Source organism: Coenobita brevimanus, chromosome 69 (genome assembly GCF_032717465.1).
Source record: "Coenobita brevimanus isolate Jiangsu-jjx chromosome 69, ASM3271746v2, whole genome shotgun sequence".
NCBI classification, from domain to species: domain Eukaryota; kingdom Metazoa; phylum Arthropoda; class Malacostraca; order Decapoda; family Coenobitidae; genus Coenobita; species Coenobita brevimanus.
The window spans coordinates 24,574,184-24,718,362 of NC_137022.1; the positions used below are offsets into that span (position 1 = coordinate 24,574,184).

The 144,179-nt window shown below is 44.0% G+C and overlaps 2 protein-coding genes across 2 annotated transcripts; one reads left to right on the forward strand and one right to left on the reverse strand.

Moving 5' to 3' along the window:
- Positions 1-34,675: 34,675 nt before the first annotated feature.
- LOC145406009 (uncharacterized) lies at positions 34,676-105,187 on the reverse strand. Its single transcript, XM_080277196.1, has 24 exons — positions 105,094-105,187; positions 95,661-95,814; positions 94,878-94,992; positions 93,624-93,723; positions 87,797-87,870; positions 85,377-85,422; positions 77,655-77,773; positions 76,494-76,692; positions 75,128-75,255; positions 74,178-74,387; positions 72,529-72,693; positions 67,361-67,558; positions 66,133-66,228; positions 62,769-62,913; positions 61,626-61,798; positions 59,683-59,735; positions 58,527-58,734; positions 54,220-54,363; positions 52,271-52,453; positions 49,495-49,602; positions 43,452-43,563; positions 42,923-43,151; positions 35,415-35,599; positions 34,676-34,963 (listed from the first exon to the last, which is right to left on the reverse strand). The coding sequence occupies exons 1-24, from the start codon at positions 105,185-105,187 to the stop codon at positions 34,743-34,745; spliced, it is 3,459 nt and encodes a 1,152-aa protein (XP_080133322.1). The 3' UTR covers positions 34,676-34,742.
- Positions 105,188-116,941: 11,754 nt separating this feature from the next.
- LOC145406085 (N-acetylglucosamine-6-sulfatase-like) lies at positions 116,942-122,499 on the forward strand. The gene is made up of 5 exons (XM_080277270.1): positions 116,942-117,095; positions 118,152-118,320; positions 118,887-119,035; positions 119,768-119,855; positions 121,180-122,499. Exons 2-5 carry the CDS (start codon positions 118,186-118,188, stop codon positions 122,497-122,499), a joined length of 1,692 nt encoding a protein of 563 aa, XP_080133396.1. The 5' UTR covers positions 116,942-117,095; positions 118,152-118,185.
- The last annotated feature ends 21,680 nt before the right edge of the window (positions 122,500-144,179 follow it).

Here is a 144,179-nt window from a genome sequence, read left to right on the forward strand (position 1 = left end):
GTCCCTACCACTCTTTCAGCATCCCTACCCCTATCATATCATCCCTACCCCTCTCCCAGCATCTCTACTCCACTACCAGCATTCCTACCCGTCTCCCGACTCCTCTACCCCTCTCCCGACATCCCTAACACACTTCCAGCATCCCTACCCCTCCCCCAGCATCCCTACCCTTCTCCCAGCATCCCTACCCATCTCCCACCATCCATATTCCTCTCCTATCATCCCAACTCCTCTCCCAGCATCCTTACCTATTTTCCAGCATCCCTACCCCTCTTCCAGCATACCTCCCCCTCACGGAGGACACCTATCCCTCTCCCAGCATCCCTACGCCTCGTCCAGAATCACTATCCATCTCCCAGCATCAATACCCCATCCCAGTATCCCTACTCCTCTCCCATCATCCCTACCCTTCTCCCAGCATCCCTACTTCTCTCCCATCATCCCTACTTCTCTCCCATCATCCCTACCCCTCTCCCAGCATCCATACCCCTCTCCCAGCATCTAACCCCTCTCCTGCATCAATACCCTCTCCATGCATCCCTTCTTCTCGCCCAGCATCCCTTCTCCTTTGCCAGCATCAATACCCCCCTCTCCCAGCATCTCAACCCCTCTCCCAACATCCATACCCCTCCCCCAGCATCTAACCCCTCTCCCGCATCAATACCCACTCCATGCATCCCTTCTTCTCGGCCAGCATCCCTTCTCCTTTGCCAGCATCCCTACCCCCTCTCCCAGCATCTCAACCAGTTTCCCAGCATCCGTACCCCTCTTCCAGCATCCCTACCCCTCTTCCAGCATCCCTACCTCTCTCCTAGCATCCATACCCCTCTCCCAGCATCGCTACCACTCTCCCAGCATCCGTACTTTTCTCCCAGCATCCATACCTTTCTCCCAGCATCCTTTTTCCTCTCCCATCATCCCTAACCCTCTCCCAGCATCCCTACTGCTATCCTGACATCCCTACCCCTCTCCCAGCATCCCTACCCCTCTCCCAGCATCCTTACTTATCTTCAGGCATCCCTACCCCTCTCCCAGCATCCCAATCCTCATCCCAGCATCCCATCTCCTCTCCCAGTTTCCCTACCCCTCTCCAAGTATCCCTACCCCTCTCCAAGTATCCCTACCCCTCTAACGACACCCCTACCCCTCTCTCAGCATTCTTTCCCCTGTCCCAGCATCCCTACCCCTCTCCAGGCATCCGTACCCCTCTCCCACCATCTCTACACCACTACCAGCTTCCCTACCCCTCTACCAGCACCCCTTTTCCTCTCCCAACTTTCCTACCCCTCTCGCAGCATCCCTACTCCTCTCCGAACATCCCTACCCCTTTCCCAGTATTGTTTTTTCCTCTCCCAGCCTCCCTGCTTTCCCAGCATCCCTACCCCTCTCACGACACCCCTACCCCTCTCTCAGCATCCTTTCCCTTCTCCCAGCGCCCCTACCCATCTCCCAGCACCCCTTCACCTTTTCAGGCATCCCTATCACTCTCGCAGCATCCCTTTCCCAGCATCCCTTTCCCTCTCCCAGCATCCCGACCCCTCTCGCAGCACCCTTACCCCTCTCCAGGCATCGCTACCCCTCTTCCAGCTTCCCTACTCCTCTCCCACCATACCTACCCCTTTCCCAGCGTCCTTACCCCTCTTCCAGCATCCCCCCCTCCCCGTTTCCCAGCATCCTTACCCGTTTTCAAGCATCCCTACCCCACTCTTAGCATCCCTACCCATCTACCATCACCCATTTTCCTCTCCCAGTTTTCTTACCCCTCTCTCAGCATCCCTTCTCCTCTTCCAGCATCCCTACCTCTCTCATGACACCCCTACCCCTCTCCCGGCATTCTTTCCCCTCTTCCAGCGTCCCTACCCCTCTCTCAGCATCGCTACACATCTTCAGTCATCCCTATCCCTCTTCAGCCATCGCCATCCCTCTCCCAGCATCCCTAACCATTTCCCAGCATCCCTTTCCCTCTCCAGGCATCCCTACCCCTCTCCCACCATTATATACCTCATGTAGCATCCTAACCCCTCTCCCAGCATCCTTTTCCCTCTCCAGGCATCCCTACCCCTCTCCCACCATTATATACCTCATGTAGCATCCTAACCCCTCTCCCAGCATCCCTACCCCTCTCCCAGAATCCCCTACAGTGTCCAGGCATTTGCGCCTATTATCACAGACTCCTTCATCCTACCCCCCTCCCCCCAAGCAGTATTTTCAATATATTTGGTATATTCACAGTTAAATAACACTTAATGAAGCTTCTATAACGTTAATCTAATGATCTTCGTTGAAAAAACCACCGAGAAAACGACGTATACGGCGGTATTCGTTAAAAACGCCGAGAAAACGGGAGTGTCTGTGACTTTTTACGGTGTAATCTGGCCGGAATGGAGCATTTTGCGGCATATAAGCGATCGATCGATGGTTGTCCTCAGAAGGACAACATAAGATACCTTCCCTCCTCCACATCTGCTGTTCGCTGATTGGTCGAGTGACGTCACGATGGCCTCAAAACCCGCCAACATCTCCCTTGTCCCCCCCCCCAGGACCCCCACAGTCACACCACAAAGGAAATCTAATGGCATTTTAATTTTGCGAGTCAGCCAATCTTCATTTATTTTTGTGAAATCGTACTGGAACCGTTATTTGTTTATTTCAAAGAGCTCTTTGGTATATAGGAAATTATAGGAACTAGTCTGAGTGAACTCTAATATTCATATTAAAATCCGCCATCATTTCACACCCTCACGTTACTGACCTAGCCCCCATACTCTTCATCCAGAGCAATAATCCGTATTAAATGCATCATTCAAGATCACTTTCTAACTCTAAAGTCATTGAAATCGCCAACTAACCGAATTTTTTTCTTAAAAGAAAGTTTATGGATGAATTAACGATGGTAAAAAAGGTGCAATGTCATATACGTACCCTAAGACCTTTACCATTATGCTTTGTGATTCGTAAACCAAAGAAAATGGATAGGGGTAACTAATAAGAAAAGAAAACCGTCCTGGGCTTAACAAAGGCAGAAAAGACACGTATGCATTGATAATCTTGACTACATGACCGATACTTCGACAACAGATCATAGCAAGAATGTCCTGATAACAACACAGTAGCCATATTACGAGTATTATGGCCATTATCACTGGAAATATTGGACTATCAACTCGTATAGCAAGGAACACCAACTCCGACCAATGAACGACGAGCAGTGACGTCTTTTGATCAATCAACGACGAGCAATGTGATGTCACTCTTAACCAATCAGCGTGCAGCACAACTGGAGGAGGGAAGGTATCTTATGTTCTGCTATTGAAAGCAAATCGCAACAATCCGTTTATATGCCGCAAAACGCTTCATTCTGGTCGGATTACACTGTATCCTACAGGAATGGAATTATTGAATGTCGTTTTCTCGGTCTTATTTCAACGAACACAGCTATATCTGCCGTTTTCTCAATGATTCTTTCAACGAAGGCACTATATTAACGTTAAGAGCAATATTAATCGTTTACGTACTAAAATAGAAAGGAACGATTTTGTTTGACTCCACCTAGGTGTAAATGAGTATCATATTATCAGCATTATGTGTTTTATTCATTCCAAATACAGAACATGTCCAAAATCAGAAAGAAATGATCTAGTCATACTCGGGAGATTACATGTAGGATCAGGGGAAGCAGTCCCTTCGTAAATTTCCTAACGAAAACCCTAAATCATAATTATCTCCTCAACCTCTTTAATACGAGGTGCCTTACTAACTTGAATAGTCGTCAGATATCCCAACCTATTTTTTCCAGTATCTCTAACCTTCTCTCAATATCCCAACCCCTCTCTCAGCATCCCTACCCCATTCATAGCATCTTTACCCCTCTCCCAAAATCCCTACCCCTCTCCCAGCATCCCTATCCCTCTCCCAGCATCCCTACCTCTCTCCCAGCACCCCAACTCCTCTCCCAGCATCCCTACCCCTCTCCCAGCATCCCTACCCCTCTCCCAGCATCCCTACCCCTCTCCCAGCATCCCTACTCCTCTCTCACCGTCCTCACCCCTCTCCCACCATCCCAACCGTTTTCCCAGCATCCCTACTCATCTCCCAGCATCGCAACCCCTCCCTCAGCATGTCTACTTCTCTCTCAGCATCTCTACTCATCTTCCAGCATCCCTACCCCTCTCGCAGCATCCCCACACGTCTCCCAGCATCCCTACCTCTCTTCCAGCATCCCTACCCCGTCTACTCCTCTCCCAGGATCACTACTCCTCTCCCAGCATCCCTTCCCCTCTCCCAACATTGCAATTCCTCTCTCAGCATCCCTACTCCTCTCCAAGCATCTCATCCCCTTTTCCGACTCTCCTACCCTTCTCCCAGCATCAATACCCTCTCCCAGCATCCCTTTTCCTCTCCCAGGATCCCTACTCCGTAGCCAGCATCCCTACCACTTCTCCCAGCATCCCTACCCCTCTCCCATCATCCCTACCACTCTTCCAGCATCCCTAGCATCCCTACTCCTATCATATCATCCCTACCCCTCTCCCAGCATCTGTACTCCACTCCCAGCATTCCTACCCGTCTCCCGACTCCTCTACCCCTCTCCCGACACCCCTAACACACTTCCAGCATCCCTACCCCTCACCCAGCATCCCTACCCTTCTCCCAGCATCCCTACCCCTCTCCCACCATCCCTATTCCTCTCCTATCATCCCAACTCCTCTCCCAGCATCCCTACCCCTCTTCCAGCATACCTTCCCTTCACGGAGGACACCGATCCCTCTCCCAGCATCCCTACACCTCGTCCAGAATCGCTATCCATCTCCCAGCATCAATACCCCATCCCAGTATCCCTACTCCTCTCCCATCATCCCTACCCTTCTCCCAGCATCCCTACTTCTCTCCCATCATCCCTACTTCTCTCCCATCATCCCTACCCTTCTCCCATCATCCCTACTTCTCTCCCATCATCCCTACCCCTCTCCCAGGATCATTACTCTCTCCCAGCATCCATACCCCTCTCTCGCATCAATACCCTCTCCATGCATCCCTTCTTCTCTCCCAGCATCCCTTCTCCTTTGCCAGCATCCCTACCCCCTCTCCTAGATTCTCAACCCCTCTCCCAGCATCCATACCCCTCTTCCAGCATCCATACCCCTCTTCCAGCATCCATGCCCATCCCCCAGCATCCCTACCCTTTTCCCAGTTCCCTACCCATCTCCCACCATCCCTATTCCTCTCCTATCATCCCAACTCCTCTCCCAGCATCCTTACCTATTTTCCAGCATCCCTACCCCTCTTCCAGCATACCTTCCCCTCACGGAGGACACCGATCGCTCTCCCAGCATCCCTACGCCTCGTCCAGAATCGCTATCCATCTCCCAGCATCAATACCCCATCCCAGTATCCCTACTCCTCTCCCATCATCCCTACCCTTCTCCCAGCATCCCTACTTCTCTCCCATCATCCCTACTTCTCTCCCATCATCCCTACCCCTCTCCCAACATCCATACCCCTCTCCCAGCATCTAACCCCTCTCCCGCATCAATACCCTCTCCATGCATCCCTTCTTCTCGCCCAGCATCTCTTCTCATTTGCCAACATCCCTATTCCCTCTCCCAGCATCTCAACACCTTTCCCAGCATCCGTACCCCTCTTCCAGCATCCGTACCCCTCTTCCAGCATCCGTACCCCTCTTCCAGCATCCCTACCCCTCTCCTAGCATCCCTGTCCCTCTCCCAGCATCCCTACCACTCTCCCAGCATGCGTACCTTTCTCCCAGCATCCTTTTTCCTCTCCCATCATCCCTAAACCTCTCCCAGCATCCCTACCCCTCTCCCAGCATCCCTACCCCTCTCCCAGCATCCCTACCCCTCTCCCAGCATCCTTACTTATCTTCAGGCATCCCTACCCCTCTCCCAGCATCAATACCCTATCCCAGCATCCCTACCCCTCTCCCAGCATCCCAACCCCCTTCCCAGAATCCCATCTCCCCTCCCCTAGTTTCCCTACCCCTCTCCAGGTATCCCTACCCCTCTCACGACACCCCTACCCCTCTCTCAGAATTCTTTCCCCTGTCCCAGCATCCCTACCCCTCTCCAGGCATCCGTACCCCTCTCCCACCATCTCTACACCACTACCAGCTTCCCTACCCCTCTACCAGCACCCCTTTTCCTCTCCCAGCTTTCCTACCCCTCTCGCAGCATCCCTACTCCTCTCCGAACATCCCTACCCCTTTCCAAGTATTGTTTTTTCATCTCCCAGCCTCCCTGCTTTCCCAGCATCCCTACCCCTCTCACGACACCCCTACCCCTCTCTCAGCATCCTTTCCCTTCTCCCATCGCCCCTACCCCTCTCCCAGCATCCCTACACCTTTTCAGGCATCCCTATCACTCTCTCAGCATCCCTTTCCCAGCACCCCTCTCCCTCTCCCAGCATCCCGACCCCTCTCGCAGCATCCTTACCCCTCTCCAGGCATCCCTACCCCTCTTCCAGCATCCCTACTCCTCTCCCACCATACCTACCCCTCTCCCAGCGTCCTTACACCTCTTCCAGCATCCCCTCCCCGTTTCCCAGCATCCTTACCCGTTTTCCAGCATCCCTACCCCCCTCTCAGCATCCCTACCCCTATCCCATCACCGATTTTCCTCTCCCGGTTTTCTCACCACTCTCTCAGCATCCCTTCCCCTCTTCCAGCATCCCTACCTCTCTCATGACACCCCTACCCCTCTCCCGGCATTCTTTCCCCTCTCCCGGCGTCCCTACCCCTCTCTCAGCATCGCTACAAATCTTCAGTCATCCCTGTCCCTCTTCAGCCATCGCTATCCCTTAACCAGCATCCCTAACCATTTCCAAGGATCTCTTTCCCTCTCCAGGCATCCCTACCCCTCTCCCACCATTATATACCTCATGTAGCATCCTTACCCCTCTCCCAGCATCCTTACCCCTCTCCCAGAATCCCTACACTGTCCAGGCATTTACGCCTATTATCACAGACTCCTTCATCCTACCCCCCCCTCCCCAAGCAGTATTTTCAATATATTTGGTATATTCACAATTAAATAACACTGATTGAAGTTTCTATAACGTTAATCTAATGATCTTCGTTGAAAAAAAACACCGAGAAAACGACGTATACGGCGGTGTTCGTTGAAAAAGATCGAGAAAACGGGAGTGTCTGTGACTTTTTACGGTGTAATCTGGCCGGAATGGAGCGTTTTGCGGCATATAAGCGATCGATCGATGGTTGTCCTCAGTAGGACAACATAAGATACCTTCCCTCCTCCACTTCTGCTGCTCGCAGATTGGTTGAGTGACGTCACGATGGCCTCAAAACCCGCCAACATCTCCCTCCTCCCCCCCCCCACAGCACCCCCGTAGTCACACCACAAAGGAAATCTAATGGCATTTTAATTTTGCGAGTCAGCCAATCTTCATTTATTTTTGTGAAATCATACTGAAACCGTTATTTGTTCATTTCAAAGAGCTCTTTGGTGTATAGGAAATTATAGGAACTAGTCTATCTAACTGAGTGAACTCTAATACTCATATTAAAATCTGCCATCATTTCACACCCTCACGTTACTGAACTAGCCCCCATACTCTTCATCCAGAGCAATAATCCGTATTAAATGCATCATTCAAGATCACTTTCTAACTCTAAAGACATTGAAATCGCCAATTAACCGAATTTTTTTTCTTAAAAGAAAGTTTATGGATGAATTAACGATGGTAAAAAATGTGCAATGTCATATACGTACCCTAAGACCTTTACCATCGTGCTTTGTGATTCGTAAACCAAAGAAAATGGATAGGGGTAACTAATAAGAAAAGAAAACCGTCCTGGGCTTAACAAAGGCAGAAAAGACACGTATGCATTGATAATCTTAACTACCTGACCGATACTTCGACAACAGATCATAGCAAGAATGTCCTGATAACAACACAGTAGCCATATTACGAGTATTATGGCCATTATCACTGGAAATATTGGACTATCAACTCGTATAGCAAGGAACACCAACTCCGACCAATGAACGACGAGCAGTGACGTCTTTTGACCAATCAACGACGAGCAATGTGATGTCACTTTTGACCAATCAGCGGGCAGAACAACTGGAGGAGGGAAGGTATCTTATGTTCTGCTATTGAAAGCAAATCGCAACAATCCGTTTATATGCCGCAAAACGCTTCATTCTGGTCGGATTCCGTATCCTACAGGAATGGAATTATTGAATGTCGTTTTCTCGGTCTTATATCAACGAACACAGCTATATCTGCCGTTTTCTCAATGATTCTTTCAACGAAGGCACTATATTAACGTGAAGAGCAATATTAATTGTTTACGTACTAAAATAGAAAAAATAATAACTGAGCCTGGGGTCGGATAAAAGGAACGATTTTGTTTGACTCCACCTAGGTGTAAATGAGTATCATATTATCAGCATTATGTGTTTTATTCATTCCAAATACAGAACATGTTCAAAATCAGAAAGAAATGATCTAGTCATACTCGGGAGATTACATGTAGGATCAGGCGAAGCAGTCGTTCATAAATTTCCTGACGAAAACCCTAAATCATAATTATCTCATCAACCTCTTTAATACGAGGTGCCTTACTAACTTGAATAGTCGTCAGATATCCCAACCTATTTTTTCCAGTATCTCTAACCTTCTCTCAATATCCCAACCCCTCTCTCAGCATCCCTACCCCATTCATAGCAGCTTTACTCCTCTCCCAAAATCCCTACCCCTCTCCCAGCATCCCTACCTCTCTCCCAGCACCCCAACTCCTCTCCCAGCATCCCTACCCCTCTCCCAGCATCCCTACCCCTCTCCCACCGTCCCCACCCCTCTCCCACCATCCCAACCGTTTTCCCAGAATCCCTACTCATCTCCCAGCATCCCAACCCCTCCCCCAGCATGTCTACTTCTCTCCCAGCATCTCCACTCCTCTCCCAGCATCCCTACCCCTCTCGCAGCATCCCCACACGTCTCCCAGCATCCCTACCCCTCTTCCAGCATCCCTACCCCGTCTACTCCTCTCCCAGAAACACTACTCCTCTCCTAGCATCCCTTCCCCTCTCCCAACATTGCAATTCCTCTCTCAGCATCCCTACTCCTCTCCAAGCATCTCATCCCCTCTCCCGACTTTTCTACCCTTGTCCCAGCATCAATACCCTCTCCCAGCATCTCTTTTCCTCTCCCAGCATCCCTACCACTTCTCCCAGCATCCCGACTCCTCTCCCATCATCCCCACCACTCTTTCAGCATCCCTAGCATCCCTACCCCTATCATATCATCCCCACACCCCTCCCAGCATCTCTACTCCACTCCCAGCATCACTACTCCTCTCCCAGCATCCTTTCCCCTCTCCCTGCATTGCAATTCCTCTCTCAGCATCCCTACTCCTCTCCAAGCATCTCATCCCCTGTCCCGACTCTCCTACCCTTCTCCCAGCATCAATACCCTCTCCCAGCATCCCTTTTCCTCTCCCAGGATCCCTACTCCTTAGCCAGCATCCCTACCACTTCTCCCAGCATCCCTTCCCCTCTCCCATCATCCCTACCACTCTTTCAGCATCCCTAGCATCCCTACCCCTATCATATCATCCCTACCCCTCTCCCAGCATCTCTACTCCACTACCAGCATCCCTACCCGTCTCCCGACTCCTCTACCCCTCTCCCGACACCCCTAACACACTTCCAGCATCCCTACCCCTCCCCCAGCATCCCTACCCTTCTCCCAGCATCCCTACCCATCTCCCACCATCCCTATTCCTCTCCTATCATCCCAACTCCTCTCCCAGCATCCTTACCTATTTTCCAGCATCCCTACCCCTCTTCCAGCATACCTTCCCTTCACGGAGGACACCGATCCCTCTCCCAGCATCCCTACGCCTCGTCCAGAATCGCTATCCATCTCCCAGCATCAATACCCCATCCCAGTATCCCTACTCCTCTCCCATCATCCCTACCCTTCTCCCAGCATCCCTACTTCTCTCCCATCATCCCTACTTCTCTCCCATCATCCCTACCCCTCTCCCAGCATCCATACCCCACTCCCAGCATCTAACCCCTCTTCCGCATCAATACCCTCTCCATGCATCCCTTCTTCTCGCCCAGCATCCCTTTTCCTTTGCCAGCATCCCTACCCCCTCTCCCAGCATCTCAACCCCTCTCCCAGCATCCGTACCCCTCTTTCAGCATCCCTACCCCTCTCCCAGCATCCCTACCCCTCTTCCAGCATCCCTACCCCTCTCCCAGCATCCCTACCCCTCTCCTAGCATCCCTACCCCTCTTCCATCATCCCTAAACCTCTCCCAGCATCCATACCTATCTCCCAGCATCCTATTTCCTCTCCCATCATCCCTAAACCTCTCCCAGCATCCCTATTGCTATCCCGGCATCCCTACCCCTCTCCCAGCATCCCTACCCCTCTCCCAGCATCCTTACTTATCTTCAGGCATCCGTACCCCTCTCCCAGCATCAATACCCTATCCCAGCATCCCTACCCCTCTCCCAGCATCCCAACCCCCATCCCAGCATCCCATCTCCTCTCCCAGTTTCCCTACCCCTCTCCAGGTATCCCTACCCCTCTCACGACCCCCTTACCCCTCTCTCAGCATTCTTTCCCCTGTCCCAGCATCCCTACCCCTGTCCCAGCATCCGTACCCCTCTCCCACCATCTCTACACCACTACCAGCTTCCCTACCCCTCTACCAGCACCCCTTTTCCTCTCCCAGCTTTCCTACCCCTCTCGCAGCATCCCTACTCCTCTCCGAACATCCCTACCCCTTTCCAAGTATTGTTTTTTCATCTCCCAGCCTCCCTGCTTTCCCAGCATCCCTACCCCTCTCACGACACCCCTACCCCTCTCTCAGCATCCTTTCCCTTCTCCCATCGCCCCTACCCCTCTCCCAGCATCCCTACACCTTTTCAGGCATCCCTATCACTCTCTCAGCATCCCTTTCCCAGCATCCCTTTCCCTCTCCCAGCATCCCGACCCCTCTCGCAGCACCCTTACCCCTCTCCAGGCATCCCTACCCCTCTTCCAGCATCCCTACTCCTCCCCCAGCATACCTACCCCTCTCCCAGCGTCCTTACCCCTCTTCCAATATTCCCCCCCCCCCCGTTTCCCAGCATCCTTACCCGTTTTCCAGCATCCCGACCCCTCTACCACCACCCATTTTCCTCTCCCAGTTTTCTTACCACTCTCTCAGCATCCCTTCTCCTCTTCCGGTATCCCTACCTCTCTCATGACACTCCTACCCCTCTCCCGGAATTCTTTCCCCTCTTCCAGCGTCCCTACCCCTCTCCCAGCGTCCCTACCTCTCTCTCAACATCGCTACACATCTTCAGTCATCCCTATCCCTCTTCAGGCATCGCTATCCCTTTCCCAGCATCCCTAACCATTTCCCAGCATTCCTTTCCCTCTCCAGGCATCCCTACCCCTCTCCCACCATTATATACCTCATGTAGCATCCTTACCCCTCTCCCAGCATCCCTACCCCTCTCCCAGAATCCCTACACTGTCCAGGCATTTACGCCTATTATCACAGACTCCTTCATCCTACCCCCCCCTCCCCAAGCAGTATTTTCAATATATTTGGTATATTCACAATTAAATAACACTTAATGAAACTTCTATAACGTTAATCTAATGATCTTCGTTGAAAAAACCACCGAGAAAACGACGTATACGGCGGTGTTCGTTGAAAAAGATCGAGAAAACGGGAGTGTCTGTGACTTTTTACGGTGTAATCTGGCCGGAATGGAGCGTTTTGCGGCATATAAGCGATCGATCGATGGTTGTCCTCAGTAGGACAACATAAGATACCTTCCCTCCTCTACTTCTGCTGCTCGCTGATTGGTCGAGTGACGTCACGATGGCCTCAAAACCCGCCAACATCTCCCTCGTCCCCCCCACCCAGAACCCCCCACAATCATACCACAAAGGAAATCTAATGGCATTTTAATTTTGCGAGTCAGCCAATCTTCATTTATTTTTGTGAAATCGTACTGAAACCGTTATTTGTTCATTTCAAAGAGCTCTTTGGTATATAGGAAATTATAGGAACTAGTCTGAGTGAACTCTAATACTCATATTAAAATCCGCCATCATTTCACACCCTCACGTTACTGAACTAGCCCCCATACTCTTCATCCAGAGCAATAATCCGTATTAAATGCATCATTCAAGATCACTTTCTAACTCTAAAGACATTGAAATCGCCAATTAACCGAATTTTTTTCTTAAAAGAAAGTTTATGGATGAAATAACGATGGTAAAAAAGGTGCAATGTCATATACGTACCCTAAGACCTTTACCATCGTGCTTTGTGATTCGTAAACCAAAGAAAATGGACAGGGGTAATTAATAAGAAAAGAAAACCGTCCTGGGCTTAACAAAGGCAGAAAAGACACGTATGCATTGATAATCTTGACTACATGACCAATACTTCGACAACAGATCATAGCAAGAATGTCCTGATAACAACACAGTAGCCATATTACGAGTATTATGGCCATTATCACTGGAAATATTGGACTATCAACTCGTATAGCAAGGAACACCAACTCCGACCAATGAACGACGAGCAGTGACGTCATTCGACCAATCAACGACGAGCAATGTGATGTCACTTTTGACCAATCAGCGGGCAGCACAACTGGAGGAGGGAAGGTATCTTATGTTCTGCTATTGAAAGCAAATCGCAACAATCCGTTTATATGCCGCAAAACGCTTCATTCTGGTCGGATTTACACCGTATCCCTACAGGAATGGAATTATTGAATGTCGTTTTCTCGGTCTTATTTCAACGAACACAGCTATATCTGCCGTTTTCTCAATGATTCTTTCTACGAAGGCACTATATTAACGTTAAGAGCAATATTAATTGTTTACGTACTAAAATAGAAAAAATAATAACTGAGCCTGGGGTCGGATAAAAGGAACGATTTTGTTTGACTCCACCTAGGTGTAAATGAGTATCATATTATCAGCATTATGTGTTTTATTCATTCCAAATACAGAACATGTCCAAAATCAGAAAGAAATGATCTAGTCATACCCGGGAGATTACATGTAGGATCAGGCGAAGCAGTCCTTCATAAATTTCCTGACGAAAACCCTAAATCATAATTATCTCATCAACCTCTTTAATACGAGGTGCCTTACTAACTTGAATAGTCGTCAGATATCCCAACCTATTTTTTCCAGTATCTCTAACCTTCCCTCAATATCCCAACCCCTCTCTCAGCATCCCTACCCCATTCATAGCATCTTTACTCCTCTCCCAAAATCCCTACCCCTCTCCCAGCATCCCTACCTCTCTCCCAGCACCCCAACTCCTCTCCCAGCATCCCTACCCCTCTCCCAGCATCCCTACTCCTCTCCCACCGTCCTCACCCCTCTCCCACCATCCCAAATGTTTTCCCAGAATCCCTACTCATCTCCCAGCATCCCAACCCCTCCCCCAGCATGTCTACTTCTCTCCCAGCATCTCTACTCCTCTCCCAGCATCCCTACCCCTCTCGCAGCATCCCCACACGTCTCCCAGCATCCCTACCCCGTCTACTCCTCTCCCAGAATCACTACTCCTCTCCTAGCATCCCTTCCCCTCTCCCAACATTGCAATTCCTCTCTCAGCATCCCTACTCCTCTCCAAGCATCTCATCCCCTCTCCCGACTTTTCTACCCTTGTCCCAGCATCAATACCCTCTCCCAGCATCTCTTTTCCTCTCCCAGCATCCCTACCACTTCTCCCAGCATCCCGACTCCTCTCCCATCATCCCCACCACTCTTTCAGCATCCCTAGCATCCCTACCCCTATCATATCATCCCCACACCCCTCCCAGCATCTCTACTCCACTCCCCGCATCACTACTCCTCTCCCAGCATCCTTTCCCCTCTCCCTGCATTGCAATTCCTCCCTCAGCATCCCTACTCCTCTCCAAGCATCTCATCCCCTGTCCCGACTCTCCTACCCTTCTCCCAGCATCAATACCCTCTCTCAGCATCCCTTTTCCTCTCCCAGGATCCCTACTCCTTAGCCAGCATCCCTACCACTTCTCCCAGCATCCCTACCCCTCTCCCATCATCCCTACCACTCTTTCAGCATCCCTAGCGTCCCTACCCCTATCATATCATCCCTACCCCTCTCCCAGCATCTCTACTCCACTACCAGCATCCCTACCCGTCTCCCGACTCCTCTACCCCTCTCCCGACACCCCGAACAAACTTCCAGCATCCCTACCCCTCTCCCAGCATCCCTGCCCTTCTCCCAGCATCCCTACCCATCTCCCACCATCCCTATTTCTCTCCTATCATCCCAACTCCTCTCCCAGCATCCTTACCTATTTTCCAGCATCCCTACCCCTCTTCCAGCATACCTTCCCTTCACGGAGGACACCGATCCCTCTCCCAGCATCCCTACGCCTCGTCCAGAATCGCTATCCATCTCCCAGCATCAATACCCCATCCCAGTATCCCTACTCCTCTCCCATCATCCCTACCCTTCTCCCAGCATCCCTACTTCTCTCCCATCATCCCTACTTCTCTCCCATCATCCCTACCCCTCTCCCAGCATCCATACCCCACTCCCAGCATCTAACCCCTCTCCCGCATCAATACCCTCTCCATGCATCCCTTCTTCTCGCCCAGCATCCCTTTTCCTTTGCCAGCATCCCTACCAACTCTCCCAGCATCTCAACTCCTCTCCCAGCATCCGTACCCCTCTTTCAGCATCCCTACCCCTCTCCCAGCATCCCTACCCCTCTTCCAGCATCCCTACCCCTCTCCCAGCATCCCTACCCCTCTCCTAGCATCCCTACCCCTCTCTCATCATCCCTAAACCTCTCCCAGCATCCATACCTATCTCCCAGCATCCTTTTTCCTCTCCCATCATCCCTAAACCTCTCCCAGCATCCCTATTGCTATCCCGGCATCCCTATCCCTCTCCCAGCATCCTTACTTATCTTCAGGCATTCCTACCCCTCTCCCAGCATCAGTACCCTATCCCAGCATCCCTACCCCTCTCCCAGCATCCCAACCCCCATCCCAGCATCCCATCTCCTCTCCCAGTTTCCCTACCCCTCTCCAGGTACCCCTACCCCTCTCACGACCCCCTTACCCCTCTCTCAGCATTCTTTCCCCTGTCCCAGCATCCCTACCCCTCTCCAGGCATCCGTACCCCTCTCCCACCATCTCTACACCACTACCAGCTTCCCTACCCCTCTACCAGCACCCCTTTTCCTCTCCCAGCTTTCCTACCCCTCTCGCAGCATCCCTACTCCTCTCCGAACATCCCTACCCCTTTCCAAGTATTGTTTTTTCATCTCCCAACCTCCCTGCTTTCCAAGCATCCCTTCCCCTCTCACGACACCCCTACCCCTCTCTCAGCATCCTTTCCCTTCTCCCATCGCCCCTACCCCTCTCCCAGCATCCCTACACCTTTTCAGGCATCCCTATCACTCTCTCAGCATCCCTTTCCCAGCATCCCTTTCCCTCTCCCAGCATCCCGACCCCTCTCGCAGCACCCTTACCCCTCTCCAGGCATCCCTACCCCTCTTGCAGCATCCCTACTCCTCTCCCACCATAACTCATCCTCTCCCAGCGTCCTTACCCCTCTTCCAGCATTCCCCCCCCCGCGTTTCCCAGCATCCTTACCCGTTTTCCAGCATCCCTACCCCTCTACCACCACCCATTTTCCTCTCCCAGGTTTCTTACCCCTCTCTCAGCATCCCTTCTCCTCTTCCAGTATCCCTACCTCTCTCATGACACCCCTACCCCTCTCCCGGAATTCTTTCCCCTCTTCCAGCGTCCCTACCCCTCTCCCAGCGTCCCTACCCCTCTCTCAGCATCGCTACACATCTTCAGTCATCCCTATCCTTCCCAGCATCCCTATCCCTTTCCCAGCATCCCTAACCATTTCCCAGCATCCCTTTCCCTCTCCAGGCATCCCTACCCCTCTCCCACCATTATATACCTCATGTAGCATCCTTACCCCTCTCCCAGCATCCCTACCCCTCTCCCAGAATCCCTACACTGTCCAGGCATTTACGCCTATTATCACAGACTCCTTCATCCTACCGCCCCCTCCCCAAGCAGTATTTTCAATATATTTGGTATATTCACAATTAAATAACACTTAATGAAACTTCTATAACGTTAATCTAATGATCTTCGTTGAAAAAAACACCGAGAAAACGACGTATACGGCGGTGTTCGTTGAAAAAGATCGAGAAAACGGGAGTGTCTGTGACTTTTTACGGTGTAATCTGGCCGGAATGGAGCGTTTTGCGGCATATAAGCGATCGATCGATGGTTGTCCTCAGTAGGACAACATAAGATACCTTCCCTCCTCTACTTCTGCTGCTCGCTGATTGGTCGAGTGACGTCACGATGGCCTCAAAACCCGCCAACATCTCCCTCGTCCCCCCCACCCAGAACCCCCCACAATCACACCACAAAGGAAATCTAATGGCATTTTAATTTTGCGAGTCAGCCAATCTTCATTTATTTTTGTGAAATCGTACTGAAACCGTTATTTGTTCATTTCAAAGAGCTCTTTGGTATATAGGAAATTATAGGAACTAGTCTGAGTGAACTCTAATACTCATATTAAAATCTGCCATCATTTCACACCCTCACGTTACTGAACTAGCCCCCATACTCTTCATCCAGAGCAATAATCCGTATTAAATGCATCATTCAAGATCACTTTCTAACTCTAAAGACATTGAAATCGCCAATTAACCGAATTTTTTTCTTAAAAGAAAGTTTATGGATGAATTAACGATGGTAAAAAAGGTGCAATGTCATATACGTACCCTAAGACCTTTACCATCGTGCTTTGTGATTCGTAAACCAAAGAAAATGGACAGGGGTAACTAATAAGAAAAGAAAACCGTCCTGGGCTTAACAAAGGCAGAAAAGACACGTATGCATTGATAATCTTGACTACATGACCAATACTTCGACAACAGATCATAGCAAGAATGTCCTGATAACAACACAGTAGCCATATTACGAGTATTATGGCCATTATCACTGGAAATATTGGACTATCAACTCGTATAGCAAGGAACACCAACTCCGACCAATGAACGACGAGCAGTGACGTCATTCGACCAATCAACGACGAGCAATGTGATGTCACTTTTGACCAATCAGCGGGCAGCACAACTGGAGGAGGGAAGGTATCTTATGTTCTGCTATTGAAAGCAAATCGCAACAATCCGTTTATATGCCGCAAAACGCTTCATTCTGGTCGGATTTACACCGTCCCTACAGGAATGGAATTATTGAATGTCGTTTTCTCGGTCTTATTTCAACGAACACAGCTATATCTGCCGTTTTCTCAATGATTCTTTCTACGAAGGCACTATATTAACGTTAAGAGCAATATTAATTGTTTACGTACTAAAATAGAAAAAATAATAACTGAGCCTGGGGTCGGATAAAAGGAACGATTTTGTTTGACTCCACCTAGGTGTAAATGAGTATCATAGTATCAGCATTATGTGTTTTATTCATTCCAAATACAGAACATGTCCAAAATCAGAAAGAAATGATCTAGTCATACTCGGGAGATTACATGTTGGATCAGGGGAAGCAGTCCCTTCATAAATTTCCTGACGAAAACCCTAAATTATAATTATCTCATCAACCTCCCTACCCCTCTCCCAGCATCCCTATTGCTATCCCGGCATCCCAACCCCTCTCCCAGCATCCCTACCCCTCTCCCAGCATCCTTACTTATCTTCAGGCATCCCTACCCCTCTCCCAGCATCAATACCCTATCCCAGCATCTCTACCCCTTTCCCAGCATCCCAACCCCTATCCCAGCATCCCTACTCCTCTTCTCGCATCCCTACGCCTCTCCCAGCATCCCTACCCATCTCACTACATCCCCGCTTCCAGCATCCATATCCCTTGTCCAGCATCCCTTCTCTTCTCCCAGCATCCCGACCCTTGTCCAAGCATCCCTACCACTCCCCCAGCATCCCTACCCCTGTCCAGGCATCCCGACCCCTCTCCCAGGATCTCTACCCATCTCTTAGCTTCCCTACCTCTCTCCCAGCATCCCGACCACTCTCCCAGCATCCCTACCGCTCTCCAAGCATCCCTACCTCTCTCACAGAAATCCCTACCCCTCTCACAGCATCTCTACCCCTCTCCCGGCATCCCTTACCTTTCTACCAGCACCCAGCATTCCTTCCCCTCTCGCAGCATCCCTACCCCTCTCCCGGCATCCCTTCCCCTCTCCCACCATCCCTACCCATCTCCCAGCATCGCTACCCCCTCTCCCAGCATCCTCACCCCCTCTCCCGGCATCCCGACACCCTCTCCCGGCATCCCGACACCCTCTCCCAGCATTCCTACACATCTCCCAGCATCCCTACTCCTTTCCGAGCATCCCTACCCGTCTTCCAGCATCCCTACCCCCCTCCCAGCATCCTTACCCCTCTCCCAGCATCCCGATTCCTCTCCCATAATCCCTACTCCTTTCCCAGCGTGCGTACCCGTCTTTCAGCATCCCTACCCGTATCCCAACATCCCTACTCCTCTCCCAGTATCCCTACCTCATTTTCAGCATCCCAACCCGTATCTCAACATCCCTACTCCTCTCTCAGCATCCCAACCTCTTTTTCAGCATCCCTACCCGTATCCCAACATCCCAACTCCTCTCGCAGCATCCATACCTCTTTTTCAGCATCCCTACCCCTTTTCCAGCATCCCTACCCTCTTCCACCATCTCTACCCGTATCCCAATATCCCTACTCCTCTCCCAGCATCCCTACCCTTCATCAAGCATCCAGATTCCTCTCCCATAATCCCTACTCCTTTCCCAGCGTGGGGACCCGTCTTTCAGCATCCCTACCCGTATCCCAATATCCCTACTCCTCTCCCAGCATCCCTACCCCTCTTCCAGCATCCTTACCTCTCTTCCAACATTCCTACCCCTCTCCCAACATCCCTACCTCTCTTCCAGCAGCATGCCCCTTTTCCAGCATCCTTTCTTCATTCCCAGCATCCCTACCCCTCTCCAGGCATCCCTACCCCTCTCCCAGCATCCATCCCCCTCTCCCAGGATCCCTACTCCTCTCCCAGCATCCAGATTCCTCTCCCATAATCCCTACTCCTTTCCCAGCGTCCGTACCCGTCTTTCAGCATCCCTACCCGTATCCCAAAATCCTTACTCCTCTTCCAGCATCCCTACCTCTTTTCCAGCATCCCTACCCGATTTCCAGCATCCCTACCCCTCTTCCAGCATTCCTACTCCTCTCCCAACAGCCCTACCCCTCGTTCAGCATCCTTACCCCTCTTCCAACATCCCTACCCCTCTCCCAACATTCCTACCTCTCTTCCAGCAGCATACTCCTTTTCAAGTATCCCTTCTCCTTTCCCAGCATCCCAACCCGTCTCCAGGCATCCCTACCCCTCTCCAGACATCCCTACCAGTCTTCCAGAGTCCCTACCCGTTTCCCAGCATCCCTATCCCTCTCAGCATCCCTACCCCTCTCCCAGCATCTCTACCCCACTACCAGTTTCCCTACCCCTCTACCAGCATCCCTTTTCCTCTCCCAGCATTCCAACCCCTCTCGCAGCATCCCTACCCGTCTCCCAGCATCCCTTCCCCTATCCCAGCATCCCTATTCCTCTAAGAGCATCCCTACCCCTTTCCCAGTATTGTTTTTCCTCTCGCAGCCTCCCAACTCCTTTCCCAGCATCCCTACCACTCTCACGACACCCCTACCCCTCTCCCAGCGTCCTTTCCCCTCTCCCAGCGTCACAACCCCTCTCCCAGCATCCCTACACCTCTTCAGGTATCCTTATCACTCTCTCAGCATCCCTAACCTTTTCCCAGCATCCCTTTCCCTCTCCCAGCATCCCGACCCCTTTCGCAGCATCCTTACCCCTCTCCAGGGATCCCTACCCCTCTCCCAGCATCCCTACCCCTCTTTCAGCGTCCCTATCCCTCTCCCAGGGTCCTTACCCCTCTTCCACCATCCATACCCGTTTCCCAGCTTCCCTACCCCTCTACCACCACCCCTTTTTCTCTCCCAGTTTTCTTACCCCTCTCTCAGCATCCCTTCTCCTCTTCCAGCATCCCTACCCCCCTCAAGACACCCCTACCCCTCTCCCGGAATTCTTTCCCCTCTCCCAGCGTCCCTACCCCTCTCCCAGCATGTCTACTTCTCTCCCAGCATCCCTTCTCTCCCAGTATCCCTAACCCTCTCCCAGCAACCCTACTCCTCTCCTAGCATCCCTATTCCCCTCCAAGAATTGTTTCTCCTCTCCCGCCATTCCTACCCGTCTCCCAGCATCCCTACCCCTCTCCCAACATCCCTACCCCTCTTCCAGCATCCCTACCCCTCTCCCAACATCCCTACCCCTCTTCCAGCATCCCTACCCCTCGCTCAACGTCCCTACTCCTCCTCCAGCGTCCATACCCCTTTTTCCGCATCCCATCCCTCCCAGCATCCCTACCCCTCTCCAGGCATCCCTACCTCTCTCCCAGCATCCCTACCCCTCTCCCAGCATCTCTACCCTTCTCCCAGCTTCCCTACCCTTCTACCAGCACCAATTTTCCTATCCCAGCATTCTTACTCCTCTCGCAGCATCCCTACCCGTCTCCCAGCATCCCTACCACTATCCCAGCATCACTACTGCTCTCCCAGCATCCCTACCCCTCTCCCAACATCGTTATTCCTCTCCTAGCAAACCAACTCCTCTCTCAGCATCCCTTCTCCCCTCCCTGCATCCCTACCCCTCTTACGACATCCCTACCCCTCTCCCAGCATCCTTTCCCCTCTCCCAGCGTCCCTACCCCTCTCTCAGCATCCCTACACCTCTTCAGGCATCCCTATCTCTCTCCCAGCATCCGTAACCCTTTCCCAGCATCCCTTTCCCTCTCTCAGCATCCCTACCCCTCTACCAACATCGTTATTCCTCTCCCAGCATCCCTACTCCTCTCCAGGCATCTTTACCCCTCTTCCAACATCCCTACCCCTCTTCCAGCATCCCTAACCCTTTCCCAGCATCTCTACCCCTCCCCCAGCATCTCTACTCCTCTCCCACCATCCCTACCCATCTCCCAGCACCCCTATTCCTCTCCCAGCATCCCTACTCCTCTCTCAACATTGTTATTCCTCTCTCAGCATCCCTACTCCTCTTCCAGCATCCCCACTCCTTTCCCAGCATCCCTTCTCCTCTCCCAGCATCCCTACTCCTCTTCCAGCATCCTTACCCCTCTTCCAACATCCCTACCCCTCTCCCAACATCTCTACCCCGTTTCCAGCATCCATACCCCATTTCCAGCATCCCTTCTCTTCTTCCAGCATCCCTACCTCTCTCCAGGCATCCCTACCCCTCTCTAGGCATCCCTACCCCTCTGCCAGCATCCCGACCCCTCTGCCAGCAGCCCTACCCCTCGCCAGGCATCCTTACCCCTCTCCCAGGATCCATACCCCTCGCCAGGCATCCTTACCCCTCTGCCAGCATCCCTACCCTTTTTCCAGCAGCCCTATCCCTCTCTCAGCATCCCTAGCTCTCTCCAAGCATCCCCACCCCTCTCCCAGCGTCCCTACTCCTTTCCCAGCATCCCTACCCCCCTCCCAGCTTCCCGACCCCTCTCCCAGCATCCAGATTCCTCTCCCATAATTCCTACTCCTTTCCCAGCGTCCGTACCCGTCTTTCAGCATCCCTACCTGTATCCCAACATGCCTACTCCTCTCGCAGCATCCCTACCCCCCTTTTAGAGCATCCCTATCCCTCTCCAGGCATCCCTAACCCTCTTCCAGCATCCCTACCCCTCTTCCAACATCCCTACCCCCCTAGTAATTCTTTTCTTTTTTCACGCCAAGTTCCGAGCGTTTCATCCGATTCGGTGCGCGATTTTTCTGAATTCTCAATAGGGTAACATAAGAGCATTCCTTACTCAAAAGTAGGGTGGGGGGGGTGCTCGCTGATGACGTCACAGGTGCTCGCTGAGTGGCCCCCTGACGTCACACCTGCTCGCTGATTGGTCAGCGTTGGCGGGAAACGGTATTCGAGTTGATGGTTTTGGTTTATCAATGATTATGGCCATAATAATAATAATATGGTAGCTGTGTTGCTATCAGGACGTTCTTGCTATTATTTGTCGTCGATTCATCAGTAATACATTCATAATTATCCGTCCATAAAGTCATTTTTCTGCCTTTGTTGAGCCCAAGAGTGTTTTTAATATATTATAGTTACCCTTAATCGTTTTCTTTGGTCTAAAAGTCACAAAGCATGGAGATGGGTAACTATAATATAATGAAAACAGTCTTGGGCTAAACAAAAGAAGATAACTGGCTTATGCACTGATAATATGCATTTATTACTGACATTTCGACGAAAAATCATAGCAAGAACGTTCTGATAACTACATTATAGCCATACTACTACAATTCTGGCCATAATCACTGGAAAATGAGGACTCTCAACTCGTATACGGTTTCCCGCCAACGCCGACCAATCAGCGAGCAGCTGTGACGTCACTCAGCCAATCAGCGACCAGCGACTACGTAGCAACTCCCTAAGGAAGGGTCTTATGATTTGCTATTGAAGATTGAGACAAAACGCGCTCGGAAACTTACAAACGCTGTCCCCCCGTCGCAAATTACGTCCGTTTTCCGTCCGGTTTTCTTTCAACTCAGAAGACTTTATTAGCTTTTTATATATTATCCAGCATCCCTACCCATCTCTCCTATCATCCTATCCCATCTCCCTGCACAATTCCTACCCATCTCCCAGAATCTCGACCCATCTCGCAGCATCCCTATCCCCTCCCCCAGCATCCCTACCCTTCTCTCAGCATCCCCACCTCTCTCCCAGCATCCCTACCCATTTTCCAGCATCCCTACCCCTTTCCCAGTATCTCTACTCCTTTCCCAGCATCCCTACTCCTCTCCTAGCATCCCTACCCTTCTCTCAGTATCCCCACCCCTCTCTCAGCAATCCTACCCATTTCCCAGCATCCCTACCACTCTCTCAGCGTCTCTACTCCTCTCCCAGCATCCCTACCACTCTCTCAGCGTCTCTACTCCTCTCCCAGCATCCCTTCCAGCATCCATACCTCACTCCCATCATCCCTGCCCCTCTCCCAGCTTCTCTACTCCTCTCTCAGCATCTCTACCTCTCTCTCAGCATCCCTACCCCTCTCCCAGCATCTCAACCCGTCTCCCAGCATCCCCACCCCTCTCAAAGCATCCCCACCCCCTACCAGCATCCTTACCCCTCTACCAGCATCTCTACTATTCCTTCAGCATCCCTACTCCTCTCCCAGCATCCCTACCCCTCTCCCAGCATCCCCACTCCTCTCCCAGCATCCCTACCCCTCTCCCAGCATCCCTACTCCTCTCCCAGCATCCCTACCTCTCTCCCGGCATCCCTACTCCTCTCCCAGCATCCCTTCTCCTTTCCCAGGATCCCTACCTCTTTCCCAGCATCCCTACCCCTCTCCCAGCATCCCTACCCCTCTCCCAGCATCCCTACTCCTCTCCCAGCATCCCTACCTCTCTCCCAGCATCCCTACTCCTCTCCCAGCATCCCTACCCTTCTATCAGCATCTCCACCCCTCTCCCAGCATCCCTACCCGTTTCCCAGCATCCTTACCTCTCTCCCAGCATTCCTATCCCTCCCACAGCATCCCTACCTTTCTCTCAGCATCCCCACCTCTCTCCCAGCATCCCTACCCCTCTCTCCAGCATCCCTACCCCTCTCCAGCATCCCTACCCCTCTCCCACGCTGAGAAAGAAGCGTGAGATGCTAGGAGAAGGGTATGGATACTGGGATGTAGATAGGAATGCTAGGAGGAAGGTTGGGATTCTGGGAGGTAGGAAGGGGTGGTGGGAGAAAGGTAGGGAGTCGGGGGATGGGTGGGAATACTGGTAGATCGGTAGGGATGCTGGGAGTAGGGTAGGGATCGTGGTAGATCAGTAGAGACAACGAGTGAGGGTTAGAGAGATAAGAGGAAATTAGTGATGTGGAAGATGGGGACAATCTCTCTTTTACTCACTCACTATCCCTCACACACCCACTATCACTCACTAGCCATCACTCAGACACACAGTATCACTCACCCACTCGGATTACACGGTCGGATTACACCGTAAAAGTCACAGAATTTTGTTTTCTCGGTCTTTTTTCAACGAACACCGTTCATCAGCGATTCTCTCAACAAAAGCTCAATATTAATGTTATAGTTGCTTTATTACGTGACAGTAATCGTTAACGTACCAAACAGATAAAAATAATAACTGTGGGTCGGAGTAGAATTATTCTGTTTGACCCCTCATGTATTATGTGTTTTATTCATTCGGAATAGAGAACATATCCAAAATTAGAAAATATTATCGTCACACTCTGGGATTAGGGTAAGCATCAGGCGAAGGCATATATTAAGCAAAGGACAGACCGGTTAGTCCTTCATATTTTCCTGTTGATAACGCTAAATAATACCTCATCAACCTCTTTAATACGGGGTACCTTGCTACCTGTGATAGTCTTCAGGCATCCCATCGTATTTTCCAGTATCTCCAACCTTCTCTCAATTTCTCAACCCCACTCTCAGCATCCCCACCCCATTCACAGCATCTTTACCCCTCTCCCAGAATCCCTACCCATCTCCTAGCATCTCTACTCCCAGTTTTCCCAACCCCTCTCCCTGCTTCCCTGCCCCTCTCCCATCATCCCCACCCCTCTCCCAACATTCCTACTCCTCTTCCAACATCCCTACTCCTTTCACGGCATCCCTACCCCTCTCCCACCATCCCTACCTCTCTCTCACCATCCCTACCCTCTCCCATCATCTCCACCTCTGTCCCAGCATCCCCACCCATCGCCCGGGATCCTCACCCCTCTCCGAGCACCCCTATACCTCTCTCTCAGCACCCCTTCCCCTCTACCGGGGTCCCTAACCTCTCCCGGGATCCCTAACCCTCTCCCAGCATCCATATCCCTCTAGTAGCATTCCCATCACTCTCCCAGCATCCTTACCTTTGTTCCAGTGTCCCCATCCGTCTCACGGCATCCCTACCCCCTCTCAGCATCCCCTCCCCTCTCCCAGGATCCCTAACCCTTTCCCAGCATCCCAACCCCTCTCCCTGCATTTCTACCCCTCTGCCAGCACCCCCACCCCTCTCCCAGCATACTTACCTGTCACCCAGCATCTCTTCCTTATTGTCTGCATCCTTACCTCTCTGCCAGCATTCCTACCCTACTGTCCGCATCTTCACCGTTCTGCCAGCATCCCTACCCTTCTTTCTGTATTCTTACCTCTCTGCCAGCATTGCCACCTTGCTGTCTGCATCCTTACTTTTCTGCCAACATCCCCACTCTTTGCATCCTTACTCCTGCCCCAACATTCCTCCCAGTCATCCAGCATCCTTACCCTACTGTCTACATCCTTACCCATGACCCAGCATCCTTACCAAGCTGACATATCCCTTCCCCTCCCCCAGCATCTTTGTCCGCTACCCAGCATCCTTACTAAGCTGATACACTCCTCTCTGTCAGCATCCCTATCCTGCTGCCAGCATCTCGACACAGCAGTAGTAGTAGTGGCAGTAGTAATATTAGTAATAGTTGTAGTAGTAGTAGTAGTAGGTGTTACTGTTGTAGCTGCAGTAGCAGCAGCAGCAGTAACTGTAGTAAACATTTTTTGCTGCTATACTGGTGGTAGTAGTAGTAGTAGTGGTTGAGGTGGTGGTAGTGGTACTAACAGCAAGACTAGTAATACCAGTACTGATTGGTGTACGAGTGCTGAGAAAGAAGCATGGGATGTTGGGAGATGGGCTGGGATGCTGGGAGTTGAGTGGGGATGCTGGTAGATAGAAGCTGGGTGAGAGGTAGAGAGATAAGAGGATAGTGATCTGGAAGATGGGAAACAACTCATTCTCATCCACTCATTATCGCTCACTCATTACTAGATACTTGGAAAGGGGTGGGATGCTGAGAAAAGGTTTGGGATATTGAGAGCAGGTAAGAGATGCTGGAAGACTATTTTATTCAACATAGCCAAGGCTTCTTTTATTATAGGTGTTACTGACAGATTAATTAGGGTTACCAATAAGAAAAATGAAGGGCTATTCTATCCTTCGCTTAATTAATACCCTTCACCTGGTTCTACCCTAATCTCACTACTGTGACCAATCTTTTCTGATCTGGATGTGTTCATTTACTCCAAATGAACAATCATAATTATATCGTATATATACATATAATTATATATATAAATACTGGCAAGCAATGCACAATAAATTGCTAAACGCGAATTCCTCCTTCGTCTGTCTCTGCAAGTAGCTCTACGTTCCTCTCAAAGAACTCGTTTCCGCTGCTCCCTTACATTTGTCCTTCCAACAGAGTCTAAGCTTTGCCTATGTACATTAGAGAGAAAATAAAACTGTCATGGAGAAACTATTTTATTTCCATGCTTATCACTTTTTTTTCTAATAGGGCTGCCAGAATATCACTTTTTTAGTTTTAAAAAACTAGAAACTAAAACCTCCTTCAGGTATATTTTGTTTCATATATTTGGTATGGCCTCAATATTATTCCACTTTATCCTTTCCTCAGTTACGTGTCATAGATGAGATTGGTGTGCAATACGAAGCCACAGCCAATCCTCCATCTGTCACCATCCAGAACCTTTTCACACCTAGGGCTAGAGTGAGATGAGGTTAAAATCTTATCTATAACTCATTTCACTTTTAACAAGATCTAAATATCCAATCTGTCAATGTTAACGAGTTATAACAACAGATTACCACCAGGATTTAATGCTAGTCACGAAAAAATAGTATGAAAAGGGTGTGGAGCCACAGCATTCTTCTTTTGCCTGAGGACTGTGAAACAAACTGCAAATGGACACAAATCTGGGTCATGTTAAGCTGAAGTGACTATGTCTCATATACCTATACAACTAACATCACATACAGGTACAAATCCTTGTTATGTCAGTCATGTACAGGGAGATACAAATTTTTTCAATACTGTAAATTGGAGAAGCTGGGAAATCAGCTTTAAAGTAGCAATGGAACTAACGCAGACAGTTTTTGTGTATACAACTTTCGGCTTAGTAGCAAAAAATAAGGCAGAAAGAACCAGCACATACCATGGACTTTCCACATTATATTCAGGCTAACATCAGATGAGTATTTAGCAATGGAAGATGCCTACAAGTCTAAGCAAAATGATACTCCTGATTCCTCCTAAAACAGCCAGTTAAAAACTAAAAAATGAAAATAATTAAATAAGTATCCAATCAGGTTGCTAAAACACACAATTTATCAAATGTTTATGACATATAAAAATTTTTTACACTTATTACAAATACAGGAAATGTGCACAAGATTTCTGGAATGGTGAGGCAACAACGACAGTGATGACAACTCACTGACAACCACCAAAAGATTTGAGTATCAGTACCACACGTACAATTACACTGGGCCATTAACCACCTCAATTTGATAAAGTATTTATCATGTTATTCTTGTTACAGTACCTCCAGATGATTATGCTGAACTTAGGAAATGCCTCTCAAATTCAGAGGGATAATGAAGGCTAAATCTAACCCCTCCAATCCAAAAAGTTCATCACAAATAAACCTTCAACAACAGCACAAAGAAAATTTAAATTATACCACTTTAATCATGCTATCAACAAATTATTTTAACTTTGGAAGGACCTCTAATGGTACAAGGATCAAAACATGTGTGTAACTCCTTCAACTGGAATGAATCACCCTTAACCACTGCATTTTAATGACAATTTCATTTTAATCAGGACTCTACCACACATTTTAATTCAACTTTTGGGATGCCCTCTTGTAAAAAAATCATCTGGAAGTAAGAAAAGTAAAACTCAATAAATTCATCTGGATGGTGCAAAAAACTACATGGCCACTAACATCCTAAGAAGTCCACATTTTGTGCATTAATCGTCACTTACATATCAATGACTTAGTACTGCATAATACATGTGAACTGCCCCTTACACCTCAAGGGGATGACTTATCTACTTTGCTCTGGCTAACACCAGACTCACGACTGGGAAACCTCCTGAGGTCTGTGGGTTAAGAAATACCTAAATTTAACCCTTAAACCCTAAGGAAAGATTTATGTATTTTACTTTGACTACTGTCAAGCATCCTGTGGTCTGTGAGTTAATGTGTCATACGTAGTAATGAACAGAAACGAAGGATGACTAGCTGTGGGAAGCCTAAGCTAACAGGAATATCAGTCTTGGATACTGATGCCTAACAGAATTTATTATGTAACATCACACTCTTTCCCTACTAAGACTGTATAATCCTACCAAGTAAAGGCAAAGATGTTCAGAACTTGCATCATAAACATGCAAGCAAACCCCAAATTTCTGAGGATCTGTGGACAGCCTAGGATATTAGATCTGATCAGCCAGCATCCCAGAAAAAGGTGTGTAATCAAAATTGATATGTAGAAGCTACAGTAGAAATGTTCTATCTTTATCGTATTTCAGAAGTGATCACAAAAATTCTGGGGCTTCCCTTTCCCTTCACAATTTAAGCTTCTAACTTTCTCAATGACATGATGTCTTATTTACCCAGCATTATATTTATGTTGATACCACTCAGACTCAACTTGGGAAGGACCAATAATGACTGTTAATCCCTCTGAATCCAGATGATGTCCTTTTTAGTTTATTCCTGTTGCTATCAAAAATAGTTTATTCAACTTAGGAGAGATCTCTTACAGTGAAGGGGGTTATTATGGCCAATCAAACCCCTATAATGCAAAAAGTCTCTCTTAACTTGACTATAACTATCAGAAAAAAGAATTTTAAAAATCAGGCTAATACAGATTAAGAGGCAAAATCAAGGTTAAATCTAAGACCTTGTTACCAAAACCAAGAGTTCAAATGCTACAATGGGTTGTATTCTCATGAGGTTAGGAGTTTTTCTCTAGCACCTTTACCTTTGTGATTTATTTCCCATACTACACATTAATATTCACTTGTATGTTATTGTTGTTTTACCATCGTTACAGTTTGCATATGCAACATAGGAAAATACGAATATGCCATGACCAGAAATAGGCTAAGCCAGTAAGGTGTTAGGGCACTTCCATAGCCGAAGAAAATACAGGCCAAGGTCTGTGCACAGAATGCAGAGTTGCAGCCAGCCTTATCAATGAGTGCAAAACTGTTCATCCTCTTTATCTACAATGTAACCAAACTGTACACACAAGATTTAGCTACAACATAAACAAACTGTAGATCTCATTTAAAGAGGTTATGATAATTAGCAAGTTAAATACAAAACTTTTCACACTACTGTACTGTACTACTCACTTCCTATGTTCGAGCTAGTAATAACAAAAAACACTGGGTACAATATATACAAAATAATTCAGGTGCACCAGGTACAGAGAAGACTTACAAAAAAATGATTGCTCTTCGGACAAATAGGACAATATCGTCTATTCTTGCAATTAACAAAACAGTAATCTCAGTTACATCATGTCTTCATATGTAAACTTTGTAATTTTTACTTACATAGGAACACCAGCACAGCACTTATCTGGCTGCTATAAAATATAAGTAAATAAATAAATAAAGTTTCCTATGGGTTAATATTTTGAAGAATGATCCATACTGGGTCACATTCTCATCAGCTTACAAGGCTTTCCAACACCTCTTCCTAACTGATTTATTATGCATACAACTTAATAATTTTCATATGCATTCCCAATATGCAAATGGTTTTCAGTAACAGCTATATCTATCAACCTGTCCTTCACTGCCAAACATGAACATGGGGGACCCAGGACTAGGCTCTACTCTGTCAGGACTAGATGACTGACCAGCTGCATGCTTCTGTATGCTACTACGTGTGCAATAAACACCACCCACCCCTCGGATACAGTCCCTAAAGGACCACATTACATTGGACTGCCTTATACACCACCTGGTACCCAACTGGTTATATGGTTCCCACCTAGCATAGTACAGTACAAGGTTTTCTGGATTAGAGGAAACCATTTCACTTTTCATTCCATGTAGTTACCTGAAGAGAGTACAGGTACCAGATAAAGTGAGTGGATGGTGAATGTCCTATAAAAATAACCTACATGTGATGTTTGACATAATACAGAAAGAAATAAAAGGCAAAGGAAGAGGTGGCAGACAGACACCGATGCTGACAAGAATGCAAGTCTTTTCTCTCAAATTCTGCTCTCCATTGGTTAACTTCCCACCTCCCTCTCATAAACCACGACACCGTACATACACAAACTTTTTGTTATATGTTAGAAATGTGTTCTAAAATAATACAACTTTTTCCATACAACCAGCATAGGTACTGTAAATTAGGGGTAACTGGAAAATCAGCTTTGTAGGTAACAATGAGTATTAATTAATCGATTTCTTGATAAATTACTGTGAATCATGTAATAGCAATATATATGTGTGATGATGACAATGATACATACATACATACATACATATATATATATATATATATATATATATATATATATATATATATATATATATATATATATATGTATATAGTAAAACCTCAATAAGTCGACCCTGCAGAAGGCTGAATTTCTGGTACGTCCAACTCTGACCAAGGCGTGATTTAGTGTTTATTCAAAGGGTTACATTTTAGTTTCTTATATTCCCAGTGCTACATTTTAGTTTATTATATTCCAAGTATTATATTTAAATTTATTGTAAAGTGAAGTAAATAAGTACAGAACTTTACATAATTAAATGACTGTTGCACCTCCACCTATGTAACCTCCTCGTCTAGCCTAGCCTATGACATGCACCGAATTGTTTTTACTGGTTATTTTTAATGCTTTATAAATGCTTCATTTGTTTAGTGTTAATAAACAAGTAATCACATAATCTGCTATTACTGGGGGGATAATATTCATTTTTTGGCAATTATTTCTGTTTACTCAGAAAATTCAGTCAGTCGAACGACCCCAGAGCACCATATAGTTCGACTTATGAAGGGTTACTGTACACACACACACACACACACACACATATATATATATATATATATATATATATATATATATATATATAAAATCAAGACTTTCTGTATATACTGTACTGCACAAATGAGCTGCCCACTCAAGTTAGGTGTGTGAATGCTAATGTTACAGCTCATTCATTTTTTTCCACAACACATACAAACAACCTTAACACAGACAACTTTCTGTAATATTTTTGAAATAGTATGCCTTTCCAGGTAATCCACTCTCTAGATAACTAAAATGCTTTACACTCTGTGACACCTTTTGATAATTTTACAGTGGTCTCCCCTACAATGCAACAAACTGGTGTTGACTACTTTTTCTTATAAGGAACCATGTTTTACAGTTTGCTTTTGTTATGGGCTAAATGCCATGAATCACAGAATCTTCCAGTAGTAGTTGGACTGAAAAGTTGATTCAAGTCATACCTGCCTAATACAGTTACGTGAGTTTATCAAATTTCAAGTAGTCACAACTTAGTATTCAAGTTGTGGGTGTTACCCAGTACCATCAGGTGAAAATAAGCCAACACAAAATGGTACCAACAATACATTTCAATATGAAACTGTGTTGTACATTTGATTTATGGCCCAATTGAAATGCTACCAAATCCTCAAATACTACATCCTCTAAGCAATACTTTACTTTCTTACCTCCACCCTAATTCTTAATTCAAAACAATTTGCTAAGATACCTTATGAACATTGATAAGGCTTTACTATATCATACAAGCTATAGTATACACAAAAATTATTCACAATTTAAACATCGCTTTCAACCATCTACGTCATAAACATCATCACCAAACTCAAGAACTATATGGCAGAATCGACTTGCATATATCAATGCAGCTAAAGTTATTAATAATTTTGATTTCTTGGGAATAAGGTATACACCTGAACTGGTCCATGCAAATGGCAAGTTGTTCACATACTCTAAAGACAGATGGATGGATGGATCAAATAATGCATTTCATCATAATAGTGTGACAAATGTCACTGCCACCATATACAGTAAACATATAAGAATAATAAAAACACATCACTCATTCAAGTACTTGATTTAACAGTGTTGCATTATCTGGGGACAGGAGGACAAAGCATGACGAAAAGAAATGAACCTTTATATTTCCCTCTAGCCATGCTTTGATGATTTTGTCTCTTATGGTAGACTTCATGTACTATAGTAGTAAAGTTAGAGGCAGTTCCACTGACCCCTTTTATAATGCGATTCTTACTACTGTACCACCAGACAAGTTTTGTTGGCGATGGAAGTGATGCCTTTCATGTAATGGCACCATTATCACCAAGCTGCTCCAATGTGCAATAACAGAATATCCTTCAACTCCCTACCTTCCCAAAGGACGAGGATGGACTGCTGAGGGGCAACTTCAGTTTGCAGTCCATTAGGTTCACATTCATATACAGATGAAGCCACAACAACAATAACAAAAACAAAAAAGGCAATTTTACTCGACTTTCACCTGACAATTTTATTTAGCTTATGGGAGACTTCCATATGGCCAAAGAATGACGGTAACATATGAAAACAAGAAATATAAACTCCGAATATCTGCAAAAACAAGATAGAGAATGGGAGCACAACACATCAGGGATGTTATAAATTCAAACCAAAGGAAGCATGTACATGGCTGTTAAATTAACCAAAATGAAGCTGACTTTCTAATGTTGGGTGAATAGAGGGTCAGAGGAAGGGGGGCAGGCTGCAGTTAGCCATAATGCACCTTTATACTGCTCGAGATGCTTGAGAGAGAGGCCTTCATGTGGTGGCAATGATAAAAATGGGTACCACAAACATCCCTCAACTCCCACCCTATCCCATGAAAGGAAAATGGCACACTGCATGATTAGGGAATTTCAACCTGCTGTCCACTGGGTTCACATTTCATATTACTCTGGGGTTACAACATGAACCTCAGACTGAGGATTGTGGGAAACCATCACATGGATCTATAAAATCACAATTACCATCATCTCCAGACCTTTAATTACCCATGCAAGGATGGGTTGAAGTCATAAAATCACATTCTGAAACTATATTTTGGGATCATGGACTGGTTCAATGTTGGCATATCAGTGTGTAGTGAGTGTAATTGGATAATGTGACATAATGCCCTTAAAAAGAGCAATGTTATTAGGATCCACATAATGGGGGAGACCCCTGTATATGGTATGATAGCCACATCCACCTTTCCTTCTTTGGCTAGATTTTGATAATGTACCTCTGGCTAGATTTTGATAATGTACCTCCTCAGCACCCCTTGTCCCTGGCAGCCTCACTTCATATCCCTCTTCCATCAGCACTAGATATTGCTTATAATCTGACTCCATACAGCAAGAGGCAGCTTCAATACCAAGCATGACACAGAGACATCAGGGAGTTGGAACACAATCCACAACCATACTCAGACTTGCCAAGGAGCTTGTGCATTGTAGATTGTCTCTCACCAAACTCAGGTACATGTCATGCAGCTATGTACTGTCTACATCCATACTAAGCCAGATTTTGGGATGTTCAAGCACTGCCCACTTCCATAGGTAGATGACACTGATACACATCATCTACCTTTGTAATCAGGCAATGTGTATGCATCACCCACCTCCATATTCAGGCAGACAACAAGTACAGGTAACCCCCATGATTTGTGGCCCAATCACTTGTGCCCCTGCAGATTTGCGGTTCGTCCCCAGCAAAAAAAATTGTCAGATCAGAATCCGCAGGGGTAGCAACGGGACTGATTTGCGGCGTGTTCACGACGTCGGTCTCTTCCTGCATGCCCAGTCCGTGAAAGTTACCAGCTATACAATTTACCCTAACTTCTTATATCCATACCCATTAAAATCTTACTCATTATTACAGTTTTTTATATAGTTGTTCAGTATATATCTGTGATATTTTATGTTGTTTTCAGGTACCAGATATGGTTTTTAAAGTCTTTGTGCACACTGCCGCAGGAGGCCATGCCAGTCACCAGCAACAAAATTACCCTAAATTCTTATAACCATTACTATTAAAAACTTCTTTACTATTAAAGTACAGTATTGTATACAGTAGTACAGTATTGTATACAGTAGTACAGTATATGTTTGTGATGTTTTATGCTGGTTTCAGGTCCCTAAAATGGTTTTTAGGGATTTACAGGGACAACCTGATGCAGTACTGGGCCTCTTCTGGGGGGAACATCCATAATTCGCGTATCCCCCCCATTCCCAGGGGTGTGTGTCCCCTAACCCCCACAAATATGGGAGGATACCTGTACAGTAATCTAAACACTGCCAACCTCCATACTCAAAATGGCTTTTGGGAATTTCTGCATCACCTACCTCCATGCTCTACCAGACATCAAGTCAGCTTGTTCATCATTCACCTCCATACTCAGGAAAATGACAATTATGTGTATTTACATCCATACTCCTCCAGACTCATGGAACTTAGGCATCACTGACCACTGTACTCAAGACGTTAGGAAATTTCTGCATCTGTATCATGCAGACAACACTTGGTTTATGCACAGTTCACTATAATTCTTGTACTGACACTTAGTAGTTTCTGCCTTGCCTACCACCATACTCAAGAACACATCAAGCTGCTTAAGCACTGCCCACTTTCAAACTCAAGCAGATGTTTAGTTCAACATTAACTACCTCCAAACTCGAGCAGACGTTAATTAGTTTATGGATCATCCACATCCATGCTCATGCTCATGAAGTGGCTCATATCAAGGGAGGGATCAGAGGCATCTGAGGTGGAAGCACCAGGGATGAGGTTGGCCAGGCCCAGGCTGGCGAGAGACAAGGCCCCACCAGTGATAGGATCACCGTGGTACACCATGGCATCCAGCACAGACGGGTATGCTGACTTGCGACCACCCTCACACAGAGCCAAGTGACGCGCTGTTGGGTACACACACAGTTAGGTTATTCACTTGTAAAGTATGTGTATATACTCAATACAATGCCTTTAAAAAAGGGTATGATGGTGATAGTGTTCCTGGTATTGATATCTACACAGGGCTGAATGACATTAGTTTATGTTCTTCACCACTGCTCATGTTCAATATACGCAGTAAGTCCTCGTTATATGTCAGGTATATGTACTAAAATATCACAAATGTTTCCTTAAACATGCTGTAAATTGGGGGCAAATGGGAAAGCAGTTTAAGGATAGTAAAGTAGGTCTGATACACAGTTTTCATAAATTTACTGTGGACATGCACGAAAATTTACACATACCTCAGCCCATGTGATTGACACAAGTGCTGAAGAGACAGATGGAATAAATGGGCTCACGTAAAATAAAAATCAATAAAAGGGCAAAACACAAAAAAACTACAACATGACTCACCCAAATGGTTGCCACTGCGAGTGCTGAAACCACAGATGCAGAATAGGGGCTTAGGAAGTGGGATGGGTGGACCAATGCTGTAGTAAACCTGGCGTTTTTTCTCTGGGTGGAAGACACCCACATGCTTGCTGAGCATGTTGCGACAGCAGGTTGAGTACCGACACTTGGTGCATTTCACGTATGCTCTGTGGAAAGATGGTGTGAGACGCAGTTAGTAAACATAAAAGCTAGAATTGGTATCCCCCCACCCCCCAGAGACAAAAAAAACAAGGTCAATGAGCCACCAATTCTCTCTAATGCAAAACAAAATGTCAAAAGAGGGTGAGAGGCGAGTGAATTGAAGGAAAGATGACTGGGGAGACAGTGGAGGATGAAAGGCATTACTGGTTGATGAATTTGTCTGTTTGGGAGTTGCTTTTGTTGTTGATCTACCCTAGTTTGTCTGGATGAGAAGACTGTCAACTGCAGACAAGCAAGTACTCCTGCAGGATGTCCTGTGCCATAAACCAATGTTCCCATGCAGTTGACAGTACCTCACAACAGTGAGGTGTATGGAAAAGTGTGGAGTTGTCCTGGATGGACATCCCAGTTAGCGGAGACACCATACTAAGCTCCATATCATCCCATTAACTGATTATATGGTGTGGTAGGTGCAGTGAGGTTAGATGGTGAGAATATGGAGAATGTGAGTGCATTCAAGTACAGTACACCCTCATTATCGACGGGGGTTAGGTACCTAAGATACCCGTCGATGCCTAAAACCGTCGATACCGATTTTCGTCTGGTCAGGTACCCTTTGTTTATATATTTTAGTATCCCTTCAATCACTCGTATGTAATATGCAGTTTAGTTTTAGTGTTTCTTAGAAATAAATTAGTTAGGCAACTGAAAAACTGAATATCATAATAAAACTACTTATATTAAGTAAAGAATCATGGAAAAAATAGCATAATCTCTGATGTTGATGCATAGTGGTGGTACACTGGACCTCAACTTGTAATGGCTGCTGTATCATCACTTCTCTCTCCACTTACACCTCACTCCATCTAAAAATAAAAGGCGAAACCAGCAGTTGTAGCCATCCATACGTTTACATAACCGAGTGTGTAAAAAAAAAAAAAAAAAAAAAAAACGAAAGCAGCAGTGGTGGTCATTCATTCATTCTAATAACTGAGAGTGTGAGGCAAGTGTTACGTTAGATCAGCTGTTCGCACCGATCTTCACAACACACGCCGGTGCTGCTAGCTCATACCAGAGAGACCACGCTCTCCTATTTACTTTCATTCTCAAGAGCTTCCTTTCATTCTTGATATTCCATTTCTCCCTGACCTAAATTTTCATGACTGTATGGCAGTTTATGCTATCAAAGATGAATCTTAGCCTAGCTTTCGCTAGGATCTTCTTTTAGGAAAATTCAACTCTCCTTATGCTCGTATATTTCATATTTAATCTCTGCTTAACTTTTGCAAGAAATATCCTTTACTGACAAAAAATCCAACTCGTCTTTAACATTATAACAAATGATACAGGATTAAGGGTTTTATCATATGTCCTCCTGCATTACCACACAACAGCACAGACACACGATCTTTTGCTGCTTTAAAGCCTGGCGCACTTTTCTCCTCCTTCGAAATGTACGTTCTTTTAGGCATTTTCTTCCACCACAGGCGTGTTTCGTCCGCATTAAACACTTATTCAGGCCTGTACCCTTTTTCCCTTATAAGTTCAGCAAAGTCACATGGGTACGATTCTCCTGCTATCTGATCTGCTGAAGCTGCTTCACCAGTCATCCTAATGTTATGTAGGCCATACCTTTTCTTAAAATTCTCGAACCAGCCCTTGCTGGCTGCAAATTTCTTTTGCCTAGAAGCACCAACATTACTAGGCCTACCACCATCGTCATTACTTTCATCACCATCATCACTATTTTCACCTGCCTCACTTTCATCACCATTATCTTCACCAACACCACTGCTTTCACCAGCAAACCGAGCATAGAGTTGTTTTGCTTTGTTTCTGATGAACTGGGAGTCTAGCGGCACGTGTCGACGGTTTAAGTCCTCAATCCAAATATTCAGTGCCTTTTCCACCTGCACCAAGGCATCATCTCTCACATGCATCGTTACTTTAGCCAATCCTGGTGTGCACGAAGCCAGAGCATCTTTAATGTCTTTTTCTCTCCATTTTATGCCACGAACACTGGACTCATTCATGCCACACTCGCGACCAACCGCTGCATAGCTCATTCCACTTCTAAGTTTTTGTAATATTTCGTTCTTTACTTCCAAGGTAAGTACTTTCCTTGCTCTCTTAGCTGCCTTATTTCCAGTTGGAGTGTTACAAGGGCGCTTCGGAGCCATGATGATCGCGAAAGCACGATAGATGTGGCCGAACACGATATGAGAACAACAGACAAATGTGTACTGATGCTGTTGTTTGTTGGGTCGGCGGGAACATGCCGCGAGCAGCCAGAGACACCTGGCGGGATGGCGCGCAAACTTGCTAGGAGGTGCCAATACAATTCTTTATTTTTTTATTTTAATAATAATAATTTAACTCCCAGGAGAAAATAAAACCGTCGATAATCAAATCCGTCAATAAAAAAAACGTCGATAATGAGGGTGTACTGTACTTGGGTAGTGTGATGAGTAAGGATGGAACTTTGGGGGATGAAGTGTGTGAAAGGGTACAGCAGGGAAGGAAGGTTGTTGGTTCACTGAAAGCAGTGATGAGAAATAGGGAGGTGAGTATGGAAGTTAAGAAGTCACTGCATGATAGTATTGTGATCCCTACCCTGACGTATGGAAGCGAGGAGTGGACCTTGCAAGAGGGGAACAAGTCAAGAGTGAGAGCAGTGGAAATGAGTTACTTGAGAGGAGCATGTGGAGTGACATGGAGGGACAGGTTGACTAATGAAGAAGTGAAGGAACGTTGTGGGGTAGATGTGGATGTGGTTGAGAAGATTAGGAGAAATTCACTGAGGTGGTTTGGACATGTGGAGAGAATGGAGAATGAAAGACTGACTAAGAGGGTGTATGTAGGTGAGGTGGAGGGAGGGAGAGGGAGGGGTAGACCGAGGATGAGGTGGAGGGATGGAGTTGAGAGGTATATGAGGGAGGGGGGGGCGAGTTGGGGGGAGGGTAGTCAAATGGTGGGTGACAGAGTGACTTGGAGGTGTTTTGTCTGCGGCCACCCTTTGCGGGATTAGGGCGTCAGGCTATAGATAGATAGATAGGTGGGGGCGCTCACCATCCACTCACTCGATGTAGTGCTGCTCTCGGGTGTCTGCCCTTTCCTCTCCATCCTTCTTTCCTTCCATTCTCTTCTGTCTTTCTTTCCTTCATTCTTTCCTTGTCCTTCTGCCTACAGGTGACTTTACACTCCCTCTTCTGTCTTTCTTTCCTTCATTCTTTCCACTTCCTTCAGCCTGTGGGTGATTCTACACTGAGTAACAAGCCAAATGGTTTCCTGTGCACCAGGAAACCATTTACTACTCTGGGTGGTAACCATATAACCAAATTTTGGCGCCTGGTGGTTTAGTGGATAATTATTGCTCTCCAGTCGGATTGAGTCAGTGAAGGTTTATATCCAAGGGGTGGTTGGGGTTTATTGCTCATGTAATGCCACTCAGGGATGAGTGAGGTTGGTCACTCTCATCTTAAATGTCAGCACCAACTGCCTAGCCCCAGGCTCCTATGCTCCTCATGGGGCAACGTAGGATTGGATGATGGATGGATGGACTACCCATTAGGTCTGTCACTCAGTGTAAAGCCACGTCAAGTGGAAAGATGAATAAGACAGGAAGGAAATGGAGAAGCAGGAAGAGAGAAGGGTAAATCATACATATAAATGCTTTTGCAAACTGTTACATATGTTTTGTGGGAAGATGCAGTGCAAAGGGGTGGGGGAAGTCTGAGTCAAGTAAGGAGCTGCTACAAAAATAATGATTATACTATTCCACACACCTTACCTGTCAACTACAGTATGCAAAATCAGTGTTATATGTTGGCTTTTTTTATGTTAATTTTTAAAAATGAAGTTCATGGTATATACATGCCAGTACATAAAAATGATGATATCCTTTCCCTTAAAGAATCCCCACATTTGGCTTGGTGATGGTGCAAGTGATGCTATTTATGGACTGAAAGCTAAACCAAGTGTCCAACCAGCTAAATACTTTCCAACAGTTACTCTAAGTTGTTGGGAAATCCCATATGACCAACAAAATTTGCAACATGTGAGTCTCAGAATAATTATGTTTACTTGTGGCTGAATGCTCCCTGTCTAAGAGAAATCACTGTGTGGTTGCTACCAACCTTGCAACCACACTTCACTCTTACAGTATTACCTCCCAGGCTTGACGATACCCTCTTCACTCTTACAGTATTACCTCCCAAGCTTGATGGCACCAACTTCACTATTACAGTATTACCTCCCAGGCTTGACGATACCCTCTTCACTCTTACAGTATTACCTCCCAAGCTTGATGGCACCAACTTCACTATTACAGTATTACCTCCCAGGCTTGACGATACCCTCTTCACTCTTACAGTATTACCTCCCAAGCTTGATGGCACCAACTTCACAATTACAGTATTACTTCCCAGGCTTGATGGTACCCCCTTCATTTTTACAGTATTACCTCCCAGTTACAGATTTAGTTATAGAAATTTGCCTGTAAAAGCTCCGATGCTACATTAAAATGTTGATCTCCCAGTTTCCCCAAATTTACAATGAATTATATAAAAAAAGCTGTGATAATTTGGAACATATCATTGTCAAGTAACAAGGAATTATCACATTACTTAATCTACAGAGAATATCGTACTGACTTTTTGTTCACTCTGTACAAGGATGGGGAGCTGAGAGGGCAAGCATGAGGGGGAGGAGGTCAGCAGGAGGAAGTTTGCACAGCTGTAGACATAAAAACTGATACACTTCATTATCATCATCATCATCTGGACCTCCCTTCCCACCCTAGAGCAGGTGAGGAGTAGCAGCATCCAGACAGCCAAAGTTTGTCCACTTCAATGGGCCAGCTTCCATTCACTCATCATTCAAGCCCACAGAATCCAGGCTACATCTGTGAGGCCAAAAGATTTCCATCACATACTGTAGCTTCACATATACTCATCCAACAGAGTCAATCTGAACGCTGTCATATTAAAAAGGGGTGCCAACCCTGGTCATACACTACACACAAAATTCATCCAGCCAGCTCAATCTATCGTCAGTCCCTTAACCTCACCGACTTCCATCCTGACACACTCATCCACCGTATCTCTCCACCTCTTTCGCGTCCTACCTCACCTCCTCCCTCCTTCAAATTCAATCATATACACCTTTTTCACCAATCTGTTGTCATCCATTCTCTCCACATGACCATACCACATCAGAACACACTCTTCGATTCTGGCGTCCACAGACCTCCTCATTCCACATCTTTCACAAACTACATCCATCCATCCATCACCAATCCTACGTTGCCCCATGAGGAGCGTAGGAGCCCTGGGCTAGGCAGTTGGTCCCCAACATTTAAGATGAGAGTGAACAAATCACATTATTCCATATAATATCCACATTCCGTACTCCACATACATTCCTCAACAGTCCCATTTCCACTGCTCTCATTCGTGATTTTTTATTTTCATGCCATACCACTGTGTCACACCCATATGTTAAAGTTCGCTCTAACACACCTTGAGCAGCTACAACACTCAAGTCTCTGTTTCTATCATGGCCTTCATAGCACCAGCTACATTCCTTCCTTGCATCACTCTACTTTCCACTTCATTTGCACATTTTCTTCTCTATTCTATCACTGCACCCAACTATTTGAACTCCCTACCAATTCCAGTCTCTCTTCATTCACTGCAACATTGCTCTGGGAGTCACCTTCCCTCTCTATAACCAACATTTACTCTTTTCTATATTTACTCTCAAAGCACGATGCTTAAAGACATCTACAAAATTCCGCATTAGTCTAACAAGCTATGCCTGGTATTAACTAGCAGTACTGCATCATCAGCATACTGTACATCAAATTTGAGATATTCCATCCATCACCATTCATTACCAATACCATCCCTCCCTCCATCGCAGTACTCATGTTTTTACTTCTCTCATCACCCCATCCACATATATACAGAACAAAGACAGGGACATCACACAACATTGTCACATGCCGACACTGATCGTGAACTATTCACTCAGATGCCCATTTACCCTTACACATGCTTCACTACCGTCATACAAGCTCTCAACGGCACCTAGCAGCTTACCATCTACACCGTACATACGCAAAACCTTCTACAATCCTTCTCTGTTTATTTTGTTGCATGCTTCTCCCAGATATATAAATGCCTTACACACCTTATGGTCCTTCTCACAAGCCTTCTCCACTATCTGTCTCATTGCAAATATTTGATCCACAAATCCTCTGCCACTCCTAAAGCCACCCTGTCACTCACTAGGACTTCTGATATCTCTCTTACTTTCTCTATATTAATTCTTCCATATACCTTCCCTGCAACACTCAACAGACTTATGCCATGATAATTCTTGCACTCATTTCACTCACCTTTATTCTTGTATAGAGGTATAATCACAGTCTTTTTCCACTCTGCTGGCACAGTTTCACTCATCCATGCCTTCTTACATATCACCAACAGGCACTTCATTTCACTCTCTCCATTACATTTAATCATCCCTGCATAAACCTCATCAACACCAGCTGCTTTCCCATTTTTCAACCGCTTCACAGTACTTTTCACCTGTGCGAGTGTCACATCTCCTGGCACTGCATTCTTTCTCTGCACACTCCCAAACCAATGATACTTACAGCTCCTCTGCTCTCTCCATTCCCATTCATCACACTTTCAAAATGTTCTTTCCATCCAGTCCTTACTTCATCCCCATGGGTTAATAATCTACCACTTACATTCTTCACACTTTCACACTTCTTTCTATTGTCACTTCTACATATCCACACCTCTTCCCAGAATAACTTCCTATTTTCAGAGTAATTTGCATTCATTTTTCTTCCTAGATCATCATTTACATCCTTCTTTTTCCTCTTCACTAGTCTCTTTACCTGCCCCTTGCTCTCAATATATGCAGTTCTTATTTCAACTGAACCCCTGTCCTGTATCCACTCTAGCCACTTCTTCCTTTTTTCCTCCACTGCTCTTTTAACCTCTTCATCCCACCATGTTGTACCTTTCTTCTCGTTGTTACTTCTGCAACACCACACACCACTTTAGCATTTCTAAGCAATCCTTATATGCATTACACAAGTTGTCCAGATCCATTTCATTCCAATTCATTGATTACAACTGCTCCCCTACTTTGGCCTTGTATTCATCTGCCATTTCTTTAATCCCCAGCTTCTCAACTTTCACTCTCTATCCCTGACTGCTCCTCTCTCTCTTGGGCCACCTCATTCCTCTCAGCTTGATCTTGACTCCACCCCACAGGCATAAACAGTAATGTAACAGACATCAACTTACATAAAGTGTCCCTCGAGTTTAAGATTTGCATCACACTCCAGGCAGTAGTAGGCTGTGTCATCATCAGGGAAGTTGAAGGAGACTTTGCTGAGGGATTGGAGAGTGCAGGACATGGCTGCCTGGGTGCGCTTCTGTATGTGTACAGTTGGAGAGAGGACTGGCACTGGCTTGACAAATGGCCGGAATAGAATGCGAGGCTGGCCTGCTGGGATCTTGTACCGCTGCAACCCTGCAAATAAACACTCCAAATACAGGCAGTCCTCATAATATGATAGTGATGTGAATAGCACAACTTCTTCCATTCATTTAGTACTAAAATCTGAGGGAACTGGTGAAGCAGTAGCACTAGGTACCAATGGAACTTTACTGTCAATTTCTATGTAAGTTACTATGAACTTACACAATCATCCACACATCATTAAAAGCCCCATAATCATGGCCCGTCTTACAGAACTAATCAAATACATTTTGTTTTCTTCTTCCATTTTTTTATGAGAATAATTCATACTAGACCTGTAGCATTACTGACCAGTGAAATTGGCTCTGGATATGTGGTCCCTCTTCTTGTGTTCATCTAAAAGGAACTTGCTGTAGAAATTAAGTTCACAGTTCTTGCACTTCCAAGTCAGTGACCCATGTTTCTGTCAGGATAGGAGTGCAGGTCATTAAAATGCAAGTATGAAAACTAATTATACAATAAAATGGTATTTCTAGAGCAGTTCTAGGTGCAGCTGAAGTTTACTGCTTATACAATGCCAGTGAAGGGAAAATGACTGGCCACCTCCTTCAAGACCTATAAAACACTCCCTCAACATTTGTTGTAGGGCAACCTGCCTCTGTCAAGCATGTATTACCCCTGCCACATCATAATGGACTTATCCCCTTAACCGTGCCTCACCTGATCAGCTGATCAAACCAAATGTGAGAGAATATCACCTTGGGGTCGCGTCACCATTTATTCATCCACAATATCTCTCCAATCATCCCTATCATGCACAGCCACTCTTCCTTGCTCCACAGACATCCCTCTCCCATCTAATGCTCTCTTCACACTCTCCATCTATACTATTCGTGGTCTTCCTTTAGGCCTTACACCTCTTACATCCAATCCAATTATCTTTTTCACCAATCACTCTTCATCCATCCTTTCCTTATGCCCAAACCATCACAACACTCTCTGCTGAACTCAATCAGCCATCTCCTGCATAACTCCAGTCCTCCTTCGCATTTCATTATTTCTTATTTGATCCATGTGTCACTTCACACATACTTCTCAGACACCTCATCTCTCTTACATTCTCTGCTACACCCATATTTCATGTTTCAGCCCATATAACATAATAAGCACCACTACACCCTCAAACAATCTTCTCATTACATTCATTCTAAGTGAACGACATCTAAACACTTTTCATTCCACCCAGCACCTTTCCAACTTCATGCATTCTGCACTTCACCTCTACATCTGTTCTTCCATCCACAGCAACATGTGACCCTACAGTAAATACCTGTACTTAAAACACTCCTCCTCAAGCAACTCACCATTCAAAACTACATTCATCCTCCTACCATCTACCAATCTCATAAACTACATCACTTTACTCTTATTCTCATTTACTCTCAATTTCCTCCTTTCACACAACTTTCCAAACTCCTCTCCCAAATGTCTCAATCTCATCTCCAAATCAGCCACCAGTGCAGTATCATCTGAAACCTGCAGCTGATTCAGATTCCACTCTCTACCATCAGCATTCACCAGACTCAAACCTCCACCCAACACTCTTCCATTCACCTCCCTTACAACACCATCCATATAAATATTAAACAACCAAGGTGACATCACACATCCATGCTGCAGTCCTACTCTCACAGGAAACCAATCACTCACAGCATTTCCCACTCTTACCCACACACTACTATTTACATAAAAACTTTTCACTCTTTTTAACAACCTACCATCAAGTCCGTACAATCTCAAAACAGTCAAAAAAGTCTCCCTATCAATTCTATCATACACTTCCTCTAAATCCATGAACACCAAAAACACATCCTTAACTCTTGCCATATACTTTTCATACACCAGTCTCAAAGCAAACACATGATCCACGCATCCCCTCCCTCTCCTAAAGCCACACTGCTCATCACCAATCACTCCCTCTGTACCCTCTCTAACTCTCTTCACACTCTACCATATACCTTACCTACAACACTCAACAGATGTATACCCCTGAAACTGGTACATTCATACTTATCGCTCTTACCTTTAAAATACAAAGGAACCATACAAGCACTTGCCCAGTCAATCGGTACCCTACTGCTCACAAAACACACATTCAGCAATCTTCCTAACCACTTAACAATAATCACTCCACCCCTTTCAGACATTCCACAGCACACTCATCCCTACCTGCAGATTTCCCTACCTTCATCTCCTTTACTGCCTCCAGCAAGATCAAAAAATCATTCAACTCTTCCAACACATTTACTCCTTGCACTCTTCCATCTGCCACAATCTCAGCCTCCCTTTCCTCCTCTACATTTAACAATCTTTCAAAATACTCTGCCTATCTCTTCCTTACAGCATCCATCTCAATTAACATCCTGCCATCCTCTGCTTGTACTCACTTTTCCTTCCCAGACTCTCCCCTTGGCACTCTCTTCACCTCATTCCAAAACATTTTCCTGTTCTGTTGAAGATTCTCAGTCAACTGCCTACCACACCTCTCATCTGCTGCTGCAGTCACAAGCAATATATTATTAACGTATTTGCCAACTACAGTGAGGAAAAGACGTTCCATTATGATAAGTAAAATGAAATCACCAAAGTAAGTTAGCATTTCGTCTTATTTCCGGAACCAACCCTCTTATTAGCTCAGTCCATTGATGTTCATGCTCTCTCAATATCTGAATGAAATGAAAAATTCATACCCATACATCTACACTCAATCAATCAATCAATCATTTCCTGTGACACCCCACGAGATGCATAGGGCCTCGATGAACTCTCTCCACCAATATTTGTCTCTTGCCATCTCCTTCAGGTCCCACCAACATTCCTCTCCTGCTTCCTTTTTCATCATCCTCAACCAGGTTTCCCTCGGCCTACCTCTACCTCTTCTTCCTCTGGCAGTCCACTCTAGCACATTCTGTATTAAACTACCTTCTTTTCTGTATATGTGCCCCAGCCACTTCCAGCGAGACAGTCTCACATATTCATTAACTGGTTCCACTCTCGTAATATCCCTGACTCTTGCATTTGTAACTCTGTCTTGCCACTTAACCCCAAGAATCCTCCTCAGTATTTTATTCTCAAATCCTAATACTTTCTGATCTGTTGCAATTGTACTGTACCATGACTCATGGCCATAACTTAAAATTGGTCTAACCATGGACTTGTAAATTTTCACTTTATTATGTACCGAAAGCATATTATTATTCCAAACAGATTTCAACATTCCAACAGCTCGCCAAGCCTGTCTAATCCTCTCCTCAATTTCATTGTTTAATGATCTATTAGATGATACAATCATTCCCAGATATTTAAAGTTTTCTACATTCTTCACCACATTATTCCCAATTACACAATCGATTTGGTTCTCCATGTTCATATTAATAATTTCAGTCTTTCCACAATTTATTACCAATCCCACTTTTTCTCCTTCCTCCACCAGACAATCAAGGACCCTCTGCATCTTGTAAATACTTCCACAAATCAGTACAATATCATCATCATAGTCCAAATCCATCAGCTTCTTATTTTCTTTCCAGTTAATTCCTGCACCTGTTCTCCTTACACTATATATATATACATATCTACATTATATATATGAAATTAATATAAAGTAATTTGATTGCAAGATGTTAAATCAGGTGAAGACTGTATACAATGACACACTTGTCCTACGACTGATGAATTTGCAGAGTGCTGTCTGCTACCTAGCCAGTAAGGCTGGTATGGAAATACAGGTAAGCCCTTAATTCACGCGATTTTGGTTATCCACGAATTTTTTGTACGATAATTAAAACATAAAATTATAGTATTCAAATAAATAATTTTAATATACAAGAGAATAAAATATAAAAATGCCTACCTGCTGCCCGTGTGCATACGTATATGTATGTATGTGTGTGTGTGTGTGTGGGGGGGGTCTACCACGCACCACACAGTCAGTTTGAATCCGATGGTCGAACTATGCGTGACTTGCGAATCGTTATTTGTGGCTTATTTTTCTGCCTTCCAGTGATTGCTTGCCTTGTCTGCCAACATGGGGCCTAAGCGTAGTGCTAGTGATGCATGTGGTAACACACCAAAACAGACTCGTAAAGTGATGTTGCTGACAGAGAAAGTTAAAGTGTTGGACAAACTTAAGGGAGGAATGTCAGCGACAATTCTCCGTCAGGACGATTCCCCGTCATTTATTTACATACCAGTTTATTTAGCAAGTACGGTACACTAGTTTTTTACTTATATGAGTTATAAAATCCCCCTGAAAATTAGTTATTAAAGTATTAATTAATCAATAATAAGTATATTTATAGAATGACAGGGAATCGTCCATGTTTTGATGGTGAATTGACTTCGCAGTGAATTGTCTCTGAACCGTGTGTTTGGGGTGAGTCAACTGTTCTTACAATGAAGAAGACAGAATGTAGCATACGGGAGTCAGTGAGGGCTAGTACACCAGACAGTGCTAAAGTGTCTCCACCTACGCTTGTGAACTGGCTCGGAACCGTATGTTTGGGGTGAATGAGTCAACTGTGTGGACAATAAAGAAGGCAGAATGTAGCATATGGGAGGCAGTGAGGGTTTGTGCACCAGACTGCTGAAGTGTCTCCACCTACGCCTGTGCCTGGCAGGTTTCAATGTTAAATTTCTTACATTTTTGTTGTTTTTCATACTTTATGCTAGTTTATAAGGTGTATGTAGTGCATAAACAGTATTATTCAGATGTAATATACTTAGTAGACATGCGTAATTATGTGCACACAAGGGCAGAATGAATACGCGAATTTACCACATATGCGAAGGGTCTGGGAACGTAACCCTCGCGTGAATTAAGGGCTTACCTGTATTAGCATACTGCCTCACTTCCGGGACAAATATTTTTCTTAGCTCAAAAGCCAATTAATCACTCTGACTCGTACTCTTTCCTTACTGTTTCAATATGTGAAAAATTTACATTTATATTTTTATCTACAAAATTAATATAAACCTATTTGAACGCACAATATTAGTACACATCAATGTAAGACTGTCTGCACCGACCTCACACGCCACGTTAAGCTTACTCGGCGCCCAGAATTTTGGCTGGCGATTTCATCTTCCCATGTTTCCAGCTTTGAAAATTATACTTGAGGTGGTTTGGACATGTGGAGAGAATGGAGAATGAAAGACTGACTAAGAGGGTGTATGTAGGTGAGGTGGAGGGAGGGAGAGGGAGGGGTAGACCGAGGATGAGGTGGAGGGATGGAGTTGAGAGGTATATGAGGGAGGGGGGGGGGTGAGTTGGGGGGAGGGGAGTCAAATGGTGGGTGACAGAGTGACTTGGAGGCGTTTTGTCTGCGGCCACCCTTTGCAGGATTAGGGCGTCGGGCTATAGAATAGAAAAAAAAACATTTGGTACATTCACTTCAGCATTTGCCTGATGAAACATTGATCTGTTTGAAAACAACATGATAGGTGTTTCAAAATAAACACGCAGCAAGACTTGTAATATTGTGATGAATGCTACTGCACCAGCTGTCATTTTATGTACGGTATTTTAGTAACTTCTGCAATATATTTCTTAGTAAATCATGTCTAGAAAACATGTATAATAATGATTACATTAAAGCAGAATTTATGTACTGTTCACTAGTAATTACTATGGATGGGATTTTAGAAAGTATGCGACTGTGAGAGCCAGGAAGAGGTGACTGACCAACTAGGTTATCAAGTAAGCACTGGCAACTTTGAGAGTTTGTGGCCAAGGGAACTGACACTGCCACTTCAACAGTCTCCTTTATCCTAAAAATCTGCACGACATGCACAGTATTCAAGCAAATGCTACAAATTTTGTCTACACTCATATTAAAATTTGTTATGTCACTAAGGATATATACACCGGTATATATTTTTAAGTGTTACACTACCTGTTAGAACTTCTTGAACAGATCAATATATCAATCATCATCATCACAAATATCATCCCCATTAAAGTAACTTTTAAGTGTGACAGCTAAATTCCCGGTAATGCTTTACTTTCTCTTAAGTATAACAAACCAGGTACATCTAAAGATGAGAAGCAAATTATTTATGACTTCCACATATCTGTCAACAATAAACTGCCAAATAATCTTTAAAGATGCTGCCAGTTGGTGGTCTAGTGGATTAAGGGACTCCTACCCAATGTGACCCAAGCAGGTCTACATCCGAGGGATGGTTGAGATTTACTGCTCTTGGAATGCCACTCAGGGTGTAGTGACTGGTCACCCTCACCTTAAATGCATGAGATGTAACCCAGCTCTGGGTCCCTAAGCTCCTTATAGGGCACTAAAGGATTGGGTGACAGATAATTATAATAGTCAGTTACCTGTAAGTGGGCAAAGAGTCTCTGGGAGAAGGTGTTCGCAGAGGTGGCATTGATGGACTTGACGGTGAGGCAGTAGTGGCACTGGATGTATGGTGTGTCTTTGTGTTCCTGAAGTGACATCACAAACAATATAATGAAAGATAAGTTATTGATATTTGTGTTAGTCCTTTTTAGTTTGCTAAAATATACTATACATTGTAAGTCAGGTGTAATCAACACAACTGTTCTGCTGACCCTGAGAATAATACAGCACAACCTCATTTTAAAATGAGGATGCATTTGAAAAAATCCTTTGCAAAACGATTTATCACATATTGAGTCAATTATAACATGGGTTCAGTCAGGATATGTTTTTGACTAAGGGTCACCCACCCAACAAGTCTGAAAACAGGTTCCCAACTCAACTAAAGTGGTTGTTATCTCAATTCACTCTACCTGTTGCTTACCACCAAAATACACCTAAAAATAAGTTTCCAACTCACCTAAAATCTGGTAATTATTTCACTTCACGGCACTTTAATTGATGTTTGAAGTCCAACACCACACTACTGTTCTATCATTAATAAACCCAACAGTGATGAGTGCAAAGGCCATCTCTGAACATACGAATAACTAAACTTGCGTGAGGGCAATCATATAAGTGAAAACAGCCATCAAATATTGACAAGTAAGACTTCATACAGGATCAAAATCATCATACAAGCAAAAAATTCTATTGTATGTCAACAAACATCCTAAATTTTTCATTAAAGTATAAGTGAATCACTGCATACTGGTTCGCAGTATATCAAGGGTGTGTTGTATCTTGGATTACCGAAAAAAGTTAAACTTTTGCCTAGTTTTAACCTGGAAAAAATACCTGTGTCCAGTCGACAGCAGAAAAGTTTCAAGCTTCCCTGGTAACAATGTATGACAAAGATTTGGCACATGTGCTTTAACTAACTATACATTATCTACAGACTAGCTTTACATAAATTTTTTTCTAGTAACAGACTAACAAGCCCATGCCAGGATGGTTGATGCCAAATTTTACTGTTGGCCTTATGTCACAAGGAAAAAACCCATGCCAGGATGCTTGATGCCAAATTTTACTGTTGGCCTTATGTTACAAGGACAAGGGTCTGTCGAGAGTATCTGTACTGCTCTGGCTATTAGGATTTGCCTAAATAAATTAAACTGTGCATATATAACTTTGCAGTTAAATATAAATGCTGGGTGTCGGCAACATACAATAAACATTCACAATCGGCCTCAGCAACATAAAGGACTGATACACCGTCCTAACTGTAACTTCCAGTCAAGAATTCAGGTGAGGCAAGACCAAGAAAGAAATTGAGAAAGGAAACGGATGCCCCATTCCCGTGCTGTTGTGGCCCCAGATTTATCTGAAATGTGAATCTGGTAGATTCCAGGCTTTAGTTATCCCTCAACTGCAGTTCACTATCCACCTTCAACTGGGACAGGGAAGTAGCTTTGGGATATTTGCACAACCAGGCAGTTGAGCAGCCTGGTTATCAGTACCACCATATGATGGCATTCCTTTCCAGCTCTGCATGTTCAGTAAATTAGGCCACACAAGCATTCAAACACCATCTAAGCCTTTGAAATTATGGTTCAACCTCAAACATAAAAATAATTCATGCACTAAACAAAACACATTTATTAATCTTATATTATTATTATTCTATCTATCTATCTATCTATTGCCAGATGCCTCAATCCCGTTCGGGGTGGCCACAAACAAATCGCCTCCAAGTCGCCCTGTCCCCCGCCATTTCACTGCCCTGCTCCCAACTCACACCCCCCTCTCTCATATACCTCTCCACCCCATCCCTCCATCTCATCCTCGGCCTCCCCCTCCCTCTTCCCCCCTCCACCTCACTCACATACACTCTCTTCGTCAGTCTTTCACCCTCCATCCTCTCCACATGGCCAAACCACCTCAGTGTGTTCCTCATAACACTTCCTATCACATCCACATCAACACCACAACGCTCCTTTATATCCTCATTTGTCAGCCTGTCTCTCCACGTGACTCCACAGGCTCCTCTTAAATAACTCACCTCCACTGCTCTCACTCTTGATTTGTGTCCTTCCAACAATGTCCAAGGTTCACTTCCGTACGTTAGAGTTGGTATCACAATACTGTCATGTAGTAACTTTTTCACTTCCATGCTCACTTCCCTGTTTCTTATCACTGCTTTCAAAGAACCAGCAACCTTTCTTCCCTGCTGTACCCTTTCAAGCACTTCACCCTCCAAACCTCCATCCTCACTCATCACACTACCCAAGTACTTAAACGTACTCACATTTTCCAATTCCTCACCATCCAACCTCGCTGTACATTCACTAACTTCACCTCTCTCAAAGACCATCACTTTACTCTTCCCTACATTCACCTTTAGATTCCGTTTCTTACACACTCTCTCAAACTCATCCACCAAGCCTTGCAGCTCCCCTCTGTCTTCACTCAACAACACAGTATCATCTGCAAACAACAGTACAGGGAGTTTCCGAACACTATCCTCTCTCACCAGGGCCACTCCAACATCCACTACCCTACCTTGTACCTCTTTTATTACCCCATCCATGTACAGATTGAACAACCATGGAGACATGACACATCCCTGTTTCAAACCAACTTTCAAAGAGAAAAATTCACTTAGTTCACTATCCACACGCACTGCCATTCACACGTCATCCAAGCCTTCAAAATGCTGGCTCCTCTACACAGGCAAAATCCTTCAACACATTTCATCTTCACTTATTTATTTACCTTGTTAAAGTGATCGACAACACTGTGGAGGATTGAGGAAGTGAAGTTGCAGACCTCACAGTGGTAAGGCAGCTCGGCCTCACAGTGCTTCTTGTCCATGTGGTTGATGAGGGAGAACTCTGTAGTAAAAGACTCACTGCAGATCCGACACCACCAGGCTCTCCCATCCCCGTGGTGATGCTTCTGTACCACAATGAGATACAGCATCATTATTAACATCACCATCAGATAGTCCTCTCTCTACCAAGGGTTAGGGTAAGGCAGGGTCCAGAAAGCAAGAAAAAATATGATGGAAGAAACTAACCAAAAGTCTAACTAAATATATGAGCCAAACTCACATTCACTAATCACTCAATCCCAGATTCCTAACTCAACCCCACAGGCATTTATGCCCACACTTCTGTGTTTCATACGAAGGTACATAAACCACGGAAAGTCCGAGGTAATAAATTAAAAACAAGATTCAGTTATAAACATGAATGATAATATTACAGATACTTAACACCATAATCATCATCAACATCATGACCCTTTTTCCAACCCAAGAGTGGAATTTGACAGGAACCAGAAACTAGAAAAGAGAAAGCACAAAAGAAGAACTCTCTTAACGAATTTACTGGATAAAAAAAAGACTCCATAAGTTAACAAATTCCATGATTAGTTTTGTTTTTTATATTTTGTCACTTTAATGTTTACTCCAGTGAGACTGTGAAGTGTTTGGTAGCTATATGGGGGAAGACAAATATTCATACACAACTTAAGCTTTAAGAAAGTTTACAAATACAATTAAATGTCCCACACAACCACCATATCCAATGGGAACAAAGGTGATGAATAGGTTAGATACTTGCAGTCTTATGGGAGAAGCATGTTGCTCTCAAATGCAAGAGGAACAATGAAGTAAAAAATGAAGTGAACACTGAAGCAAAGACTGAATGTGAAAGAAACTTGTCACTAAAACAGCAAGTGTGTGGTAGATGGGAGTGCCTACCATCCACTCAATGCAATGCTGCCTTTAGGTTACACTGTGACAAACTACAAAACCATTTACTCTGTTGGATAGTAACTATAAAACCAAATGATGCCCAAGTAGTTCAGTGGAATAAGGGACTCAAAATGGATGGAGCTCATAAAGGTTTACATCCAGGGAATGGTTGGGGTTTACTGCTAGCATAATGCCACTCAAGAGGCAAGGCATGGCTGTCACCCTTGTCTTAAATGTCAAGACTAAGTATCCTGGTTCCAGACCCCAATGCTCTTATGAAGCAAAACAAAACAGGAATGGGTGAGAGAGAGAATAAAAAGTAAAAAATTAAGTGATGAATGAAGGTAAAAGGACTTCATTGATCTCAAATGGACCATAAAAAATCAGACTGAGAAAAGGTTAAAGGACTGAACTAGGTACTGTGTGACTCGATTCCTGTAGTAGGAGTTAAAGATGAATACAGGGAGTTTATCTTGATTTATTATCTTCAGAGAAAATCTTAAGTTGAGCAGTGTATGTATTACAGAGACTGAACATACTAAGTAAGTCTAGTTGGACCCCTCTTCTTGTTTACTCTCTCCACTACCTGTCGGTTCTATAGCTAGCCTCCTTCTCCCTACTACCTGCTGGTTCTATGGCTAACCTCCTTCTGAGCTCTGCTTCCTAAATTCTGGTGTAGCAGGGGTCGTGTCACGTGTGTTACACGGTGGTTGGAAAGTTCTAGAAACCTGTGTGTGAGTATGTGTGTATGTGTGTGTATGGTCACGAGGCGCTGTCGTGTGCCTATAAAGCATTCCTTGAGTTAAGAGTGTGTAAGCATGTTTATCATTGCTCATTTCTCGCAGACACAATACCTGTCTCATCCTCTGACTTGCTGCTTCTATCTGTCTGTCTATCTATCTATTTATCTATCTATCTATTATGATTTGTAATTATAATATGGAGTCCTGACAACTGAACTTACATTCTTCTGGTGAAGGGCTTTGTCAGACTCCAACGGAAAGTGAAGCACACAGTAGTCACAACTAATTTTATACTGTGGATTGCCTCCTCGATTAAGATGGTATTTCAGATGAGCATAAAATGCTATGTTGTTGCTGAACATCTCCTGAAAATACAAAATAAATACAGTATGGTACATCGTTGTAAATAAAGGCAGACTATAATCATCAATCCAACCTCTTTTTCCCATCCAAGGATGGGTATATAAATATATAGTAAATATATGTACTGTACTGCACACTCCATCACAATTACCATGACCATCATCATTTCCTATTTCTGCTTCACTAGACCTCTGGCTGTGAAGGGGTTAATTAAGTTTATCCAACCATTCTGGTTGAAAAGCTCTCCTTTTACAAATAAAATTACCTGGAAATAGCAATAATAAAATACAGTATAAAGTACATTAGGCCAACCTGACTAAAGAGAATGATCGGGTGGGAAAGACTAGAAAACAAACAGAGAAGCTAGCTACCTCCACAATGAAAGATGATATGTGCAGTAATTTCATTTATTTTTAGCTGGCAAATTTGTCATCCCATGAACTAAGCTACCTTCATTTGTATCTTCATCTTTACTCTGTTACTCTCAAAGTGCCAGATCATTTGTTTGTTCATTTTTTAAGGTTCCAACATGCTTGCACGTGTCGGCTTTGGTCACCTAATGGCAGTTCTCCATGCTGCTTGATCTCTGGCAGTTTCCCTATTCAATCCCTTATCCCTGAGGTCACAATGAGTGACCTTGTCCTTGTCCCAGGTCTTTTTGAGAGAGTTATATGTAGAGATTGTGGTAGGTGGTGGTGACCATCATCCACTCACTTGATGTGGTGCTGTCTACTTCTTCCTAAGCCTTTATCATTCTTTTTCTGTGCCTGCCCTCCTCTCTTCCTTTTCTCTGATCTTTCCTGTCACTTCTTATTGCTTTTCTTTCCTTTACAGGTGGCTTTACATTGAGTGACAAGACAAATGGTTTCCTGTAAGCCAAGAAACCATTTACAACGCTGGGTGGTAACCATATAACCAAACCATACGTGCTCCCTATGTGTCAACAAGTGGGCTGGTGGAGGGTTAGTGCCCCTCCCCGTAAAACAAATAACTCAAAGGAAAATGGCCACCCCTTACGGGATTATGGCGTCTGGATATAGACAGATAGATAGATATATGTAGAGAGGATGAGAAAGGTGAAAAGATCAGTATGAGAGAATAAGAAGAGAGTGGATGAGGAATTTGGAAGGAACTTGAGTGTAAAGTGGAGGGAATGTAAGAAAATGTTCCACAAAGAGGTAAAGAATGTTAGACAGGGTGCCAAAGAAGGTAGCTGGGAAGTGAAAGGTAAAAATGGTAGATTACTAGTGGAGAACGAAGAAAAAGTGAGCAAATGGAGAGAACACTTTAAGGAATTGTTGAACACAGAGAATGAAAGTAATGCAAGTATGAGTGGCTGGGGAATGGCTGGGAGAAGGAGGGATGTGAGATGAGAGGAAGAAATCAGTAGGATGGAAGTTGTGGATGCAATGAAGAAAGTTAAAATGGGGAAAGCCCCTGGAATTGATGGAGTATGTGGTGAAATGCTGAAACATGGGGGAGAGATAGTAGTAGAATGGATGTGGAAGATGTGCAGATTGGCCTGGGAGGAAGGTAGAGTCCCAGAGGATTGGAAGTCAGGTATAATTAATCCCCTGTACAAAGGAAAAGGGGAAAAAGAAGTGTGTGGTAATCTTAGGGGCATTTGTCTTCTTAGAGCAACAGGAAAAGTATATGGTAGGATACTTATTAACAGAGTTAGGGAAATAACAGAGGAATTAGTTGGAGAAGAAGAGGGAAGTTTTAGGAAGGGAAGAGGTTGTGTAGATCAGATATTCACTCTTAGATCTTTAGTGGAAAAGTTCCTAGAGAAGGGAAAGAAGTTGTATGTGGCCTTCATGGATTTGGAGAAAGCATATGACATGGTAGATAGACAAGGATTGTGGAAAGTATTAAGAATATATGGAGTCGATAGGAAGCTGTTGAAGGTTGTGAAGAGTATGTATGAGGGTGCTAAGGCTGCAGTGTGTGTGTGGATAGTGAAATGAGTGAATTTTTCTATCTGAAGATTGGCTTGAAACATGGATGTGTCATGTCTCCATGGCTGTTCAATCTGTATATGGATGGGGTTATAAAAGAGATACAAGGTAGGGCAGTGGATGTTGAAGCAGTCCTAGTGAGAGAGGGCAGTGTTTGGAAACTACCCATACTGTTGCTTGCAGATGATAACTGTGTTGTTAAGTGAAGACGAAGGGAAGCTGCAAGGCTTGGTGAATGAGTTTGGGAGAGTGTGTAAGAAACGGAATCTAAAGGTGAATGTAGGGAAGAGTCAAGTTATGGTCTCTGAGAGAAATGAAGTCAGTGAATGTACAGTAAGGCTGGATAAGGAGGAAATGGAAAATGTGAGTGCGTTTAAGTACTTGGGTAGTGTGATGAGTAAGGATGGAAGTTTAGAGGGTGAAGTGCTTGAAAGGGTGCAACAGGGAAGAAAGGCTGCTGGTTCCTTGAATGTAGTGACAAGAAACATGAAGTGAGCATGGAAAGGGAAAAGCTGCTACATGACAGTATTGTGATACCAACTCTAACGTACGGAAGTAAAGCTTGGACCTCGTTGGAGGAACAGAAGTCAAAGCAGTGGCAATGAGTTATCTGAAAGGAGCATGTGGAGTCACATGGAGAGACAGACTGACAAATAAGGAAGTGAAGGAGTGTTGTGGTGTGGATGTGGATGTGATACTGATAGGAAACATTAGGAGAAACACACTGAGGTGGTTTGGACGTGGAGAGGATGGAGAGTGAGAAACTGACGAGGAGAGTGTATGTGAGTGAGGTGGAGGGGGGGAGAGGGAGGGGGAGACCAAGGACGAGATGGAGGGATGGAGGGGAGAGGTATATGAGAGACGGGGGTGTAAACTGGGAGAAGGGCAATGAAATGGCAGGGGACAGGGTGACAAGGAGATGATTTGTTTGTGGCCATCCCATACGGGATTAAGGCATCTGGCAATAGATAGATAGACAGACCTTCTGCACCTAATTATCATCCCCCATCCTCTCCACATGCCCAGACCAACTCAATCTGCCCCTCCTCATCACAACACCAATAAATTCTGTCCCATCCTACTCCTCAACTCCTCCATCGTAAACATAGCCACCCCAGACCTCACACTCAGGGATGCACTGCACATCCACCTAATCATTGTCATTTCTGTACAGTATGTTGGAGCCTGTGAATATCCTCTTCCTTTACTGCCCAAGTCTCACTACCATACACCAATACACTCCTAATACATGCTGCATACAAAGATCCCTTAGTTGGCGCAGAGGAAGAGCCCTCTCAGTGTCAGGATAGGCAACTGTTTCTGGAAGTTCTTCCAACCACTCCTCACTCCAGCCCCACCTCCAGTGCATAACATGTCCCCAAAATAACAAAACTCTTCCACACACTCAAGAGACTCATAAGCAACTTCAATCCTTTCATGCCTGACAATCTCCCCGACACTTAGCACACGTGAAAACAGCATTATCTCGCAGTCTACCTCTAATACCACTACATCTTTACATACCCACATATCACAGACACTGCACAAGGTGGAATTATTGCCCATGCCCTTGTGGCAAATTGCACATGGCCACTCTCCCTCTTCATCGACAGTTCTATCACCAGCCCTATATACCATCACTTTTGTTTTATCTGCATTTACTCTTAAGCCCTTGTGCCCCATACCATCTCTCCACTTCCTAAATCTTTCTCCGCCTCGTTTTCATTCACTGCCATCAACACCAAATCATCAGCATACAACATCTCCCATGGGAGTCCATTTCTTAAGTCACGTGTGAGGGCTTCAGTTACCATAATAAAACAACAAGGGGCTCAAAACTGACCCATGGTGCATATCAACATTCACAGAAAACTCACCACTCAAATCTCCATTCACCCTTTCACCCTTACTTGGGTGCGAGCACCCACATGCTTGGCCATAACCACCCTGACCAGCCACTCCTCCATCCCAAGCTTACTCTCTGCCCACTTTGAATGGAGGAGGGAGTATATATCAAACAAAATATTCATGCAACACAGCCATATGCCAGACCACTCCTATTTATAAATACATACATGGTAGGCGAAGGTGTGAGAGTTAATTTTGCTGCAAGAGTAATACGGTTCCATCTCCAGCTGCTAAAGGAAGTGTAAATAAACCAAGGACACACTTAAAGTACGTGTGGAAAGTAAACCACTCATACTTACATTACAAAGATGGCAGGTGAAGGTGTGTGTGTTGACCTCACGACCCAGTGTTGGATCACCCTGAATCTGTCCGTAGTAATAGGGTTCCATCTCTAGCGGCTCCGCCCCAACGGTGGTGGTTGTGGTAGTGGAGGGTGTGGGCACAGGGTGGATAATGGGCACCTTGTTGGGTATGTTGGGAGGTGCATTGCTTGTTGTGCCACTTGGCCTGCCACTGATGGGGAAGAACACCAGGCACAGTTGTTATGAGTTCAATATACCTTGAGATTTTTTTTTTTTTTTTTTTTTTTTTTTTTTTTTTTTTTCCATAACCTAATTGCTCAATATGATTTTATTCAGCTCTGGAGAGATTTTTTGAACAGCAATGGTTAGATGTAGCCTTCATTAAACCCATTCATTACAAAGAGGTGCTTGCCAGGGGCCTACACATGGTGATCAAACAGCTAAGATGTCCACCCGGAAGCCATACCTCCTATTTCCCTGCACACTGCCATGGGGATGGACCATGGTCTGATTCTGTCAAGGCACTGTCTACCAAAAGGGAACACCATTCCCTACACGATGTATGTGTTATATTGTATCTTTAGGACAGTCCCACAGAAGCAGCACTTACCTCCTATGATGAATGGGCCTGCTCTGGAGGAAAAAAAAAAAAAAAAAATCCAAGAGGGGAATCTCCTAAGCTACAAAAACTAGTATGTCATTAACTAGAACACAAAGAAGTTATTCTCAGACTAAAAGGTTTTAAAAATGTGTGTGTGTGTGTGTGTGTGTGGGGGGGGATAAGGAATAGCAAAAGCAAAGCACAGAGGTTGTACAGCTAACATAATACCTAGTGAAATGGATACAACTGTTTACTCTTCAATCACACCAGAAATCAACTAATTTTCACTCCTTGAATTAGGTGACATTATACTGGTCTATTCTTCCTACCTCCAAATTATTTTATTCCATTTGGGAAGGATCTGTCAATGAAATGATTCATGAAGGCTATATCTAACCTCTCCATTTCAAACATTTATATTGTGAATAAAACTGTCTATAACAAAGCAATATGAAACATGTGATATGATTCAAGTGGTTAAGTAATATAACTTTAAATAAATCACGAATTGTACAGGAGGTGACTGGGTATCATGTTCAAAATAATACTCACATTCTCTTAACCATGAGGTTGACTTTGTTGGTGTGGTCCAGTGGTGTCTGTGTCTGTGGAAGAGAACCATCATCATCATCGACACCACCACCACCACCACCACCACTATCATCATCACCTTCATCACTCCTTCCATGCAAGGCCTCAACAGACCTCCTTCTAGGCTACTCTGACCTTGAGTGTGTCTTTCACTCCGTCACTTTTCTTCCATTATCACCGTCATCATCACCACCATTATCCAGACCTCCTTTCCCACCCTAGGGCAGAGTGAGGAGTAGCAATGTCCAGACAGCCCAAGTTTGCCCAAACCAATGGGCCACAGATCCAATCCAATGGGCTTTTCTCCCATAATGTACTGTCCAACTCCCATTATTTCACACTTCACATGATCTTCAATTTCCGTCACCTCTCTTTTAACAATATGGCTGCAATTATCTTACAAGGACAGCGCCCGGTGGTTTAGTGGGTAATTAAGGCACTCCAGTCGGACTGAGCTGGTGAAGGTTTATAACCAAGGGAAGGTTGGGGTTTTTTGCTCATGTAATGCCACTCAGGGATGAGGGAAGCTGGTCACTCTCATCTTAAATGTCAGGACCAACTTGCCTAGCCCCGGGCTCCTACGCTCCTCATGAAGCAACGTAGGATTGGATGATGAATGACATGATAATGATGCATTATCATCATCATGCAAACCTCCTTTCCCACATAAGGATGGGGTGAGGTTAGGATTATGTATCATGTTGTCATACTGTATCATTTATAAAGGGCTCCAGCATGTTTGCATGCATCGGCCTTGGTCACCTAATGGTGGCTCTCCATGCTGCTCAATCTCTGGTAGCTTAACTCTTCAGTCCCTTATCCTCATGATCTTGTCCCTGATCTTTTTCTATCTGCCTCTTGCAATCCTACACCCACTGTTCACATTTCTCACCATCCACACCCAACTGTCATCCTCCATCCTCTCAATGTTCCCAACACTGACATCTCCATTGCTCTGTGAGAATGGATTAGTTTGTTTTACATCGATTTTGTTAGTTTCCATGTCTCACAACTGTACGTCATAGCTGGAATTATCCACCCATCCATCATCCAATCCTACATTGCCCCATGAGGTGCGTAGGAGCCCGGGGCTAAGCAGTTGGTCCCGACATTTAAGACGAGTGACCAGCCTCACTCATCCCTGAGTGGCATTACATGAGCAATCAACCTCAACCACCCCTTGGATATAAACCTTCACCGGCTCAATCCAATTGGAGCGCAATAATTACTCACTAAATCACCAGGCGCCAAAATTTGGTTATATGGTTACCACCCAGCGTAGTAAATGGTTTCCTGGTGTACCTAGGCATGCTGTAAATAATTTTGGTGAAACTATATATCCCTGACACATGCCCTTCTCAATCTTAATTTTCTGTGTCTTTATGTAATTTAGCTGAAGCAGTTCCTTCTTTATATATGTTTTCAAGCACTCTTACAATGTTCTCATTTCCTCCCGTTCTTGCAATTTATTATTGCTATGTGCTCCATTGAGTCAAAAGCCTTTTTGTAATCAACAATACTTAAGTTAAATGATTTATTATATTCTAGTTTTCTCAATTAGCTGATTTAGTGTGTGTTGATGACCTTTAGTCGAATACCCACTTCAGAATCCTGCCTGTTCACGAGGTTAATTTTCTTCCAAATTTGTTGTTATTCTGTTTGTAGGGACTTAGTGAAGAGTTTGTAAATGATAATAAGCTAGTGGGTCAATAGTTAATAACATCTTTTGAGTTGCCTTTATTGTGAAGTAAAATAACTATTGCATTACACCATATCTGGGGAATGTTTATCATCATCACCATCATCATCATCCAGACCTCCTTCCTCTTGAACTACCTGTGTTTCCCTCAAATTTTACACCTTCCCTCTGCCCTCTCTAGCTGTGTATCATTCCCCTGACTCACCACTGGGGTAGATTCAATGGCCATCTGTGAGGCGATGGCAGCTGTGCTAGGAGGGTTGACAATGATGGATGGCTGGAGTGCAGTGGGGCCCTTGGGCGGCTGTTGGCTCTTGTACCGCCACGAGTGATGTGGCTCCTGGGCCACAAACTCAAGCAGGTGCAACACCCCAGGATCTGTGCACAAGGACATATATCAAGTTTTTATCAGCATCTGTACCTTTTTTCCACCTAAGGATGTGATCAAGTAAGATCTAGAAACAAGGAGAGAAGGTACAAAAGTAAGATCAATAGCATGCTCAGTGAAAAGGACCACATTATCATTCAAGTCCCTAGAATCCTAAATGGTATGGTATACCTTGAAAGTATTGATTCACTCTGCCTCTTGTGGGAAGATGGTATATCAAGTGCCCTGTATAAGAGTTGCTTTCTGCTTCACATGCAGTACAATATGCAATGTATTCAATCATGGAGGAGGAGAGGGAGGAGTGGTAGTAGTGGTCAATTATGGTCTAGTAATGGTAGTAGTAGTAGCACAAGTTGTGGATGATGATGTGACTCATCAACCACAAGCAAGCACCTGCCCCTGCAGTGAACCAATGTTCCATTGCAGCTGACAGCACCTCGTAGGGAACGGTGTGGAGGTTTGGTTCCTGGAAGGACACCGCATTTGGGTGTCTCTACTCAGTTTACCAGGGGCACCATAGCAGGCTCCACCTCATTCCATAATTTGGTTATATGGTTACCACCCACCACTGTTAATGGTTTCCTGGGTTACAGGAAACCACTAGGCCTGCCAATCAGTAAAGAGCAACCTGAAAAGGAATGAAATGTAATAAAAGTGAGAGGAAAGAAAGCGAGAAGACAAGCATGTGAATGATGGTCGCCACTGCCTATTACCAAGTAGTAGTAATGGTAGTACTGGTAATACTGCCTACCCCAGGCTCATTTTGAATGAGAACCAGGCAGGCTGCAGATTAAAGTTATCCTTCGACAGTACACCCTCCTCTTATGCAGGGATAGGGAGGGCAGCAGCGCAACCACCATTATATCAGTGCCACCACCTAATGGCATCCCTCTCCAGCACCTCAATCATGCTGTTGAAGGCACATCTGCAATGTGAGGAATGTGCAGTGTATCTACTCACTCTCAGCTTCTCGTGCTGTTAGGTATGTGATGTGCTCAATCATGCTGTTGTAAGAGTGTGCAGCACAGTGACCGTAACGTTCACGCCAACACAGCTCATCCAGCACCAACTGTACTTGTTGAAGAGTCAGCTGCGACAATGCACTCTGCAAAAAACATAACAAACTCATCTGATCATGCAACATCATCATTTTCATTACATCACCATCATGACTTGTCCCACCTTAAGATAAGATGGTAAGATCCACAATACTTTGATCTCTTCATTAACATGAATCAAAATGGATAGGAAGTCTCAAATACAATACTTCCGTGCTTTCTCCACTCCAGTTCTGTGGATGTGAGCATGTCTTCCATTTGAAAAATTATGTCACTGTAAAACACAATAAGAGGACAACATTCTCTATGCCTGACCCCATTACACATAGTCCAAGAGTTACGACCATCTGACTTACGATCAATTTGCACTTACAATGAAGGCCTCATAGAGCCTTCAAAAGTATTTTCGAGTTGCAATCGATAATAATTGTAGTCATAAGTGGCAAGCCAGGCAGCAATCCCACAGCTCACTCACATAACAAACTGACTGCACTGCCAGCAGTATGAATAATGGTACTGAATATCAAATTTATAATACCTGTACCATACAAATAAACAGCTTTGTTATCACTATATGAGTTGTATGTTACTGTTTACAGTTTCTCTTTACTGCAAAAATACATACAGTAATCCCGCATATTTCGCGGTAGTTACGTTCTTGTAACCCCCGCGAAAAGTCAATTTCGCGAATACTCTATTAACAATTGAATCTTACACTTGTGTCCACCATGCTGCCCATCACACAGTCCATGTCCATACTGATTGCGAGACAATTCGCCGTCAGACAATTCCCCGTCAAAACATGGACGATTCCCCTTCAGAACAATTCGCACCCTGGACGATTCCCCGCCATTCTATAAATATACTAATCAATACTTTTATCAATATACTTATTATTAATTAATCAATACTTTAATAACTATATTTCAGGGGGATCCAGCAAAGTCTATGTTTAGTAGCGTAGGTTCTGGATATTATTTATTAGTTGCACCTTTAGTCAATAATTAACTTGTTTCTTCCTCACTGTAGTCGCCTTTGAATTATATACTAGCGTCACCCATAGCTATCTTCATTAATGAAGGCGAATTGTTTTGTGTTTGTTGTGACTGCGAACTGTCCTGAAACCTCCATACTCATCCCGAAATACCTTCTTACAAGATTGAAAGCACATACTCCATTATGAAGGAAAAACGTAAACACCGTACTGTAATACACTATTATCTACACATTTATTCACAAAACAGTACAAAATAAAAAGATGCATTAACTGGTGATAGCAAACACTCGCACGGTCGTTTCTTAGCTTGTCAGTAACACAATTTTCTCTGCTAAGGTCATAACTTTTCTTGATCGTTTTGTCACTTTGGAGTTCTTACTAACTGTATTATTAGCCTTTGGTGAGGCTGGCTTAAGTCGTGGGGCCATGTGGAAAGCAAGTGGGAGGCAAGAGGCTCATATCATAGTGCGCTTACAAGCACACCAGACACTTAAGGCAGTCAGGCGTGGACTGAGGAATGCGGGGCAGAGAGCAGTGTTACCATATCCAAACAATGAAATTATGCTACGGCAATGAAAAAATTATGCTAGGTTGAGCAAATCTGTTCCAAGTAAAAAAGGAATTATGCTAACTTGAAGCTAAATGATACAATTCTATACATATTCGTGCAACATATTAATTATGTATTGTTTACTTTGAAAATATTAAAATGAACCTACATACAGTAAGAGGATAAATATCAGTTTTCAGCCCATACTGCTTTTTCCCACGAAACTTACGTTTTTCTGATGGATTTTGATGTGATTCATTCGATTTTGAGCATCATTTCCATCAGAAATAACCAAATTTTGAGATATGACCCTCCCCCCATCCCCCTGCAATAATGGGGGATCTTTGGGGAATCGGGGGTTATAGGGAGGGGGGGAAACACAGAAAATGGTCATTTCCGACTGAAATGAAGCTGAAAATCGAATGAATCATACCAAAATCCATCGGAAAAAACCTAGGTTTCATGGGTAAAGTACAAAGCTCTAACTTATCCTAACCAAACCTAACCTAAAACCTAACCTAACCTAATCCAACCTAACCTAACCTAACCTAATCCAACCCAACCAAGCCCAAACTGAAAGTAACCAACTATTCAAACATCTTCTTACCTTATTCGTCTCTCTCTCTCTCTCTCTCTCTCTTTGATTTGTAGCTTTTATAAAATTATTCCAAAAATATTCCATTCCATTCTAAATTATGCTAGAATGATTCTAAAACATCTAATATGCTAAAAAATATTCCAGACTCGAAAATTTGATCAAAATTATGCTAAAAGAATAAAATTATGCTAGATATGGTAACACTGACAGAGGGGCCGCGGGAAAGGGACAGAGGGTGGCGTGAGTTTACCGCACTACAATTGGAAGCTGTGGGAATTTCAAATTTTTTGTTTTCTGTATATTCAAGGATATTTTTGTTGAACTTATTAATGCTAAGAAAATCCGCGAGAGGGCAAAACCGTAGACAAAAAATCCGCAAAAAATGCGGGATTACTGTATATTACACTGTATGATAGTCTGCTATCAAGAACCCAAGCCTACAGCCTGTTTTCTTTTTGTGATGATAAAGGAATGTGCGGGCACTGATTATGGTGTGCAGTTTAATGCTTGTCTTGGCTGAATTATGTGGTTCAAAAACCACATTTTCCTTGCATAACATCAAGGTGAGTCGTGGGGCTGCTAGTACCAACATGAAGGCAGCTAAGGCATTCTTGGAAGAGTTTTTAACCATTTATTATTACTCCTGTTCTATGGTTATTTAAATACTGTTCCATACTTTGAGTTATTTGCAGTATCTGTGCATACAATATTATTAACTTTAAAGATGTTTGGACATATGTATGACTTCATAATGTGTACTGTATATCTGACTTCTGACAGTGCTGTATTGTATACCTGTATGCATTTCCGACTTTTGACCAAATCAACTTACAACAGATTCGTTGAAACATACCCCATCGTAAGTCAAGGATTATCAGTATGTTCTTTTCACTTATACATGGCCTAAAACTGCCATCTCTCCATCTTGAATGAGGAGATGTAACATGAAATTAACACTAGACAATGTTCTATTCCTGATGAAGTACTAAGGAAATAATGCAGAGCTGTGATATCAATTAATTCTGCCTAAGTTATGGGAAATAAGCTATGAAAGGTCAAACCATTTCTGCCCAGTTAAGGTAAATGAACTACAGCTTACAGAAAACCAGCATATGCCTTACCTGGAACATCTTGGGGACATGTCGGCGAAGGTACGACATAATTTTGGCATTGGATGACAGGTTCTCCTCATTGTCGCTGGTGTCACAAACACTCACCTGCACAAACACACACAAACTCTCCATTAATTCCTTTAATCCGATGACATCTTTTTTATTTTGTTCTTGCCCCCATCAATGATTCTGTTATACTTTGGAGAGACCATTTGTAGTGACAGTTTCAGAAACCATTTACATCAGTCCCCTTCACAAAACTAATGTCTCTAATCTGAACCAAATCATCTAAAGATAGCAAAATTAAATATAAAAAATGCATCTCAGACTGACGAAGTTAACTTTCATGCAGGATATTCAGAACCAACTTGGTTATTACATCTAATGCATCTGCTTACATGCCTAGCACTATCATTATTCCATCCAACCACTGATCATCCAATCCTGTCGCCCCAAGACAAGTGTAGAAACCCCGGGCTAGGCAAGTTGGTCCTGACATTTAAGATGAGAGTGACCAGCCTCACTCATCCCTGAGTGGCATAATGTACGAAATAAACCCCAACCACCCCTTGGATATAAACCTACACAGGTTCAATCCGACTGGAGAGCCTAATTACCCACTAAACCACCAGGCACCACAATCTGGCTATATAGTTACAACCTAGCATAATAAATAGTTTCATGGTGTACAGGAAACCATTTAGCTTGTCACTTAGTGTAGTCACCCATACCTAAAAGGAAGAGGAAAGAATGAAGGAAAGAAAGATGGAAGAGGGAGTGTAAAGTCACCCACAGGCAGAAGGAAGAGGAAAGAATGAAGGAAAGAAAGACAGAAGAGAAACGAAGGAAGAAAGGAAAGGGCTGACACCCAAAGCAGCACTACATCGAGTAAGTGAATGGTGAGCACACCCATCTACCACTTACCATCATTATTCAATTAAGATATTTAAAATTCTCACACCAATAGTTGCTATAAACACCATACTTTCAGTTTACAGGTCAGTCCCTTTCTGAGTTATGAAAATTCCCATGCTTGTTAACCCCTAGACTGCTGACAGCTCAAGCTAAGGCATGCCCTGGAGTGGCTATTTTCCGTTAACATTCGTTAAGAGCCTTCTGAGAGGTTTGTAGCAGTCTGTCAACCCATCCTTCTCAGATCCTTGCAGCACCCAAGGGGTTAACAACCTACTCCATCTACACACTTTAGCTGTGCATCCATCTTGCCCTGCTGACTCACCTTTCCATAATTCATAAAGTACAGGCAGTTTCGGTCGACGCTCTGGTCACACAGAATGATAGCATTGGTGTGGACGACTCTTTCCAAAGGCTTGAGGATGCGCACAAACCTCTGGCGAGAGGAACTGCCTGGCTCCGGCTCAGAGGCAAACAAGCGGAAAGACTTCATCTTGCGGTCATACAGTCCCAAGATCTCCACCTGCCAAGCAGTAATATTACTGAACTGTGCATTCTGGGCTTATTGCTTCCACTAGATAAAATATTCGGAAATTTTCAGGCATGCATATACAGGTATGTCCATGGGCATAAAGCAGTGGCAATGCAGTAGCCCACTACAGTAAGTTTTCACTTTTTTTTTTTTTTTTTACCTCTCAAATCCACTATAAATCTGAAAAAAATAAAAATAAAATAAAATAAATAAATCAGTGTGTTGTCCCAGATGATTGGCTGAAGAATGCAATTGTAAATGTGTACAAAGGGAAGGGTCATGCCCTGGAAATAGGAACTTATAGAAGCATAAAGCTTTTGGACCAGATAATGAAGGTAATGGAGAGAGTTCTAGATGGTATGATTAGAGAAAGTGAATACTGATGAGATGCAGTTAGGGTTTATGCAGGGCCAGGGGACCACTGACACCATATTCATTGTTCAACAGCTGCAGGAAAAATATACAGGGAAGAAAAGGGAACTGTACTATGTTTTTGTTGATTTGGAGAAGGTCTTTGACAGAGTCCCTAGAGAGGTGGTGTAGTGAGCAATGAGAAAGCGTAGGATCAAGGAGTGGCTGGTTAGGGTGGTTATGGCCATGTATGTGGGTGCTTGCATCCGGGTAAGGGTGAATGGAGTTTTGCGTGAGGAGTTTTCTGTGAATGCTGTGGTTTGCATCAGGGGTGAGTCTTGAGCCCTTTGTTGTTCATTATGGTACTTGAAGCCTCTCCCATGATTTCAAAAATGGACTCCCATGGGAGACGGTATATGCTGATTACTTGGCACTGAATGCAGAAAATGAAAGGGAGGCGGAGAAAATATTTAGCAAGTGGAGAGATGGTATGGGGCAAAAGGGCTAAAGCGTAAATGCAGATAAAACAAAAGTGATGGTATCTAGGGCTGGGGGCAGTATTGCTAAAGAAGAGGGGGAGTGGCCATGTGAGATCTGCCACAAAGGTATGGGAAGTAATTCCATCTTGTGCAGTGTTTGTGGTAAATGGGCACATAAGAAATGTAGTGGTATTAGAGGTAGACTGCGAGATAACGCTGATTTCATATCAATGGTGTGTCAGGAAGAGCATGTGGAGATTGCCAGGTGTGAAAGGACTGAACCTGCTGGTGAGTCTCTTGAGGGTGTGGAAGAGTTTTATTATTTGGGAGACATGTTATATTCTGGAGGTGAGGCTGGAGCCAGCTCTGTGGCTAGAGTGAGGAGTGGTTGGAAGAAGTTCAGGGAGCTGTTGCCTCTCCTGACACTTATAGGGCTCTCCCTCTATGCAGAGGGATCTTTGTATGCAGCATATGTTAGGAGTTTAATGCTTTATGGTAGTGAAAATTGGCCAGTAATGTGAGAGGATATTTCCAGGCTCAAAGGTACAGAAATGACAGTGATTAGGTGGATGTGCAGTGCATCTCTGAATGCGGGGCCTAGGGGGGCTAGGTTTATGATGGAAGAGTTGAGACGTGGGATGGGACGGGAGTGTACTGGTGCTGTGATGAGGAAGGGTAAGCTGAGATGGTCTGGGCATGTGGAGAGGATGGGGCGATGATACATGGGTGTAGAAAAAGAGAAATGCTAATGTCAGGAATAGGGTAGAAAAAGGCAGACTGAAAAGGACCTGGGATAAGGTCATTAAATGTAACCTCAGGAACAGGGGACAAAATAGGGAAGCTGCCAGAGATTGAGCAGCATGGAAAGCCGCCATTAGGTGACCATGGCCAATGCATGCGAGCATGTTGGGGTCTTCAAAAACAAAATGAAACAAGTAAAGTTCCAATGCTAACAACAAAGTTAATCTGCCACCTGCTCCCATATTACGTGGCAAATGCTGTGATAATCTGGAGCACATTTTTACTTACCAATAAGGGCCACCTATGCTTATCATACAAAAATTACTTACTGACGACTTAGAGCTATGAAAATAACGCCGTTAAAAATAAAAAAATAAAAATAAAAAAAAAATAAATAAAAAATCTGCACAACCCTATCTAACACCCAGACCCTGAGCTGTCTCCCCCATGGACTTGCTACCACATACAGGCAGTCCCCACGTTACAATGGTCCGACTGAAGATTTTTCAGCTTTACAATGGTTCAATAGCAATACACATTCAATTGAAACCGTATTTCAGATATAGAATTTTGATCTTTTCCTTGGCTAGCGATATGCGGTACGATACTCTCTCATGATACTGGGCAAAGGCAGCGAGCCGCATCTCCCAGTCTGCCACACAGTCACTAGTGTATACAACCAATATTTTAGTGTTCTGTGTTGCCAGTATTTTTTTGGGATACCCCCCTTTATTTACATTGTGTTTTGTGCAGCCATCATGTCTATGTAACATCCATCTGTCTCTCCTGCTACTGGTGAGAAGAGGAAGGCAATTATCCTTGAGATGAAACTCAAGATAACTACCCAGCATGAAGGCTGCAAGCCTGTAATGGCCATCACACGAGAATTTAGAATTTCGCAGTCGACGATCTCAGTACCGTATTCAATAAATTACATGAGATATTCGGCAGTTTATTATGAAACAGGCATTGTGTTAATGATTTTGCCCAATTGTAAACTAATCTAAGTGTTCTATGAATGTTTAAGGTAGGCTAGGATAGGCTACGATCAGTTGGTTGGATGTATTAAATGCATTTTCAACTTATGATGTACAGTACAGTAATCTCTTGATTATCCGGACGGCCATTATTTGGGCAATCCATTACCTGGACGCTGTGATCTGGCTGTTCGAATCCATTATTCGTACCTATTCTCATGATACCTGGACAAAATGCTTCCATCCAGGTGGAAATTATGACCACATGAACATTTTCGCGCCCAGCCGGGTGGGAATAGCCCGGCTGCACAGCCCTGTCTGGCTTGCTATTTCACCCAACGACCACTAGAGACCCCCTCAGTCATTCTCAGTTCCCACGCTGTGACAGTATAGGAAACAGCTCCTCTCATACATGGTGACTTTTGTGACAGTTTCCTACCTGCTTGCTATTCCCTGCATGCCTCTTCCTAGGGTGTGTGATGATGGACCCTTCACCAGGGAAAAGGAAGAGGGTAGTGATGACTCTGGAGAAGCAGGAGATCCTGGGTAAGACTGATGTGGGATGGTTGAATCAGGAGTGTTGACTTTGATTTTCTTCTAGCTTACTGTACTGTACCATGATTTTATTCTATTTTACCATGATTTAATTCCATTCTACCATCATGTTTTGTGTGCCAACTGCATTTTTCTCGTGTAGCCAGTTTTTTTTAACATTTTCATGTCACTGCACAGTATGGTCCAGCAGTAGTAACTGCCTGTCTGTGGCGAATGGATCTGCTTGACCATGGTAATTGCTCGGCTGTGGTTTATAGGTCTTCTTGACCAGATACAGTGTTAAACAACAGGAACATGTGTTGTATGATGTACTCTAGTGGCCTTTTACACTGGCTTTTAAAGTTAGGTAATGTAAGACAGGGGGCCAGGGAAGAGGTCCATTATCCAGATGGAGCCATTACCCAGACATGCCCTTGGCTCTATTATGTCAGATAATCGAGAATTTACTGAACTTCACTTACGATGGATTTATCGGAATGTAACCCCATTGTAAGTCGGGGACTGCCTGTATTTTGACTGCCTCCAAATAAGGCTTCCCATTCTTATAATTTATCATCATCACCATCATCATCTGGACCTCCTTTCTACCCAAGGGAAGGGTTAGGAGTAGCAACGTGCAAAAAGCCTAAGCTTGCCCAATTCAATGGGCCACGCTCCCATTCATTCATCATTCAAGCCCACAGAATCCTGGCTCCATCAGGTAGGCCAAAAAAATTTCACGACATTCTGTAGCTTCACATATACCTGTCTGATAGAGTCAATTTGAACTCTGTCACCTTAAAAAGGAGTGCCAAATCCCTGGTTATGTGCCTCTCCACACAAAATTCATCCAGCCAGCTCAGTCTCTTGTCAGTCCCTTAGCCTCACAAACTTCCATATCTCTTCCTCACACACTCATCCACCATATCCCTCCACCTTCTTCTTGGCCTACCTCGCCTCCTCCCTCCTTCAAATTCACTCAGATATACCTTTTTGCCACTCTACTGTCATCCATTCTCTCCACATGACCAAACCATCTCAGTACACTCTCTTTGATTCAGGTGTCCACAGACTTCCTAGCTCCACATCCTTCATGAATCACATTATTCTGTATCCTATCCACTTCTATACCCCACATACATTCCTCAGCAGTCTCATCTCCACTGCTCTTACTCTTGACTTTTTATTTTCATGCCACACCATAGTCTCACATCCATATGTTAAAGTTGGCACTAACACTCCTTCACGTAAGCCTTGCGCAAATGCAACACTCAAGCCTCTGATTTTTATCAAGGCCTTCACAGCACCAGCTACTTTCCTTCCTTGCATCACTCTACTTTCCACTTCTTTTGCACATTTTCCTCTCTTTTCTATCACTGTAACTGAGTACTTGAACTCTCTCAAGTCCACTCTCTCTCCATTCACTGTAACATCACACTGGGAGTCACCTTCTCTCTCAATAACCATCATTTTACTCTTTTCTACATTTACTCTCAAGGCACGACACTCACAGACCTCAGCAAAACTCTGCACTAGCCTATCAAGTTCTTGTCTGGTATTTGCAAGTAGCACTGAATCATCAGCATACAACAAATCTGAGATATTCCATCCATCACCAATGCCATCCCTCTCTCCATTACTCGAGTTTTTACTTCTCTCATCATCTCCCTATAAAAAAAAAAAAAAAAAAAAAAAATACTCTTTATTACACCCAGGTTCCAGAAAGTCTCCCACATACCTTATAACACTAACCATGACTGTCTTGTTACTGATGACATAGATATAATGTATGGCTTCCTTTAAACATCAAAAATTTTCATCATCATCAGTACAACATCCGGACCTCAAATTACCTTCCCATGGACTTAACAACACCCACCTTGACTGCCTTCTTGGAGCCATCTACTGTGCTGGTGCCGAGGCTGACAATTCCCAGCTCAACAGTGGTGCCATCAAACCCAAAATCATAAACTTTGTCTTGCAGCATCACTGAACACACACACCGCAGGTACCCATACATCTTGTTTATAAAGCTTTTGTCCACCTGTCAAATAATGATCACTGGAGAATAATCTGGTGAGATAACTGGTCACCCCTCACCTTAATGTCTGGTCTGAGTAGCCTACCCCCAAACCCCCACAATCCTGGTAATGACAAAAGATCTACTTGCAATGACTCTCATCGCTGGGGAGACACAGACCAAAGGAGATGAGTAAGCCCCAGATATAAAATCCACTTTCCCTCCTGTTTTACAGGAGATACTAAACTGCTTGCAACTTGTGTGCTGGGAAGCAAGCCACCACATTCTTCAGCCAAAATACAAAGTGGAAGGGTCCACAGTTCTTCACTCCCACTTCTTTCATCTATCTTTTACATTACATGTACAACATGAAAGGAATATACCAATAACATAATCATCTCTGTCTATACCTTTTCTTAACAGCTGTCACTAAATCTGTTTAAAATAAATTTTGTCTGCAACCATGGCAGACTATCTGTGTGGATTTCTTTCACTCTTATCTCTTTGGATAACTCAGTCACATAAACATACTCAAAATGTCAAAAAAATATTTTTGAAGTTGAATTTAGTCTGCATAATTAACATTAAGTATTACATTATATTCCTTGTAGTTACTGGAATGTGATGTGACTTCCAGCTTTGTTATCTTTATTTTCTACTCACAGAATAATATACTGTACAGTGATTATAATCTCTATAACAGCCTTGAAAGGGCCATCAACTCTGTTGCTATTTGCTTTCACTTGTACTGACAGTGTCTGACAGCCTCTGATATACAGCAGGCCCTCGTTTTAATGGACCTCAATAGACCAGGTATCAGATTTAATGAACACTACAAAGGCCACCGAATTTTTGTCGACTATAACAAACAATGTACATTAAACAGGGGCAATGGGTCATATACATGTGTTTCCTACCCTTTTTGCTCTAACCTGGCCTGAAATTACCCTCTCCCCATGATGACTGCTGCGTCATAATAGACTATAGTGATCCAGTACTAGTCATGAAGAAGTGTTATGACAAGAATGTGAAATAAGCTGCAAAAGGGCAAAAACATGGATGACGTAACTTTAAAATGGGTATAGCTTTCATTTTTAGTACTAGAATATACTACTGTACTCATTTATTTTCAATGTGCTTGAAATCCCACCTCAGTGGAGGACCATCGGAAATATAAACTTTTGGCTTTAATGAATCAGGCTTACCCCTCATTTGTTGTAGCTAGGGTCTACTGGTATGTGTTAATGTGCGTGACCTTGCCTAAAATGCAAACCTTTACAGAAGCTGGTAAGATGTATTAACAAATTTATTACTGTAATAGCATCAGCATAAATTAAGAATTAAAGAAACACTAGAACTTTTAAGAATACAACCATCAACCCATTACCATCATCGAAACCTTACTTCCCACAATGGGATGATTAGGATAAAAAACAAAAATACGGGTATGAAAGCAGTTAACAGGCTGAGTCACTGAACAATTAACATCAACAGAAAGCAGTACAAACCTTAACCCAAGACTCTACATTGCTAATGGAGGTCTGACAGGCCCAGTGGTATATAAGTTTTAAGACGGCAGTTGGCTGAACTTTATCAATGGGGGTGGAGCCAAAAATGGAACCACTGAACACAGACACGTACTTCTTGCCACAACACTCGCTGATCCACACATACCCTCCACTAGTGGCAAGTACCTTGGGGTCTGAGAACATGCCAAGCTGCAGGAGAAAATAGTATAAGTCAGGGATGTGTTCCAAAAGATGCTTTTATCACATGGTTGGTGAATGTAGAAAACTGGTTAGCAAATCAGCTACACTTAAAGGAAGCAATGGAATATAAATAAGAAATTTTTTCTGATTTTACTGCTGACTTATCTGCAAAATATATACAAAGACATATGATACCAAAATGGAAAAATTATAACATGAGATGGAAGGGGCCTTATTCAAGACTATACCAAAACACATTTACAAAAACTGTTTGCTGATGAGGAGCCTAAACATGATGGCACTGAGCGCCCTCCTGGGTAGAGCTAAGCAGCAGCAGCATCCAGCCAGGGCCCCATCCTACTCATATATCCATGCAGGAAACTAGTCCAACCCTGGCATGGTGCTGTCTACCTTAAGGCACTACTGGCTCCCTGCACACTGTTAGTACTAGATATACTGTACCTGTAGGACAGTCCCACAGAAGCAGTTGCTTACCTAGGGTCGATGGGTCTGCTTGGCTAGACAGACCAACAAATACAATAAACTGGATATGGATGAGGATGTAAGTAATATTTCATCCAATATTTTCCAAATACTTTATCCAAGGTGTAGGTCAGTCTCCCCACCTCATATGCTCAGGCCAACAGTTGTTTATTCATAGGTCCCAACATATTAATGTGGGTAACAAGGGATTTGTAATTTAACTCCTATCATACTTCATACTGGTGCACAAGGGTAAGTAAACTAACCCTAAGCTTAATAGGGAACTCCATATGATGTAGCGTGCAGTACTGTGAGGTGCGGATGAGTCCCTCACTCAGCAACCACTCAACAAACTCCTGGGGTGACCGTACTAATACAGCCTTCACCTTTGCATCTGTCAAAAAAGAAACCCTGGGTAACTGGCCTGTATTGTAGGTGACACAGCAGGCTTTGTGGCAACCCTTCCTTTGTGATATACTTGGTATGGTGCAATTTAAAATGCCCCTGAATATATTTATATCATTTTAAAGCTGAAATACTGTAGTCTGCATTTTCACCATCACCATACTGACCTCCATTTCCCACCTTGGATGGAGTGAGGTAGAGTCAGAAAGCAAAGAGAGAGAGTCCATGATAATATAACATACAATAGCATGACATACATACATGAGAATATTAAAATGTTATGTCCATAACAAAAGAATACGGAAGAGCTGCTACAAAACCTTCAAAGACATTCAAAATACAATCTGAGTTAGGAGACAAGCTGTTAATACCAGTCCATTTCTCTTTATGGTTCTTTAATTAATCTAATTTGGGGCAATTACACATTATCATCATGATGTAATTTTTCTTTCTATTTCTGTTGGGTGGGTAAGATCCACAGGAAACAGTATGGCCTTTTTCTGTCACTGAACCACTGGAAATAAGTTGCAATAGGATGAACATCCCATAAGCAGTGGCCGGTTGTCTTTGAGTTAGTTGTTTTGCGGGGAGGGACACTAACCCTCCACCAGCCCATTTGCTGACATTTAGGGATCACAAATGGGCTGGTTTTATGGTTGTCACCCAGCATTGTAAATGGCTTCCTGGCTTAAAGGAAACCATTAGGCTTGTCACTGAATGTACAGCCACCTGTAAAGGAAAGGGGAGTACAGTAATAAAAAGTGACAGGAAAGATGGGAGAAAAAGGAAGAGAGGAAGGCAGACATGAAGAATGATAAAGGTTAAGGAAGAAGTAGGCAGCACTACATCAAGTGAATGGATGACAGTCACCACCATCTACCACCTAGTTAAAATGAACTAGAGTAGCGAAACATTAAATCCCAATGCAAACAGCCAATATTTTATTATTTTCTAAAATGCAAAATTAGCCGCTGTCCAGAGAAAAAGTGGGCAAAAAGTTATACTTACAGGTTACATCATAGAATAAAGTCTGGGGTTTGGTATTTCTGATGATGATTATGCTAAGATGATAAAAACGACACTAAAATAATGATGATAACTAACAGGTTACATCACAGAATAAAGTCTGGGGTTTGGTATTTCTGATGATGATTATGCTAAGATGATAAAAACGGCACTAAACTAATGATGATAACTACAAAACCCTGTCCCGTTTGCACTACTAACCAAGCTCCTTCCTCTGCATCATGGCTTCTGCAGGTGATAGTGTATTCTTCGGCCTGGTGATGACATTCAGCATAGGGAAACCTTTAACACTGCTGCCACTGCCACTTCCCCCCGCTGAGGTGGTGCTGTTACCCTGACTACTACCACCACCACCAACTCTAACACCACTCACACCAGCACTGCTTGATGGTGACTTTTGCTGCAAAACATTAGTAGGATTATTTTATTACTTTGTGGTAGGTAAGAGCACACTTCCCCCCTCCCTCTCACCCCAGGTGGTTACATCAGAGTGCCAGGCCTAATGGTTTCCTGTGTCCCAAGATATGGTTTAGTGAGCTAAGGCAGTCCGAGTAGGTGGAGCCGGTAAGGGCTCCAATGAGTGGTCGAGGTTTATTGCTCATGTAATGTCACTCAAGGGCTAATGAGGTTGGTAACGAATGCCTTAAATGCTGGAACTGAACAGCCTAGCCTTGGGCCCCTGTGCTCCTGTTTGCAAAGGGCACAATGGGGTTGGATCATCATCACCCAAACCTCTTTTCCCATACATGGATGGGATGAGGTGGTGTTATTATTATTAATACCCCCTTATGTGATGAGTTTACCCTACAGTAAATAAAAGTCAGCAAACAACAGAATAAAATGAAAAAGACACCACTGAGCTGACTGGGTCTCGTATCAGCAAACCACCACTACCACCACTAACTAAAAGGGGCTTCTGATGCAATGCTCAAGTGAAAAGGTCAGCTGTCGTCTTACACTTCTGTGCGCCACTATACTGTACTCTGTCCACTTTCTATTGGTCTAAAACTGCATCTCCCCATTTGCATGCCAAGCTGTAACAGAAGAATCACACTGGAATATGACACTAGTCATGATAAAATGCTATGAAAATGTACAGAGCCAGTGTATTGTCTTACAAAAAGAGAACAAATCTTTTATGCCTACAACTTATGTGACAATGATCATTAGGGTCCTAATTTTCTGTCATAATTCTTGTTTCTTGGCATCAATATGGTTATCACATACAGGCATTAGCAGGTTTTCAATAATGGTTACCATATTGATTCTGTTCTACCCAATTTGTTTCAGTTTTACAAATGGAACCTTTATCTGAATGAACAACTAAAAATCCAGGGGCAATATCCTTGTGACGGAACCGACCTGAGAGGTGGCAGAATTGCGAGAGACCCTCACGTTACGCAGGAACTCCACCTCATCACCGCCACCACCAGTGTTATTGATGTTGGCCAGGTTCTTGGTTGCTGCCACTGCTGCTGCACCTGCCATAAAAATTGTTAAAAATACATAAATAAAAAATAAAATAAATGCCAATCCTTTATCTTCACACATAATTCTCTCTCTCTCTCTCTCCTACTCTGTTATCAAACACACTTCATTAATAAAGGAATGGGCAAGAAAAACTCACACACCTTGTGGGAAATGCCAACTATAATATGCACTCCCTGCTCCTTACCTTCCCTACTTCACTTTTGGCAGTGATGGTGGATAATAACAAAGCTATTCCCTCTAAAGCACAGTTAATTCTTGCCACATGCTGATGTTCCTAAATATCATCATTTCCATATAACTGGTACTGTACACCAGAGGACACTACACAAATCATTATCACCACTCAGACCTTTTTCCCATCCTAAGGTGGGGTGAGGTAGGGAATCAATTTTATACAATACTGATGGAACTGTAATAAATTTTTCTGGAAATTATTGAGGACTTAATGGCAAAACAAAACAAAATGTACAGGTGACCATTACAAGGACTTTCTGTACAGTACTCATCAAAAACTCATTCTGAACCCTCTTCGGGATAACTGATGACAAATAGCCTGTATTCTCAGTTGCTCAGGAGGCTTTCTAGCACCTTTTTATTAACAATTTGCTTTGCATACTACACGGTCTCATTTTTTAAATATCTTACTCGACTACTTTTCCCAAGAAGTTATGATCCTGAAAGAGGTGTGATGACAGAAGGCTACAGTGTTTAGTTGAAGCCACAGCCACAGATGCAGTTTTGTACTGCAAATGAAATTCTGTGTATCTCTAGCCAGATGCCACAATTCCGTATGGGGTGGCTAATTGTCTCTGAGTTAGTTGCTTTGTGGGGAGTGGCACTAACCCTCCACCAACTCACTTCTTGACATGTAAGGAATACGTGTGGGTTGGATACATGGTTACCACCCAGTGTTATAAATGATTGCCTGGCTTACAGGAAACCACTAGCCTTATCACTCAATGTAAAGCCACCTGAAAAGGAAACAAGAGCAATAAAAAGTGACAGGAAAGATGGGAGAAACAGGAAGAGAGGAGGGCAGACGGAAAAAGAATGATAAAGGTGAAGGAAGAAGTAGGCAGTGCTACATCAGGTGAGTGAATGGTGGTTGCCATCACTAACATGAAATTTACAGCCAAATATATATATATATACATATATATATATATATATATATATATATATATATACACATCACCATCATCATCATCTAATACTATGTTGCCCCATGAGGAGCATAGGAGCCCTGGGCTAGGCACATTGGTCCTGACATTCAAGATGAGAGTGGCCAACCTCACTCATCCCTGAGCAGCATTGCGTGAGCAATAAACCCCAACCACCCCTTGGATACATACATACATACATATACACTCAATCCTCGTAAATTGCGTTTATAAATCACGGATTCGTAAATCACGGCTAAGTGGCTGTCAGACTGTCGGCACCCTTAAATCGCTGTTAAGTCACGAAAATCGCGGACCTAGGCACCGAAGTGGGCCTTTTCCGAGGAGAATCGTAAACCACGGCATTCAATTTTAAAATCGCGACCCAACAACCAAACACCACCCGTCCCTGGTGGCAAGTGTGCATACTAATGCCATCATGTTGTTGTTCTACCTGCCAGTCCACACACTACAGACCACCGCCGTGGAGTACGAGAGCTACCTGCCTTTTTCTGTGCACCCCCCCCCCCGCCTCCTACCTTCCATGGCCCCTCCTGAACCCCCGATGAAGCACTCTAAGCAGTATGGCATCAAGAAGCAACCGTCGTTGTCGTACAGTCAACGTTTGGAGCTCATTAGTCGTGTTGAGAAGGGAGAGAAGTTTTCAAAGCTGGCGAAAGAGTTTGGGAAGAACAAATGCTAAGAGGTTCTAAGTTCTTCCCAACAACACCCCACTCCATTCACTTAACCCCTTAAACGCGGCTGTGTACGGCCGATCCCCCCCCCCGTGGCGGGGTTGTAGCGGGGTCTGAGTACCTGTGGGAAAATATTTGCCAAAAATCAGAGATTAACCCTAGAACATTAAAATTTTTATGGCATATAGTACTTACATTCAGCTTTCTCCTGAGACAGATGTTGAGCCTTCGTGGACTACCAAAGAGCTTGTGAAGACTTGCAAAGTTGGGTAACAAAGTCTTCACTTTCACACCTCCAGAAACCCGGTTTTCTTTCTACCACAGCCTCAATCTGTCACAGTACACTTTATACAACAACGTACAGGTTGTTTGGAATCCGTATTTGTACAATAAGCACTGAAAATAAGGCTATAATGAACGGAGCGCACGGCCGACATGCAGCGCGGCGGCGATCTTCCCGTCACTGAACACACATTTCCCTTTTCACGGCTAAAAACACATATACTACATTATTTTCCTTCATAGTACTTCGCAAAGGATCGCTTGGCACTATTACGGCCCTAAAAATCACTGTCACTGCCAGTATTGTGAAGCGGGAATGAGGAAGACCACCGCGGCGCGAGTTTATTCAGCCTTACGGCAGGCACTTTATTCTCGCTCCGGTCGGCCACTCGCACTTCATTTCTATCGCTCACTTTCACTCTAGCTGTCAGTTTTTTGCCTTATTCATCAGTGTCACTGTCCATTGTTATAAAAATAATATTTTCTACACAACAAACTGTCACTGTCAGAACATACAATAGGAACATATGCTTTCAACTTCTTACACTGGAGTGACTGTCACTCGCAATACTTATATTATTACTATGTACAATTATTTACACAAAAAAACACTGTCACTGTCAGTGCTTTTACAAGTACATACACTAATTTACACTCATCAGACTGTCACTGTCAGTACGTAAAAGAAAACTAAACACTAGTATCACTGTCACTCTCAGTATTATTTTCAAGATTCTTACCCTTATTTTCAATATCTAGTCAGGCTGTGGTAGTCAAAGAAACACGGGTAAGCACAGAGGGGAATTCTGCACTCTTTGCACTGCAAGGAGGTGTGCCTAAATGTTCTGTCCTGCCTGGTAGTGTGGCTGTACACATGACACCTCCTGAGTGCTTTTCCCCTCTTGGCAGTGGCAGGCAGTGGCTCCAGGCGGTGTCGCTGAAGGTAGGCCTGACACTGTAGGCAGTCTGGAGGTGTGTGTGGGTGGCGCTTGGGACATGATGGCAGTACCTGCCCAAAACGCTGAAGCAGCTGGTACACACAGGTCTTTGAAAATCGTCGGAGAGAGTAGTTTGCTGGCTTCCTGTTCTTGATCTTATACAGGATGAAGGCGTTCAGCATGCACATATCAATCAAGTGCAAGAACACCTTCCTGTAACAGCGACGGTTCCTCCTCAGGCAGTCTATCTCTCCGATCATCATGTCAGACTTGTCCACCAGCCGCATATTGACGTTGTAGTCAATAACAGCATCAGGCTTCATCACAGGCTCGCCAGTCCTTCTGTTGACCTTCCCTGTGGCCAGCATTTCCCCCTTGTGAACTGTGGTGAGCACATTCACGATTCTCTTATCGTGCCACCTGATCGCCAGCATCTTGTCAGTTTTCTTCAGGTGCACGTCTCCCCGCTTTGATTTTTCAGCCTCGGGGAAGGCAGGGTAGTGTGCCCTTTTGCTCCTGACAGTGCCACATGATCCGACGCCGTGTTCAGAAAGGTACTTGGCGAGTTTTGGAGCTGTATAGTAATTGTCCGTATACAGGACATGATTCTCGCCAAAATACTTTTCCAACAGCACTTTCACCACAGAACCAGAGAATCCAAGGGGGTCAGTCTTGTCCAAGTCGACATTGCTGGCAGTGTAAATAACGAAGTCTAAGATGAACCCCATCTTGCAGTCGCACAGCACGAAAAACTTTACTCCAAAGCGATGGCGTTTGCTAGGAATATACTGCACGAACCGAAGACGGCCCCTGAACAAAACCAAGGACTCGTCAATCACAACTTTCTTGAAGGGGCGCAGGACCCTCGTACACTTATCCTTGATCAAGTTCAAGATTCTCCTCACTTTCCATAATGGGTCAGTTTGGGAAGGCTCATCATTGTTCGCAAATAAAGGTAAGTCATGAGCTGCCTGAAACGATCGCGACTCATGTATTTATTGAAGATGGGTGTGGGGCAAAGATCGTCTGAACTCCAGTATTCCTCGAGCTTATGCTTCCAATTGTGGGGCATCAATAACATCAAACCAATAAATACAAACAGTTCCCTGATCATTACAGGAACCCATGCTGCCATCCGCGACGTGGATGGCGTTGCAGCTTCACCTTCTCCTCCACGAACTGCAGCAGATTTCCCCTCGTACCTGTTCGTCTCGGTACAAATCTGCTCCATTGCTTCATTATCCAGGAAGGCCAACAGGTAGTCCAAGCATTCACCATCCTCTGGGACAGGGAAGTCAGCCTGTATTCCACACCCACTGGCATCAAAGGGCAGATCTTCCGGCACAAAATCTGAGCCCTCTGACCACACGAAGGCATCCAGAGTGCCCTGCCTAGGCTGGGAGGTGCTGGGGGCGACGGTGGGTGAGGCAGGTCGTGTGGCAGTGGGTGAGGCAGGCGGTGAGGCAGTGCGTGAGGCAGAGGCTGTCCTAGGTCGTGTCGGTGTAGTGGTGGTGGTGGTGGGGAGATAAGCAGAGGGTTCAAGGTCACTCGCGGTGGCGTGACTGGCGAGTTGCCTAGTGCGAGTAACCTTAGGAGCTAGCCTTACACTAGGGGACAAAGTTCTAGCCCTACTAGCACGAACACTGGGCCTACGGAAACCTCTACTATGTAAACTAGACTGCCTACTTCCCTTCTGAGGTGGTGAAGGCGACTCCGAAGACTCCAGAGAAAGGGCAGCTGAAGATGACGACGAGAGAATGGGGCTGGGAGTGCGTGGCGGGCTGGCGGTGGCGTGACGTGGTGTAGGGGACAATAGCTGGGAAGCTGGGTCACCACTTCTTTTCCTCTTGGCCCCCTTTCCATATACTAGGCCCCTTTTCACAAGAGCCTTGCCTGTTGAGGTGCTTGGCACAGGAATAGTCACTTCTGGCACCTCAGACTCAGCACTCGATTGCGTGTCCGACTCTGCCAGGCTAGACAATACACCGACGTCACTTCCATAATCCATGGACGCTTTCAATAACTCACTAGCTATAGCCGAGTCACTAAGTCCCTTAGCAGTTCCTTGTAAGGTTTTGTACGGGGTGGAGGTCACAAAACCCTTTTTCGGAGGGCTGGAAGGCACAGACTCGGAAGAGCTTGAGTTGGACATGGTGTCACCTTGAAAGATTCGCGTGGACTGACGCTAAACAGGGGCAAACCGCGCGAAAAAATGCTAGTGTGACAACTGGGGAAACAAGCGTTTCCAAATAGCATAAAGTGCTTGCGAGAGGAAGGCGCAGATTGACACGTATGAGCCGTCCGCGCGCTGCCATATCGCGCGACGAGGGAGGGCCGGGCAGCGGTGCGTGGGTGGGTAAAAAAAATGAAACTTGCCAACTCTTTCGCCTCTGTCTGTCAACTTGTACGTTTCCTTCTTGCTGGAAGTCTGCTCTCATTCAGCCAGTCCCAAAGAAGGGTGACCACTCCCAACCCTCCAACTATCGTCCAATTGCTTTAACGTCCTGTATTTCAAAAGTTTTCGAGTCAATTCTCAATAGAAAAATTTTAAGGCATCTTTCCTATCACAACCTTCTTTCCGATTGTCAGTACGGATTCCGTCAGGGACGCTCCACTGGCGATCTTCTCACCTACCTTTCAGACTCCTGGTCATCCTCCTTTCGGGACTTTGGCGAAAGCTTTGCCATTGCTCTTGACATCTCAAAGGCTTTCGATCGAGTCTGGCATAAATCTTTAATTTCCAAACTGCCCTCCTACGGTTTCTATCCTTCTATCTGTGCCTTCATCGCTAGCTTCCTTTCTGGTCGTTCTATAGCTGCTGTTGTAGACGGCCATCGTTCTTCTCCTAGATCTATCAACAGTGGTGTTCCTCAGGGCTCTGTCCTATCACCAACTCTCTTCCTTTTATTCATCAATGATCTTCTAAGCTGTACATCTAACCCTATCCACTCATACGCTGATGACTCCACCCTTCACCTTTCCATTCGGTTCCCGCAACGCCCATCTCAACAGTTACTTCAACAAACAAGGGATGAGGCTATGGCACACCTAATGTCTGACTTGGCTCGTATCTCTGACTGGGGTAAAAATAATATGGTTGTTTTTAATGCATCTAAGACTCAGATCCTACACCTATCAACCCGACAAAATCTTCCACAGGTATACCCACTAATGTTTAATAATATTCAGCTTAATCCTGCATCATCCTTGAACATGCTTGGGGTTTCATTTACTCAGGACTTATCTTGGAAAGATCATATTACATCTCTTGTAAAATCTGCTTCCAAGAGATTGGGTGTGCTAAGCCGACTCCGCTCTTTCTTTACCCCTGCACAATTGTTGACTCTATACAGGAGTTTTATCCGCCCCTGTGTGGAGTACAACTCTCATGTGTGGGGAGGCTCCCCACATACAGCTGTTCTCAATAGGGTGGAGTCAAAGGCTTTTCGTCTCATTAACTCTCCTCCTCTTACTGACTCCCTTCAACCTCTGTCTCTTCGCCGCACTGTTGCATCTTTATCTCTTTTCTATCACTACTTTAATGGTCACTGCTCCTCTGAACTGTCTGCTTGCATTCCTCCACCTCTACGATGGGCGCGTAGCACCCGTCTGGCAGCAAACTCTCATCCCTTTTCTGTCCAACTCTCTAATGCAAGAGTTAACCGTTACTCCCAGTCATTCATTTATGCAACAGGTCAGCTCTGGAACTGTCTCCCTCTGTCTGTATTTCCTGCTGCCTATGATCTCCAGTTTTTCAAACGCAGTGTGTCCAGGCATCTCAAAATGATCGGATCTTGAATTTGGCTCTCTGTTGTATTTTGTTTTTCTCTTGGAGGGAACTGTTACTGCGGGCTCATGGCCTTTGGTTCCTTCTTCCTCGCATAAAAAAAAAAAAAAAAAAAAATTGAGTGTGTGTGTATATATATATATATATATATATATATATATATATATACAGTGTATACAGACACAAATTACATAAATAACATAATGATAATAATCATAATATTAGCAAACAATAAGTGAAAATATAAGTACATAATGCAAAGGAGAAAGTGCTATGGACCTTCTTAACCCATTAACTGCGCATGGTGGTTGTTTGGAGGTGTCTGTGGTGCGCAGACATAGGGGTAAAAATGAAATTTCCCAAAGGCCAAATTTTGTCTTAGGAATTGACAGAACACATGCCAAAGTATATAGTAGCGAAATATTAGCTCAATATTTACCTTGGTAAAGCCGTGGATGAACATCAAAGTGTCTGATTCCCTATTGGAATGTATGGTTTTCATTTTCTCTTTCAGTTTCGGTTTCAGTTTCAGTTTTGAAGGCTCAAACATGCTTGCATGGGTCGGCCTTGGTCACCATGGCACTATATTTGAAATTCACCTGTGCAGCCAGGGCTGTATTGAGCAGTCGTACTTGGAACAGCCCAGGCTGTATAGAGCAGTTAACGGGCTAACTGACAAAAACATAAGCTAAAGAAAACTGCTGAGATGTGGGACACTTTGAGACACTTACGTCTGGATGGAACAGTTTTGGAGGTGGTTGACATGATGGTAGATGTCTGTGGAGGATATGGAAAAACAAATAATCAACCAAATTTCACAATATTGGTAGTTACATATGCAATGGTTATATCTGCAGAGGCTCTAAAACGAAAGTACTTAAAAAAGGAAATTTACCAAAATGACCAAGTTCAGAGAAACAGAGAATATCATCATGTAGTCTAATGGTGTACATCATCAGACTGAAGGACTTAGCCACTTCCACAAGAAAACTCATCTTCCCTTAAATCATCCCCACATCTCCCCTAAAAAAATAAATAAAGAAATAACTAAATAAATAAACAAATAACAAAAAAAAAAGTCACAATGACTTTTCTTCCCATCTAAAGATGAAGAGGGCTGATGTAATAGCAGTGATTTCTGTCCCAGGTTCATATGAAATGCAATCCCAATGGACGGCAAGCTAAGTTGTACATTTTAAGTCAGTCCACTATCATCCTTCAGGGGATAGGGAGGGGCTGGGGAAAACTTGCATACAAGGCAGCTCCACTGCCAGGTCATATCAGAGCCACCATGTGTAGGCATCTCCCTCCAGCACTATGGGGTATGGTTGGATCCAGGCATAAGGAAAGACAATGCATGAACATTGAAGAAATATGAAACAGTTCTAATGTACAGTACCCTCGTGTCCAACACGCGTTTGTCCAGCACGATTCATGTAAAGCACGGAGAGCAAAAAATTAGTACAATTTAATACAATTTAATTACTGTAACATGGGTGCATTAGCATAACATGCACGAAGCTCCGAGAAGTGGGCGAAATCCGCAGAGTTCGCCTCTAGCACGATCACCCCTTGTCCAACACGGTCATACTGGACGTTCCTGTGATGCTGACAGCCAATCAAAACTTCTGATCAAGTTGCCTCCCCCACCCGCTATCGTGACATGATTGTCATGTTGCCCAATCAAAAATGCTTCTGCTCTCACATGATGTTTTGTTTAAATTTCTCCCGCCTCAGTGCCACTCAGTCACATAATTCGCATTGGAAGGTGCTTTTTTCTCGCTGCATTTTCTGCCCTTGCTACTGCATTTTATCCTGCTCACAATGCCCAGGAAGCCTTCTGAGAACCCCAAGAAGCGGCAGCACCTCCCTCAGGCCACCAAGCTAGAAATCATCGAGAGGAAGAAGAAAAGGGAGAGGAAAGTGGACATCGCCAAGGCCTACGACGTGAATGAAGCCAGCATGAGGACCATAATAAAAAACCAAGACAAGATCCTGGCTGCAGTGAAGGCTTTCGGAGTGCTAGGACAGGCAGAAGCAGGACCTTCCATGGATGTGGATAAGAATAGTGATTCTGCATGTGATTTCGCAGGTTTTATGAGGGAAGCTCAGGAGGAGCAGCAGCCTTTACCCACTAGTGACGGCAGCAACCATCCTCCGGGGACCCAGTAGGACTACCTACAGCCTTGGATACCACCTACCATTCCCAGCAAGCCCACCAACACTATCCTAAAAGGTTAGTTATCATTCATAGTACAGCACCGTTTATTATAATTACAGTGGTACCAATATATGTATAGGTATATGGTAGGTATTTAGGGTGACTTTTCCTAGGGTTGCTGACATAATTCATTTTTCCCCATAAGCTCTGTTTTGTCCAACACGGGACCTGTGCATGACAATATTACCATGTTGGATGCGAGGGTACTGTATATGTCTTTGTATAACTAGTTGCATGATGCAGTTGCAGGAATGAAGTGTGTGGCTGTTTAGAATTCTGTTGCAACTAGATCAGAGCTCTGAGCTGCAGGCCCTCTCTCAAGCAGTACCACACACAACCTGATATGAAACACACACCTGCAACATGCAGCTCTGTACATTAAGAAACAACTGCTGCCACCCTTTGTAACAGAAGTACTGTAGATAGGTGGAGCATGTGCAGGTGCTGAAACACAACCCAACAGGCAGTGCTTTCTTGAGTTATTAAGCTAATACAGTTGTCTCTGTGTCACGTCGGACACTGTCTGCTACTGCCTGAGAGAGGGCCAGCAACTCAGAGCCCAGATAATGCTGAGCTGGCAAATACTCTGATTTAGCCAAAACAGAATTCCTAACAGGTACTCTGTGCATTCTTATAGCTACATCATACAACTAGCTATACATTATGGTACATACAATGCAATGCACACCTAGTGAAATGAGCCAAACAATCATTCGAGCCTTAGAAATCCTAGGTCCATCTCACAAATAAACCTTCTGCATTTTTTTTTTTTTTTTTGCATTTTTCTTTATATATGCACCTCCCACAAATCTGTATGAGTCATTGAAATAAAAAATATGATCTTTATAAGTGCACCATGCTTTACTTTATAGATACACCTCACATACACCTGCTGGAACCATTAAAATATAAATAAATGGTAGTTCTAACCTTGGTAAGTGTGGAACTGGCACCTGACCCGCCTACCGTAGCCACCACCTGGGTAGATGAGGCTGGGAAGCTCTCTGTTGGCACAAAACAAATAAAGCATGAGTGCTGCAGTCAGACTAATACTGACATATCACATCACTCACAGATACCAAAAATCAACAAGAAACCAACACCAACCAAGCGGTATGAATTTTAATATCTGGAGTCAATATATTTTGGCATTTGTTTTAAAGTAGGCAGCAAAGTATGTGTGGCTGTACCTGGTGATATGGTGGCAGAATGAATGTAGGAGGACAACACTGGCTTTAGCGTATGTAGTATATAGTCTTTGGAGACCCGCTACAGGCAGTCCTAATTACAGTGTATGAGTAAAGAATGGATTCTGAAATGTATCTTTCCACACACAAGTGCTACTGTAAACTGTGTAGAGACTAGCAATTCAATTTCATAAGTTGTAATGGAACTTTAATAAAAGATATGCAATTTTTCCTTAATCTGATGAGGACTGCCATGCAAAAGCAATGACAAAAAAAGCCATTGTACCATGGGTTGCCTACAGTCCTTATATTCAGAGGTTGTCCATCATGGCCTTAACAGTACAGTACTTGGGTTTGGTGTTAATACATATGAGACGTTCCATGGAAGATGGGCAAACCAACCAAAAATGGCAAAATGGACAAACGGGTTCTAACATGTTTCTGACTTACACTGCATAATTTTGTCCCTCAAGAAACAATTATCAGCCCTTTTAGCATGGTCAAGGGTTCATTATCTGAAACCCCAGCTATCGACCCCAGTGCATTCAGTTGGTCCAACAGACAGTACTTCCTAGGCGTAGGAAGAAGGGTCACTGGGCAAATACATCCCAGCAAATGAGGCACTTCCTGATCTATGAAAACAACATCTAATGCCTAGTACCAGTCAGTTTTATTGCTTAATTTGTAGATATAACAGCAACAACAATGCCCCCCAATCGCACTTATTTTATTTCACTTATTTACTGAGAATAAAAGTTTTTGAGGGGAGGGAAACCAGAAGTAGCTATTAAATATCAACTAGCTCTGACCCAAGCATAGGCTCTTCATCAGTAATATGCAAGTAATTTCTATCATGTTTGTTCATATGAACATGATGGTTGGAGAATAAACCTTTTTAGAAACTTTCGTTATTGTGAATGCAGGCAACACAATACTAGATGATTCGGGTGATCCGCCAAACTACAATTTCCTCAAAACATCAATATAACCATCCCCACACATGCACACTTGGTACTGATGAGAAAGGTGGTGGTGAAGGCGTTACGGCAAGCAATAGTTTTCAATGGAATATTATCAAAGAATTAATTCATTCATTCATCATCCTATTCTGTGTTGCCCCATGAAAAACGTAGGAACCCAGGGCTAGGCAACTTGGTCCTAATATTTAAGATGAGAGTGATCAGCCTCACTCATCCTTGAGTGGAATTACATGAGCAATAAAACCCAACCACCCCTTGGATATAAACCTGTACCAGCTAAATCCAACTGGAGCGCCTTAATTACTCACTCAACCACCAGGCGCCATAATTTGGTTATATGCTTACCACCCAGTGTAGTAATTGGTTTCCTAGTGTACAGGAAACCATTTGGCTTGACACTCAGTGTAGAGTCGTTATCAAAGAAAAAAAACACAAATTTTAAGGTAAGAGTTGTTCACAAAAATTAATACCCCCACTATCAGCTATGAATATAATACAGTACACCCTCAGTATAACAAACTAATTGGTACCAGACCCTTAATGTTAAAACCAATAGTTCGTTAAAGTCAAACACCAGGCTGTTCAGTAATTTCCCAAGAGTTGTGGATTTTATCGAACAAAGATAATTAAATATTGAGCTTTGTTCGGCCGTACAGTCGTACATTACAACATACAGCTAGGCCTAAATGGCTATTTTCATCATCATCAACCAATCCTACATTGCCCTACGAAGAGCATAGGAGCCCAGGGCTAGGCAAGTTGGTCCTGACATTTAAGATGAGACTGACCAGCCTCCCTCAACCCTGAGTGGCATTATGTGAGCAATAAAACCCAACCAACCCCTGGATATAAACGTTCAACAGCTCAATCCAACTGGAGCTCCATAATTGCCCACTAAACCACTAGGCAGTAAAATTTGGTTATAGGGTTACCACCCAGTGTAGTACATCGTTTCCTGGTGTACACGAAACCATTTGGCTTGTCATTCAGTGTAAAGTCACCCACAGGCAGAAGGAAGATGAAAGAATGAAGGAAAGAAAGAAGAGGGAGTGTAAAGTCACCTATAGGCAGAAGGATGAGGAAAGAATGAAGGAAAGAAAGACAGAAGAGGATGGATGGAAAGAAGGATGGAGGAGAGGAAAGGACAGACACCTGAGAGCAGCATTACACCGAGTGTTTGGATGGTGAGCAACCCCACCTACCACTTAAATGGCTATTTTTCTCAATAAATGCTCCCTTGATAGCTCCTCTCATAATGCTGGTCACCCAGAGGCTGATGTAGTGTTCTGCAGGCTGCAGAGGAATGCAAGTTGTGTGTGTGTGTGTGTGTGTGTGTGTGTGTGTGTGTGTGTGTGTGTGTGTGTGTGTGTGTGTAGGAACACCACACTGGTCAGTGTTTCCCGCACGTCCATTCTTTTACCAAACAAAATTCGTTAAGTGAACATAACATTCAGCCAGCTCAAGGTGGTCATTACAACCGAAATTCATTAAAAGAGGGTTCGTTATAACAGGGGTTTACTGTATTAATCATTTCAATCAGTTTTTGAAGTGCTCAGCCTCAACATTAAAGAAAAGAATCCTACAATAGCAATCACCCAAAAATGCAGAATATAAAATTAATAGGCATGTCAGTTCATAACCTTCAAAATGAGATAGGTTTTAGCTCTGCAACATACAAAAATAGGTACATATTCCCCATTTTATTGCATTAAAAATAGTTATTGTAACTAAATAATTTACCAGCTACAATCTGAAACATTATTACAGGTAAAGCACCAGGTTTCACAGTATCCAGATTGGTGAAATCACACTTTGGTGGCAGCAATCAAATGTTCCCGTGACTGCACATTCGCAACTAAAAAACGCACTTTCGCAGCCTCCAGCAGCACAAGTTTTAGATTCTTGCCACGGCAATGCCAGTGCCAGCTATCAGTTTCTGGCTGTTTCCCGCATGTGTTCAGTGTGTCCACAAGTTGACTAATACAGTCTCACATCCTTCAACAGTAATTGACACAAATATGCCATCTTTTGCTTCAAGTGGAGCCAGAGGTGGACCAGGTAATAGTGGAAATGGTGTAAGGTGTAAACCTGAAACAGCTGGCGGTAAGGGGAAGGCCAAGTGTGACTGCTGCAAGGTGAAAAAATGCAAGTATGTTGACAAGTTAAAAAATAAAACCATGGCGGAAATGGAGAAAGTTGCGATATGCCTTATATACCCTCAGATACCCTCTAGTACTAAGTCCATTAAGCTCTCCATCCTGGTCTTTCTGGTGTTATGTTATGTTTAAATGAAGGGAGTGTGAGTGTTCCACATGTAAATAATACTGCTAATACATTCTGTATTATCTGGTAGGTGGTGGCAACCATCATCCACTCACTTGATGTAGTGCTACCTACTTCTTCCTTAGCCTTTATCATTCTTTTTCTGTGTCTGTCCTCCTCTCTTCCTATTTCTCCCATCTTTCCTGTCACTTCTTATTGCTTTTTCTTTCCTTCACAGGTGGCTTTACATTGAGTGACAAGCCAAATGGTTTCCTGTAAGCCATGAAACCATTTACAACGCTGGGTCGTTACCATATAACCAACCCATACGTGCTCCCTACGTGTCTACAAGTGGGTTGGTGGAGGGTTAGTGTCCCTCCCCGTAAAACAGGTAACTCAAAGTCAAGTGGCCACTCCTTACGGGATTATGGCGTCTGGCAATAGATAGATAGACATTCTGTATTTCAGTGTACTTTATGATATGTTTATGTTTTGTTGTTAATTTAACATTATGATTTAATGTGTGAACTGCAACACTTCCGGTAAGTTGAGGAGGTATTTAAAGAAGGAAATTCACCAGGGGGTTTGTAGTCTCATGGACCCGGTCCCTTTAAGCTTATTTCCCATATGGTCAGTGCCCCAACTTTGGCAGAATCAGCTTTGGCTGCATTTTTCATTATCCCTATTAGGCGTGAAACTTGGTACCTTACCGTAATTCGCCAATTCTCGGTGGGTTAACAAAGAATACTGGAGTGGCCATTACTAAATATTAACTTTCAAATCTTCAAACATGTTCTTCTGCACATCATGTTCATGGTTAGTTGGCTCTTCTCCCACAGAATGCCTCATATGTGGTACACAACAAAGTGTAATTAATGGGTGTAGAGTACTGTACGTAACTTGTGGACATCCTACATTTATCACGTTTTTATGAGTGACTTCAGTAATTAAGGAACATTGAGGTGTCTATGCACAGAAAGTCACCAAGGAAGAGGTGGCACAAAGACTCTCATGTCACCTACATTAGAGATCTTAAGAGCATATTATTAAAGCTGACAGTGCAAAGGTGAGGACATGTCCCCAATTTTGAATATATTTTCTGATGTATGTGATGAAAAAATGCACCTGATTCTTCTGTATCATTGCTGACTTCATTCTAGTATGTGCGAAGGCTGCTGATGCTACATTTGTCAGTACAGGTGTTCCATAAATGAATATCAGAAATTTGGGGCTTAGTTATACCTTTGCATACTCAGGTTTAATAACAGGGGTCCTATAATATCATGTCTATGATGAGTACAGTACGGTGATCCCTTAGCTATTGCGCATAACTGGTACCGAGCCTTGCATGTGATAACAAAAGCATAGAACCTATGAGATTATCCTAGTTGGACTCAAATTTTCCCTTTTACAACAATTTAGTGTGGTAGGTGGGGGCACTCACCATCCACTCACTCAATGTAGTGCTGTTCTCGGGTGTCTGTCCTTTCCTCTCCTCCATCCTTCTTTCCTTCCATCCTCCTCTGTCTTTCTTTCCTCATCCTTCTGCCTATGGGTGACTTTACACTCCCCCTTCTGTCTTCCTTTCCTTCATTCTTTCCTCTTCCTTCTGCTTGTGGGTGACTCTACACTTTGTAACAAGCCAAATGGTTTCCTGTACACCAGAAAACCATTTCCTACCCTGGGTGGCAACCATTTAACCAAATTTTGGCCCCTGGTGGTTTAGTGGGTAATTATTGCGCTCCAATCGGATTGAGCCAGTGAAGGTTTCTATCCAAGGGGTGGTTGGGGTTTATTGCTCACGTAATGCCACTCAGGGATGAGTGAGGCTGGTCACTCTCATCTTAAATGTCAGGACCAACTGTCTAGCCCCGGGCTCCAACGCTCCTTATAGGGCAACGTAGGATTCGATGATGGATGGATCGATGAATACATACTGTTATGGTACATATATAAAATATATAGGCATGGTTAGGTTAATAAAATGTGATGAAAAGGGCACAATAATGAAGAAACACCTACCATGGAGATACCTGGGTTGAGGTTAAGATAGGGGTCTGAGGCTAGGGGTGGAAAGATACTGGTCTCCACCATCTTGGATTAACTCTGAGTATGACCTCATCTTTGAATCCCTCAAAGCTTCAAAAATCACTCATATTGCACCAACAATGTTGGCAGAAACCAGCTCACAAGCACAATAATGATGTTTTTCAGCCGAAAAAAGTTGCAATAACAACAAGGCTGCAGATCTGCATCTTGCGGTGATAATGAAAACCATAATAACCAAGTGGGCAATATCCAAGGGATCACCATATAAGAGTACTGTACCTGGTGTGGTGGTGGACTGGACAGTGGACGGCAGCGTGGCAGAGGCGGCAATCATCTGGCCATTTTGTAGCAGCAAGAACTGTGGCATCTGCAGCCCCACCTGACGACACACTCGCTACAGTATAGTACACAAACAATGACCACCACATGTAATGAAGCCTATATGTCAACCCTCATTTACACAACAGCAGGAATTGTGAAAGTAACCTCACATAATATTTTTATTTGCAACAGAAAACAGCATATTGCAGTCTATTTTTTCAACATCGTGAGACAGAAAACGCAGTGCCAGCATTACATATAGCCACCATAATGCTGTATTTCAGAAACCAGAGTACTTGAAATGTGTGGTGATTGCAAGGGTGCAAGACAACATGACAAGTTCATTAGTACCGTAATTAATCATTCATTACTAATTAACAGGAGCATAAAAATGTGACATATGAAAATGATGAAACAGTAAACTGAGTTCCCTGGATAATTCTGTCATGGCCACTCCACTGCAGTGCTGGAAAGCGACACAAATACTGTACAGAAGTACTGTATAACTGACTGATGTTTTTAACAACTAATGACTGTCCATCTCAGAAAATAACTATGTTCCTACTAAGAATAACTTGTGTAAAACCTCAATATAACGGACTAATTGGGGCCCCCCAAAAAAGCAGAAGTCTGATAAAAGTGACATCTGGACTACCCCCTGCTAACCTGGATTTTTCCAATATCAGATATCAGTCCGGATCGTACCAACGATTTTTCACTACCATACCATTGCAGTACTGTACTGTATTATACATTCACTACAATAATCAAATGGTATAATATATATAATAATACTGAACTGTACACAGATAAATATGTCTTTTGTCTACTTTCTTGTAGTGAACATAGCTGAAGTGGTCAGGCATACTGGACCGCTTCTGGCTTTATCGGACTTTTTCCGACATGTAGGAATTTAGTCCGGTCAGCTCTTCAAGTCCACTAAAAGCTAATTCCAGTATACAGTACTGCAGTCAGTTATATCGAGGTTTTACTCCACTGTCTTACTGAGTTATGATAACAAAGAACACCACTTGGTGACTGTACTTCTGCTAAATAAAACCACTGCCTGATCGATGTTACTAACCACAAAACTGACAGATACACTACCAGTTATATACTAATGATCCTGATAAAACCACTAACTAAGTGACTGTGCTGCTACTAACTACATTCTGTGCCTGACCGCCTGGGTGACTGAGTGCAGGTACTGACCACACCAGTGCCATTGGTGAGAGGTTGTGTGACAGCTGTAGCAACCGGTGCCACAGTTCCACCAGCACCGTTGACCAGAGCCGGAAGAGGTAGGCCCCCACCACCTCCACCACTGCTACCACCATCGGTCTTCTGCCAGTACAGTCATCATTGTAACACCATGATTCAACCATCACTTTATCATCAACCAACTGTACTCAGTGGTGTCAGTACTAATGTTCCTTTAAATACCGCTACTTCTGCCAATGAAGTTGAAGGAGGCAATGTACTAACCCATGTCTGTCTATTTGTGTGTCTCATAAAGTTACCATTTTTAAATAAAATTTGGTAGATACGTGGGCACTGCATCAACAAAAGTTTATTAGATTCTGAGGTGAATCTGGATGCAGTAAATCATATATTCTATTGGCGCTGGCGGAGGTACACACTCTCTGCAATTGTGTAACAGGGCAGAGGACTGTAGTGCTCCACTGGCAGAAATGAAGAACCACAGTAGTAAATCATAAATTCTATTGACATTGACACAGGTATGCACTCTCTGAGAGCCAGATCCAAGATTATTCATATACCGTACTGCTAACAAAACATGAAACTTTCAGAAAATTGCCACATACACACATGCATGCACACACTCATGCACCCACCCACACATCCAATCTACTACTAACAAAACATGAAATGTACACAAAACTACTTCACACACAAAAATTGTCCAGTAGTAACCACACTATGACACTGCTTAAAAGAGAAGAGCAAGGGGCTACCTGTGCTGGTTGAATCTGCAGCAACAACTGTATCTTGCTGACATCCTTTGCGACTTTCTGAAGCTTAGTGAGCTGAGCCTCGGACAGTGCCTCACTCTCACACTCCAGCACCAGACCTCCTCCACTGCCCTTAGACCCACCACCACCGCCTTTGGTGTTTGATGCTGCGCTCCCTGATACACAAGGGGGATAAAGACACAGAAATCAGTACACCTAACACCTTGAATCTTCTCAGGTACAGTATTATATCCCAGCCAACAGCAAAGAAGTTTCTTCAGTTGTAGGCAAGTCACATGAACCTGACTTCTCAGTACTCTCATTCTCAGTGGCTCCTTCAAATCCATTTCCTAAGTCTGAACAACCCAAAATATTTATCTATATTTTTGTTTTCATATTGTCCTTTTGACAATCAGAAAAACACTGTAGACAGGTTTAGTTCATGCTGAAGAGTTTCTTCCTCATTTTCAGATAACAAACCATAGTTATTATGGCTCACATGTTTACCTCACTAGCCTTTTTTTCACAGTGTGTCCCCTTCTGCCTATGGGTGACTTTACACTCTCTCTTCTGTCTTCCTTTCCTTCATTCTTTCCTCTTCCTTCCACCTGTGGGTGACTCTACACTGAGTGACATGCCAAATGGTTTACTATACACCAAGAACCATTTACTACGCTGGGTGGTAACCCTATAACCAAATTTTGGCGTCTAGTAGTTTAGTGGGTAATTAAGGCGCTCCAATCGGATTGAGCCGGTAAAGGTTTATATCCAAGGGACGGTTGGGGTTCATTGCTCATGTAATGCCACTCAGGGATGAGTGAAGCTGGTCACTCTCATCTTAAATGTCGGGACCAACTGCCCAGCCCCGGGCTTCTACGCTCCTCAAGGGACAATGTGGGACTGGATGATGGATAGATGGATGGTTTCTCTCAAATACCGGATCTATCTTTTAGATGTGACCTGACAGGTTACTTAACCCACTGTGATCAGGGATATTTTTTTCATCTTATTCTTGCCATCTCCTCATGGAATTATTCATCCCAGAACAGATACTCTGAACTAAGGGGATTATATACACCCTATAAAAAAAAAAAAAAACTTCTGTATGAGAAGTTTTTACTATGCTGAAGAAAACTGTCTGCAAGCAGCAATAATAAACTGAAAAGGCACTACCCAGATTAAAGGAGTTAATTCCAACAGGTGATGGATGCTGATAACATAGTCCCAGTTGATAGGGGGGGGGGCGGAGTCCTGCACATCTTGGTTTAGCCTGCAAGTTAAACTATACCATACCATGGATGTTAAAATGGCCCCTTACCATTTTCAACAATTTACACACACAAAGTTATGAACTATGAATACTGTGATTTAACTGGTACCAGTATGATATGCTCATGACTTAACCTGAGTTGGTCCTTTCTTATATCTTACACAATTTTTTGGTACTCATTCATTGAGAAGGTCATATTTCATGTTTCTTTTGTACGCACTTGGTTCAAAATGTAAAATGAATACAAACGTCTGTTTAGTCCAGTATGAATCTGACCTCTGGCACCCATTTCTTTTTTATTTCTTCATCCTTTGGGAAACTATGAAGAGTCATAACCCCTTGTTTGCAATACTTGAGAAGCACCCATTAACAGCACAATAGTAACTGGGCATTATTGTCTCTCAGACTGTAGGAAGTACCATATCGTATAGTATCATATAATTTTATACACATGCTTGCATGTGTTAGCCTTGGTCACCTAATGGTGACTATCCTCACTGTTCGATCTCTAACAGCCTCCCTATGCAGCAAATGGGAAAAATATGACACATACTGAGCCAAAACACATGGCCACCTCCCTCTCGTAACCTCGATTTGTTTATGCAGGAAGGGCAAGGAAAGGAGTGCAGGGGACATGGGAAGATTCTGCACTCTTTTCCTTGCCCTTCCTGCAAAAACAAATACCCCACAGTAAGTCCTCATTGTAAGTCCCCCTTCCTGGTATTCTTTTTTTCCTAATAATTCATCAAAACATTAAAGGAAACATCCCTAACAATGTTCCAATGCCACTTATGATGCTGATTTGCCAGTACACTGACTGTCTGGGAAAAGACTGACCATTTAGAATACATATATCCATTTCTTACTATGAGGACAACCTGTATCATACCGTACTCTATTTTTTCCAGCTGATGGTCCACTTTCGTGAATGTGGCACCTGCGCACTCCTTCCGCATGATTGGTTGGTTTCAATTTCATACCTGAAGTATCATATTCACAAAAAATAATTTTACCTTATATTCTATCTATCTATCTATCTATTGCCAGACGCCTCAATCCCGTTTGGGGTGGCCACAAACAAATCGCCTCCAAGTCGCCCTGTCCCCCGCCATTTCATTCCCCTGCTCCCAACTCACACCCCCCTCTCTCATATACCTCTCCACCCCAATTCTCATAAATGCTGTTCTGCATTGTCATTGTACTATACAAATAGACATGAAATGAGTCTGTATTTGTGCTTCACCTAAACAGACAATGAATCTGAGGAAGTTGAATTTGAATTGAAATATTCTTGTAAAAGGTACAGAGCTGTTGCATCTCTAATAAATAAATAAATATATATACTTACAGATAATATGGGTGAAGGTATTGACGCAATGGAATAGGTGTGATCCATAATAAAGTCTGACATCGTCCGAGACGAGACAACTTGTTTTTCCCGCTTGGCCATCTCTCGTGTCCTCCTCTCCTCTGTAGCGACTGTTCCATTCGCCTCCTCACTTCCACCACTTTACCACTGACAAAACCGCTACCCGGTAATTTACTATGAATGGTACTATTATCTAATGCAACAAGTGCCTAAGTATTAGATACCTTTTATTTGCACTTACCCAGCAAAATGCATTTAATTTTTAAAATATACAGGGAGATGCAACAACTCTGTAACTTTTACAACAATATTTCAATTCAAATTCAACTTCCTCAAATTCACTGCCCATTTAGGCGAAGCACAAATACATACTCGTTTCATGTCTGTTTGTATAGTACAATGACAATACAAAACAGCAATTATGAGAATCTGAATATAAGGTACAATTGCTTTTTGTAAATATGATACTTGAGGTATGAAATTGAAACCAACCAATCACACAGGAGGAGTGCGCAAGTGCCACATTCACGAAAGTGGATCATCAAGTTACGAAAGGGATGGGATCAGAAGTTTCACTGACAATCAATCTTCTGACTATTACGACCCAGCTCTGATGCTTCCTTTGTCCTTCCAGTAAAAACAAATCCTAGTGTGGAACGGCAGTAAATTGCAACACTCTTTGTAAATATGGGCCTTGACCTTACCCTTCACAAGTGTGGAATGAGCTGGGTTGTGTGGGACTAGTGTGTAAGTGCAAGGGAATGTGACATTACTGGACTGCAGGCTTTCATTTTCTTGTGAGATAACAGTCAATCTGTTGGAATACATTCCTGGATTTCACCTTTTTTTACAACAGATATGTAAATAACTCACCAAAAGATGATACTTCAACTTATCCATCTCCCACAGATCAATAATAATTTTACCTACCGGTACTGTAGCACCTTTATGATGAGCCAGTAATATGGTCAGTCACATCACAACAGAGGCCTCCACAAAAAATGGTTACCGGGTACCATTTCTGGTGCAAATAACCAATCAGTCAAATGACAATAGCTATGGTATGCTACCTTTTGATGGAATCCCCCATCCTAAGGATGTTCATGATGCAGCTTTGTCCATAATAGAGGCAATGCTATCAATGGACTGGAACATAAAAAGTGACAAAACCAGCTAATTACCAGCACCTACCAACACTTGCTGGATATTGGGAAAAAACAGAAAATGTGATATGTTTAATAAGTTTTGTAACAGACTATGACATTATAATTATGTACTGTAAGAGAGTGGATGAGGAATTTGGAAGGAATTTGAGTGTAAAGTGGAGGGACTGTAAGAAAATGTTCTGGAGAGAAGTGAAAAGAGTAAGACAGGGTGGAAGTGAAGTTAGCAGGGGAGTGAAAGATAAAAATGGTAGATTACTAGTGGAGAAGGGAGAAAAAGTGAGCAGATGGAGAGAACACTTTAAGGAATTGTTGAACGTAGAGGATGGAAGTAATGCGAATATAAGTGGCTGGGGAATGGCTGGGAGAAGGAGGGAGGTGAGAAGACAGGAAGAAATCAGTAGGACAGAAGTTGTGGAAGCAATGAAGAAAGTTAAATCGGGGAAAGCCCCAGGAATTGATGGAGTGTGTGGTGAAATGCTGAAGCATGGGGGAGAGATAGTAGTAGAATGGATGTGGAAGATGTGCAGATTGGCCTGGGAGGAAGGTAGAGTCCCGGAGGATTGGAAGTCAGGTATAATTATTCCCTTGTACAAAGGAAAAGGGGAAAAAGAAGTGTGTGGTAATCATAGGGGCATTTGTCTTCTTAGTATAATAGGAAAAGTGTATGGTAGGATACTTATAGACAGAGTTAGAGAAAGAACAGAGAAATTAGTTGGAGAAGAACAGGGAGGCTTTAGGAAGGGAAGAGGTTGTGTAGATCAGATATTCATTCTTAGATCTTTAGTGGAAAAGTTTCTAGAGAAGGGAAAGAAGTTGTATGCGGCTTTCATGGATTTGGAGAAAGCATATGACAGGGTGGATAGACAAGGATTGTGGAAAGTGTTAAGAATATATGGAGTAGATGGGAAGTTGTTGAATGCTGTGAAGAGTATGTACGATGGTGCGAAGGCTGCAGTGCGTGTGGATGGTGAACTAAGTGAATTTTTCTCTTTGAAAGTTGGTTTGAAACAGGGATGTGTCATGTCTCCATGGTTGTTCAATCTGTACATGGATGGGGTAATAAAAGAGGTACAAGGTAGGGTAGTGGATGATGGAATGGCCCTGGTGAGAGAGGATAGTGTTTGGAAACTCCCTGTACTGTTGTTTGCAGATGATACTGTGTTGTTGAGTGAAGACGAAGGGGAGCTGCAAGGCTTGGTGGATGAGTTTGAGAGAGTGTGTAAGAAACGGAACCTAAAGGTGAACGTAGGGAAGAGTAAAGTAATGGTCTTTGAAAGAGGTGAAGTTAGTGAATGTACGGCGAGTTTAGATGGTGAGGAATTGGAAAATGTGAGTACGTTTAAGTACGGTATTTGGGTAGTGTGATGAGTAAGGATGGAGGTTTGGAGGGTGAAGTGCTTGAAAGGGTACAGCAGGGAAGAAAGGTTGCTGGTTCCTTGAAAGCAGTGATAAGAAACAGGGAAGTGAGCATGGAAGTGAAAAAGTTACTGCATGACAGTATTGTGATACCAACTCTAACGTACGGAAGTGAAGCTTGGACATTGTTGGAAGGACACAAGTCAAGAGTGAGAGCAGTGGAAATGAGCTATTTAAGAGGAGCCTGTGGAGTCACGTGGAGAGACAGGCTGACGAATGAGGATATAAAGGAGCGTTGTGGTGTGAATGTGGATGTGATAGGAAGCGTTATGAGGAACACACTGAGGTGGTTTGGCCATGTGGAGAGGATGGAGGGTGAAAGACTGACGAAGAGAGTGTATGTGAGTGAGGTGGAGGGGGAAAGAGGGAGGGGGAGGCCGAGGATGAGATGGAGGGATGGGGTGGAGAGGTATATGAGAGAGGGGGGTGTGAGTTGGGAGCAGGGCAGTGAAATGGCGGGGGACAGGGCGACTTGGAGGCGATTTGTTTGTGGCCACCCCAAACGGGATTGAGGCGTCTGGCAATAGATAGATAGAATAGAAGTGAATGTTTCCAACCCAGCAATGATGCCTGGGGGTCAATCTTGTTGCCACATTTCATTCTCATGGTGGCACAGTGGCTCCAGTGTTCATTTTGTTTTGTTTTGTTTTTAAAGGCTCCAACATGCTGGCATGTGTCAGCCTTGGTCATCTAATGGCAGCTCTCCATGCTGCTCGATCTCTGGCAGCTTCCCTATTCAGTCCCTTATCCCTGAGGTCACATTCAATGATCTCGTCCCAGGTCTTTCTCAGCCTGCCTCTTACAACCCTACCCCTAATGCTAACATTTCTCACTTTCTGCACCCAATTATCATCCCCACCCTCTCCACATGCCCAAACTATCTCAATCTACCTCTCCTCACCACAACACCAATAGCTACACTCCAATCCCATCCTACCTATCAACTCCTCCATTGTAAACCTAACCCCCCCAGGCCTCCCACTCAATGATGCACTGCATATCCACCTATTCATTGTCATTTCTGATTGTTTGAGCCTGTGAATATCCTTCTCCTTTATTGCCCGTCTCACTACCATAATGCATCACACACCTAACACATGCCGCATACAAAGATCCCTTAGCATTGTGAAAGAGCCAGCTGAATGTCAGGAGAGGCAACAGCTTCCTGAACTTCTTCCAACCACTCCTCATTCAAGCCACAAAGCTACCTCCAGCCCCACCTCCAGCACATAACATGTCTCCCAAACAACAACACCCTTCCACACACTCAAGAGACTTGCCAGCAAGATCAATCCTTTCACATCTGACAATCTCCACATGCTCTACCCAACACACCGCACACGTGAAATCAGCATTAGTTCGCAGTCTACCTCTAATACCACTACATCTCTTATTCACCCACTTATCACAAACACTGCAAATGATGGAATTACTTCCCAAACCTTTGCAGCAATCGCACGTGGCCACTCTCTCCACTTTGACAATACCATCACCAGCCCTAGATACCGTACCATCCGCATTTACTCTTAAAAATCATGACTCAGAGCAAAAACACGCTAAAGTTTGCAGGGGCAGTAACATATATCCCCTCTACAGTATATAGACAACATGCCTTGGCAGACCTCTATTTTGCATAAATATTGATTTACAGTGCAAATAAATGTATTTGCATATTAAATCAATACTTACACAAAGTACAAGTCTGTCAAGGGAAGTTGTGCTAAAGGCAAAGCATTTCCACTAACTTTAGCACATTTTTTCTCTGAATCCTGAGTTTTTCTTACTGGTTAAACACAAAATTTTGACCAGATTTCAGATTATTAGGCATGTATGAACCTATAGAGTTACAAAAATTATATTTTCCAATTGAAAGTGCAGATTCGGTATTTTGTCGCACCCCCTTCATCTACCCTTCACTACAGAAAAAAAAAAAAAAAAAAAAATCTACTGGAGGCAGCAAAGAATAAATCAATAAAATGTATGACTGCATTCAAGAAGTAAAAGATGAGCTGTGAGTGTAGCGTAATGCAGAAAAGAATGGTGATTTATTAAATACAGTTCAGTAGCCTACAATATTAGGAAATTTCTGAACCAATATAGTCTGCTTCTTACTGACAATTTGATTATTTTTTTTCCCTTAACTGCTGATGACTAATGATCATTTTAGAAACAGTTTGACTGCACGATTAGCCTAGTTACTTTTTAATGACAAAAAAATTCTCAGTAAAACAGGTGATGCTGGGTGATGGTTTTTCACAGGTTCACCAGAGTGAGTTAACTTTGAAGTTTTGGCCTGATAGGTATAGGTATTGGGGGTTTTCAAGGTCAGGTTTAGTGGTAATCCCAAATGGTTAGATTAAGTTAGGATGCTTTGACAAGCCCAGTCATTAAGAGTGAACGTAAACATGATCCTGTAGATGTCCATGGTGGACAATATGAACAACTAAACACACAGTAGTTCAAAACTGTCTAGTCCATGAATATACAACACCAGCTGACCTACTGTACTACAGTACAGTAGGTCATAAAGAAATCTGATCCCAAGTAACTTTTAAGATAAAATTAATCCCTGGGTCATTATTCTGTTGTGAAAAGCTGATCCACCCTATGACTACAACCTGAAGCCATATCAAATTAGGTTTGATTAGACTAACTTTGGGTAAGGTGAATCACTTTTCCATGAGGATCAATTATCTCTCTGACAGTAGTCTACTCTACTGACCTTGGTGTGATATATGTGTGAAAACTTCAGTTACTACATGGAAAATCTTCCAGGTGAGATAACTGTATGACTGCAGACAATACTATTGCTCTATTACTTAAAAAACAACAAGCTCCTATAAACTGTACTATTATGAAAAGCTTGTCTAGCTCTGAGAATCACATCACTGGGTTTTAAAAGTTGTTGTTCGTTATTTCTTTTATTAATCGTAATGAAACATAGTTATTTATGCTTGCAAGTGTATCTAAACTCAAACCACCAATAACTAATAGTCTGAATACAGGATTTTCATGTTCCTTTGACTAAACAGTGAAGTCATTATTTCCCTAATCACCCAAACTCTAAAATCTTTAAGAAAATGGTGGTACCCACAAGGAACTACATAAAAAAAAAAAAAAAAAACTAATACTTTAACATTCATTCGGCAATTTTCATAAAAGAAACCTGACAATCATGCCTAACCATTTTATATTGGAAAGCTATATTTAGGTTCAATAAAATACAATACCCATGATTAACAATGAAGCTAACTCAAAAATAAAACATAGGCAGCCAACTATTCCTAACCCACTTTGACTTAATATACCACATCCAGGTTTCATCAATACAGCACACAATGGCAAAACATAGTTAATCTCATGTGCCTACCCATAACTGCCAAACATCAAGCCACCTAACTCTGATATCTATCCCAAATTAATCCACCATACCACACCTGGGTTTCATCATGCACAAGTGGCAAAAAGAGCTGTTTAGTAGTCCAAAATAACTGCAAGTGCCTAATAATCATAATTCACCCTAAGCCAAGCCAGACAAGCATGTCTTAAACAATCAAATCATGTCAAGGATTAATCAATAAACTGTAAATAGCAAAAGCTAGAAGTAAAAAATCAATAAATTTCACTTGTGTATTCATCATACGTGGACCTAAACAAAGCCACCCAATCAAGCTTGACCCATCTAATTACTATTTTCGCATTTTTCCGTCATTTCGGAGGCTGGCAGGTATATCTCTTGCACATGCCATCCCACTGTGCACTACTCGTATCTGTACCTAACCGCAACAATGATTAAATAGACGCTTATACTCACTTCCATATCCACTTAGTTATAAGCTAATCCATTATGAAATTGGTCTCGTCAACATGTCACTGTCGCTCACAACACTCAGGTTATTTTTCACTCAAAATTCCACCTGTTTACCTCTCCACTTGTGTCGTGGCTTTTATTCTTATTTTCTAGCGTTAAAAATTATATGGCAAAAAATTTTGGCGCTCTTTTTTCTCACGAGAGCGCCATCTTATGATTTGGAATTCCCGTTTTCGAAGAGAATTGTCGTCATCCTCTAAACAAAGGGCAATTATGGCTACCGGAACAGCTTACCTCGCCCCATTTTTCTTTCCACTGATGCTTGAGGCCGAAAGCAATGTGCCTTCAAAGTTCCAAAGCGTGGTATTGAGAATTGGTTAAGTTATAGCACGAAATTCACAACAACAATTCCCAAACCCAAACATCCCTCGCCGCCATGTTGTGACGTCACGCCAAAACCCAGCGCTCCACCAATGAGAGACGCCAGATCCCTGACGTCACTAGGCCTTAACTCCATATCGGCTTGAGTTTAGGTCTTTTAAAAACATTTAATTTGCAAAACATCTGATATTTTGTAATTCTGTGGCTGGGAAAGATGTTCTTATGATAGTACATCTAATACTGAAAGATTTTTCTCTTTATACTGACATTTTTAAGGCTCTGGGCATCAACATTTCCAAATATCATACGTTCCAATACTATTCATCCCTGGTGCTGAGTACAGCTTTATGAGACAAGGTTTTATGCGTGGTCAGTGTGCAATTATCCGAGTTCCCAGGCTACTTGTAGGTGTATTATTTTCTCTTGGTAGCTAACACAGGTTGCTTCATATACAAGGAAGAGCATCAGTATGTTAAGTAACAGCAACTATAAAGAATCACCTAGCAGCACATCATAAGCTGGTTGTTGATAAACACTTCCAGTTAACTTTCATGCAGCTGATGTAAATGTGCTGATAATGTTGCCTAGTGGTAAACAGTGACCTGGATGATATAATGGCGAAAAATATGGATCCCAGTTATTGCATGATACAATTCAAGTATAAGAATTTCGCTGAAGGAGCTTTCAGTGATCCATAAGGTTCACCAGCACATCATTAAAAACCGTCTATGATGACATTACAATGGCATTTAACGAAATATTCTTAGCTCATCATAATATATATAGCAAGCATTAGCACACCAGTGGCACCGCGTGAGGGAATTATATATCACAAGTTGGTACTTGCTGCACTACTGGAGAGCTCTGACACAGGTTTCGCTACATAACGAACTTAGCTGTTTATAGGGGTATATCAGGGAAATAAATTCTAGGCACATCATGCTGTTCAGTGTTGCCACTTCTACAGAGTTATCTGTTGATCTACAGATTTTGTACCTATTTTCAGATTGTCAGATTTTGTTTGATAAAGAGGCTTAATCTACAGATTTTCATATTGGAAGACATTTTCAGTGTATATACAGACTTCGTTTCCTTTGTGGATAAGAAGAAACTTATCAATTATAAATATTACATCTGCCTTTTGAGATATATATTTTTTTAAGTTCCACACTAAGACAATATTTCACATGCTGTGTAATCTAGCACCTCCACTGGGAGCTGCTCAGTAAAACATCTGCTGTATTTTTAATTATTTCACCTGGAAATACATTGTATTTGCTCTAATTCTTGTATGGATCCTGTGCTATAGTGAGTTAATATGAATGACTGAATCCGACTTACTATCACGCAACAAAGATACTACACTCCTTTCCAGTTTAGCTTATGACCAAGTGTTGTCGGATTGGACGGTTGCTTTGACTTGTAACCAAGGAGAGCCATTCCTATCTCATAAGGAAGGTCCATCAAAATTCATGCAATCACAATTTTGTATTCAAGTTGTGTGATAGGCCCAGTTCCATGAGGTAACAACTGGCCATACACAGTCCACTATTTTTCAAAAAAAAAAAAAAAAATCCCTGCCATATTTTGTAACCGCTCTGTGGTATTATTACAACCAAGTTCTACCTTCAACATGTAGTATATGAAACCTGTGGTCAGTTAGGGAAAAATTCGGGAGTTTCAAGGGGAAGGCTGTGGAAATTTTGGACGGGGTAGTTCTCCATTTCCACCCACAGAATGGTCACTTTGAGGGATCTACAGATTTCTACAGATTTTTTGGCGTCCAGCTTCAGATTTACCAAATTTTTTGGTGGCAACACTGCTGCTGTTTCAGGAGGTTGTCAGTGCACTGAAATGGTAATTCCAGTACTGACGTCTCACACTGGCATATCATATTTTTTATTTAGGCTATTGAAAATACTGCCCCATCCCTACAGGGGCTGTATACAGATCGAAGGCAGAGGAAACGACAGGAAGGGAGGAGGGCTAGAAGGTGGTAGCTGCCTACCATGATGTGAGATTTGAATTAAAGATATCTCATTATCAGAGAGAGAGGGAGGGTTTTTGAAACAGCAGGTTGGAATGAAGCAACATACAGTATGAAACGATAAATTTGTCAATGGTCATTTAAAGGCCTTGAGTGAAGCAGATCAGGATAAACTGTTGAGTACTAAGCCGGGCATAAGCGTGGACGTGCCTTGCTTGCCTTTGGTATAAATTATTATATGCGACAACTCAGACCCGAAGAGAGAGAATGGGGTGGCTTCCTAGTATTCAGGCTCCATCCTCCATATGCAGATCTACAGGGAGCGTGTAAGAAAAAAGAAAAAAAGAAGACGTTTGCCACTTCGCTCACTTGTGCTTGAAAGGGACACTTGCATGTGGTGAGATGTCCCTCCGCTACTTCCTTGTACAGCAGCCTGAAGATGGTGGGCTGCAAAAATGTATCTGAAACCTGCAGACCATCAGGTTTATGTCAATGTGAACCTGGAATTGTCATTACTACTACTACCACCACCACCACTAGTGCTAACTACCACTACTACTACTACTACCACCACCACCACCACCACCACTAGTGCTACTACTACCACCACTACTACTGCTACTTCTACTACATTCGTATGACATCTCTTGTATCTGTTTTCTGCCGGAAGGACAAGGAGAAACGAGTATTTTCCCATGAGGAAAATTACCGTATATATACTGTTTTTTTTTTTTTTTTTCTGGAAGAATGGAAAAGACGAGACCATAATCATCACACGTGTCTGGTTTTTGCCACACTAAGGCCAAAACAGGTAGTTACATACTACATAGTACATACAGCCAGAATTTCTAATTTCTGATTTTATTTTGAGGACAATGCATAATGCTCACATACGGTTTTTTTTTTTTTCATAAAAATATTACATACAAATTTTTCTTATTCAAAAAGATCTGTGTTTTGTGGTGTTGGTTATATACGTCAAGGGTTAAAGATTTATCAGTTTTACACATACAGTACGTACGAATATAACTTGATTTATACTTTAATTCAAATACTCCCAGTGGTCACCAGCAAAAGTATTAAAAAAAAAAAAAAAACGTTTCACCAGATTTGCCGCCTGCGGTACGACATGCTCTACAAGTCAAAACACAACCACGTTTCCCAGCGGCTGCGGGCCTGCGGTTCTCAGTATAAGACGAAAGACTTGCAAGATGGGTGGATCAAATAAAGCGTATGTTTACCAGTGGATGTGATTACCGTCTGAAAGGAAATAAATACCAATACAATTTTATGCTGATTACGTGTAGACACATGCCTGCTGGAGCATATTTCAACCTCTGGCCAGTCTTGAATGTGACCAAACTTCCTCAGTTGGTGTGACTGGTGTCTTTCGGTCACTTGGAGTGGTAGCTGGGCTTGAGCTGGTGTTTGGAAGGCATGATTCTTCCTCGCCTATACTTCTTGTCCTTTGCAAAGTCTATTTTTCGGTCTAGGAATATTTTCATAGTTTCTCCCCCACCCATTATATTCAAACAGCACTGGATCTGGGTTTTCTGGTGCTGGTCTTCCTTTCTCCCATCCAATGAAATGCAAGGAGCAGAAGGCATGATTACGAGTGGCTTTCCACCCCACTTCCCTCCTGCACCTCTCTTCCCACACTTTTCTTCTTATGTCATATTGAATGTCAATGTTTACAAAGGCTGTCGACAGATACTGGTACGCCAGGCACCACACATGTCTGGAGCCGAGACCGCTTTCCCCATCTTTGTACAGCAGATAAATTTGTTAATTTAACTTGACAACAATATCCATGACTTTAAAATGGTGTTAGTTCACATAAAGACGGATATTAATATAGCTACTCAGTCGTACTAATCGTTATTTACCTCATACATAACAGATTCTAGCAATGTGAAATATAAGCAGTTTTACGCATATAATCTGTAAATAATAATACTTTAGACACATTTTAACCATTATTTGCTTCTCAGGCAGTGAAACGTTTCAGCATATATGAGTTGAGAGATAAATCGTAGATTCTTTGCCGAGTTTGTTCTTTTGCCACCTGCTATCCTCTGTCCGTAGGAACCGAAGTGTCTGACGAAATTTTTTTGTTCTTCTTTTAATACCTTTCCTGGTGACCACTGGAAGTATTTAATTAAGAGTATAGATAAAGAAATATCCGTACATATGTGTAAAAACTGATAGATCTTCATCCCCAGACGTATGAACATCACAAAGTATTTTGTAACCATATTATTAGGCACCAAACACACCTTAAATGAATGAGAAAAATTTGTACATAATACTTTCATAAAAACACCCGTATGTGAGAATTATGCAATTAAAAATTCTGGCGGTATCTAGTAGGCTAACCACTTCTTACTGCGAACCCTCCTAATGCGACAGGGAACTTGAAAATCCCATTCCAGGGCAAGACATATTTGTGTACAGTAAAGCATTCCCCTTCACTTGGAGATTTTCGTTCATCTGTCGCTTATTCCTCGTAGATCAATGACAGGGTAAGCCACTACTATGGGTCTATATCCTTTCCATAGCATTTCTTCGTTTCTCGCACCATATTCTAGTGTTACAGCTCAGATGCTGTAGCTCTTCGGTTCATCCTTTCTATAGCACTTTTTTGTGACAAACACCACATTCTAACATTAATCTCCTGTGACAGTTCAGTGGAAGAATAAGAAAATATTTCGGCTGTACTGAAATCCTTTCCATGACACCTTTTCGTGACTAACAGCTCAGTGACAGAATAAGACAATGCTATCTGCGTACTTTCCCTAGCACTTCCTCGTGACTAGTATCGTATTCTGATGTCGATCTTTTGGTACAGCTCAACACTCAAGATGAAGAGAAGGCAGTTTTAGGTCAAGTTAAAGTGAACAGAACGTCACAGGTATCAGCCAAGAAGAAAAAAAAAAAAGTTCTTCAGCCTGAAGTCCTCTGGGTTCACACTGAGATCAGCCTGGGATTGCAACTAATAATAATAATAATGATGATGATGATGATGATAATAATAATACCGTAATAATACCACTATACTACTACTGACTCGACTGTTGGATTATCATTAATACCATTCCTCATCTCGAATTTCATGCAAGAAAAATTTTGTGACGGTTTTCTGACTGGTTGATCTGAGTCTGTACGAGTTTACTTCCATAGCCTACATAGATTACCGATTATGCACTGTGGATTCAGGCGGCACTTGCAAATCAAAGAAGTCGTAGTGTGGATATATATAGACGGCACTTTTAGCTGGACTATGCAGTGTAGGCAACTAGGCATGAATGGATGGCACTTTCGGCTGCATTATTGTGTGATGTGACTGAGGAATAATGGCATCTGCAGCGGAGTTTATTTGGACCTGTCTCCGTTACTCAAGTCACAGGGTCAGCCTTGGAAGTCTGTTGAGCCCACATGCTGTGTCGGCGATCAAAAGTCTGGGTTTTATACAAATGATCTTATGTGCTATACCAGTGATAAAGTCCTCGGTTTGTTAGAAAAACGAAAGATTTTAAGTGCTGTACTAATGCTAAGTCTTGGATTTCTTAGAATTACGAAGGGGTGTAAGTGCTCGGCCAGAGATCAAGACATTTGGGATTTGTATCCTAAATACTAGTGATGTGGATGTGCAGTACTTTATATCTGCGACGGCCGTACTATTAAAACTGAGAGTACGAAGGTGTGGACAGGCCCCTACTTTTTGTTGACAGTTTCAGAAGCATGTGTGAAGGAACATGTCTGACTTTTCAACAGTATTTCGTAGGTGACTGCATCCCGTCATGTGATCATATGTAACACATGTGTTCCGTACACAAGTAAAATTTGTGGAGCTTGTTTACATCTTCCCGCACTCACTTAGAATAGTGTGATCTTACGTCTCTTTGTGATGTTGAAACGCTGGACCCTAGCCAGTGTGATGAATTTCAGGCGTGACCTGAAGGGCGGAGCAGCTGTCTTTGCACCCTGTAAGTGCCTTCTGCCGTTTAGGTTAGGCAGTTCGGGAGAACTGGTTAATTTTCACTTGTTGTTTCGTTAGCCAATGCTATCGGAATTAATCTACACATGCTGTTGCTTAACTCTGGTCTGTCTGGCCGAACAGACCCGTCGACCGCAGGTAGGCAACTTTTTCTGTAGGAAACAGATATCGCCTTGCCAGGGTCGGGCCAAGGTCCTTTCCCACCGCAAGGTGCAAGGAATTAAGAAGATATTTTTCTCCTGGGTGGACGCCACAGCCGTTTGGTTCCATCCAAAGTACACAGCATCATCACATGTTGGCCCCTCGTCAACGTCTCTGTGCAATTGTAAATAGCTGCTTTGTTATGATTTAAAATAAATCTTACACATAATCAGTACTTCCTACAATCTATTTGCGTGTGATGATACTACTTTATATTTCGGGTCACAAAAAAAAAAAAAATGAAAATTCGACACTTGAAAAATTTAGTGAAGGGATTGTGGCAGCAGAAAATTACGATTATGGGAAAGGATTAATTCTGTCTATTACTGTCCCTCCGAGGAAAAGGCTCGATCCTGCAATGAAGTTTGAATGAGATGATACAGATATATATTATTACTGGTATATAGCTCCCGCCAACGGCGTTTAGTATACTGTATACTGACCTAATGATATTTTGAGTATGCAATGTCTTCACCGTTGTTGACTGCATTCGGTAATGTATAGGTAGGCTTATCAAAGCTAACAACCAAAGGCTCACTTTAAAGGTAAAAATTAGGGACTGATTTACACCCCTGTCCATCCAGCTTTAGTAATACAGGCCTCTAACCGCACGGGCAAAACCTCCCTCCAGCCCCTCATATTTTCACGACAAGAAAGGCATTCCAGAGATATCCAAAATGACATTTGAGAACTCTTGTCAACATAAATTTTGAGTTGTCTTCAGGCTTCTCAGGTTCCTTCCAGTACAGTTTCACAACCGTTGGTGGTACAACGTCTTTGCAGTAAATTCGAGGTTCACATGCCTATGGATTAGCTTTACAATGAGCATCTTGGCATCGTCTTTGAGTCGTCCATATCCATTGTCCCTCTGTTCAGGGGGTACTTTTTGGCTAATAAGTGGCTTGCATTGTTTGTTCACCCGGGTTCCACAGCTCTTGTCGATGTGTTGTCTTCAAGTCTGTCTGTGCACTATTGGTTGGCGGGGCACAGATCCAGGAGTGTCATTGTTGGTTGCAAAATGGGGCTAAGATCTGGCCCAGTGTAGTCGACTGGTTGTTTCCATAGTGTTGGGACTTTTTAAAATAAAGAACAATACAATGATTTATAGTTCATTCACCTTTATTAGGCGGAGATTTTCGTCCTTTTGCATACAATCTCTCATAGCTCAGTAGCAGAATAAGACAGTACTACAGCTCTATATCCTTTTCATAGCACTGTTTCTCGACTATCATTATATTCTAATGTTAATCTCTTATTGCTCAGTGTTTAAGATGGAGAGATGGCAATTTTGCTCTATACATTGTTCTCTTCAACCACTATCTCTCATCTTTCATGTTGAGCTATAACAACTGACAAACACTTGAATATGATGCTAGTCACGAAGAAGTGCTATGAAATGGATGTTGAGTCGTAGTATTATCTTATTATCTATCACTGAGCTGCAGGATTTTACAAAAGAATTAAAGTCTCTGCCGAGCTAAAATGAATGAACTGTAGTTGGTTTGTTCTCATCTGACAGCTGGGCTACTCACAGAACTTGAATAATCAGTCGTGATTGCATAAAATTCGATGATCCTTAGTTATGAGGCAGGAATGAGTATCTTTAGTTACTGGTAAAATCAACCCTCCCATCTGACTACACTTGGTCATGAACTGAGCTGAAAGTGATTACAGATATTTGTCAACTGAATGGCGAAAGAAAGAAAGAACTGAGAAGAAAACTAGCTTGCACAACAAATCGACATATTTTGGGGCTGAGGGTTCGCTAGCCATTTTCATTACCCAGTTGAATGCAATCTCTTTATCCCTCCATCCGATGTCGTATTTTTTCATTCTATTCTTGCTGTCTTTAAACGGTTTTATTCAAGGAATGGGATCCATCTGTTAGTAAAGAAACTGATGAATATAATATATGTAACTTCTCCAGTTCAAAAAGTCCATGTAATCCCTTTAATTCCACGACGTACTTTTGCTTTTTCTTGCTATCTTTAAACTATATAGTTATACCAGTAAAATGCCTTCGTCGGCGAGGTACGAGCGAGGCCATTTAAATCCGATTCCACTGAAATGTCGCCTTACTCCCCGAGGATGCTGGAGTATATTGATGGCTATCTACATAGACTTCAAGTTTCATGTCTTTACGATGAACTGTCTGGCCTGTGGTCCTCTTTTGAAGATTTTCGACATGCTGCACTTGGCGCGTGTCACGTGCCGGGTGCACCGCCGGAGTGTGATGAAACCTGTCAAAAACAAATTTTAAAGAATGGGCTATCATATGGTCCAAACCACGTGCAATGATCGGCCCTGTGGTTGCTGAAATGTAGGCTACGCTTCTCAAAAGCGTCGGGCCGGGCTTATCCTTGGGCCGGGCCGGGCAGGGTTGGGTCGCTCGTATGTGAGAAAATGCCACTACTTAAGAGACTCGCGAGGGCAGTACGACTTCTCGTACTGAAGAGGTAAATGAAGGCGAAATCCGACCCCTCCAGTCAGGAAACAGAAAGCTAAATAAAGCCTTACAGTGCTAGGAGGAATAATAACACGTCATGGGACGGAAGGGGTTAAGGTAAATACAATCGTCCAGTAACAACAGTAAAATGACATATATGTATGAATAAATAAAACGATAAATACCTGGTGAACGGGTGATTTTCTTATGGGTCACTCGATCTCGGCTGAATAAAATCGTCTGCAGGAAGCTGGAATAGAATACTCCAGTTATGCCGATCATGAGAGGCTGGAACTGGCAGTATATAGTTCTTTCACATTAACTTTACCTAGATAATTTCATCTTTTAACGCTTTATTTCACGTAATTCAGTGGCAGAATAAGACAAACCTGCTACGGCTCTATACCTTTTCCATTACACTTCCTCGTGGCTAGTATTCTGTTGTTACTGTTACAACTCGGCATTCAGCACGAACGTATGACAATTTCGGGCCAAGTTTGAGGATAGCATACTTAGGTTCCCACAGTTCACTCTCTGCTAAGCAAAGATCGTCCGGTGTTAGAATGTATAAACAGCTTGCGAGGACGTAAGGGCCCTGGCAAGTTTGATACTTTCTTGACGTCTTGCTTGGCTGTATTTTAACCTTTGCTGATTGCATCTTGAAGTTGGTTTAAATATGTGTGTGTGTGTGTGTGTGTGTGTGTGTGTGTGTGTGTGTGTGTGTGTGTGTGTGTGTGTGTGTGTGTGTGTGTGTGAAGGACCATAAGGTGTTTATGGCATTCATGGATCTGGAAAAAAAACATTCGACAAAGTAGACAGAGAGGGATTTTGTGGAAAGTATTGCGCATGTATGGTGAAGATGGTAAGCTGCTAGATGCTGTCAAGAGTTTTTATGATGGTAGCGAAGCATGTCTAAGGGTTAATGGGTATCTAAGTGAATAGTTCACAATCGGTGTGGGCGTGCGACAGGGTTGTGTGATGTCCCCATAGTTGTTCAATATATATATATATATATATATATATATATATATATATATATATATATATATATATATATATATATATATATATATATATATTTATATATATTTGGATGGGGTGATGAGAGAAGTGAAAACACGAGTAATGGAGAGAGGGATGGCGGTGGTAATGAATGGTGATGGGTGGAATATCTCAAATTTGTTGTATGCTGCTGATGAAGCAGTACTGCTTGCAAGTACCGGACAGGAACTTGGTAGGCTGGTGCAGGGTTTTGTTGATGTCTGTGAGCGTCGTGCCTTGAAAGTAAATGTAGAAAAGAGTAAAGTGATGGTTATTAAGAGAGAACGTGACTCCCAGTGTGATGTCACAGTGAATGGAGAGAGACTGGAACTGGTGAGAGGGTTCAAATACTTGGGTACAGTGATAGAAAAGAGAGGAAAATGTGCAAAAGAAGTTGAAAGTAGAGTGACACAAGGAAGAAAAGTAGCTGGTGCAATAAAGGCTTTGATAAGAAACAGAGGCTTGAGTGTTGCAGCTGCACGAGGCTTACATGAGGGAGTGTTAGTGCCAACTCTAACTTATGGGTGTGAGACTATGGTGTGGCATGAAAATCAGAAGTCAAGAGTAAGAGCAGTGGAGATGGGACTGTTGAGGAATGTATGTGGAGTACAGAGGGTGGATAGGATACGAAATAGTATGATTCGTGAAAGGTGTGGAGTGAGGAAGTCGGTGGACACCAGAATCGAAAAGAGTGTCCTGAGATGGTATGGGCATGTGGAAAGAATGGATAACAATAGAGTGGTGAAAAAGGTTTACCTGAGCGAATTTGAAGGAGGGAGGAGACGAGGTAGGCCAAGGAGAAGGTGGAGAAATAAGGTGGATGAGTGTTTGAGGAAGAGAGGTTTGGAAGTCGGTGAGGCTAGGAAACTGACAAGAGATCGAGCTGGCTGGATGAATGTTGTGAGGAGAAATGCATGAGCAGGGATTTTGGCACCCCTTGTGAGCATGTCAGCGTCCGGATTGACTCAACCAGATACGTTTGTGTGAAGCTGCAGAATGTGGTGAATGTTTTCTGGCGTATCCGGTAGAGCCAGGATTCCGGGGGCTTGAATGATGAGTGAATGGAAGTGTGGCCTATTTGGATTGGGCAAGTTTGTGCTGTCTGGACATTGCTACTCCTCACTCTGCCCTTGGGATGGAAAGGAGGTCCGGATGATGATGATGATGATGATGATGATGTGTGTGTGTGTGTGTGTGTGTGTGTGTGTGTGTGTGTGTGTGTGTGTGTGTGTGTGTGTGTGTGTGTGCGCGTGTGCGTGTGCGCGCGCGCGCCCTATTTCTTATATGTCCTCTGCCGTTTCCGCTTCACTGTCCGTAATGTCGTGCACTTTTTTTTTTTTTTTTCCTTGCCCTTTTCTGCCGTAGGTAATGTGGCGTGATGTAGAAGGTAGGATAATGTAGTGTGGTGTGGGACAGTGGAAGATATGATAGTGTGTTATGTAGGAGGTGGGATACAGTAGTTTGATGCGATGTGGGAGGTAGGATAGTGTACTGTGACAGGCAGGACAGTGTGGTGTGGGATAGTGGGAGATAGGATAGTGTGCAGTGTGGTGTGGGATAGTGGGAGATAGGTTAGTGTGTGATGTGGAAGGTAGGATAGTGTAGTGTGGCAGGCAGGACATTGGGACAATATAGTGTGGTGTGGGAGGTAGGATAATGTGGTACTGTGTGGGAGGAAGGAGAGTGTGGTGTGGGTGGTGCTGTTGGTCAACGTCCATACGGTCTGCTGCTTTATGGCCCTCATGGTTACACCATGTCCTCGTGACCATTACACTAATATAAATCGAATCACAAAACTTCCAAACTGTCTGGTTACCTTCAGAAACAGAGATCAAGTGAAATGAAAGGGCCGAGGGGGGGTGCGAGATAAAGGGAATGAATCTATCTCCCAATAATGTAATCGTCATTTTATATGTGATGTAAATATGCATTATTTTCCTTATATAAATAACACGAATGCATATGAAAATGAATGTCATCATTTAATGGGTTATAATAATTATGTAAGCAGAACGATATAGAAAAGTAACCCCGTATGAAAGCTGTAATCATTTCGTTTGTTTACATTGTGCAGCTGTGACGAGGAGCAGATGTGATAACAAAATATTGTAACACATGAATCTAAGATAAAATACATCATTATCCTGGGTTATATTTACGGTCGTGATAATGAAGTTGTGATGCTATAAGTACAGACCATTGAAGAGGAGAGGTATTAGCCCAGAGTAACTGTGCATTTCAACCCTAGTAGTTGCGTAAGCTATTATGATAAAGCCAATTTATGGCCGAGGCATTGGTAACCGACTCACCACCACACACCTGAGGGATGGCCTCACACTCTTGCTGTAGCCACGGCAGCACTTGCAACGAACGTAAGAGCAGCCAAGCACTTCCATTCTGTATCTTGTACTGTATTTTGCTTGGAGGGAGAATGATAGCCAAGAAATAAGCCTTTCCCAGTGTTAGCAAAGTATGAATTGGGAAGAGGTGTCAGCAAGAAGAGTGAAGTACATTATAATGTAAGTGTTGTATTGACGGCATTTATGTGTCCCGGAGTCAGTGTGCATCATCGATAAACTGGCAGGATGCAAGACCACAAATAAATGTAGCTTGAGGTTACACACTTAAAAATGTATACTGGATTTCACTCTCATATGATTAATGGTTACTGTAATATCGGCTGTCATAGAAGGTCAAAAATAACAATTGTTACCCCATGCTTATAGCTTAGAGAGAGAAAAAAAAATGCACCAAAGTAAATTTTGGTTTATAGGTTTGAAGAACTTGATTTTACACACCAGAAAATGTATACAGTATATCACTTTCATATGTCCAGTGGTTACTGCACAATCGACCATAAAAAATAAAAAAGTCACTCCTCACCATGCGCGAGAACGGGATGTCCTTGAGAAATAAGGGAGAATAAGGTGGAGGGAGTTTGAGGGGAAAGGGAGGGAATATACCTGCCACACACAGCCAATACAGTTTAGAGGGGGTATAGGGGGAAGTTTGGGTGGGAGAGGACACAGAGGGCAGGATCCACTGGGGCGGAGGGAGGTGGAGAGAAGGGGTTGGGTCGGTCCCTCCCCACACCCGAGGAGGGGACCGGATCATGCTTGCCACCACCTCATCTATTAATTTCCATTGGCTAGGTACCACTTACATCATAAAAGAGGTGGGGTTACAGCTCTCCAATTTTTTGCAGCCTCTCTACAATCGTCAGCCGTAGGACTTCACTTACTAAGTTTGGAAACCAGCGATCATCAGTCATAGGACTTTAGGGGTCATAGGGCTTTAGGGGTTAAGAGACAATGGTGGACTGCAAGATGGTAATTTTAGCCTGGAGTTCACTGGGGTCACATTCAAATGAGCCTTGGGTTACTGCAACTACCGTACTACTACTACTACTACTACTACTACTGTTATAGGGTGTGGTGGGTGAGGTGAGCAGATGAGGCATGAATGATGTGGGTGGTGGAGCACCAACAGAAGATCTACCTCTTCCTGGGGTTTACATTCTTCCTTTCGGTGATCTACTGGTCTGCCCCCTACCAGACCAGCCCTCCCCTTCCACCAGAGGGATCCACACTCCTGCAGGTGGGAATTGTCACCACTTTTGTATCAGGGATTCTACTCATTCAAAATGGTGGTGGGCTGGAGGATAAGCTTATATGACTGTACTTTTAAATAAGGTATATGCAGTGTATCATGATTTTGTTCTATTCTCATTTACTCTTTCTCAGAGATTTCTTCCAGATTTATTAGTGTCACCTCTGGCTAAGAGAAAGCTTTCAAATGTGTTTATTTGTTTTGCAACATTGTTGTAGTTTAAGTATTTTCTTCTGTATAAGTTTAATGGTAGGTGGGGCACCCATCATCCACTCACTCAGTATAATACTGCCTTCAAGTGATTACACTGAGTGACAAACCACATGAATTCATGTAAGCTAGAAAACCAAGTCCTATGCTGGTTGGTAACCATATAACTTGATGCCTGATGGTTTAGTGGGTTAAGGCACTTCAACTGAATGGGGCCCTGCCTTGGGAGCAGGTTGTGAAGCCCAGAGTCAGACATAAAAAAAAAAAAATGACAACATAATCTAATTTAATTAAGTCTGTCACAGCATAATCTAACATAACATCATTTGACCCATCAGGTTGAGCGGCCCAACTTTGTGTTCATCCTAACTGATGACCAGGATGTGGTACTGGGTGGGATGCAAGCACTGCCACACACACGCCGCCTCCTGGGAGATCATGGCATCACCCTTACTAATGCCTTTGTGGCCAGCCCTCTGTGTTGTCCCAGTAGGTCAGTCAGCTTCACCACCAGTGGTTTGTTTAAATACATTCAACTCTGAATATTGGCTGATTTAGGCCTATTTGTGTTCAAAATTGTGCCATCTGTCTACCTGCCAACAAGTAGTCATACATATGCACTAACATTTGAGTCCCACCCTTACATTCATTCATTCAGCCATTTGGTATACAGTAGGTGTTATTCACTTAGCCAAAAGATGTATCATTTCTCTAAGGTAATTCTTGCTACTAGTAGATTTTATTCAGTCTGTGGGAAAAACCTGTAGTGAAGGGGTAATGAAATCAACAGTACTGTATATATCACTCCTCCAGTTCAAAAGTTATATATTCCCTAAGGAGAGTATATTTTTGATGGAAAAAAAAAAAATAAAGGATGGCGAAAGACATCGTCAGTTTGAAAGAGTTTCTTAAGGAAATGGCTAGCAACTGTTCAACATTGTTCATTATTGCCCCATAGTTCATTATATCCCTTTTAACCTGTAATGTAACTGATAGGTAATATGAAGCATGTGGGTGTGGATGTATCTGCTTGTAATGTGGAGTTGGGATTCCAGGGACTTGAATGGTGAGTGAATGAGAGTGTGACCTATTTAATTTGGCAGACTTTTGCTAGTTATCCTTCTGTCAGTTTTTTTCTTGCACTCTTCACCCTGCCTAAACCCATCCTTATGTGGGAAAATACCGTATTTTTGGATGATGATGATGATTACCTGCCACATTTCAGGTCCAGCATCTTGACAGGCCAGTACGTCCACAACCATGGTGCAATCAACAACTCTCTCAGCGGCCAGTGCAGCAGTCAGCGCTGGCAGGTTAGATATCACATCACCTCTTGTTCTTGAGGCCCTAGGCCTACAGGATCTGGATGTGAACCTGGTGGACTGCACAGTGAAGTTTCCCTTTAAATGCAGTCCACCATTTCCCTTTGAAGGACAGGGAGGAAATTGAGGGACATTTGTATCAGCCTTCAGGATGGAAAGTTGGAAGTTTGAGGTTGAGATAAAATAGGGAGAGCATAACATCCATGTAAATGTCTCATGTTTATTGACACAAGATGAACTGTAACACATTTGCATTGCTGTATGTGGAGTTATGCTTTGCCTCATAAGTTAGAATTTTTTTTTAACTTTCCCTACAATGACATTAAACTTTTTTTATTCTGTTTTTGCTACTTACAAATGATATTCAGGTTAGGAGAGAGCTCTTAAACTGGAGGAGTTGGACTTAGGACCATATTCTCCTTGGTGAAGGAGGCTCCTCAGCACCTTTCCTTAACAGTTTATTTCTGTATCTGGTACACTAATATATGCTAGTCTGTTATTTATGCCATTTATGTCAGTGTAACGAAGATAATAAGCCGCGTAACAGACAATACTGAAATGTATTACTGTATTCAAAATAAATTACAAAGGAAGAGGTATTATGCACCATTCTAAGTCAGTGAGAATACAGTCTGTAGCCTTCATTAGCCCCTTTAGTATAAGAGGTCTTTCCTAAGTTGAATTGAAACTTCTAGAGTTAGCAAGTATAAAAAGACATCATCGTCCTGAAGGTTAAATACTTCATTAGAATACTGTGAAGTGTTTTAGTCCCTGGAAAAAAAAAAAAAATCTCTGCAAAGACTTGTGATAAGAGACTTTGCAAGCAACTGATATTTTTCTTAATAACTACTGTATTGGTGGTTCATACAATGTAGGGTGTTGTTATGTGTGCCTGCACTCTTACTTTACATTCCACTAAGTACAAAAACTTAGTGAAGATAGGCCAGCATGATTTTATTAGAGAATTCAGCCAGAAAGTTAGAAATCAAGAATACTAAGTGTGCTTAAGTTTGTGTATACCATAAGTCATCATTTTATATTGGGGATTTCAGCCAAAATATCACTTTTTTTTTTTTTTTTTTTTTTACTGTTGGTACAGCTATTTGAGGACTCTGGCAGATCAACTGTGGACATAGCAATGGGACTTCAATAGGCAGTTTTCTCAGAACTACTGTGGACATAATAATAAAAGAAGAATGTCATAAAAAGGCAACCTATAATTACTTTCTATACAGCTCCAATTTGTCATTTTTAAGTTACTAACACTTATTTCATCCTGTCTGTGTTTGATGTGACTGTGTGGCACCTGACATAGGACGGACCAGAGAAGAAAACATTTGCAGCGCATCTGAGGAAAGCAGGCTATGTGACCTTTTTTGCCGGCAAATACCTGAACCAGTATGGCCACTCAAGTGTTGGAGGTGTGGGTCATGTGCCACCAGGCTGGGACTGGTGGTTGGGGCTGAAAGGCAACTCCCGCTACTACAATTATTCCCTCTCCATCAATGGCAGTAAGGAGGTCCATGGTGACGACCCTGGGCATGACTACTTAACTGATGTGATGCGATGGCGAGCACTTCAGTTCCTGGAGCAGCGCCCCCGAGGCAGCCCCTTCTTTATGATGCTTTCCACCCCTGCTGCACACGCCCCATTCACCCCAGCACCGCGCCATGCTCATAACTTCTCGTCAGCTGCAGCCCCACGCACTGATAACTTTAATGTGGTGGCTGGGCCAGGAAAGCACTGGCTGCTGCGGCAGGGAGTCCAGCCACTGCCCCCAGGTGTGGTGCAGCGGGTGGATGGGGTGTACCGGGATCGTTTGCGCACCTTGCTGGCAGTGGACCAGATGGTACAGGAAGTGGTGCAGGACCTGGAGGCCCGTGATCTGCTCACCAACACTTATTTAGTCTTCACTTCCGACAATGGCTACCACCTAGGCCAGTTCTCTCAGCCCTTGGACAAGCGGGAGCCTTACGAAACCGATGTCCGTGTTCCATTGTTGATGCGTGGCCCCCGCCTGGCCCAAGGCACGACCCTGGCTTACCCAACCACCAACATTGACCTGGCTCCAACTTTTCTTGACCTGGCTGGCCTCTTAGTCCCCAAGTATATGGATGGCATGTCCCTCAAACCGTTGATCATGGACACAGAGGATGACACAAGTACTAACAAGATGTCAGGACCTGGACAAGAAGACCGAAGTAGTAACATGGTATCAATCCTAGGGCAGTTGGATCGAAGCAATAAGAGGGTGACAGGACTCAGTCGGCAGCTGCGACGGACAGTGCTGGTGGAACACTCTGGTGAGGGTGTGCCATTCAACCCTGGATGTCCTGCTGCACCCCCTGGAATGAACGGCTGCAACCCTGACTTTGCGTGTAAGTGTGAGGACTCCCACAACAACACGTATGCATGCCTCAGACAGCTTGGTCAGTGGGAAAACCGTCTGTACTGCCAGTGGGCTGATGATGAGAGTTTTGAGGAGGCATATGATGTAGGTGTGGACCCGTGGCAGCTTAACAACACAGTAGGTGTCCTGCCTTCCAATGTACACAAGAAATTGCGTAACCTGCTCAAGAACATGCAGCGCTGCAGGGGTCCACGATGTAACACACTTGCTGCTTTTGTTCTTTAATTTCTCTCCATCATTACAAGCACACATTATCTTTCCACCACACTCACTGTATACTGTACATAGTTTACCACACACACACACACACACACACACACACACACACACACATATTGTCATCTTCACCACCTCAGCTCCACTACCACATCACCAAACCAGCTCATATATGTCCATCTGCATTCACAGATGAGGCTAAAGTCACTACTTTGCAGTACTGATCTTTGTCTTAACCCTTTCAGTAGGATGATATTGTAATAGTTTATTCCCTCTGCCACCAACAGTTTTTACAAACTTCTGAAATATTGTCCTACTACTAAACAGTTTTATTGATCTTGTGAGAGACATTTTGAACTAGACTTTGTTAACTTCATTACACCCTAAGCTGGATCAAATTATGTGTTTTAGTCAGAATAGATAAAAGAGTGTGAACTTTCTGGTGGGTGAATATATAATTTAAAGTTTAGAATACATTATTATCTGCGACTCATACTCTTGTTGGTTAAGGAATATCCCAAGCACCTCTTCCATGGTACTTCTGTATACACAGTATCTGCTTATGGCTTGTTAATAACCTCTAGTATGGTGTATGTAAGTACAGTATTAATAATGTTTAAATATAATGGTGCTTAATACTAGGCCCTACAGTGTAAATTAAATAGTTCAGGAAGAAATGCTTGAAAGAATCCTAAGCTGATGAGAATACCAACTTAAAGACACAGAGGAGAAAAGATATGAGATGTTATAGGTCACATTATCTGACAAAGATTCTTAACCCCATTTAGCTTGGCTGATGGCCATGTGTAATCACTCTGAAGAGTTGATCTGCAACCAAGAAGACTAATTCTGACCTCATAGACAAGGCTCATTGAAATTCATGCGACCACAACTTTGTAATTTATTTACAGACGTGGCCCAGATCTGTCAGATGAAAATGAATCAACTTCATATAGTGTATGCATGTAGTTGAAATCATCCTGACAGTTACTGTATTGTTAGACAGCTGGTGGTCTTGTGGTGTATCCCTTTCACTGCAGTTGATGCATTTGGTTAATTTATACTCAGGGTAACACCAAATGATTTCGTTCAAGTGTGAGATATCCTAGCAGTTCACGGCTTCAAAAACTATCTCATGTAGGCAGTTCTGTACTACTGGTACACCTATAGTCCTTCCAAAATATCGAGATCGTTTGGGCGTTGTCCCTCACGGGAATACCTCTTCGCGCGACGCTGCTGAATCCGTACCAAAACACACCTCTCTGTCTCGTGTCAGATATTTACCACTTCTAAATTAAATTTATTTACAGTATATATATATATATATATATAAAATTCTCTATTAAGGCTATATAGTGTAAGAAAATGCCTATTGTTTTTAATAATAACAATGACTTTTTATAAATACCTCAACACTTGGCAACGTTGCTTTCCAACGCTGTCACGCTTCTAGGTGAGTCAGTGAGGGTAGGTCAGGTGTCAATCCGCAGGTCACTTCCTCTCTGACCGCCGTCAGAGATAAGCTCCTATCCCTACTACTTGCCCTCGTCTGCTCCACAGTCGAGAAAAAGAACTTATTTACAGCCTAAATAAGTATTTTTTAGAAGGCAAACAGAGGACCTATAACTCATAAAACCGTATAGACTTTTTACAGAAATAAATCTCCATAAAATGTAGATTTTATATTCAGAGAGAGAGACAGACAGACAGACAGGCAGACAGACAGACAGAGTAAGGAGGTTTTTCCTCAAATTCTAATATTCATAAAACCGTATAGACTTTATAGAAATAAATCTCCATATAATGTTGATTTTATATGCAGAGAGAGAGAGAGAAAGAGGTAGTGAGCTGGGAGTGAGGGTTGTCCCTTGAAGTTTGTCTCTAATCCGATAATTAGTCCAGTAGAAACTGTGGCAACGTCGCACGTAGGGGAATTCCCTTGAGGGACAATGCCTAAACGATCTCGATATTTTGGAAGGACTATATGAATTTCATATATACTAACATCAGATGATTTTGTTCAGTCAAGAGACACCCAGTGTGCATAGGTTGGAGTCCCCAAGCGGCATCTGAAAGTTTTCCAGTCATGGAATGCCATTCGAACCATATGCTTTTCTTGTATCTATAACTCCTTCATTCTGGTGATGTATTTTAAAATTTATTCATGTTATCTCTGGAGGATTCTGTTCACTTATGGGGAGATGACAGATATGGTCTTGATAAACCCTTTTGCTACCACAAATGCTTCTTAAGTTAAATATCATCTATAGATTGCAAGAATAAAAATAAATATCACTGGATAGAAGGAGTTAAGTTTTGTGGACTATGATTGGTCAGTCATAGGATCCTTCACTTACAAGGAGTAATGTGTGATGCAACTGGCTTTTACTGTTAGTGTCTGTATAGTTACATTCTAGGGCTGAGATTCACAAGCAGACACAATCATTTCCCTTTCATTACTAAGATAGGTTTATGTAGGTGGAACAGGGAAAAAGCAAAAATGCTGTAAGGCAGTTGATGTAAGATTGTCTTGCCAGAACCAAAGCTGTTTAAAATGCAGTTGGCCCTCCATATTTGTGGCTTCAATTGTTGACAGGCTACTAAACCATCTTAAAGTACTCTGTTGTAAGATGTACTTTGGAATGATTTAACCTGTTTTATTAAATGATTGAAAAAAAAAAAAAAAAAAAAAAACCTTAAGCTATTCTAACACCTGATCATGTTTTGTGGCACTGAAAAGGGTTTTTAGACATTCATATATTTACAATACAACTGCAGGGGACATTTTGGGGGTCAAAAATTGCTCAGATTTTTGGATTCATGGGGGTTTGTGTTCCCCAATCCCACAAAAATGGAAGGCTAGCTGTACTCTACTATTGGCAGCAAATTCTTTTCATCTTTACTACTTTTTCTCCACAGACTTTGAAAATTAGTCTGGTGAATCTGGAGCAAACAATACTGATCTGTGACCCCATATATTGATCAGTGTTGGTTGCGGTGGATCTGTGAAACTGATGTCAAAGTCCGTGGAGAGAAGCAGGAGAGGTTTTTGTTACTAACTGTACCTTTGTATACCACTACTTACCTGGGTGGTGGAATGAGGGTTTTCCATAATATAGTATCAGAAGTAAATAGAAGAATAATGCCCACTTGGAAATTATTTTTATTAGCAATGTGCAGCGGGTTTTGCCCAGCTTGAACTCTCTTCGTTATACTGTATTTTGTTATGGGTATTATTCTTCTCTTATAACAGGCCATAACACTGTGATATGGAGACACAGTATTAGAAGTAAATTGCCAAGATGATAAGCTTTAGTACAAAATTAAAGTACTGGTTAGGGTGCCCTTTAATACTGTAGTATAATACAAGCCCCTTGATTCATGAATATAGTTCATTCTGACAAAAAAAAAAAGTAATTGGTAATTATTCATTAGATTATGCCATGAAAATAAATATCATTACTTCAGCAGCTAATATGTTATATCTTCATACAGTGTTGTTTTGTTACAGTGTATGAAAGGTATTGCAAATGTACTATATTTTTATATTCAGTAGAATTAATGTGAAGTCCACCACATAACATAGAAAATATTTCTAGTTCCTTAACCCATCATTGGTGCGGGAGAGGGATGCCTGGGTGTGGTGACACCAATATAACTGGGTAGTGGAGCTCCCTTGTTATATGAACATCCCTCTATCCCCTCTGTATCCCTCAAAAGGGGCCTGTTGGATTATGTAAGAATGGCAACTTAGGCCTGCAGTTGCTTGTGGGTTCGTCTGCCATTACTAAACCCTTCAGTATAGTGACTTTTTTTTTTTTTTTTTTTTTTTTTTTTTTTTTTGCTACCTCCAAACAATTTTATTCAGCTTACTGGTAAGTCCTTCACTCCTGTGACATTCATTTTCCCTTTGTGTGGCTTGGGAACTGACAAGAGATTGAGCTGGCCGGATGAATGTTTTGAGGAGAAGTGCATGATCAGGGATTTGGCACGCCTTTCCAATGTGGCAGCGTCTGGATTGACTCTACCGGATGTGTTTATGTGAAGCAACACAACGTGGTGAATGTTTTTGGCGTATCTGATAGAGCCAGGATTCCGGGGGCTTGAATGATGAGTGAATGGAGGCATGACCCATTGGATTGGGCAAATTTGGGCTGTCTGGACATTGCTACTCCTCACCCTGCCCTAGGGTGGGCAAGGAGGTCCAGATGATGATGATGACGATGTGGCATGCCACAAGAGTGTGGAAAGTAGTTCCATCTTTTGCAGTGTTTGTGATAAGTGGATGCATAAAAGATGTACCAGCAGTGGTATTAGAGGTAGACTGCAAGATAATTTTTATTTCATGTGTGCAGAGTGTTGGGGAAAGCATGTAGAGATGTCAGGCATGAAAGAATTGATCTTGCTAGTGAGTCTCTCAAGTGTATGGAAGAGTTTTGTTGTTTGGGAGATGTGTTATGTGCTGGAGGTGGGGCTGGAGCTAGCTCAGTGGCTAGAGTGAGGAGTGGTTGGAAGAAGCTCAGGGAGCTGTTGCCTTTCCTGACATTAAGAGGGCTCTTCCTCTGTGCTAAGGGATCTTTGTGTGTGACATGTTTTAGGAGTGTAATGCTGTATGGTAGTGCGACCTGGACAGTAAAGGAAGAGGATATTCGCAGACGCAAATGTACAGAAATGAGAGTGATAACCTGGATGTGCAGTGCATCCTTGAATGCGAGGCCTTTGGAGTTAAGAGGTAGGTTGGGACTGGAGTGTACTGCTGTTGTGATGAGGAGAGGTAGATTGAGATGGTTTGGGCTTGTGGAAAGGGTGGAGGATGACAGTTGGGTGCAGAGAGTGAGAAGTGTTAACATTAGGGGTAGGGTTGTGAGAGGCATATCAAATAAGACTTGGGATGAAGTCATCGAGTGTGACCTCAGGGATGAGGGACAGAATAGGGAGGCTACCGGAGATCGAACGCCATGCAAGTCTGCCATTAGGTGACCAAGGTCAATACATGTAAGCATTTTGGAGCCTTTATAAACAAAGTGAAATGATCTCAAGACAATTTTATTAACTGAGTTTTTCACTAGTAGTATAGAATTAAATGATTAAGGCTTTATCCAGTTTGAAAAAACTCTTCTGAGCTGATTAAAATCATCTGGAGATAGTGACAGTAACATGAGAAATACAGTATGTCATCAAGTTAAGGGGTTAAGAAAGGCTTTGTCAACTTGAGGATTTAGACAGCCTTCTCTAGTCCCATCAGTATGAGAGCCCTGCCTTGTCCAGAGTTTAATAAAATTGTCTGGAGGAAACGAGGCTGTAATTGAAAAAAGTCACGATACTGAATGGGTCAATATGTGTATAAGACAGGTTTTTTACCACATATCAGAGAATAAACAAAAGAGTAATTTTTGTGAGTAGAAATGCACTCACTTTGTTCATTTTACTTTAACTTTGCCTGAAATTGTTCTCTGTTAATGCTGAATGTAGAGTTGTAACAGTAAATTAACACAAGAATATGATGCTTGTCACAAAATGCTATGGAAAGGATGGAGAGCCATAATACTGTCTTCTGTAAATGAGATGTGTGAAGGAAGCAGCAAAAGGTCAAGAATTTAGGCCAAGTTAAGGTGAAAGAAATGCAGCATTAGTCCTAAAATGACATCTCTCTTTAGTTTAATGACATTGTTTTATTGTGGGTACTACCAGCAAGTTGTTTGTAGCATGGGAGGATTTATAGCGAGGGTATTAATGAAGATACAACTATGTGTGAATGGTATTTCTGGTGGGGTGAAGGGAAGAATTATAAGAGTAGAATAGTGCTTGGTGGGCTAGTGAGTTACGGCACTCCAACCAGGTATAAGGTTCTGCTTCCAGTGGTTGATAAGAATTTATTTTTCACATAGTGCCACTAAAGGATGAGAACCTGGTCTCTCTTGCCTTAGGTGTCTGGAATGAATTGTCTAGCCCTGGACCCCTACACTTCTGCTGTGCAATACTGGAGTGGATGAGGAGGGATGTAAGTATGTTAATGGAGATAAAGCTATTTGTGCATGGTATTTCTTGGGTGAAGCCAAGAATTTTAATACTCGGATAGTGAATAAATCTGAGCACACTATCATTTGAAGGATCAAACATTTACTTCCACTGAAGGGCCAGTGGTTAGCATCAAGAAGGATGTCCAGTCACACAGTGCTATCATCAGCACATCTAAATAGGCACAATGCTTAAGGTATTCACCAGGAAGGGAGTTCAGGGTAAAATAATGCATCTTCATTGTCATTTTGGTTATCATCACCACACTTTTTGGAGCTTCTACAGTGTTTTAGTTTTTCTTATTTTTTGGTGGTACCTCCCATTGATTGGTGGGAGGAGGGGTAAAGTTAAGGAACTGCTAGAGTTTAGGATAGGGATTTGGAATGTCATTTTGATGCAGTATTATGTCTGATGATCCAACTGGATTGAGCCTGTAAGAGTTTACATCCAGTGAGTGGTTGGGGCCTATTGCTCACGTAATGACACTCGGGGGCAAGTGAGGCTTGTCACCCTCACCTTAAGTGTCAGAAAGAGTAGCCTGGCTCCATTCTCCTATGCTCTTGATAGGGCAAGAAGAATAAAGTTTGGATAATGTTGTGGAATTGAGAAAATATATTAATGGGAAAATATTGAGAGAGAGAGAGAGAGAGAGAGAGAGAGAGAGAGAGAGATTGTGAATGTAATTGTTTGGCTGTGTTTTTTTTACTTCATCAGTCCAAGATATCCCTCCAGAGCTGAATAAAATTATCTCATAGCAGCCAGAATGTAATTAAAAATCATTATACTGAAAGACAAACAGTGTGTGGATGATTACAGTCTGTGGGGTAGGACAATATTGTAAATTTCTCAAGTATTATTATATATGATGCAGTATTGTATGTGCCATTGGGTAATAGGGATTTTATTGTTATGGTAGATTGCTTTTTTTTTTTTTTTTTTTAGCAACCCAGTCAGTTAGTTGCTCCCTAAGGATTTTCACACACACAGTTCTTCATTCCCATAGACTTTAGCCTAGATGATCCTACATTTGTCAATTTTTTTTTTTTTTTTTTTTTTTTTTTTTTACAGTATTATTTATGCCACCAGTTCCATGGTAAATTACAAAATTATTGCCTGCATACTTACATTGGTGTGATTTGCCACCCACTTCCAATTTACAGTACTAGTTTTATGAAAAAGGTTTTATATTTGCAACACATTCATGACACTTAACGTGAGTCCACTAATACTTTTTTATGATCAGTGTGTGTCCATTAGTAATGGTAAAATTTCTCAGTATAATTTTTTTTTAACCCTTTTATACAGTATGGTATATAGTAATCAGTTCACAGTAGATTACATAAAAAATGCTGTTATGCATCCCATTACTGCCTACTTAGATTCATTGTAGGAAAACAAGTTTAGAAAACTGAGGGTAAAGCAAAAGGCATTGTGGTGTGGTATTGTAAATATATTTAGGCAGCAACCCATATTTAGAGAGGCAAAAGACAAAAAATATTATTGTAACAACCTCTCATATATTGAGGATTATTTTTGTTGATGGTTGTTGATATTAGATATCTATCATAATGTCTGTTGCCAGGCATACTACAAATGGTAATTGTTTGTGAATGAATGTCTACTAGAATTCTGTGTACAGTTCATGATAATCTGCTGTTGTTAGTAAATTACATGTAATCAGTAATTATATATATTGATATATATTTTTTTTTTTTTCTGGTGCAGCATTGCTTGTACTGCAGTTGTTGTACAGTACTTTGTGCATTACTGCATGTAGGTTATGTACAGTACATGACTCATTATGTTGTGCATATACTTTAAAATATTTTCTGTTCATGAGATGAGTGAGATTGTTCCCTTACCAATTCATGTTGTTGTGGCTGCATACCAGGGTAATTTACATGAAGTGAATATGGTTAAAACAAAGTACACATGAGAGATGTATGTGTTGCAGCTGCACTGTTACATATTGCACCCACAATGATACAGATAAAAGCTTAATGATTTTAAGGGAAATGAACCCTGCTTGTGACAGTGTGACTGATGGATGAGGAGTATGGACTGGATAATGCTCAGAGAACTAGATATATAAGAGTTAGTACACTGTAGTCCTTGTTTAAAACAGTTTCATTGTTAACTTTCCTTAAAGTTGTTTGTGATCATTTCCATTCTGAAGTTTCATATGAGTTTTGTAGTTTTTTCTTTGTTGTATGTTTTTAACTTCACAGCCATGAACCAGATAAAGTCTCACTTAAAGCAGTATTTTCCATACACAACCTAGAATTTAAATGAGGCCTGACCACAGTCATGATGGTTCAGTCTGTGGCACTAGGACCACAGTGATGAAGGGTGTTGCAACCCTATATTATAACACATTTGTTCTAATCTGCCAAAGATCCCTAACCCTTTTTCAGCTCAGTAGATGGCCAAGTGTAGTCAGGATGCTAGGTCATTTGACCTGCAGTGGAGTGTCTGTCCTACCTCATAACTATGGCTCGTCCAATTTTAGGCAACCATCACCTTGTATTTAAATTGTGGGGGTGATCTAATTTCATCAGGTAAAAGCAACCCTACTATTGTTGCTTAAATTTATATATGGAAGTGCCATGTATTGATAAGAGAGCACTGTGCACTTGTAATCAAGACATTTATTAACTAATTATCAGAACTTCCCATATTTCTTGTGAAAATTGTTTGTTAGAATGGTATGGTAAAGAAGATGAAATATGGAGTGGCGAATCACTGTCCATCTACCAGTATTGTGTATGATGCTGTGTAACCAGTACTGTCATGAGCAACAGTTTCCTGACACTTCCCTATCAACTGTGGTGATGATGGGTGTTGCATACAGTATTTTTGTGATAGCAGTATGAGGGCGTGTAATAAAAGAGCATAAGAAAACACCTGTGCGAAGCAAACATCGTAAGACTATGAGAAGGAAAGGTACTCCCTGTTGTTCATGGAAGTGTGAGAAATATGTATAGCAGAACACAAAGCTGCCTTGAGGTTGTCAGTGAACTTTTGCTCATGATGGTACTCTTGCTTTCAACATGACAATCTTATTGTATTAGCCAGTGCAATAAATGTAAGACTGTATCCATGAATGATGTACTGACTTTCCATTTTGTTGAGGGTACTGTTCCTGCTTAACACTGAGCCATTCATGTGATATACACTGCCTCTTCTCAGGCATCAGTCATCACCTATTTTTCATGCCACAGCATACCTCAGTACGCACCTGTTTTCTCAGATGTTATGAACGTAGGATAAATGAGATATAGTGCATTGACCTGATAGGATAAGAAATTATACGAGTATGATCTGTAAAATAGGACAAGTGGTAGGTGGGGGCACTCGCCATCCTCTCACTTGATGTAGTGCTCCTCTCGGGTGTCTGCCCTTTCCTCTCCATCCTTCTTTCCTTCCATCCTCTTCTGTCTTTCTTTCCTCATCCTTCTGCCTTTGGGTGACTTTACACTCCCTCTTCTGTCTTTCTTTCCTTCATTCTTTCTTCTTACTTCTGCCTGTGGGTGACTCTACACTGAGTGACAAGCCAAATGGTTTCCTGGACACCAGGAAACCATGTAGTATGCTGGGTGGTAACCATATAACCAAATTTTGGCATTTGGTGGTTTAGTGGGTAATTACAGCACTCCAATCAGATTGAGCCAGTGAAGGTTTATATCCAAGGGATGCTTGGGGTTTATTGCTTATGTAATACCACTCAGGGATGTGTGAAGCTGGTCACTCTCATCTTAAATGTCAGGACCAACTTGCCTAGCCCCGTGCTCCTACGCTTCTTGTGGGGCAACGTAGGATTGGATGATAGATAGATGGATGGATAAAATAGGACAAAAGAGAGTATGCATGGATGGTATGAACATGCTGTACGAGGAGAATGGAGATGTTGATTGGGTGTTAAAAAGGGTGTGCAGTATGTGGGTGAACTTGAAGGTTGGAGTAGGCCAGGTAGGTTCGAGAAAATGGATAAGTATGACAAATGAGTGACTGAGAAAGAGGTATGGAAGCTGGTGAGGATAGGGAACTGATGGGGGATTGTGAAGAAAAATACTACCAAGAATATGTGCAGGTAGTATGGCCCATGAGGTGGAGCCAGGACACAAGGGCTTGAACATTGTGTAAGTGAGTGTCATGTCCATTTTACTGGGCATGCAGTGGATAGTTCCCTCACTTTTGTACTTTCTTTTTCCTTGTTTTCTGGATTGTGTCAGACCTTATGTTTAGGTTGGAAAATGTCAGGATGATGAAAGTATGTGCAGACAATTATTCTTGTGAGGTGAAGAACAGGGGGCAGGGTGCCTCAGTGGTAGAGCGCTTGACTCGAGATGTCAAGGTCGAGAGTTCACTCCCCGCCCGAGTAGCTGCTCTGCTGGGAGAGGGGTACGGATGCTGGGATAGGGATAGGTATGGCGGGAGAGGGTTAGGGATTGTGAGAGAGCAGTAGGAATGCAGGGAAAGGGGGTAGGTATCCTGGGAGAGAGGAAGAGATGCTGGGAGATGGGTAGGGATAACAGTAAAGGGCTAGGGATATATGGAGACGGGTAGGGTTGATGGGAGAGGGGTGGGGAAACTGGAAAAGGGGTTAGGGATGCTAGGAAAGGTGTGGAAAAGCTGGGAGAAGAGTAGGGATGCTGGGAGAGGGGTAGGGATGTTGGGAGTTGGGTAGGGATGCTGGGAGAGGAGTAGTGATGCTAGGAGAGGAATAGGGATGCTGGGAAAGGGATAGGGATGCTGGAAGAGGAGTAGGGATGGCAGGAGAGGAGTAGCAATTCTGGGATAATGGTAGGGATGCTTGGAGAGGGGTAGGGATGCTGGAGGAGAGGAAGGAATTGTGGGAGAGGAGATGGGATGCTGGGAGAGGGGTAGGGATGCTGGAGGAGAGGAAGGAATTGTGGGAGAGGAGATGGGATGCTGGGAGAGGGGTAGGGATGCTTGGAGAGGGGTAGGGATGGTGGGAGAGGAGTAGGGATTCAGGAAGAGGAGTAGGGATGCTGGGAGAGGAGTAGGGATGCTGGGAGAGGAGTAGGGATGCTGGGAGAGGGGTAGGGATGCTAGGAGAGGAGTAGAGATGCTGGGATACAGGTAGGGATGCTGGAAGAGAGGTAGGGATGCTGGGAGAGGGGTAGGGATGCTAGGAGAGGAGTAGAGATGCTGGGATACAGGTAGGGACACTGGAAGAGAGGTAGGGATGCTGGGAGAGGGGTAGGGATGCTAGGAGAGGAGTAGAAATGCTGGGATGCTGGAAGAGGGGTAGGGATGCTAGAAGAGAGGTTAGGATGGTGGGATAGGGGTAGGGATGCTTGGAGAGAGGTAGGGATGTTGGGAGAGGAGTAAGGATTCTGGGAGAGGAGTAGGGATGCTGGGATAGGAGTAGAGATGCTGGGATAGGGGTAGGGACGCTGGGAGAGAGGTAGGTTAGCAGACAGTAGGGTACGGATGCTGGGTGGTTGGTAGGGATGTTGGGAGAGAGGTAAGGATGCAGACAGTAGGGTAGGGATGCTGGGTGGTGGGTAGGGATACTGGGAGAGAGGTAAGGGTGCAGACAGTAGGGTAGGGATGCTAGGAGAGAGGTAAGGGTGCAGACAGTAGAGTACGGATGCTGAGTGGAGGGTAGGGATGCTGGGAGAGAGGTAAACGTTCAGACAGTAGAGTAGGGATGCTGGGATAGAGGGCAAGGGTGCTGACAGTAGGGTAGGGATGCTGGGAGAGAGATAAAGGTGCAGACTGTAATGTAGGGATGCTGGGATAGAGGGCAAGGGTGCTGACAGTAGGGTAGGGATGCTAGGAGAGAGGTAAGGGTGCAGACAGTAGAGTACGGATGCTAGGTGGAGGGTAGGGATGTTGGGATAGACGGCAAGGGTGCTGACAGTAGGGTAGGGATCCTGGGATAGACGGCAAGGGTGCTGACAGTAGGGTAGGGATGCTGGGATAGAGGGCAAGGGTGCCGACACTAGGGTAGGGTTGCTGGGATAGAGGGCAAGGGTGCTGACAGTAGGGTAGGGATGCTGGGATAGAGGGCAAGGGTGCCGACACTAGGGTAGGGTTGCTGGGATAGAGGGCAAGGGTGCTGACAGTAGGGTAGGGATGCTGGGAGGGACGTAGGGGTGTAGACAAAAGGCTAGAAATGCTGGGTGGAGATTAGGGATGCTGGGGGAGAGGTAAGGATGCAAACAGCAGGATAAGGTTGCTGGCAGAGAGGGAACGATGCAGACGGTAAGGTAAGGATGCTGGTAGGAAGGTAAGGATGCAGACAGTAGGGTAGAGATGCTGAGTGACGGGTAGGGATGCTGCAAGAGGGGTAGCGATGATGGGAGAGGGGTAACGATGCCAAAAGGAGGGTAGGATTGCCGGGTGAGGAGAAGGAGTACCAGGAGGGGGATGGTGATGCTTGGAAAGGGGTAGGCGCGCAGAGAGAGAGGGATGGGTATGCCGGGAGAGGCGTCGGGATGCCAGGAAAAGGGTAGGGATTCTAGGAGGGGGGGTGCAGATGCTGGGAGAGGGATAGGGATTCTAGGAGGGGGGGTGCAGATGCTGGGAGAGGGGTAGGGATTCTAGGAGGGGGGGGTGCAGATGCTGGGAGAGGGGTAGGGATTCTAGGAGGGGGGTGCAGATGCTGGGAGAGGGGTAGGGATTCTAGGAGGGGGGTGCAGATGCTGGGAGAGGGGTAGGGATTCTAGGAGGGGGGTGCAGATGCTGGGAGAGGGGTAGGGATTCTAGGAGGGGGGGGTGCAGATGCTGGGAGAGGGGTAGGGATTCTAGGAGGGGGAGTGCAGATGCTGGGAGAGGGGTAGGGATTCTAGGAGGGGGGGTACAGATGCTGGGAGAGGGGTAGGGATTCTAGGAGGGGGGTGCAGATGCTGGGAGAGGGGTAGGGATTCTAGGAGGGGGGGTGCAGATGCTGGGAGAGGGGTAGGGATGCTGGAAGAAGGGTAGGGATGCCAGGAGAAGAGTTGGGATTCTGGGAGAAGGGTGGAAATGCTGGGAGAGAGGTGAGGATGCTAGGAGAGGGGTAGGGATGGTGGGAGAGGGGTAGGAATGCCGTGAGAGGGGTAGAGTTGCTGGGAGAGGGGTAGGGATGCTGGGAGAGGAGTAGGGATGCTGGCAGAGGGGTAAGGATACTGGGCGTGAGGTAGGGATGCTCGGAAAATGGTAGGGATTCTGAGAAAATAGATGGGGTGTTGGGAAAATGCTACGGATGGAGGGGGAGGGGTAGAGATGCCGGGGGAGGGGTAGCAATGCCGGGAGAGGGGTAAGGATGCTAGGAAAATGGTAGGGATGCTGGGAGAGGGGTACGGACGCTGGGAGAGGGGTATGTATGGCTGGAGAGGGTTAGGGATGGTGGGAGAGGGGCAGGGATGCCAGGAAAGGGGGTACGGATGCTGTGAGAGAGGCAGGGGTCCTGGAAGATGGGTATGGATAACAAAAGAGGGCTAGAGTTGTGTGGAGACGAGTAGGGTTGATGGGAGAGAGGTAGAGAAACAGAGAAAGGGGTTAGGGATGCTGGGAGAGGAGTAGGGATGCTAAGAGAGGAATAAGGATGCTAGGAAAGGAGTGGGAATGCTTGGAGTGGGGTAGGGATGCTGGGAGAAGAGTAGGGATGCTAGGAGAAGAATGGTGATGCTGGGAGAGGGGTAGGGATGCTGGAAGAGGATCGGGAATGCTGGGAGTGGGGAGGGGATGCTGGGAGAGGAGTAGGGATACTAGGAGAGGAATAGGGATGCTGGGAGAAGGGTAGGAATGCTGGGAGAGGAGTAGGGATGCTGGGAGAGGAGTAGGGATGCTGGGAGAGGGGTAGGGATGCTGTAATAATAGTAGGGATGCTGGTAGTGGGGTAAGGATGCTGGTAGGGGGTTCGGGATGCTTTGAGAAGGGTGGGGATGCTGGGAGAAGGGTTGGGATGCTGGGAGAGGGGCAGGGATGCTATGAGAGGGGTAGGGATGCTGGGAGAGAGGTAGGGATGCTGGGAGAGAGGTAGGGATGCTGGGAGAAAAGTAGAGATGCTGGGAGAGGGGTAAGGATGCTGGAAGAGAGGTAGGGATGCTGGGAGAGAGGTAGGGATGCTGAAAAATGGGTAGGGATGCTGGGAGAGAGGTGGGGATGCTGAGAGAAGGGTAGGGATGCCTGGGGAGGGATAGGGATGCTTCGAGATGGGTCGAGATTCTGGGCGATGGGTAGGAATGCTGTGAGGGGTAATTGTACAGGGAGATGGGATAGGATGAGAGGAGAGATGGGGATGCTGGGAGATGGGAGGTGGGAGATGAGATAGAATGAATTATTCGTTTATCATGATTATTAGCAAATAGCATAACCTAGCTGAATTATATATAAAAAGCTAATAAAGTCTTCTGAGTTGAAAGAAAACCGGACGGAAACGGACGTAATTTGCGTCGAACGGGGACGGACTCTCTCGGAGACAGCGTTTGCAAGATTCCGAGCGGGTTTTGTCTGAATCTTCAATAGGAAATCATAAGACCCTTCCTTAGGGAGTTGCTACGTAGTTGCTGGTCGCTGATTGGCTGAGTGACGTCACAGCTACTCGCTGATTGGTCAGCGTTGGCGGGAAACGGTATACGAGTTGATAGTCCTTATTTTCCAGTGATTATGGCCAGAATTGTAGTAGTATGGCTATAATGTAGTTATCAGGACGTTCTTGCTATGATTTTTCGTCGACATGTCAGTAATAAATGCATATTATCAGTGTATAAGCCAGTTATCTTCTTTTGTTGAGACCAAGACTGTTTTCATTATATTATAGTTACCCATCTCCATGCTTTGTGACTTTTAGACCAAAGAAAACGGTTAAGGGTAACTATAATATATTAAAAAACTCTTGGGTTCAACAAAGGCAGAAAAATGACTTTATAGACAGATAATTATGAATGTATTACAGATGATTCGACAACAAATAATAGCAAGAACGTCCTGATAGCAACACAGCTACCATATTATTACTATTATGGCCATAATCATTGATAAACTAAGACCATCAACTCGAATACCGTTTCCCGCCAACGCTGACCAATCAGCGAGCAGGTGTGACGTCAGGGGGCCACTCAGCGAGCACCTGTGACGTCAGCAGCGAACACCCTCTACTTTTGAGTAAGGAAAGCCCTTATGTTGCTCTGTTGAGAATTAAGAAAAATCGCGCACCGAATCTGGTGAACCGCTCGTCTCGCGTGAAAAAAAAAAAGAATGTGTTTTCCCGGTTATTCTTTCAAGACTTTATTAGGGGTAGGGATGTTGGGAGAGGGGTAGGGATGCTGGAAGAGGGTTAGGGATGCCTGGAAAGGGATAGGGATGCTCTAAAAAGGGGGTAGGGATGCTGCGAGAGGAGTAGGCATGTTGGGATACAGGTAGGGATACTGAAAGACGGGTACGGACGCTGGGAAAGGAGTAGGAATTATGGGAGAGGAATCTGGATGCTGGGAGAGGGATCGGGAAGCTGGGAGGGGGGTAGGGATGCTGGGAAACGAGTAGGGACGCTGGGAGAGGGGTGGGGATGCTTGGAGAGCTAGGGATGCTGAGAGAGGAGTAGGGCTGCTGGAAAAAGGGTAGGGATGCAGGCAGAGGGGTATGGATGCTGGGAGAGGGGTAAGGATGCCTGGCGAGGGGTATGGATGCTGGGAGAGGGGTAGGGATGCCTGGAGAGGGGTATGGATGCTGGGAGAGGGGTAAGGATGCCTGGAGAGGGGTATGGATGCTAGGAGAGGGGTATGGATGCCTGGAGAGGGGTAGGGATGCTGGAAGAAGAGAAGGGATGCTGGAAAAGGGGTATGGATAAGAAACGGGGTAGGGATGTTGGGAGAGGGGTAGGGATGTTGGGAGAGGGATAAGGATGCTGGAAGAGGAGTAGGGATGCTGGGAGAGGAGAAGGGATGCTGGGAAAGGAGTGGGGATGCTGGGAGATGGGTAGGGATGGTGGGAGAGGAGTAGAGATGCTGGGGGATAGGTAGAGATGCTGGGAAAGGGTTAGGGATGCTGGAAGAGGGGTAGAGATGCTGGGGGATAGGTAGAGATGCTGGGAAAGGGTTAGGGATGCTGGAAGAGGGGTAGGGATGTTGGAAGAGGGGTAAAGATGCCTGGAGAGGAGTAGGGATGCTGGGAGAGGAATAACGATGTTGGTAGATGGGTAGGAATGCTGGGAGAGGTATAAGGATGCTGGGATATGAATAGAGATGCTGGGAGATAGTTAGCGATGCTGGGAGAGGTGTAGAGATGATGGGAAAGGGGTAGGTATGCTGAGAGAGGTTAATGATGCTGGGATTGGGGTATGGATACTGGGAGAGGGGTAGGGATGCTGGGAGAGGGGTAGGGATGCTGGGAGAGGGATAGGGATGCTGGAAGAGGGTATTGATGTTGAGAAAGGGGAGGGGATGCTTGGAGAGGGGTAGGGATGCTTGGAGAGGAGTAGGGATGCTGGGAGTGGCATAGGGATGCTGGGAGAGTGGTAAAGACGTTGGGAAAGTGGTAGGGATGCTGGGAGAGGGGTAGGGATGCTGGGAGAGGAGTTGGGATGTTGGGAGATGGGTAGGTATGTCAGTAGAGGGGTAAGGATCTGTGGAGATGGTTAGGGATGCTGGGAGGGGATTAGGGATGCTGGGAGAAAAGTAGAGATGCTGGGAGAGGGGTAGGGATGCTGGGAGAGTGGTAAGGGTGCTGGGAGAGGAGTAGAGATGCTGAGAGAGGGGTAGGGATGCTGGGAGAGAGGTAAGGATGCTGAAAATGGGTAGGGATGCTGGGAGAGAGGTGGGGATGCTGAGAGAAGGGTAGGGATGCTGGGGGAGGGATAGGGATGCTTCGAGATGGGTCGAGATTCTGGGCGATGGGTAGGAATGCTGTGAGGGGTAATTTGTACAGGGAGATGGGATAGGATGAGAAGAGAGATGGGGATGCTGGGAGATGGGAGGTGGGAGATGAGATAGAATGAATTATTCGTTTATCATGATTATTAGCAAATAGCATAACCTAGCTGAATTATATATAAAGAGCTAATAAAGTCTTCTGAGTTGAAAGAAAACCGGACGGAAACGGACGTAATTTGCGTCGAACGGTGGGGACGGACTCTCTGGGAGACAGCGTTTGCAAGATTCCGAGCGGGTTTTGTCTGAATCTTCAATAGGAAATCATAAGACCCTTCCTTAGGGAGTTGCTACGTAGTTGCTGGTCGCTGATTGGCTGAGTGACGTCACCGCTGCTCGCTGATTGGTTGGCTTTGGCGGGAAACGGTATTCGAGTTTATAGTCCTTATTTTCCAGTGATTATGGCCAGAATTGTAGTAGTATGGCTATAATGTAGTTATCAGAACGTTCTTGCTATGATTTTTCGTCGATATGAAAGTAATAAATAGCATATTATCAGTGTATAACCCAGTTATCTTCTTTTGTTGAGACCAAGACTGTTTTCATTATATTATAGTTACCCATCTCCATGCTTTGTGACTTTTAGACTAAAGAAAACGGTTAAGGGTAACTATAATATATTAAAAAACCCTTGGGTTCAACAATGGCAGAAAAATGACTTTATGGACAGATGATTATTAATGCATTACCGATGATTCGACAACAAATAATAGCAAGAACGTCCTGATAGCAACACAGCTACCATATTATTACTATTATGGCCATAATCATTGATAAACTAAGACCATCAACTCGAATACCGTTTCCCGCCAACGCTGACCAATCAGCGAGCAGGTGTGACGTCAGGGGGCCACTCAGCGAGCATCTGTGACGTCATCAGCGATAACTTTTGAGTAAGGATGGCCCTTATGTTGCCCTATTGAGAATTCAGAAAAATCGCGCACCGAACGCCTTGGACGTGAAGAAAGAAAAGAATGAGTTTTTCCGATTATTCTTTATTAGCATAAGCGGTAGGGATGTTGGGAGAGGGGTAGGGATGCTGGGAGAGGGGTAGGGATGCCTGGAGAGGGATAGGGATGCTGCGAGAGGAGTAGGCATGTTGGGATGCGGGTAGGGATGCTGAAAAACGGGTACGGACGCTGGGAAAGTAGGAATATGGATGCTGGGAGAGGGGTCGGGAAGCTGGGAGGGGGGTAGGGATGCTGGGAAAGGAGTAGGGACGCTGGGAGAGGGGTGGGGCGATGTTGAGAGAGGAGTAGGGATGCTGGGAGAGGAATAGGGGTGCTGGGAGATGGGTAGGGATGGTGGGAGAGGAGTAGAGATGCTGGGAAAGGGTTAGGGATGCTGGAAGAGGGGTAGGGATGTTGGAAGAGGGGTAAAGATGCCTGGAGAGAAGTAGGGATGCTGGGAGAGGAATAACGATGTTGGTAGAGGGGTAGGGATGCTGGGAGAGGGAGAGGGATGCTGGGAGAGGGAGAGGGATGCTGGGATAGGAATAGAGATGCTGGGAGATAGGTAGCGATGCTGGGAGAGGTGTATAGATGATGGGAGAGGGGTAGGTATGCTGAGAGAGGTTAATGATGCTGGGATTGGGGTAAGGATACTGGGAGAGGGGTAGGGATGCTGGGAGAGGGGTAGGGATGCTGGGAGAGGGTATTGATGTTGGGAAAGGGGTGGGGATGCTTGGAGAAGGGTAGGGATGCTTGGAGAGGAGTAGAGATGCTGGGAGAGGCGTAGGGATGCTGGGAGAGTGGTAAAGATGTTGGGAAAGGGGTAGGGATGCTGGGAGAGGGATAGGGATGCTGGGAGAGGAGTTGGGATGTTGGGAGATGGGTAGGGATGACAGTAGAGGGGTAAGGATCTGTGGAGACAGTTAGGGATGCTGGGAGGGGATTAGGGATGCTGAGAGAGGGGTAGGGATGCTGGGAGAGGAGTAGAGATGCTGGGATAAAAGTAGGGATGCTGGGAGAGTGGTAAGGATGCTGGGAGAGGAGTAGGGATGCTGGGAGTGCGGTAGGGATGCCGGGAGAGGGGTAAGGATGCTGGGAGAGTGTTGAGACGGTGGGAGAGCGGTAGGGATGCCTGGGGAGGAGTAGCGATGCTGGGTGAAGAATAGGGATGCTGAGAGAGGGGTGGGGATGCTGGGAGAGAAGTAGGGATGCTGAGAGAGGAATAGGCGTCCTGGGAGAGGGGTATGGATGCTGGGAGAGGGGTAAATATGCTATGGATGGGGTAGGGATGCTGAGAGAGGGGTTGAAATATTGAGAGAGGGTTAGAGATACTGGAATATAGGTACTGAAGCTACTGTAACGTTAATATAGTGCCATCGTTGAAAGAATAATTGAGAAAACAGCAGATATAGCTGTGTTCGTTGAAATAAGACCGAGGGGTAGGGATTGTGGGAGAGGGGTTTGGATTGTGGGAGAGGGGTAGGGATGCTTGGAGATGGGTAGGGATGCTGGGATAGGGGTAGGGATGCTGGGATAGGGGTAGGGATGCTGGGAGAGGAGTAGAGAGGCTGGGATAGGGGTAGGGATGCTGGGAAAGAGGTAGGGATGCTGGAAGAGAGGTAGGGATGGTATGATAGGGATAGGGATGCTTGGAGAGGGGTAGGGAAGGTGGAAGAGGAGTAGGGATGGTGAGATAGGAGTAGGAATGCTATGAGAGGGGTAGGGTTGCTGGGAGAGGGATCGGGATGCTGGGAGAGGAGTAGAGATGCTGGGATAGGGGTAGGGATGCTGGGAGAGAGGTAAGTTTGCAGACAGTAGGGTAGAAACGCTGGGTGGTGGGTAGGGATGCTGGGAGAGGAGTAGAGACGCTGGGATAGGAGTAGCGATGCTAGGAGTGGGGTAGGGTTGCTGGGAGAGGAGTAGAGATGCTGGGATAAGAGTAGGTTTTCTAGGAGAGAGGTATGTTGCAGACAGTAGGGTAGAGATGCTGGCAGGGAGGTAAGGATGCAGATAGTAGGGTAGGGATGCTGGGAGAGAGGTAAGGGTGCAGACAATAGGGCAGGGATGCTGGGAGAGAGCTAAGGGTGCAGACAGTAGGGTATGGATGATGGAAGAAAGGTAAGGGTGTAGACAGAAGGGTAGGGATGCTGGGTGGAGGGTAGGGATGCTGGGGGAGAGGTAAGGGTGCAAACAGCAGGATAGGGATGCTGGCAGAGAGGCAGCCATGCAGACGGTAAGTTAAGGATGCTAGTAGGAAGGTCAGGATGCAGACAGTAGGGTAAAGATGCTGAGTAACGGGAAGGGATGCTGCAAGAGGGGTAGCGGTGCTGGGAGAGGAGTAAGGATGCCAAAAGGGGGGTAGGGTTCCCGGATGAGGAGAAGGAATACCAGGAGGGGATTGATGCTAGGGAAGGGGTAGGGGTGCAGCGAGAGGCATGGGCATGCCGGGAGAGGCTACTGTATGCCAAGAGATGGGTAAGGATTCTGGGAGAGGGGTGGGGATGCTGGGACAGAGGTGGGTATGCCGTGAGAGGCTTCTGCATGCCAGGAGAAGGGTAGGGATTCTGGTTGTTGGTGTAGATTTTCCTCCCGTAGGAGGACCGGGCCTGTGGGCCCGCCAGAGGTGATGAAGAGGACTAGCGTGAGCTAGTAGGCTTCTGGAAGTTGGAGTGACCATCAGGGGAACTACTTGAGGCCGTTGTACTGCTCCAAGTTGTTCGTGAGCCTGACTTCCTTCACGACGTTGTTGACGAGTTGTTCGATGTCAACCTTGCTCCCGTCAATGTCGATGTAGGCGCTGGTAGGAGGGGACGAGCTGGTTGGTGGCGGAAAGGAGGAATCACCTGTCTCCATAGGAGGGTCTTTGTCCAAGGCAGCCGGATCTTGGGTGTCTCGAGGGGCAGGGGTGAACCCCAGTTCCTCTTGGACTACCATTGGCGGTGCTTGGGTCTCAGCGGCGGTCGTATCGAGGTCCATATTTGAAGCCGGGTCGTCAGGAGTGATGACAGTCGCCCTGTTGAGAGGGGCGTTCAACTGCAGCCATTTCCGCGGAGTCGTGCGGGGTTGGACAGGCTGCAGCGGCCGGGGCCGGCGCTCCTGACGAGTGGCGGGAAGGGCATCATGGGCAAAGCTTTCGGGGATGGCAAGGCATGGCAGCCCATTCTCCTCAAAGATTTGAGGGAGGAGAGTGCCCAAAGCCGCCCTGTCATCACCGCAGAAAGCCATCGCCGTCGCGATGCACTTCGCAACGATGGTGTCCATCTCCTCAGAGCACCTAGGACCCTTAGGAGACTGTGAGAGACTGAACTCCACCGTCTCACCCTCGCCAAGAGAGCGCTGGAGGTGCCGTGTGTTGGGTGCAACGATCGCTCGACTGTGCACGAAAACATCAGCAAGAGCGTCCTGGCGCGTGAAGAAACCGTATGCAGCATTCACGTTGAACCAACACATGGTTCCTTTGATCTTCTGGGCTCCCGGCTGCTGGGATCTGCTGTCGGATGCTGCCCTCAACGGGTCGTAGGCATTAGCACAGTGGTTTCCAACCTGTGGGGCGGACCCCCCTGGGAGGACACGAAGGGCTGCCTGGGAGGGCGCGAAGGCTTGATAAAGAGGGTAATTATATTTGAAAACTATGAATTATGATGGAAATCAGTAATTTCTAAGTGTGGAGACAATATTTCAGATATGAATAACAAATCTAGTTATCTGAATATATAAACAATTTCAAAGATTAAGAATCTATTATATTTATTGACATGTGCCAACTATGCCAGTAAAATTCAGTACCGGTATTTGAGGAAGGGAGGCGCAGGGAACGTGTCATTCAGTGAGGGGGGGGGGG

Bases quoted from the DNA above. Each gene is read 5' to 3' on its own strand.
- LOC145406009 (XM_080277196.1), bottom strand. From the start codon at position 105,187: ATGGAGTTAAGGCCTAGTGACGTCAGGGATCTGGCGTCTCTCATTGGT. The intron at 95,815-105,093 runs GTTTGGGTTTGG...CTTGTGTATCAG, and splicing joins ACAACATGGCGGCGAGGGAT to GGAGCGCAGCATCAAACACC. The intron at 87,871-93,623 runs GTACAGTACTCT...TTGTGCCAACAG, and splicing joins CCAGTCCACCACCACACCAG to AGAGCTTCCCAGCCTCATCT.
- LOC145406085 (XM_080277270.1), top strand. From the start codon at position 118,186: ATGATGTGGGTGGTGGAGCACCAACAGAAGATCTACCTCTTCCTGGGG. The intron at 119,036-119,767 runs GTCAGTCAGCTT...GCCACATTTCAG, and splicing joins CCTCTGTGTTGTCCCAGTAG to GTCCAGCATCTTGACAGGCC. The intron at 119,856-121,179 runs GTTAGATATCAC...CACCTGACATAG, and splicing joins GCAGCAGTCAGCGCTGGCAG to GACGGACCAGAGAAGAAAAC.